Source organism: Chenopodium quinoa, unplaced genomic scaffold, assembly GCF_001683475.1.
Source record: "Chenopodium quinoa cultivar QQ74 unplaced genomic scaffold, ASM168347v1, whole genome shotgun sequence".
NCBI classification, from domain to species: domain Eukaryota; kingdom Viridiplantae; phylum Streptophyta; class Magnoliopsida; order Caryophyllales; family Amaranthaceae; genus Chenopodium; species Chenopodium quinoa.
In genome coordinates, this window is record NW_018742538.1 from 545,586 (window position 1) to 673,046 (window position 127,461).

Below are 127,461 nucleotides of genomic sequence, written 5' to 3' on the forward strand. Positions count from 1 at the left end.
TCAAAGCAATAAAACAAGACATGATCAAAGAAATAAAATAAATAACTGAGATTAAGAGAAAAGAAATTGTTACCAAAGTAATTTAGAATTAAGAGTAGAGTTAAGAACAAAGTATTAGAGAGAGAGAAACTAATCTAAAAGCTAAATAGAGAAAGAGAATCTAAGAGAAGAATTAAGAAAGAGTGAAAGATGATCCTCAACTCGCTTTACAGAAAAGTATTTATATTAAGCAAGAATCCTAAACTAAAACAAACTTAAACAACGATTAAGCCTCCTAATAAAGACAAGCGCCCGATCGGGCGAGGCACCGCCCGATCAGGCCGAGCGTGAGTTCAGGCGCTAGCTTTACTTCCCCCACCAGGTCGGGCGCGCCTTCGGGCGGCACTCTTGGGCTACTCTTTGGACTTTGATTGGGCTCCAATTCTTCGGGCCAATCCGGATTCCCTCTTCGGATCTTGAATATTCGGTCCAAATGCCCCGGTATCACATATACCGAGCCCTTAATCACCGGTTCGATGGCTATAAGCGGCCTTGGGCTATAGAAACTGGTCGTGCTTCTCCAATGCTCGCAAATACTCCATAATATCTCGGGAAAATGCTCCAAAAGTGCAAATCCCTACAAAAGTCAACCAAATCTACGAAAACACTAGAAAACACCAATTAGTAATAAAAGTTGCTCTAAAGAGCCAAAAACACTACTAATTATGACCAAGGGACGGGGGTAAAATACTATATAAAATGGACATATCAAACTCCCCCAAGCCAAACCTTTTCTTATCCCTAAGCAAAGATCTCATCAATGAATAAATAAATATGCTTCACCCCAAAAAGTAAAAATCAAGCATAAACAATTCAAGGTAAATCTAATAAACATGCTTCAGTATCAACCAATCTCATCTGTCCAATTACTCTTCCTCCCTAACAATTGTCAAATAGAGCAAACCACAAGAGCATATAGAATTCAAGACTAGTGCTCACACACTCAACTCTCATTTATGTGGCGAGTAAAAGATGTACTTGATCGCTCTCCAACCAACCCCTTTAATGTGAACAATGGCCTCCCAACTCACACTCTCGTGTTATAAAACAGATGTACACTCAACCTACTAATCGACTCGAAATATGTCAAATCATAACTTGCATTGATAAACAACACTTTCACATTCATACACTCTATGCACAAAGGTCGGAAGGTCTTTAAAGCTTGTGATGTAAGGCTAGGGTAAAGGGTAGGAAACATTTGGGAATACGTGAGAGAAAAGCTATGCTTAAGGGAGAAAATCCTAATAAAACCCATGATCGAAATAAATAATGATCAACATCTCCTACATAACCAACTCCAACAAAATTCACCAATCAATCCCATAACATAAACAACAATTCCAACACTTACAAATTTCACTCATAAGATATAATAATGAAGAACTGGAGTAAATAAACAAACTTTATTTTCCAAACTCTGATTTTCATTGAAACTCACTTTTTTTTTCTTTTGATCAACCTCCAACTAGAACATTTGAACATTGAACAATTTTTTCCTTTTTGCTTTTTTTTTTTATTGAAGTTCACTTATTTTTTCACTTTTTCTATTCTTTGAACTTCTCTTTTTTTTCATAACATCATACTTATTTTTTTCAAGAATATTAAACTTTCAAACTCATCAAAAATAAACTACGATCAAGAACAAAATAACTTCGCAAAACCCACCCAAATTGTGCAAATAATAAGCACACTACAAACTCCCTTATCTCACTACTATTAACTCCCCCAAGCCAATCTTGGGACTAGTAACCAATGGGGAAAAATAGACTTGTAATGTGGCTAATAAACAATAAAAATTCAAGGCAACAACATGGGTAGCAAGAAGGGAACAAATGTATCTAAAATCATCTGACGGCTACCTAAAAGAACAAATGCCTTCGTCCTCCACAATGTGCATAATAGATAATCATATAAACATTACTTATAGTTGCAAACCAATACTCAAATTCATTGACATACCAGGAAATATCACACAATTCCTAACCAAATCAACTAGTCAAGCACTATATTCACAAGTAGTTGGGCAAAATTGACGCATGTTAGGACATCTAAGCAATCAAACTTCAAATCATGATCAACAAATCCATAATTCTTATCATCATGTACCAAGAATCAATACAATATTTTCCAAGTATGGGGCACAGGGAAGCATGGTTTATAATTCATTGGAATGTATTTTTGGATTTTTTTATTTTTCAATTTTTTTTGTATTTTTCATAGAAGAAAGCAATAAAACTAACCTAGAAAGCAATAAAAGTAATCTAAGAAAATACACCAAAAACAAAAGAAAAGATAAAAACAATGATACCAAATCCAAAATCTCGCCTAAACCAGAATCAGACAATGTCCTCGTTTGCTCGGGAACTAGCCCAGCATGGCTAATCCTCATCATCCTGATCCATGGAGCTGAATCCTCCACCTCCACTGCCACCTGCACAAAAAGAGATACCATCAAAATAATCAGCGTGAAAACTCCCCCCCTGTCGGTCCCCCAAAAGGAATGTCCTAGCCGTACCCATGGAAGGCAGAATAATCATTATAAATACCATGGCCACTGGGATCCCTATCGTATCCCTGGAGTGGAGGCTGAAACCAGTCAGGGTAAATGGACGTCGGGAATGTTGCCCCGACGAGCATAATCATCATACATATGGTAGAGAGCTCTACCCTGGTTCCTCTCAAGGTACCCTAACCTATGGTTAATGGAGCCTACCATCCTCCTAAGGTCAGTATGGGACTGCTCAATACGTCCTAAAGCCTGGCCTATACTCTGGAGGTCCTAAACTGGGTCAAAGTCAACATGAGGGACAGAATGAGACATGCGAGGTGGTGAGCGCACTACCTCGGGCTCAGGCTAGGGTGGTGGGACTGGTGGTGGCCAGGGGCGGATCTAGGGGGGTTCATTGAACCCACAGATTTTTCGGAAAAAAATTATAAGTTTTAATTTTTTTTTTTTTAAAAAGAAAAAACGGGTTTAAACTAATTTATGTGAGATAAATAATCAAATGTCAAAGCCTGGCACATTGGTAAGGGAGTGATTGTTAGAGCATTAAACCTCCTCCTTAGGTCCTGGGTTCGGTTCCTACTGCCCTCATTTTATGTTTTTATTTTTCTTTTTTAGATTTTTTTACGAGTTCTTCCGTTCTTCGTGAGTTTGTGAGACCTCTTATTCCTCTACTCCTCTTAATTCTTAAATCTTTATTTAATGGTTAATCTCATTTTATGTTTTTATGTTTTTTTTGTAATTTTTTTTTGAGTTCTTCCGTTCTTCGTGAGTTTGTGTGACCTCTTATTCCTCTACTCCTCTTAATTCTTAAATCTTTATTTAATGGTTAATTTTTATTAAAATTAGTGATAATTAGTTTAATTACATACTGATTTGTTTAAATGGTTTTGATATATTGTTGAATACTTGAATTGTTGACAAATTGAATTGTAGAAACTTAGAATTTTAAATTTTTACTTGGTCTTTTAATTAATAATTAGAAGAAGTTTACATTGTTAAATTTGAGTTTATTGGGGACTTGAGATTTTTTATTTTTATTTTTATGTGTAATATTGATTTTTTGCAAAAGAAATATAGATTTATAGAAGTAGTAATGTATTAGCACGCTTTCAAACTATGAAAACTCGAATAATGCTTTTGTAGTTTTTTTTTTTTTTTTTTTTGTAAAATCCATCCATTTGTAATTAAAAAAAATTAACTTATGTATTGAATATTTAGTTAATATATGATAATCATTTTTTTAATTCCGAACCCACAGTTCGGAATTCCTGGATACGCCACTAGTGGTGGCACTGGCTAGGCTTACCCCCTAGCATGGGCAACTAATAGGTCGTACTTGTAGGACGCTTGCCCGGGGGTAAAGGCGGTCAAGTCATGACTAGGTAGGGAAAAGATAGGCAATGGTTGCTCAGTCCCAGTCCTAATACACCAGTGGGGGGGTCTGCTCACTATTCGGTCGTACCCAACCCAACTCCTCAAAATACCTAGTAGTCACATAGGTATCCGGTCCACGGTTAGTCATCTGGTGTGGTCCACTCTCAACAAAACCGGTCTTTTTAATTTCTATCCTAGTGATTAGGCCTCCTATACGAATAGGGGTACGAGACTAGGTACTGGCAGTGGCATGTCTACTCAGGTGGTGGATGATGTATCTACATATGTTTAGTTTACCAAACCCATACACATAGTGTCCAATAATAGCTAGTTTGTTGGTTTGGGCGTTGTGAGGCTCGTTCCTCCCAAGAAAACACAATCCTACAAATCTTTGCCAGATTTTTGGGATAGGGTGATGGATAGATTTTGTACTAGCATGTTGGGGGTCGGTAAACCAGTTAAAGTATGATAAATATCACCCATTTTATAATCAGCATGCCATTGAAAAGGTAATTCAGAATTCAATTCAAATAATTTATAAAATTCAACATATGTCAAACTAATATTCCTATTGTTCAACCTAAAAAATAAGTTCGGTCCATTTCTACTATTTACAACTTTCAAAGAGGACAAAAATTCACATGTTAATTCACGGTATGTAGGATAATGAACGTCAACGAATTTTCTCATTCCTATATCATTCAAAAAACGTTTGTTCTTAATAATGCTTAGTTTTGTGCTTCTTGAATTCATGTTTAGTATTGTTATTAAGCTTAATCTCCCTTCCCTAGGCTAATTTCTTAGCTATGGGAAAGGGGTGGAAAATATGTGTTGATATTGGATGAATGATGATGGTTGGATTGAACTCAATCCATAAATTGATGAAAGACATGATTTTTGATAGCTTGAGACTATTGTGGCACTTTATTTTATGTTCTCTAGTTTGAATGCATGAAAGTGATTTGAACTAGATTAAGATCATCTCTATTTTAATGATTGCATGACAATGAGTTGTTATAGTGGAGTTTTATGGATTGTGCTTCTTTATTCTCTTGATTTGATTGTAACTAATAGGATGCATGAGAATGATCCTAAGTAGTATAGACCTTTTTCATTGATTTGCCTAGACTATTGCATGAGAATGAATTGTTTAGGTAGAATCTTTATGAGAGTATTAACTCCAAAAGGGGAATTATATACGACCTAATCCAAATAAAATAAATAAAACTAACTAAAATAAATAAGTAATAAAACTAAAATAAAAAGGAAAATAAAACCCCCAAAATCCCATCAGACCCACGAATCCAACATACCCCTTCATTTCGTGGCTGCTCTGATTCATCATCCTCAACAGCAAACAAGTATCATCACCGCTCATCATCATCGTCTTCATCAAACTTCAAATCTTGACGGTTTGATATTATTAATTATCACGTGAGAAGCTCGTGATATGGGATTTTTTCACACCCAGAAGACCGCGCCCGCGGAGAGACTACGGCAAACCTGCGGCTCCTTCCTGCCACAAATTGGCAGATTTAGTGCATCGAGCCCTGCGTCCGCTCCTCTCACACCCGCGCCCGCGGGGAAATCCAATTGAATTGGGGCTTGATTGAGTTCAATTGGGGTTGCTCGGTTTGGGAGCGAATTGCTGCGATTTGCTGGCTGCTACTGTTAGAGGTTGTTGCCGGCGGTGGTAAGAAATGGGGACGGCGCTATGTGGTGGTGTTTGAAGTGGTTAATTGGAGGTGAATAGGTGCGAGGTGATGCAGGGGAAGTGAACTGTTTGCTTGCTTGTTGCGATTGAGTTCCGTGGCTGCGTGGAGGTGTTGTTTGGTGGTTGCGAGTGGTTTGGTGGTGGGAGTGTGTGACTAGTGCGAATTTAGGAGTGTGAATTTTGCGGGTTGGTGTTAATTTTGTTAAGGTGGCTGCTAAGGTTGCGCGGAGAGGCTTGTTGCGGTGGCAGCTTTTAATTTCGGTTATGGGGGAGCAATTGATTTGCGGGTTGGTAAGTGGTTGATTGGTGTTGCTAGGTGCGGTTGTAGGGTGGTTGTTGATGGTGGTTCAGGGCGGTGGATTCTGCTGTTGTTATTGTTGTTGTTTGTTGGGGAATTGGGAGCAATTTGGCTACTTATAGCAAGTGAGGGAGCAGGGGAGATGTGCTGTAGGGAGAATTGAGGAAGCACGGGAGTGTGGGGTAGGATAGGGAGATGGAGTGGTGAAGGATAAAGGGCAAGAACAACAACATCTTGGAGCATTGACTTTGAACTTGATTTAAACATGAAATTCGATAAAGGACCCGAAAACACCTGCAACCAAAAATAAACACGAGGGTAAAACGAAAATAAAATAAAGTAAAGTAAAATACTAAAACCAAAAGAAATAATAAAATCAAAAGATATTAAATAAAATAAAGAAAACAAACTACTAACTAAAATAAAATAATAAAAGGAGAAAAGCGAGAAGAATAATATTAACAAGAAAAAAGACTAAAACATAAGAGAATAAGAAACATAAATAAATTACGAAATTAAACTAAAAACTACAAAATACTCAAATAAAAAGATAAAAGACGAGAATAAGCAAATAATAGAAAAAGAGGATAAAATGAGCTTAATTATTGAAAAATAAGCCGAAAAAGTACTCAATAAACACCCTTAAAAGTGACATAAAAGTCACGTAACAAACTCCCCCAAGCAAACCTTTTTCATGTCCTCGAGCAAGTTAACATAAAACACGGTAGAAGGAGAGTGAATTATTCAAGCAAAGATAAGACACTAAAGGACATGAGAATGTACACTAACTCACTTTCGTAGGAATCACGGTCAATTAAATAAACTAAAGACAAGCCCTTTAAACCCCTAGATCTCCCTAGAGGACGAGTGTGCTCTCGTGAAGGTATCCTAAGAGCTTAACCCACAACTCTTGACAAAACCAAAGAAAAAAAAAAGCAAACACAGAAAGCAAACACAACCATGATCAACATAACATGACAAGGTTTAAGAAAACCAATCAAGCACTAAGGCGGAAAATGCTCCATTTGGACTCAAAGAAGAGTCATGCGCCAAAGAATACTCACCTTTCTCAATTAAATGAGGGAATACATGTTCCAAGATGCTCATGGTTGAAAGAGACAAACCTAAGCTAAGCATAGAGAACTAATGATTTTGTTCTCCACCTTATCCCCAACCAAGACGGTCCACGTTCTCTCCACTAGCTTCAAATCATCCCTTAGTTAGCTCATCATGATTCCTCGAGTGAACTGGAAAAAAAAATTTATGTGGAATCATAAGGTCATCCCGACATCTCAACTATGCATACTCTCTCCATAGGGTTCAAATCTATCTCCCTCCACCGGTCTTTGACCTCACCCCTCTAAAGTCAAAGGGTCTTTACCAGGGTTGTAACATAAGGCTAAGGGTCAAAGCGGGGCAAAAATTTGAAAATTTTGGTGATAATTCCTAAGTGAAGCAAAAGGGTGATCAAACCTCAAAAACAAACTCAAGAATTCACCAAACATCAAACAAAAATACCAATAATGCCATCTCCCACAAGCTTACTCAACACTAACACTCCATAAATACAAAAACGAAGTAACGCTAACTTCCCCAAGCTTGAACGAAGCATTGTCCTCAATGTTTAACTTAGGGAAGAAAACGAAACCTACCTCTCTTTTTTTGTTTTTTTTTTTTTGAAACTCTTATTTGATGTCTTTGCCTTTTTTAACTATGGACGGCTTTTTCTGGGATGCAATTGCTTTATTACACACAATATATACAATTTAATTTCTTTCTTGGTCCAAAGAGCATAATACTTTCTCATCTTCATTACAACAGAAAACAACCTCTCAAACCAAAATGCTTCACAAAACTAAGGGTTAGGGAAACGAAAGGTCATAAGGCTTGTAATGTGGCTCATAATCAAGAAAGGGAATAGGATCAAAGGGTTAGTAAGAGGAGCAAATGCAAAATAAAAACGAAATATGTAACAAAACAAAAATAAGATAAAGAAAAATGAGAAAAGGGTGCCCTTTTCTTCCCCTAGAGTTGCTTCGTCACGATCTTGGGAGCTAGAGGACAACACAAGGATTAAGATACGCATAGTCATGGATCCTAAATGCCGCTCAACGTGATTGATGAAGGCTTGAACAATATTAGACCTCACAAGGGATGGGAAGTAAGCAAATACCAAGTAAAGGGAATCCTATCCATTATAGAGAGCAACATCATCTTACCACTTTCCCGTGAACTAAGGGTTCAAACGTCCTCAATAGTTCTTAACCTTGCTACCTTAGCTTAAAATTTTTATATCTCAACCACAAGCACTCTCAAACCGTGTAGGCCATCATCAATTAGGAAGAAAATCATTCTTTGGCACATCATTAAAGTAATCAATTCCAAATGCATGAGCTAATTCCAAACCAAATTCATTTCACTTGCCATAGACAAGTTTTTCACACAAAAGGAAAACAAAATAAAAGAAAGAGGAAGAAATCAAAAAGGTTCACAAACGAGGCATATAATCCAAGTAAATCCCAATTGTCATACAAGTGATCGTTGATAACAACATCAACGATCCCAGGTTCCTTAGAACCAAATTCAAGCAACCTTGAACCATTCAACGTCTTCCTAAGCTAAACCTAAACTAACCAGTCAAAGAGTAAAAGAGTGAAAATAAGAAAGATCTCACCGGGAGGTTGGCTTAAAAGAATAAAGGAGCATAAAAAAAAGAGTTCACCAAATGTCACTTCGCTCCAAACTTCAAAAAAGCAACCTACAAGGAAAGACAAGACATAAAAGAAAACATTAAAAAAAAGAACAAAGAAAGAAAACAAAAAGAAATCCTCCGGGTTGCCTCCCGGGAAGCGCTTGTTTATGGTCTCTAGCTTGACCCTTCACCTCATTCAAGGTGGAATAAAGAACATCACCCTCATCAACTAAAGTATTGAATCATAGATGCCCCCAAGCTTGAGAACTAGAACTCCTTAAGGTCTCACATCACCACAAGGGAAAGGAGGGAATGAATCAAAAGCCGATGGTGGCTCATCTTTTCTCTTTCTCTTCTTCTTGTTGTTTCTTCTTCTTTTTTCTCTCTTCTTTCTTTTCCTTCTAAAGGGGAAATTAATCTTGGAATCCTCAATATTAGGAAGGGAAACCTCACCTTCCTCAAGATAGCCTTCAAACCAAGCGGGAACTTCAAGGAAGTCATCATACCTCATTGTCTCCTTATCATCACGTGGAGGTAAGCTCTCATTATCCATCACACCATCGACCACATCAACTCTACATACGTTCACCGCCATTGGGCTCTTCAAAACAACATTCTCAACTAGCCTACAAGGAAAAGGAACCAGGCCTTCAAACTTGTTTGGTTCACTAAAATCAAATGGCTCCTCATTTTGTTCTTGAACCTTCTTCTCAACCACATCCTCTACAACCTTTTCCTCCTTGCTCTCATCCTCCTTGCAAGTTTTGGGTTGATAAGTATGTGAAGGGATAGTAGATGATTTTAAGGGGAGTTTTGTGGTTAAATGAAGAGAAGAAATTTTGGCTAGTTAGGAATCAACAACTTCATTGTGAGATTTGATCTCTTGGAATTGTTGAGTGATAATTTGACGTTGTTGAAGAATTTGGGTTTGTGTGTGGTCGGGTGGGGATTTTTCTTCATACGCTTGAGGACATAGGTCATGATGTTGATCTTGAGAGTTCTCTACTTGGATGGAAAGTTAGGAAAAATTTTGGGTTGGTGGATTGAAGAGAGGTCCATCTTGGGGGTAGGAGTTTTCTTGCCTTGGAGGTTGTTGAAGTTGTTGGGATTGAGCTTGGGTTACAAACTCTACAATAGGATGCATCATGATCCGTCGCACCACAACGATCACATGAGAAATCAATGATTTGTGACGGTTTTGAACCCAAACAAACACTCGAGTTTAACTTGGAAAGACCTTCATTTAAGAGCTCAACTATGTGCTTCAGTTGGCCGACTTTGTCCAACTCATAAAGATCTCTTTGCTTCCCTTGGGACCTTCTTTGGCCTCTCCAAGAATAGCTAGTAGCCACTTCTTCAATTGTAGCTTCAACTTGGCTTTGAGGGATCTTAATCAATTGGCCACCGGCACCCGCATCTAGATTGGTCCTTGACATTAAGCTCCAAGCCATCATAAAAGAATCTCATGAGCAAATTATGGTTGAATTCCTGATAAGGACATGCTCTAATCAAATCCTTAAACCTTTCCTATGCTTCCCCAAGAGTTTCATCTGGTTCTTGCTCAAAGGAAGCTATCTTCCTCCTCATTTTTGCGGTTTGCTCACCGGAAATGAACCTCTTGAGAAAGGCCTTCGCAACTTCCTTCCATGTGGTGAGAGAGTTGGGCTTCAAAAGCTTGAGCCATTTCTTTGCTCTCATGGTGAGAGATTGCCGAAAGAGATCCATACGAATGTAATCTTGGCTCACTTCATTTTGTTTGCATCATTGCACACAACTCAAGGAATTGGTCCAAATGCTCAACAGGATCTTCACTGGCACCTCCCAGAAAATTGCTCAATTTGTACCATCCTAGCATATTGTGGATGGATTGTGAAATTAGTCTCGGTGGTCGGGAGAAGTATACCACTCGTGAGCTCATAGACTTCCGGATTTCCAAACTCCCTAAAAAGAAGGTCATCCTCTTGTCTTGCCATATCTCTTTAAACACAACAAAGCTAAGCACATGATTAGCAATGACAAGTAAGATTAAACAAGCAAAACAAAAAGAAAAGCAAGTAAAAAGACACTAACAATATGATCTTGGGCGAGACTAGGTTGTTAAAAACTAATCTACCCTTGGTCAAAACAAAATTTATAATTTCTCAACACATCCCTACACAAAGCATAGAGTAAGTCAAGGGTCGAACCACTAGAAATGGGAAATAAATACTAAAGTCAAAGCTAAGCTATTTCGAAGCAATAAAGTGAGGTGTGTGTATCCAAAACAATCAAACAATGAAATGAAATCAAATTAAACAAGCAGTAGGGTTAGAATCCGCAGGTATTCGGAATGGACATAGCTAATTGGGATTGGAGATGACTAAGTCAAGTGTTGCGAGGGAAAATCAACTAAGCAATCAAGAGAGTAAGGTAGGCTAATCTCCTAAAGGTCAAGCTAGCACCAACTACGAGAGACTCTAACTAGGAGCCTTGCAAACCTACTCAATCAACAAAAGCAAGCCACATATCAATTTTCCGTATCAATGCAAGCCTACAATGAATTCTAGTGTAACAAATCAAAGTTAGATACTCTTTAATTAATCAAACACATACACTTAATCAATCAACCAATTTAATCACAACATTAACTCCATTAGTTTCCCCCAATTAGCATCAATCCATCACTCATACATGCTTCACCATTCCCCTAGCAAGAGAACTACTCACAATCCATTGAAATTAAGATCAAAACTAAACTTATCAACAATTTCATCATCATCATATCAATAGATTAATTCAATCACAAATTCAATTCAAACTTGAACAATCAACAAAACAATTGAAATGATAAGCTGAAAATTGAATTAAAGTAAAAAAAATCCTTACAAACTTGCTTCAATTCAATGGAGGAAATGCTAGAATTTAACAATCTTCAATCATCAATCAACAATCAAGAACTTCTCTCTCTACAAACTAGAGTTTCTCTCTCTAAAATTCTAGCCTAATTTCTGAATTAATTCTCTAATGATTCTCTAATTATCGTCCCTCTAAAAATAAAATGAAAATCTATATATAGTAAAACTAATTAAGAGAAGTTAGTTAGATCATCCCCAAATAAACCCATACAAACGCGGCCAACCATAAGGGGAAGTGCGGTCACGCAAACTGGGTACGGAACAGGGACCCAGACAGGAGTGCCCGTAACCGAGGGAGGCGCGCCCGCGCCACAAGGCCGCACGGCCGCGCAATGGTCGCGTGCGCCCGCGCCACTTGGCCGCGTAGCTGCGTCATGGTCGCGCGCGCCCGCGCTTGGGAGCAGGGGAGCCCTCTTCCCTATCATTCCGATGCTCCTCGTGCGCTCCATTTAATGCTCTTAATAAACACAAAACCTTGCAGTTTCTAAATTCCATGATTGCGGGTTCAAGACTAGGAATCATGCCCCCACAGCGTGAATGCACAGCTCAAGGTCTTTAGGACTTGCACTTCTCAATGCTTGAGCTTCAAATGGAGACCACTAGGCATCCTAATCAATGCCGAACTTAGGAAGAGGCCTCGGGAAACTTGGATAACGACCTTAACCTGAAAATAAAGGAAAATAAGCAAATAAACCAAGAAATGCATAAAGAAAGAAATTAAACTAAGACAATGCAAACTAAAAGAAATAAAGAGTAAAATTAAGGAAAAGCTAAGTAAAAGAGCTATATAATAGCATGAAATTCATCCTAAAGAGAATCAAATGAGTGCCATAAATGACACTCATCAAATTCCCCCAAGCTAAACTTTTGCTCGTCCTCGAGCAAAACAAAGCAAGAAAGAATAAGGATGAAAGACTTATTCAAAAAGAAAGAAAAAGAAAGACATAAGACGGGAATATACACTAAGACTCACTATTGTAGGAATCACGGTTGTTTTTAGCTACAACAAGCCCTTTAAATCCCAAAGTTGCGTATGAGGACGAGTAAGATCTCGTAAAGGTTTCCTAAGAGCTTAACCTATAACTCTCCACCAACATACATGAGGCAAACCACAAAAAGGAAAATAAAAGAAAGAAAAACAAAAATTGAAACCTTTACGAATTAGACTTTACAAAATGATCACATTTCAAATGAATAAACATCTTTCTTAAGCAATAGAGGTATGCACGTTTCAAGATATCCGAGGTTGATTGAAACATAGAGTATGCTAAGCATAGAGAACTAGTTATCACAATTCACCTTCATCCCGTTCAATCTTACCACGTTCTCCCTATAGTCTCAAATCTCCCTTTAATGAACATCTCAATAGCTCCTCGAAGGAGCCGGAAAAGAAATACTTTTAGGCTACACGACGTCTTGACTATACATTCCCTCTCTTTAGGCTTTAACTCATAATGCCCTCCTTCGAAATTTGACTAAACCTCTAGGTCGAAAGGTCTTAACTCATTATGCCCTAAAAGTGAAGTAAAGAATGGGCCCTTTCTTGGAATCACAATCAAGTAGTCACAAAAACAAACTAACTCCCCCAAGCTTATTCAAAGCCATAATCACAATCATATTTACAAAAAGCGTAAACGCTTCTCCCCCAAGCTTAAAGGAAGCATTGTCCTCAATGCTTGAAAAGGGGAAAAGAATCACATCCAAATATTTTTTTAATTTGTCTCATTTTCATCTTTTTTTTATGCATAACTTCAAAGCAATTGTCCTCGCCTCTTTTAACTTTGGACGGGTTTTACAACTTTGCATTTATTACGTCCTTGCCTTTTCTAACTTTAGACGGCTTTTTCTATCATACATTTGCCATTATTCACAAAATATTTACAAAACACAAGCTTTCTTACAAAAGGAACCAATGTCCAACCTAATAAACTACAAACTCCACAAACATGACCATTTGCTTAACAAAAACAAAAGATGGAACAAAAAGAAACAAAAGGCTCAAAGTGCTAAAGTTGTGGCTTGAAAAGAAAGGAAAAGGCTCAAATGGTTAGAAAGAGGGCAAATGCAAACCCAAAGAACTAAAATAAAGAAGATTAAACCTATAAATATAAAAGTTACCACCCCGAAAAGATGCCTTTGTCCTCCCTAGATGGTTCAGTCTCGTGTTTGAGAATTATGAGTCAAGATTCAAGATTAGGTCCGCAATAGTCAAGGATCCATGCCACTCATGCAAGATATGTAGAAGGCTTGAAAAATGAAGAACCTCACATGGATGTAGCAAAAACTCATTATAGGTGTCAAATCGACCATACGAAGCAACTACCAACATGCCACAAAGAATTCGGTTTCATGATCCTCCTAGTTCTAGATCATGTTACCTTGGCATACACCTATCCTAGAGTCAACCAAGCATACTCTCAAACCGTGCATACCCAAACCATTTACGAAGATATTCATTTAAAAGAAAAGATCGGTTGTATATAGTCCAATTAAAAGAGAAAAATAAAAAGTTGACAAATAAAGCCTCAAAATCATACCAAAAACCAAAAACAAAAAGAAAGAAAATTAAAAGAAAAGAAAAGAAAAGAAAAACATAAATAAAGGAAAAGAAGGAAAGTAAAGAATGGAACGAATATGCAAGTAGAACATGTAATTCCCAATCGACAAACAAGTGATCAAATGACAACATCGTCAATGATCCCAAACACACTAGGTGTTAAAAGCATCCATTCTCGAACCATTCAACTCTTCCTAAAACTAATCCTAAACTATGCATCCAAGAAAATAAAAGAGAATAAAGAAAAATAAGAAAGATCTCACCAGCTTCAAAGCAATGCTAAAAAAGGTAAGGTGAAGAACTAACCACCTCATGAAGCTCCAAATATCAAAGCATCATCATCAAAGCCATGTGAGAACAAAAATGGAAAAGAAAACTATAGACAAAGAAAATGGTTAGTAACTTCAAAACAAAAGAAAAGAAAACGAAAAGGAAATAAAAGCAAAAATAAGCAAAACTAAACTAGCAAGAAAGCAAAAATAAGAAAATAAGAATCTAAAGAACTAAATAATCATCTAACTAAACATCAAAATACTAAACTACAAAATTTGGATTCAAGGGGGTTTGGATTCATGGGATTTGGATTTTAGGGGTTAGGATACAAGGGAGAAAACACACATCATCATCACAACAACAAGAAGATCAAAAATGGTCAAACATCATCAAAGTAGGATCAAGAATGAGATCATCATGCAAAGAATCAAGAGAAGCAAGGTTAGTTTTAACAACAAATTGGCCACCGAGACAAAACCACTAAGAAAAGGAAAAGTTCCCCCAAGCTAAACAAAGATACTACTCAACATCCAAACAATACAAAGCAAGCACACATAAGACAAGGGATGGAGCACATAGCACAAAATTATGAGGGAACTAGCAACCACTACCACTTGGCCCGGAGCCATCATTGTCATCCCCAACATAGGAAAACCCGGATGGGGGACCATGAGGATCCTATCCCGCGGTGTAACCGGGTGGCCAACCATAATGCCCCCTAAAGTTATCTTGTTGCCAAGGCGCAAGGGGAGTGAATTGCTCGGGCAAAGCGAGCGGTAGTGGATGATCGGGGTGTACATAAGGGTAATTAGGATCACCCCTATAATCGCTCCCACCGGGAACACGGTAATCGTAGTTACCATGCTTATCGGGGAATGAGCAAGTCTCGGTGTTGGACCCCGGGGGTCCTTGCCAATATGGGTACGTAGGTATCCCATCACCCCCAAAAGATGGTAGAGGACCATATTGGTGTGGAAAGTAAGGGTAGTTAACCGGGGGAGTGATTTCTCCCTGGTTAACACCCGCATCATATAAGTGTTGTTGTTGAAGAAACATACCTTGTTGCATCTCCGAAATCCCTCTCATATGGGTATAGAGGGCCTCAAAATCTTGATCTAAATGCCTTCCAATCGGATTTTCATGCCCTTCATTTGAGCACTAAGGGCATCCAAGTCGGAGTTGGCATATTGATGATGTTGCTCTTGTTGTTGTTGTTGTTGTTGCGGCTCTTCTTCTTCTTCTTCTTCTTCACCCATTTCTTCATCATCGTCATGGTAGGGTGGGCGGTGACTAATGGGGCCATGCCAAATGTTTGCTACATTCTCTCGGTGGAGAGAAGTCAAGGAAGGGTTAGGGAGATATCACCAATGCTCATTGTCCCTTAGCCAATCAAATACCTCGTCATCATCATTTTTTGCCAAGAAATGGATTTGCTTCAATTGCTTGATGTCGAGGTATAGAGAATAAACATCCCCCACCGGAGTGCAAGATGGCAAATAATGCCCGTGCTCAAGGTTGGTCACTAACCTAGTGATTATGCTCCCACAAGGGATCTCGCCGGATTCCTTATCTTGCAACCCTTGGAAATAGCTTGCAAAAGTGTACCCCAAGTTTAGGCGACCTCGGTACTCCGCACGAGTGGCCACCCACAAAATCCGAAGTTCCAATTGGCTTATCTTTCTCAATTCTTGCTTCGGGAACACCGAATATCCCAATAGCCTATGGAGAACCCGGAGACATGGTTGGTATACCTTACTAATCTTGGCATACCGGGTCACAATGTTACCACAACCAGAAATATCGTCCCACCACGAATTCTGATCATACTCATCGTTGAAGAAGAACTCGGGATCCAAAATATCATAATTTGGATCAAAATTAAGAGCCGCGTTAAACTCTTCCAAAGATTGATCGAATTGAATGTTGAAGAGTTGAAATCAAACACGGTAGAAATCACCCTCAATCACCACAAGATCAAACGTGGCCAAGAACTCAAAAGTTGGTTGAACATATGTACGGAAGCTCCGCTCACAAAAGATCCCATACGGAGGTTGTTGAGCAACTCCCTCAAGTCTTCATCAATCCTCAATTTAATCATATCCGGTTGAAAATAGTGATGGGAAGGCTTGAGGGAACGGTTTGATTTGAGCTTTAAGTGTCTAGATTTTTGGATTGGGTCGGTAATTCTAAGTTTGGGGATAAGGGTAGGTTTACGTTGTTGAGAGATAGAGGGAGAAGGAGCGGGTTCATCATTGGTTTTTCGTTTCTTGAAAAGGCTTTTGATGTGTTTAGACATGATGATTTTCAAATATAGCAACTCAAAACACCACAATCACCCCAAGAAACTCCAACCAACAAATTTGAATGCTTTAATCGAACTCCTTAACCAAAACCGAAAATCAACAACTCACTACCAAAGATGAGTAATCCCAAATACACACAATTACCACCAATTCAAGCCACCAAATGCATTCAAATCATATACCAAACACAAAGAAATCAAGAACCAAGGCTCAACATTATCAACGAAGCACCACTACCAAAAATCCGATCACAACAATTCTCGACAATAACGAACATTTTTGCTACAGAAACAACAAACAACACTATGTAAGCAATAAACAATCATTATACAACACAAATAACCAACCAAAATCCAATTTCAAACATCAAATCCATCAAAATACATACGACTACTATTCATGATCATGAATTACTAAAACATGCAATTATATGCTATAATAAAGCAATTAAGAACAAGAGTAGATGATTATACCACACAAGAAGCAAGTTAGAGCAATCCTTAGCCACCAATTCCCACCCACACGAAAAACCCCAAATGAGCTTGAATAATAGAGGAGAGAGAATCGTGGTTTCTATGGGTGAAATGTAGTATGAATTTGTTAAAATTGGAAGAATTACAAAAGAATTTGATGAATTATGATGGAAATTTGGTTGAATTTGAGTGAAAATTTGATGAATGTGTGTAGGGTGAGGTGCGGTTTTGATGAGGGTGAATGGGATTGTTCGTGAGAAAATGAGGGTGAAAGGGAAATGAGGGAAAAGAAGGAAGAAAGAAGAAAAAATAGGCACGGCAGGGGGTGCGCGGCCGCGCGGCCTGGCAGCGCGCCTGCGCCAATGTCGCGCATGGGCTAGGCGCGCCCGCGCCATCTGCTGCTCTTCTTGCCTTTTTCCTTGGTGCGTTCATGCGTGGGTACATCGATAACTATCATTCCGGGATTTTTGACCCCATCATGACGTTCAGTTTCTAAATGTGAAAAATGTAGGTTCAACACCCCAAATTATGGTAGCACCACGATGAACTCACCAAGATCCAATTTCTTTAAACTTAAGCACAAATTTCCTAACTTACCTTCCTAACAATTCTTACCCCTTTTACCTCAAAATTTCAATAAAATTGAACATAAAACACATTAAAAACCGCGAAACACCATTCCATAGCTTGTTCCACTTGATGTAATCCAACTTCTAAGAATTCAACCTATAAATCCAAAGTAAAAAAAGTGAAAGAAAAGAAAAGAAACTAAAAGAAAGAAAATTAAGAAAAATTGAAATCAAAAGAAAAGGTTAGAAATCTCCGGGTTGCCTCCCGGGAAGCGCTTGCTTAAGGTCCTTAGCTCGACCCTTCCTCCAAATCATGGAGGGTCAAAGACCACCACCTTCTTCAAAGTGGCGGAAAGAACAACTTCTCCTTCATTTTCAAGCAACCTCTCATTGTTGCTTGACAAGACTTCACTAGCTTGGACATCAAAAACAATCTTTTCATTTCTCATCTTCAATATCATTATCTTCTTCTTCGAAGCTCTTGCTTTCTTCTTTATTTTGTTTCTTTTTGTAGACAGTTTCACACCATCTACCTCCATGGAATCCTCCTCTTCCTCTCGAGGTTAGAGCTCAAACCAATGAGGAATGTCTATCTCCTCTTCGTTCATAGCCTTTGGAAGCTCCTTCTTATCTTCACTAACTTTCATGCAATCAAAACTCACAAGCACATCATCGAAAATATCATGAATATTGTTAGATGAAGAATCAACCACATACACATTGTCAAAAGAACGAAGGGAATCATCACTCTTGATTCCTTTCACAAGAGATAAGGACTCATGCATTGGTTTTAGCTCAAAATTTTCTTTCTTGTTACCAACTCTCAAGGTAATTTGGCCTCCCTTAACATCAATCAAAGCTCCCGAAGTAGCTAAGAACGGTCTCCCTAAGATAATTGGAATGTGGTCATCTTCTTCTATTTCAAGCACAATGAAATCAACGGGGATTGTAAAACCACTTATCTTTAGGGGAACATCCTCAACTCTTCCATTTGGAAACTTGATAGACCTATCGGCCAATTGCAAAGTCATGTTGGTAGGAATAAGTTCTCCTAGCTTTAGCTTCTTGAAGACTGAGAAGGGCATTATGCTCACACTAGCACCCAAATCACATAAAGCATTCTCAAACAACTTACTCTTGATTTTGCAAGAAATGGAGAAATTACCTGGATCTTTCATCTTCTTGGGGAGGTCATTTTGAATCAAAGCACCACAACACTCACCAAGCTCCACCGAATATATCTCATTACAATCTCTCTTCCCACTTAAGATATCCTTAAGGAACTTGAAATATCTAGGCATTTGTGTCATGGATTCAGTAAGAGGGATAGAAAGATGGAACTCCTTCAACATTTCAAGAAATCTCCCATATTGTTCATCTAGTTTGTTCCTCATAAACTTTTGGGGATATGGAAGGTCGGGTTTTCTTACTTACTCTGCTTTCTCTCATCACTCTTATTTTTCTCATGGCTCTCTTCTTTGATCACATCTCTTGACACATCTTCCTCATTTTTCTCACTTAAAACACTCTTCTTCTTGTCCTCCTCACAATCCCTAGAAACTCTCTCTTCAAGAACTCTTCCACTCCTTGTGGTGATGGAATAAACTGGTTTCTTTGGATCAACTCCTTGAGAAGGCAATGAAGAAGGACTAGCACAATCTTTCAAAGTGTTTGCTAGTTGGGTGATTTGTGTCTCAAGCATTTTGTTATGTGTCATGATCTCATTAAATTTCTTATCGCTCATCGCCATATAGGTGTTCAAGATTTTTGTTTGATTTTCAATTATCTCCTCCAAATTGGACTTGGAAGATTGAGAATAGGATTTTCACCAACACCTTGAGACTTTGGACCAAATCCGGGTGGGGGTCCCCTTTGATTGTTTTGAAAATTCCTCCTATTTTGATTGTTCTAATTGCCTCAATTTTGATTGTTGCCAAAATTTTGGGTTTTGGCCTCTAAAGCCTTGAGATTGGCTTTGATTTCCATAACCTTGTCCTTGGTTTTGATTCCCATAACCTTGGTTATTATAGTTGCCTGGGAAATTTTGGTTTCCTTGGTTCCTATAATTACCATTGTTATAGTTATCAAATCCACCTTGTTGTTGAGAATTTCTATTTCCAAAGTATCTTTGTCCATCAAAACTTTGACTATTGTTATTATTTGAGACAAAATTCACATGTTCACATTCATTACTCTCACCATCATCAAGATTTTCAAACCCATTTGAACAAGTAGAAGCATCATGGTCATAAGACCCACAATTATCACAAAACAAACATCCATTGGGCATATTTTTAGAAGAAGAAAGAGGAGTAGAGTTAGAAGATGTACCTCTCCCTTTAATGTGGGAAGGATGACCTTGTGCATTGGAAGTTGCACTCTCAAGCTTGGCCTTGATTGTTTTCATCTCCTTCCCCAAACTTGAAATTTCAGAGGATAGATTGTTGATGGCATTAAGGTGATCAACCGAGTTAACCGTTGATCCATTCTTGCTTGAAGACTCTCTTTCTCCTTCTTGCCAATCCATGAAATGGCGCACCACATCTTCTATAATGTCCACAACCTCTTCTTCGGTTTTGTTCATGATTGGGCCTCCGGCTCCCGCATCAAGACACGATTTTCCTTGAGGACTCAACCCTCCATAGAAAATTTGAATAATTTGATATGTTGGGATGCCATGATGGGGACATTCTCTTTGATACTCCTTATACCTTTCCCATGCTTCGTACAAGCTCTCACTAGGATTTTGCTTGAAACTTTGAATCAAAGCCCTTGCTTCCGTCGTTTTCTTTTGGGGGTGGAACCTAGAAAAGAATTCCTTGGTAACTTCATCCCATGTTCTGAGAGAATTTGGAGTGTCCTCCTTGTCTAACCATTCCAAAGCTCGACCTATGAGGGAGAAGGGAACAACTTGAGTCGAATGAACTCTTGAGAAACACCATTCACTTTGATAGTGTTGCAATACTTCTCAAACTCTTTGAAATGGTTTAGCGGACTTTCAATCTTAGCCCCACTAAATTGTCTTCTTTCAATCAAAGTGATCATTGCCGGTCTAATCTCAAAATCATTTGTCGGTGTTATTGGTAAAGCAATCCCACATTAAAACCTATATGCACCAGGGGTTCCCAACTCCTTCAAAGCAACTCTTGGATTATCTCCCATGCTTACTTGATCCTCTTCTTTTCCTTCTTGGTGAATTTCTTCTCTTGGAGAGCTTGGACTCAAAGAATGATTAGCAACCCTTATCCTTATTATTATTCTCTTGATTTCTAGATTAAATGGCAATAAAGTCCTTCCTCTTATCCTACGCATACAAAAACTCAAAGAAAATATCAATAGCCCAGCTACAAATGTAGCCTAAAGAGAAAAATCTTTTTGTATTTTTGAGATTAAGGTGAAATAGACTCAACTACAATAGCAATCATCTACGCCATTCCCTGGCAACGGCACCATTTTTTTATCTAGGGCGAGACTAGGTCGTTGAAAACTAATCTACCCTTGGTCAAAACAAAATTTATAATCTCTCAACACACCCCTACACAAAGCATAGAGTAAGTCGAGGGTCGAACCACTAGGAATGGGAAATGAATGCTAAAGGCAAAGCTAAGCTATTTCGAAGCAATAAAGTGAGGTGGGTGTATCTAAGACAATCAAACAATCAAAAGAAATCAAATTTAACAAGCACTAGGGTTAGGATCCGCATGTACTCGGAATGGACATAGCTAATTGGGATTGGAGATGACTAAGTCAAGTGTTACGAGGGAAAATCAACTAAGCAATCAAGAGAGTAAGGTAGGCTAATCTCCTAAAGGTCAAGCTAGCGCTAACTACAAGAGACTCTAACTAAGAGCCTTGCAAACCTACTCAATCGACAAAAGCAAGCCACATATCAATTTTCCGTATCAATGCATGCCCACAATGCATTCTAGTGTAACAAATCAAAGTCAGCTACTCTTCAATTAATCACACACATGCATTTAATCAATCAACCATTTTAATCACAACATCAACTCCATCAATTTCCCCCAATTAGCATCAATCCATCACTCATACATGCTTCACCATTCCCCTAACAAGAGAACTACTCACAATCCATTGAAATTAAGATCAAAACTAAACTAATCAACAATTTCATCATCATCATATCAATAGAACTAATTCAATCACAAATTCAATTCAAACTTGAACAATCAACAAACGATTGAAATGATGAGCTGAAAATTGCATTAAAGTAAAAGAAATCCTTACAAACTTGCTTCAATTCAATGGAGGAAATGCTAGAATTTAACAATCTTCAATCATCAATCAACAATCAAGAACTTCTCTCTCTACAAACTAGAGTTTCTCTCTCTAAAATTCTAGCCTAATTTCTGAATTAATTCTCTAATGATTCTCTAATTATCCTCCCTCTAAAAATAGAATGAAAATCTATATACAGTAAAACTAACAAAGAGAAGTTATTCAGATCGTCCCCAAATAAACCCATACAGGCATGGCCAACCATAAGGGGAAGCGTGGCCATGCAAAACTAGGTACGGAGCAGGGACCCAGACAGGCGTGCCCGCGCCCGAGGGAGGCGCGCCCGCGCCACTAGGTCGCGCGCGCCCGCGCCTGGGAGTAGGGAGCCCTCTTTCCTATCATTCCGATGCTCCTCGTGCGCTCCATTTAATGCTCTTAATAAACATGAAACCTTGCAGTTTCTAAACTCCATGATTGCGGGTTCAAGACTAGGAATCATGCCCCCACGGCTTGAATGCACAGCTCAAGGTCTTTAGGACTTGCACTTCTCAATGCTTGAGCTTCAAATGGAGACCACTAGGCATCCTAATCAATGCTGAACTTGGGAAGAGGCCTCAGGAAACTTGGATAATGACCTTAACCTAAAAAATAAAGGAAAACAAGCAAATAAAAGAGAAAATAACAAAATAAACCAAGAAATGCATAAAGAAAGAAATCAAACTAAGAAAATGCAAATTAAAAGAAATAAAGAATAAAATTAAGGAAAAGCTAAGTAAAAGTGCTATATAATAGCATGAAATTCATCCTAAAGAGAATCAAATCAGTGCCATAAAATGACACTCATCACAATAGAAAAAATAAATGTTAAACAAGCCGCTTCCTCGGAAACGGCGCCAAAATTTGATCGCGGATTAGATAGGTCGTTAAACTATTACCCTAATCAAATCATTTATATTCCTAAACTACCCTAATACAATAATTATAGGGGTATGTGAAGGGTCGGACCACTCAGGAAGCTCACTTGTCCAACATCAATATCACTAATGCAAGAGTAAAAGGGGGAATGTTTTTGTTGGTTTTTTTGATAAAAAGAACTAAAACTACAAACAAGTAAAGATAAAGATGATTAAAATCTAGAGAGAACGACGCTAGGGGTACGGGGGTGTCAAACATGATTCAAAAGAGGGGAACAATAATGGTTATCATGATGAACATGCCAAAGAGCACAAGATTCTACCTAAACAATTCATTCTCATGCAATAGTCTAGGAAAATCAATGAAAAAAGGTCTATACTAATTAGGATCATTCTCATGCATCCTATTAGTTACAATCAAATCAAGAGAATAAAGAAGCACAATCTATAAAACTCCACTTTAACAACTCATTCTCATGCAATCATTAAAATAGAGATGATCTTAATCTAGTTCAAATCACTTTCATGCATTTAAACTAGAGAACATCAAATAAAGTGCCACAATAATCTTAAGCTATCAAAAATCATGTCTTTCATCAATTTATGGATTGAGTTCAATCCAACCATCATCATTCATCCAATATCAACACATATTTTCCACCCCTTTCCCATAGCTAAGAAATTAGTCTAGGGAAGGGAGATTAAGCTTAATAACAATACTAAACATGAATTCGAGAAGCACAAAACTAAGCATGATTAAGAACAATGAAAACAATACCAACTAGTTCAACTAAAAAGATGAATGAAAATAATCAACAATAAAGCAAATAAATAAAGCTAAAAGAAGGGATTAGAGATTACTAAAGATGAACTTGATTAAAGATGAAAACTTGGAAGTATTGCTTGATTGAAATGAACTTGACCAAAAGTTGAATACAATAGAGAAACTTGAGCAATAATATACTTTATCTCTCTAAAATTATCTAAGCTAACCCTAAGAGAGAGAGAAGCTCCCTCCAACTACTCGAAAAAATGGTTGTTAAAAGTTAAGAGAGTATTAACTCCAAAAGGGGATTTATATACAAGCTAATCCAAATAAAATAAATAAAACTAACTAAAATAAATAAATAACAAAACTAAAATAAAAAATAAAATAAAAAGGAAAATAAAACCCCAAAATCCCATCAGACCCACGAATCCAACATCCTCAACAGCAAACAAGTATCATCACCGCTCATCATCATCGTCTTCATCAAACTTCAAATCTTGATCGTTCGATATTATTAATTATCACGTGAGAAGCTCGTGATATGGGTTTTTTTTCACACCCAGAAGACCGCGCCCGCGGAGAGACTGCGGCACACTCGTGGCTCTTTCCTGCCACAAATTGGCAGATTTGGTGCATCGAGCCCCGCGTCCGCGCCTCTCACACCCGCGCCCGCGGGTAAATCCAATCGAATTGGGGCTTGATTGAGTTCAATTGGGGTTGCTCGGTTTGGGAGCGAATTGCTGCGATTTGCTGGCTGCTATTGTTAGAGGTTGTTGCCGGCGGCGGTAAGAAATGGGGATGGCGCTATGTGGTGGTGTTTGAGGTGGTTAATTTGAGGTGAATAGGTGCGAGGTGATGCAGGGGAATTGGGCTGTTTGCGTGCTTTTTGCGGTTGAGTTCGATGGCTGCGTGGAGGTGGTGTTTGGTGATTGCAAGTGGTTTGGTGGTGGGAGTGTGTGACTGGTTCGAATTTAGGTGTGTGAGTTTTAAGGGTTGGTGTTAATTGTGTTCAGGTGGCTTCTGTGGTTGCGCGGAGAGGCGTATTGCGGTGGCAGCTCAATTGCGGTTGTGAGGGAGCAATTAAGTTGCGGGTTGGTAAGTGGTTGATTGGTGTTTCTAGGTGCGGTTGTAGGGTGGTTGTTGATGGTGGTTCAGGGCAGTGGATTCTGCTATTGTTATTGTTGTTGTTTGTTGGAGAATTGGGAGCAATTTGGCTACTAATAGCAAGTGAGGGAGCAGGGGAGATGTGCTGTAGGGAGAATTGAGGAAGAAGGGGAGTGTGGTGTAGGATAGGGAGATGGAGTGGTGAAGGATAAAGGGAAGTAACAGCAACAGCTTGGAGCATTGACTTTGAACTTGATTTAAACATGAAATTCGATTAAGGACTCGAAAACACCTAAAACCAAAAATAAACACGAGGGTAAAACCGGAAATAAAACAAAATAACATAAAGTAAAGTAAAATATAATACTAAAAGAAATAATAAAATCAAAAGATATTAAATAAAATAAAGAAAACAAACTACAAAACTAAAAGAAAATAATAAAAGGAGAAAAACGAGAAGAATAATATTAACAAGAAAAAAGACTAAAACATAAGAGAATAAGAAACATAAATAAATTAAGAAATTAAACTAAAAACTACACAAATAAAAAGATAAAAGACGAGAATAAGCCAATAATAGAAATAAAGGATAAAATGGGCTTATATATTGAAAAATAAGCCGGAAAAGTACTTAATAAACACCCTTAAAAGTGACATAAAAGTCACTTATCAAAAGCTCACTTGATGATTAAAGTTAACCTACAAAACAAAGCAAAACAAGAAAAATAGTAAAGACAAAGATCAATAAAGAAAAATAAAAGGAAGAAAGGAAAAGAGAAAATAGGTGAGAATCCGAATTGCCTCTCGTAAGAGCTTTTGTTTAACGTTGTTAGCTCAACGTTTACCACCCATTCAAAGTAGTTTCTAGAGAATCATCTTGTGAACTAGACCAACGAAGAATCCATCAAGTACTTCTTGAGCCGATGTCCATTAACCTTAAAAGAATATGAGGAATCCAAAGGGGTAATTTCCACGGCACCAGTAGGAAAGACATCGTTCACCAAGAATGGACCACCCATTTAGATATGAGCTTCCCGGGAAACAACTTCATCTTGGAATTGTAGAGGAGGACTTTGTCACCAACTAGAACGACCTTTGTAGGTACTAGCACAATCGTAAGCATCAAGTCTAAGCTCCTCTAGCTCATGAAGATTTAACCACATTTTCTTCCTCGCACTTGTCAAATCAAAATTTATCTTCTTGATTGCCCACAAAGCACGATGTTCAAGCTCTACCGGGAGATGGCATGATTTTCCATAGACTAGGCGATATGGAGTGGTGCCTATAGGTGTCATGAAAGCCGTTCTATAGGCCTAAAGAGCATCATCTAACTTGTCAGACCAATCTTTTCTATTCCTTGCAACCGTCTTCTTAAGAATTAAACTGATTTGACAATTGGAAACCTTGACTTGGCCGCTTGTTTGAGGATGATATGGAAGGCCAAAGCGTTGATGAACTCCATGCTTTCGCATCATATTTTAAAAGGCATTGTAAACAAAATGAGAACCATTGTCGCTTATCACTACCTTAGGCACACCAAATCTTGGAAAGATGATCTTTTTTAACAACTTCATTACCACCTTGTGGTCATTTTTTAGAGAAGCAATGGCCTCTACCCATTTTGACGCATAGTCCACCGCCACAAGAATGCATTGATTCCCAAAAGACAAAGGAAACGGTCCCATGAAATCAATCCCCCAAACATCGAACACTTCCAACTCAAGAATAGGTTGTTGAGGCATCTCATTATGCTTGAAGATATTCCCAACTCGTTGACAACTATTGCATGACTTAACAAAGCTCCATGAATCCTTGAAGAGATGTGGCCACCATAGACCACTTTGAAGAATCTTAGCGGCGGTTTTAGAAACACCCATATGGCCACCACTAGGATCCGAATGGCACATCTTCAAAACACTAGGCACCTCTTCATTTGGAACACAACACCTAAGTAAACCATCAACCCCTCATTTTTACAAGATGGGATCATCCCACAAATAGTGTCTTGCCTCTCGCTTGAGCTTCTTTCGTTAGTTCTTAGAAAAGGAAGGTGGAAACTCCCCGCATGCAAGAAAATTCACTAAGTCGGTAAAACCATGAGAGCTCCTTCACCTTAATGGCATACAAGAAATCATCAAGCATTCTATCCTTAATTGGAGAACCATCATCATGGATTTGAGAACCTTCAAGGCAAGAGAGATGATTCGCCACAACAATTTCCGCTCCTCTTTTATCCCTAATCTCTATATCAAAGGTTTAAAGATCGAGCACCCAACGAATCAACCTACGCTTGGATTCCTTCTTGAAAAAATAGGTACTTAAGAGCCGCATGATCCATGAAGACATTGGTTTTTGAACCAAACAAATAACAACGGAACTTCTCAAAAGCATGAACAATAGCCAAAAATTCCTTTTTCGTTGTAGTGTAGTTCCTTTGAGCACCATTTAGAGTCTTGGACATACAATAGATCACATGGAGCTTCTTTTCCACACTTTGACCCAAGACAACTCCTATTGCCGAATCTCTTGCATCACACATCAACTCAAAAGGTAAATCCCATCTTGGGGCTTGAACAATAGGAGTAGAGATTAGAGCCTTCTTCAACTTATTGATTGCTTCCAAACATTTATCATTGAATATAAACTCGACATCCTTTTAAAGAAGATCATTAAGGGGCTTTGCAATGAGTCCTTGATGAATCTTCTATAAAACCCGGCATGCCCTAAAAAAGATCTCACTCCTTTCATATTCACCGGAGGTGGAAGCTTTTCAATGACCTCAATTTTAGCTTTGTCCACCTCTATCCCCTTTTGAGAGATCTTGTGGCCAAGGACTATGCCTTCCTCCACCATGAAGTGACACTTCTCCCAATTCAACACAAGATTCACCTTCACACAACGAGCTAAACATCTCTCTAGGTTTTCAAGGCATGCCTTAAATGAAACTCCGCCAACGGAGAAGTCGTCCATAAACACCTCCATCTCCTCCTCCAACATATCTCCAAATATACTCATCATGCATCTTTGAAATGTTGCAGGAGCATTACAAAGGCCAAACGACATTCTCTTATAAGCAAATGTTCCATAGGGACCAGTGAAGGTAGTCTTCTCTTGGTCATTCGGGTGGATAGGGATTTGGAAAAATCCCGAATAACCATCGAGAAAACAATAGAACTTGTGCCTCGTTAGTCTCTCAAGCATTTGATCAATGAAATGAAGGGGGAATTTATCTTTCTTGGTTGATGTGTTTAGACGTCTATAGTCAATACACATCCGCCATCCCGTGACCGTCCTAATCGAAATGAGCTCACCTCTCTCATTCTTGACGACGGTCATACCTCCCTTCTTTGGGACAACATGAACGGGGGAGACCCACCTAGAACTCAAGATGGGTAATATAATTCCCGCACCCAAAAGTTTGGTGATCTCCTTCTTTACTACCTCTCCCATTTGGTGATGTGGCTTCTGTTGCCTCTTTATAGAAGGGAGAGAACCCTCCTCAAGGGTTATGTGGTGTGTACATAAAGCGAGGCTTATACCTTTGAGGTCATTAATGGTATAACCCAAAGCACTTTGGTGCTTTCTCAAAACACCACACAACTCTTGAGCTTGGAGCTCACTCAAAGAAGAGCTATAACAATCACGGGAAAGGTGGAGTTGGGTCCCAAGAATTCATACCTAAGGTGTGATGGAAGAGGTTTTAGGATCTCAGGCCAAGTTTGGTGAAAGCCAACTCCCTAACTTTTCATCGCCCAGCTCGAACTAAAGGTGATTGTCCGAAGGGGGATGAAGAAAAAGCGTAGGTAAGTAGCGGTGGCTGCTACAAGAATGGAATATTCCATTGAGCTCAGCCATTGGAACACCTTTACCTTCATTTGTGGTGGCAACTTGCAAAGCTTCTTGACTTGAGATTTTCATGCACATTTGCTCATCCAATTCCTCAATGCTTCTATATAGTAAATCCTCATACAATGTCATTTCCTTGCTATGAGCACATATCTTTTCCTTATTCAACAAAACATTCTCAAGAGCATCGTTAGAGGTGAGCAAGTGCTCATGCATTGAAGACACAACTTGATCAAGAAAGTCAATGAACATGCAATTTCCTAAAGAAGAACTTGGGTACTTCATACTATCATTCAAGTCAAATTCTATAACCTCATCTCCTACTTTGAGTGAAATTTTAGCACTCTTCACATCTATCATAGCACCCGAAGTAGAAATTTTAGCACTCTTCACATCTATCATAGCACCCGAAGTAGCGAGGAATGGTCTCCCTAGGATGATAGAAATGCTAGCATCTTCGTCCATCTCAAGCACCACAAAATCTACTGGAATAACAAATTTCCTAACCCTCAAAGGGACATCCTCCACCTTACCCTTAGGAAACTTAATTGACCTATCGGCCAATTACAAAGTGATGTTTGTAGGTAAGAGTTCCCCTAGTTCAAGTCTTTGGTACACCGAATATGGCATAAGGCTAACACTAGCTCCTGGTCACATAAGGCATTGTCGATTTGCATTTTGTAAATGGCACAAGGGATGGAAAAGTTTTTGGGATCTTTTAGCTTAGGTGGCATCTTGTTCATTATTATTGCACTACAATTCTTGGTCAAGTTCACCGTCTCCACAACATCACAAGTCCTCCTATCGCTCAAAATGTCTTTGAGGAATTTTGCATAGTTAGGCATTTGGGTGACAACTTCGGTAAATGGCAAAGAAAAGTGAAGTTGCTTGAGCATGTCAATAAATCGTTCAAATTGTTCATCCAACTTATGTCTCATGAATTTTTGTGGATAAGGAAGCTTGGTTTTCACAATTTCTTTCTCTACTCTCATCTCACTAGGTGTCTCAATCACAACCTCACTCAAAGATGCACCATCTCTCTCATCCTCTACCAAAACCTCCTTTGTGGCCTCCTTAGTCTCACTCTTCCTAGGAAAACTCTCCTCAAGAACCTTACCATTCCTTGTAACAATAGCCTTGACGGGTCTCTTAGGATCTAGGCCTTGGGAAGGTAAAGAAGAAGGATTATCATGGTCTTTCAAAACATTGGAAAGTTAAGAAATTTGGTTTTCAAGCATCTTATTATGAGTCATCATTTCATTAAATTTCTTGTCACTTAGGGCCATGTAAGTGTTCAACAACTTTGTTTGATTTTCAATGATTTTCTCCAAGTTATTCTTAGAGGAAGAAGGTTGTGTATAGGAATTATCACCTTGGGTCTTTGGAACAAAACCGGGTGGGACCTCTTTGAGCATTGTTTTGGAAATTGCCCCTACCTTGATTGTTCCAATTACCCCTATTTTGATTTTTACCTTAACCTTGTTTATGGTTACCACTACCTTGATTATGATTCCCATAACCTTGGTTTTGATTACCATAATTTTGGTTTTGATTTTGGCTACTATAACCTTGATTGTTATAGTTACCTTGAGAACCTTGGTTCCTATAACCACCACCATGATTATAGTTGTCAAAATTTCCATAGTTTTTGAAATTCCTATTCCATTGACCTCTTTTATTATCAAATATTTGCCCATTATTATTATTAGACACATAGTTCACATGTTCACTCTCATTGCTATCAAAATCATCACTATTATTCGGAAAAGCATGAGGGCAATTACTAGCATCATGATCATATGAACCACACACATCACAAAACAAACAACCACTAGGCATGTTACTAGAAGAGGGAGGGGATTAGAGTTAGAAGATGTACCTCTCCCCTTAAATTGGGAAGGAAGATTTTAAGCTTGGGAAGAAGAACTCTTCAATTTTTCCTTGATCGCGGTCATTTCTTTCCCCAAGTTTGTCACTTGTGAGGATAGATTGTTGATTGCATTTAGATGATCAACCGAGTACATTGAAGAGCTACCCTAACTAGTTGACTCTCTTTTTCCATCTTTCCAATCTCTATAGTACCTCACTACATCTTCAATTATGTCTACCACTTCTTCTTCCGTTTTATTCATGATGGGACCTCCGGCTCCTCCATCTAGACATGACTTTCCTTGAGGACTAAGGCCTCCATAGAAGATTTGAATAATTTGGTAAGTAGGAATTCCCTGGTGAGGACATTCTCTTTATTTGATACTCTTTGTATCTCTCCCATGCTTCATAGAGGCTTTCACTAGGCCTTAGCTTGAAACCTTGGATCAAAGCTCTAGCCTCCGCCGTCTTCTTTTGAGGATAGAAACTTCTTGGTCACCTCGTCCCATGTCCTTAGAGAATTCGGCTTGACCTCCTTGTCTAGCCATTCCAAGGTACGCCCTATGAGGGAAAAGGGAAAAAGCTTAAGGCGGATGTATTCTTGGGAAATTCCATTCACCTTGATATTATTGCAATATTTTTCAAACTCCTTGAGATGATTTAGTGGAATTTCATTCTTGGCACCACTAAATTGTCATCTCTGTATCAAAGTGATCATTGTCGGCCTTATTTCAAAGTCATTCGCCGGTGTTGTAGGTGGAGCAATCCCACTCTCGAATCTATATGCACCAGGAATCCCCAATTCCTTCAAAGCCACTCTCGGATTTTCTTCCATGCGTGGTTGTTCTTGTTCTTGTGATTCTTCTTCACTTGATGAGCTAGGACTCAAAGAATGTCTAGAAACTCTTCTTCTTGAAATTGTCCTCTCAATTTCCGGATCAAAAGGTACAAGAGAATGACCACGTGCTCTATGTATACAATCTCAAAGAAACAATTAGTAGCAGGATTACAAGTGTAGCCTAAAAGAGAAAAATATTTTTGTGCTTTTGAAATAAAATGAAATAGACTCAACAACTATAGAAAACAACTACGCTATTCCCCGGCAATGGTGCCATTTTGACGTAGGGAAATTGTAGGTCGTTATCTAGTCTTCCCTAGAGCCAAACAAATTTATATTCACTCAACAAACCCAATACGAGTATAGAGGTAAGTCAAGGGTCAAACCACGAGGAATGAGGGGAAGGTTTCTATAGTCTATGCTAAGCTATTTCGAAGAGAGAATGGTGGGTTGAAGTATGTCTAAATTCAACTAATCAATATGCTAAACACTAGGGATTAAGGTTCCATATTCAAGCTCAATGATCATGCTAATCGATAGATAACTCAATTGATTCACACGTTACAAAGGACAAACAATAGTAGCAATCAATAGAATTCAACAGCTACCTCCTATAAGTCAAGCTAGGGTTCTATGAATGACTAACAAGGAAGATCACAGTCAAATTCAACCAATTAAAGCAATTCTCAAATCAAGGTTTCATGTCATTAAAATTTTCTATGCAAGCTAGATTAATCATCTAGGTTTATCACTCCTAATCAAATTAATCACATGCACAACTATGTCAACCAATTTAATTGTAACAATTCAATCAATCAAGGATCATCAACTAGCAAAAATCATCAATCAAGCATGCTTCCCCTTCTCCCTAGCAACTAATCTACTCACTAATCATGTTGAAATTGAAAAATAAAACAAATTGAATCGCAAACATCATCATTTCAAAATTAATCAAAGAGAAAATCAAACTCAACAAATTCTCAAACCAATAGTCAACCAACAAAATCAAATATTCAACAATTAAAGGAAATATCAAGCAAAAGTAAATTCAAAGGAAGAAATTCTCACAAATATCATTGTTTGAAGAAGAAATCCAAACTTGATTGAAGCAATGTTGTAATTCAAATACAAATCAAAGAACTTCTATCTATACTTTCTCTCTAACTTCTCTCTCTAATAACTAAGTAAATGAAAATCATCTAAAAGTTTCCCCTTCAAAGTAAGTACAAGAGTCTTTATAGACAAAGAAGAAAAGGCCGCACCCTCTCCTTTAAATTCCACGTGCCCTGAAAAATGGGTACGGAACCCATAACAAACTCAACGGGCATTCTGGGCAAAGGTCGCGCCCGCAAGTACTGTAGCCCGCGCCCGCGGCATCAACCACCGTGCCCGCGGCTTGGGCGCGGCAATTGCCCTGCTCCCCAAGGCTCTTTAGGGGTTTGCGACCTCTCCAAGATGCTGCGACCTCTCTAAATCAGCCGCGGCTAGGGCGCGGGAAGTTCCTACCCAAAAATCTCCAAATTTTACACTTTACCCGCGCCCGCAGCTATATGCAGACGGAGTGCGCCCTCTCCAAGCCTTCTCCAAGGAGCTTGCTTCTTCCTTTTCCTTGTCCTTGTAGCTCTTCTTGAACCCTCTTCAAGGCTAACTTCTTAGATACCTATTGTAGACACCTAAAAATGTCTCCCCAAAACCAAACTCGATGATGAACAACCTTTCAGCGCCATTATTGGTCGGGTTGAGTATTTAATTTTTGGAGTGCTTAAATCCATATTTCCATTTCATAAAACAACCAAATTCCTAGCCCATTTCCCCAAAACATAACTTATTTTCCTCTTTTTGTGCCTTTAAACCCTAAATAATTCATTTGCTTCCTTTAAAATCATTCATTTCGTGTCCTTTTTATAAAACGTTTAATCCAGTTTATTTTGGTCCATAATCTGGGTCTAATGATTGAATAATTGGATGGGGCTTTAATATAGCTTTCCAACGATATATTATAAGCCCAAATCCGAGTTATAACGAATAAGTTATGGCCAAAATATTAAACCGAGCCCAAACCGAACCTAAGCCCACCTTACCTACGACCCAATGATCATGTGGAGGGTCCAAATTATTTAATCCCATTCATACACTAATTAGGATTGATTAGAAATTTCTACAAGTTTCTAAAAGATCTTAATTATCCGTTTTGAAAAGATAAGATTAAAGAGTTTGAAATTGAATAAAACTCCTTTATTGAAAATCCTATTTTTATCCGAATTGAAAGACGTTCAAAGATAGACAGATATTATTTTCTTGCTTCATAGTTTTTTTATAAATTTTATATGGTTGGATAGCCCTTGAAATTATCTTTCCAATAATATATTATAATATCAATTCCGAGCAATAACGGAAAAGATATGAATAAAATGTCAAACTCTATCCAAAACTGACACCGTCTCACTATTTCGGCTATATCTTTTGTTCTATAAAATATTTTTATCCGACTCTAATTGGGTTTGAAAGTAGACTTCAAGACCTTTCCGACGATATCTTATTTATCTTATTCCAATTTCTGGATCAAAAGATATGATAAAAACAAAACCGCAAAAACTACAGTCTATCGAGTTTTATTCCGATTTAATTCGGATCTTATCTTAACTCTTCGACCCTTCTTTTTTTCTCTATAAATAGAGGTCATATCACTCCTTTTCCAAGGATCAACAAGCTTGATCATCAAATTCTTCTCTCTCTCTCATATTCTAAGCCTTAAACTAGTCTCCCTATTTCCATCATTCTTCCCTTAAGCACTCCAAGGAGTCCATACAATACCCGAGGTTCCATCCTTAAACCAAGGCGTGAAAGGTATAAATAACTAAGGGTTTGGACCAAATTAACTCTACTTTTATTTAGTTTAATTTTCATTTGATTTATATTTTAATTGAAGTTACTAACAGTCTATTCATGATGTAGCAATTCAAGGAAACGTGAAAAGTGAGTAATTAATTAATTTAATTACTCTTATTTTATTTTAATATTTCTAGCATCATGATTAGGTTAATTTTATATTTGATTTGATTAACATTATTATTGTCAAATTTCTTCCAATATTAATGAGAATTCTATTATATTTATTGATCACCATATTGCATGTTTAAAGGGAATATGTAATTGAAAATCACGCCTAATAAGATAATTTGGACAACCGGTTTAGGTTCCTTTTTAATCCAGTTGTTTAATCAAGTGATCACAAATATTTTAGAATTATATGTTGCATTAATATTCAACCAATTTAGCTTAATAATAATTTGGAGTAAATTGAATCTCTGTTTGTATGCCTTTGAGATCGCAGGAATCACTTTTCGCTATAAGAATCGAGTAGAGGCCAATACGGGCGAATGTGACTCCATGACTCACTTCGTACCATCATCCCCGATCCTCCTTTCGGGGTTCCGAACCATATGGAGTTAGTAATCTCACGGATTATGAATGGGGTGTAACCTTCACGGGTCAATCGTTGTTGCCTTCGTTGTCCCTTTATTCGTGGTTGCCTTTTATGATCCGTGAACGGTTTACAAGTTCCTTAAAAACTTGTTGGCGGCTCCCTACTTTCCATGTCCCTAATCGTATATGTCAATTCCCACTTCCTATGATTGCTAAGCATATTCAGCACATGCTTTAACATAGGCACACTTCGAGCGACGCCTACACCTATAAATGTAAACAGAGAAAGGAAATAGAAGAGAAAAAGAGCCAAATAAAAAGGAAAACGAGAAGAAATCCACATAAAGGAAAGTAAAACACGAAGAGAAAAGAAAAAGGAGAAACTAAAGGAGAAAAGACCAAAGCGATAAAACAAAGCTATGAAAACAGGGTAAAAACATCCTAAAAGACTACCCTATGAGTGCCAAAAATGACACTCATCAGACACTTGTCGATGAATTATTGCTTTGCCTTTTTCTTTTGTTTTGAAGTAAAAATAAAATAGAAAAATGATTTTTGCCAACTCTCCCACATTGATGGGAGAGAGGAATGTTGGTGGGAATACTCTATAAATACCCATGTATTAGAATTTGAGAAACCCACTTGAGTTAAACTCAATAAGACATTTCCAAAGAGAGAAAACCCTTAAGTTCATTAAAATTAGAGTTAGTTTATTTTGGTCTAGCTCGGCTAAACTCCGAGGAGAGACTGGACGGGTCGAGTTGCAGGTGGATTTCTGTTAGAGGTCTACGCACGTGCGCGACTCGAAGCTTTCCAAGTAAAAGCTCGTTGAGCGAGCAAAGCACGCATCAAGGGTAATATTGTCTTTTCTTTTTATCTTGTTAATTATGCTTTTTAATCATATTAATTGTGATCGGGTCTTGGGGTTCGGTTTTGTTCCGCGAAAAGTCGGACTTTTCGAAACCCAATAATAAATCAACCGAGAAACATGACTTTTACTCTCTTTATTGTAACATAAACTTGAGCATGAAATGATTCAAAATTGAATTAATTTAAATCCGACCTTGACTCTACAAATCTTAACCAAATCGACATAGCTCAAAATTCACCCGATCAATTCAAGGTATGTTAAATAACCTAAACCAAAACATACCCGATTTAAGAGTAAAGGGACGTTCATGGTCTACTTACTCTATTAGATGTGATCATCAACATTAGCTCGACTAGCTAGTCCGACCCGATTAGACCCAAAAACAGGGTTGGTTTGGGCAGGCTTAAGAACGCATTTTTAATTAAAGCCCACAAACGACACGAAAAAAGCTTTTAAAACCTGCTTTTACTTGAAAAGCCCGCAAATTCTTAGCTAGTCTTGATACCAGCTATATCTGGCTAGTCCCTCGTTGTAAAAATGAACATTTAATATAACAAGAATGAACATTTTCATGGCTAATCTCTCATTGAAAAAATGAACATTTAATATAACAAGAATGAAAACATTTTCTTGCTATACGATATTATTTCTTTCAAAACTAAATGTTCATTTTCACACTATCAAACATTCATTCTTATAATATTAATGTTCACAATTTAATATAACAAAAATGAACTTTTTTTGCTATAGGATATTTATTCTTTCAAAGTTCAATGTTCATTCTTATAATATTAATATTCATAATTTGGCAAAATGTTCATTTTTATAATATTAATATTCATAATTTGGCAAAATGTCCATTCTTGTAATATCAGACATTCATTCTTATAATAGCAGAGTTTCATTTGTAATGTTTACAATTTGGCAAAATGTTAATTCTTGTAATATCAGATGTTCATTCTTGTAATAGAAGATGTTCTTTCTTATAACATTAATGTTCACAATTTTCATACTATCAAATGTAATTAATTAATATAAATTGAAAATGTACAGTAAATCAACCAAACATGCTAGGAAATTAAGCAAATTCCTCCATAATAATAAAATAATATTGCTACTAAAAGTCTAGCTTGTAATTAAACAATTATGCTACTAGTACAAAGAAATTTACAAAATTACTCACTAGTGGAAAAAATCTCATTCGTAACAGGCTATTTGTAACGGGCAAAGCTTTGCCCGTTACAATTAAGATATTCGTAACGGGCAAAATAGTGTCCGTTACGAATACTTTTTATTCGTAACGGGCAAAATAGTGTCCGTTACGAATACATATGTATTAGTAACGGACAAATTAGTGCCCATTACAAATACATATGTATTCGTAACGGACACTATTTTGCCCGTTACGAATACTATATTACACGTAACAGGCGTATTGTGCCCGATACAAATACCCAAATGTGGCCCAACTGATGAAAGGAGCCCAATACTTGGTTTTTTAGGGTTTCACCTAAAACCAGCCGTCATTCACCTCTTTCTCTCTCATAAGTCCCTCACTCTCTCTCCTCTCCTCTCTTCTCCTCCCCGTCATTCACCTCACATCCTCAGCATCATGGTAAAGGCACTTACGCTACTCGTCTTTCGAAGCTTCTCGATGTTCCTCATATTTCTACTGGTGATTTGGTTCGTGATGAGCTCGTTTCCTCTGGTTCTCTCAATCCTAAGGTCAATTTCATCTTTTGGCTGATTTTTTGCATTCGAGTTATTGCAAAATTAATTGATTGTTTTCTGAATTTTGTAATTCTAATAATTTGATTCTGGGTGTATGTGTTTTTAAATAATATTTCCAGTTTTAGCTGTTGATTTGTGTTGTAGAGGTGTAAGGGTTTAGGTTGTGTCTTCTTTAAGTTCTAATTAGAGGTATTAGTTAACTGTGCTTCGTTGTGGAATGTGGAGTAACATGATTGTTTGATTTTGTTTTCGAATTTGTTGTATTTTTTTTTAAAAAAAATTGGTCGGTTCTTGTATGTTAATCTAATGGTTATGGTTCGATTATCCTTTGTATGTCTAAACGAATAATAAATAAAAAAAATATGTTCTTCAATTGAAATGAGTAATACATGCAATTAGTAATGAATTTAGTTCATCTTTGCCGATTAATACCTGATTGCAGAATTTTTTTGTAATTTTTTTTGTTTATAGCCCTTATTGAACTTCGTTGATATAAAATGAATTGAATCGGGCTCAAGATGATACTTTTGATAGATGTCCTGCATAACCTGTACGAAAATTATGTAAAAATGCATTCCCTAGGCTTCCAATGTACATGTTTTCTGTTCATTCAAAGTAAATTTATCAAAATGTCTAGTAACCTTTATTCATTAGTGTAACTTGTTTGTCATTTTTTCTGTATTAATCTTCCAGGAAAAAATGCGAGTTGCTTTGTATGTACAGAAAGCTGCTCTACATTTCATGGACGGTACAACAGCTAAATACTTGTGCTATGTGTAAAGATTCATGTGTAAAATTTACGTCGATTTTCTTTTATCTGTTAGCCTCATTATCTGTTCAATTCCTTTGTTATGTGCAGCTGGCAGGAAAGATGAATTCACTGTGTCAGAAGAAGCAAAACAGGCAGGATATGAAATTCATGCAGAAGAGCAAGCATCAATTGTTCGCGGTCATAAAATACAAGACCTTAAAGCTCATGGTGGAGTGGAAGGATAGCAGAGAAGATTTCAGCGTCTTTTAAAAATGGAGTTAGCTCAAATGAAACAGAACAACGCGAAAATATCTTTGGTGCTAATCGATTTATTGAGAAGCCTGCAAGATCTTTCTAGAGCTTTGTTTGGGATGCTTTGCAAGATTTGACCTTAATCATTCTACTAGTATGTGCTGCTGTTTCTGTAGGAGTATGAAAAAGAAATAAATAACAAATCAACATCGCATTAATAAATAGATACAGTAGCAAATCATATTAATTGGTGCTTGTCTAATTAAACTAGTTTATCTTCATAATTAACCCTTAGACTGTCTGTCATGCCACTTTAATATGCTAAAAACTTTATTTGAGTGAATAATAATTGTAGCTTTCCGACTACCTAAGTTTGCCACTAACAAAACATACCCCAACTTTGATACGATCTATCATTATCAATCTATCAATGGATTTTACCAATTTATATTTATTTTAATTGAGTGGCACTACCTAGTTAACTCTAGAGAGTATATACTAGGACTTACTTCTATGCATGCTCCATTACATAAATTCCAGCATTTTTATTGGTTGATCGATTCCTTCTTTTCTTGTGCTTACTTTATTTTTTGTGGTTGCTCCATAACCATAGTTACGTAATTACTCCATATAATCTGTCTCAAATTAAGTGTAACATCTGATATGATATGATGTATATTTATAAATCATTTTAAAACTAGTTTAACGCATGTCATTTGTTAGTGTTACTGAGTAATCAAATAAGGTCAAATTTTTTAAATAAAATTTAATTAATTTTGAGAAGTCAAATGTTACAAGTAATTTAAAACGGATTAATTTGTGAGCATAGAGGCTTTGTGTTACATGTGTCATCTATTGATGATGTATATGCAAGGTTTTGTTATTTGTGGGCTGACCACATGATAAGCAAGATTTTTATTTTTGAAGTAGTGGTACCATGAAAATTAAATTCTAGATAAAGTTGAAGGTTTTCAATTGAAGCATTAGTACTATTGTATATTCTTAGTGAATTGTGATGTATGTAGAATATTGTCTTTCAAATGCATTTGCACTCTACTAACAAGGACATTGATGTGAAGTTTTATTTCATACTCGTATGTACTTAGCAACGAGTAGAATAGTTTCTTATATTGGTGTTTCTCTGAAATACAGGTTTGGGATGTTCTTAGCAATGAGGAAGTTGTGTCAATTGTGAGATCAGTAAAGAACAAGGAGGCAGCTGCAAAAGCAGTTATAGACGAAGCTGCTGAAATTAAGAGGGAGTTAAAAGAACGCCTCTGTGATTAGAAGGGGTTGCTGAAATTATTTGTAATTCTAATCTTTTTTTTTTTTTTTTTTTTTTTTTTTAAGTGGTGTCATAATAAATTTTTTGTAACTTCTTTTGAAACATATAGTTGGCTTTTTGTATGTATAATGTTTTGATATTTTCATCAGGGAAGATAACCAATTTATAGTTAAAAATAAAAGGAAATAAGAAAAGAATTGGGGTATTTGTAACTAGTACCAAAGAGTGCCAGTTACAAATACCCCTAATTTTTAGCATGTTTTGAACATTATTCGTAACGGGCAACTTAAGTGTCCGTTACGAATAACCTATTATTCGTAACGGGCAACATATAAGTCCGTTACGAATAATAGGTTATTCGTAACGGGCAACTTAAATGTCCGTCACGAATAATAGGTTATTCGTAACGGGCAACTTAAATGTCCGTTACGAATAACCTATTATTCGTAACGGACATTTAAGTTGCCCGTTACGAATAACCTATTATTCGTAACGGGCAGTGCCCATTACGAATAACAAAGGCCATCCGTAACGGCTGCATACGTAACGGCCGTTGCCCGTTACGGATAGGCAGTTTTTGCCCGTTACGGATGGCCTTTTTTCCACTAGTGACTGTTTTTTTCGAGGTCTTTTTTCATATTTTTATTAAGATGCTGCTCTACTTTCATCTTGAATATACATGTCATTTTGATCTCTAAGCTTTTGTAGTTTGATAGATTATGGTGGTTTTGAGAGAAAATAAGAGTGAAAATGATGATAAAAGAGAAAGTGATGGGTAAAGAGAGAAAATGGGTAAGACAGATTTTTAAAATGAAAATTGTTTTTTTTCTTTTAAAAGAGATTTATATCTGATTTGAGAATATATAACTTGCTGACGTCACGCCGCATCAGTAAGAGACTATATTTATATAGTTGGTCTCGAGACTGGCTATTGATAACTGCTGACAAACACGCTACTTTTTTACGAGTTTGGACATAAAACATGATGTCAAGATCCAATCCAACCCGATTTTTTTTATCACCTCTACTTACTACGTATTTAAAAGGTGAACATAAATTTTGTGCTCTCTAGACTTCTACTAGGCGTTTGGTTGGAAGGATGGGAATAAGAGGGATAAGAAGGGAGGATAAATATAGGGGATTGATAGGTGGGACAAGGATAAATAATCTTTATCCCATGTTTGGTAAGTAGGGGAAAGAAATTAGGGATAAGTAATAAATTTATAAAAATACCCTTACTAACTTCTACCCCTTCTCCTTACTTTTTCAATTTCATTAAGGGTAATTTAGTCTTTTAAAACCCATTTTAATCCCTTCCCCTTGTACCACCCCCCTTAGTTATAGAAATGGAGGGATAAGTGGGTGATTTAATCCCTATTCCTAACCCCCTTATAATCCCCATCCCTCTAAGCAAACACTACATTCCTTCCATCCCTATTTTTTATCCTTGTCCCACGAGTATGTCTCATCCCTACACCGTGCTGTAAATAGAACAGGGGCATTTTGGGGTTTTCTCAGTTAAGGTAGTGTATTTTAATACTTCATACGTATATAATTACAAAAATAAAAACACAACATACCCGTTTGAATTAGAATTTTCATTTCTTCATCTCCCACTGCACATAGCTTAAGTTTTCCCGCTTGTGTAGAGTTAGTGCAGTGGTCTGTTCTTCACCATTTTTGTCCACGAGTGTTATTGATCGGGGTAGCCTTCGTATTTCCAATGAAGGGACGAGGTAAGTTTCAATTGGTAGTAGTTGTACTTTAGGGTATAAAGTTGCGATTTTGCGACACTGAATGGGTCAAATGTTGATTGAATTATTAGCGGATTGTGTGTAATTAGGGCTTTAGTTGATTTTAATCAGTAATGTATTTGGTAATGCAATTCTGAATTTAGAAGTAATTTTGAAATTAGGGTTTGGGGTTTTGCGAAATTGGTAATTGAATTAATCTAATAATCGCATAGTTATGATATTTAGTGTTTGAATTAAATTATTAGTTTGAAATTAGTGATGATTTGATTTTGTGATGTTGATTTAGAACCCGCATGTAGAGAATTATCTGAGTATTAGCTTTTGTGAAGTTGTGATGTAGAGCTGTATGTGTGGCCATTTTGTGAAGTCGTGTTGTTGATTTTTTTGCAGTTTGGTAATTTATATTCATGCATGCAGTTTGGTATTTGATTTATATTTGGTTGAATTGTAACGTGTGTAGTTGTAAATTGAGTATTTGATTTATATATGATTGAATATTTGATTTATATATGATTTAATATTTGATTGGGTATTTGACTGAATGTTTGATTGAATATTCATGAATTGTGAAGTTGCATAGTGAAGTTTGAATATTTTATATTCATGAATTGAAAGGTTGAAGTTGATTGAATATTGATGAATTATTGTGAATTTTTAAGTTGCATCATTGTTAAGAGGCATTATATGAAGAGGGTTAGTCCTTCTTTGATATTCAGGTAAAGGGAAGGCCATAAAGGGTCGCAGCAGGAAACAAGTGAATGAGTATCAGGTAGAATCATGTGATGAATCATCCTCTGAATCATTGTCAAGTGGGTCTATGTCAGAATCTTATTTTGAGTATGACCATGAACCAGAAGTTGATCCAGTAATGCAATATATGTGTGTGTGTAGTGATGATGTTAGTGAATGTTACAACATTTGTGATGAGGTATAAGTTGAATTTGTAGTAGGAATTGTGATTTCTGTTGAGGTAATACATGATAACATGTATGTGGAATGATGTATATGTATTGATATGAAGGTTAGGAAGGCACAACGCAAAGCGAGAAGGAAAAGGAAGATTGATCTGAAGGTGTTTGTGGTGAGTTGGTTTGTTTATATGAATGCAAGCATCCAATTTCTTATAGTTGTGGGGGTATTTATGCAATTTTCTGGTGTAGTACAATTCCAAAACCTTAGGAGGAAAGGTGAAGGAGGCTGGGATTGTCATTGCTTCTTTTAAGAGCAAGAAAAAGGTATTAAATCAAATCCCTTGCTGTGTTTTGAGAATAGTATCAAAATGCTAGAAATTAGGAACAGTAATCATGTTTTTGTGTCACTTTTTTGGGCAGGCAATGAATGTTAACTGCCTCGTGGAGACATTGGGTAGGATTTTAGGCAGTTTTTATGAAAGCAAGCAGCGTGTCGTCAGAGAAATGGGTTTTGGTGGCTTATTATATCTGAAGGGGCTGCCACAACAGTTGGCCTTCTGGCTTTGTACAAGGGTTGATGTGAGTAGAAAATGCATGTTGACTGTTACAAGTGTTACCATTGGACCCAATTCAGGTCCATTGGGTGTTGGGCCTTCCATATGGTCCTAAAGTAGTACCGAAGAAGGTGGTGAACCAGGAGTTGGAGGATAGACTCTGGAATACATATAGCACAAAAACAACATGCGGGACTAGAGGCATAACTAGGAAGACACTTGTGCAATATCTGGAGGGTCCTTGTGTGGATGAAGATGAGTTTAAGAAGGTGTTTCTAATGTATGTTTTGAATGTACTCTGTTCATCGACATGCCATCGTAAGAAGAAGCAATTTCTTCATGGTGTATCAGTGACAGACAATGCTCCATATAATTGGTGTGAGTTTGTACTTGATGAGCTAATGAAAACTCTATGGAAGTTTAGTAAAAGATTCTATGGTGATGATCTTAATTTTAATGAAAGTAGTGGTGGATGTACCTTGTTCTTGGCGGTAAGTTTATTCAAATTGCAATGATAGATTTGATGCTGATATTAATGAGTGTTTAATAACATGCTATGTAAATTTGTAGGTGTTTTATTTAGACCGGCTTAACCGCTCACCCCTTAAATGGGGTGAGTTTCCAGGATCAAAGCGTGGTTGAGGCAGGAGATGAACAAGGCTTTATCTGCTGATCAGTTTGAAAGTGGTGATTATGGAGCCCTTGCTGTAAGTGTTTACAAACTTTAGACATACACATATGTTGTAATTACAAATATCTTTGACCATTGGTGTTAAATTTTGTCTAGTGTGTTAATGTGAATTATGGGCAGGATCACCCTTTAAAGGCAAGAGACATCTTGCCTTGCAAGAGTAAAAGATCAAACAACTGTGTTGAGGTTTGTCTTTTTTCATAACTGTTTAGTGTTTGTGATTGAGGTTGTGTTTTGATCATAAAGCAACTTTTGATTTATTAATCTGTTTCCTTAGGTCCTAAATGCTTTGAAGAGTGTATTGAATGTTGAAGTGGATGTTGAACCGGTTGAAGAGGAAGTGGATAGTAATCCCAAAACTGTGAAGAGGAGAAGAATGGCAACCACCGATCGGTCGTTTGGTCGTGCTCCAAATTTAGGACAAGGTTATTACAGCTTCCAAATCTATGTAATTTTCCATGTTTTAAATAAGTATAAATTTTACAACTTGCAATCTGATTTTGTGATCATTTTGATCATATACACACCCAATCCAAAAGTTATGGTGAATTTGGCTCCGGTGGAGAATGTGCAGATTAATGATGCAGACAAGGCGGGTGATTTGCAGAAGTCGATTAATTAGGTGGGGAATGTTGTGAAGGAGTTCAATTCTAACTCACTTGAAAAAGATTTTTATCAAGTACAGAGTGAAGAGATTTTGTCAAACTCAAACGTAGATGTCAATTCGTTAGTGTGGACTGTTACTCAATCTGTAGGTGGTCCATTCAATGGTGATGCATCTTCTCTCAATCAGTCGTACATATTGATTGAGAATCCAATACAGCTTGACATGCCGGGTAACCAGTACAGGGGACCTAAGTATACTTTGGGTAATGATTGTTCAAACTTTTGTGAAACCAATGTGTTTGATGGAATGTTCTAAAGCATTAGGTTGGATAGCCCCCCAATTTGTGGTCAAGAGCAGGGAGTGGGTCAACTCAAGGGAATGGATAAGGAACATGTAGTGGATAAGGGAGAGGGAGAGCATAAGGAGAAGGAGATTAATGAAGAGAGATTATCTAAAGAGAAGGAGATTTGGCAGCAGGCATTGGAGAAGGATAAAAACTATACTAGAGTAGTATTGGATAAGGAGAAGGAGAAAGAGACTGAGAATGAGAAAGAGAAAGATCAAGAGAAGGAGAAAAAGGATCAGAAGGAGAAGGAGAAAGAGGATCAGAAGGAGATGGAGAAAGAGGATCAGAAGGAAAAGGAGAAAGAGGATCAGAAGTAGAAGGAGAAAAAGGAGGAGAAGGAGAATGAGAAGTTACATGAGAAGGAGAATGAGGTGAATGAGAAGGAGAAACAGAATGAGAAGGAGAAAAAGAATGAGAAGGAGAAAGAGACTGAGAAGGTGAATGAGAATGTGAAGGTGAATGAGAATGAGAATGTGAAGGAAAAAGAGAACGAGAAGGAGAAAAAGAATGAGGAAGAGAATGATAAGGTGAATGACAAGGAGACTAAGAAGGAGAAAGAGCATGATAAAGAGAAGGATCGGAGTGGTAAGGCACAACTATTGGAAGGACATGAGAAGACATTGGAGAATGGGAATGGTCCTGAAATATCTGATGATGTGGAGGGGCATGAGATTACATTTGAATCTGAAGACGAACCGATAACCCCGTTAAAGCTCCGAACCGCTGCACAGAAGGAGATATTGAGGAGGAAACCTGAGCGTAGTAGGGGACAAAGGAAAATGATTGAGGTTCAAGCACTGCCAATGGACTATGTTACACACTGGAGGCCAAAATATATTCGTAGGTTCCTGGAACCATTACTCCAGTATGTGATGGATAATTCATCCGGTCGACTACGGAGCTTGGAGTGAGTCCCTAGTTAACCTAAATATCTTTATACTTTCATGTCACCAATTTGATTTGATATTTTCCTAATTTACTACTTTTTTGTTGTATTACTGAGCCAACTATGCTTAGCATTGATGGACATATGGTAAAGTTGAATTTATGTGGAATGCTTGCTAGTTGTGTGTGTGAGGTTTGCGATCAAGTAACTATTTTGATTCTTACCTTAAGCACTAAACTTAGTTATGTTTGTCTCATTTTGACATTTGGTATGGTTTTATGTAATCAAGTATGTTAGGGTTGCCAGAAAAATTTATGAAAAGGTCTGGGAAAAGCAATTTGCTGGTAAAAGTAGGCGTTTCATGCTAGATCCATCCTTTAGAGTAAGTTCAATTACCCAACTTCATGTTTTCCAATAAACTAGAATGTGGGGTATGTACTTTTAATTTTGTTGTGTTGTCCTGCAGACTATGGTACTGAACGTTAAAGGAGTGACTCAGAAAATTCAAAGGACTATCAAGGCTTATTGCAAACATATGATGGAAACCCCCACTAACAGAGTCAATGTGGTAAAATTCTTTAGACAATAAGTATGCTTTAGAAGTTATTTTTTATCTGTTTTTTTGTAAGGTTTCGATAGATATTGAACTACATCTCTTGGTATAAAATCACCAGGTTTTTGTTCCTATATGTCGAGATGGCCATTGGTGGTGTGTTGCATTTTCAATGAACAGAGAAGAGGTTATTGTAATCGACTCTTTAGAGACGAAAAATGCATGTGACACTAGGAGTCTGGAGGTTCATCAACTGGTGAAGCAGTTGAACTCTCATGGTCATTTTTATGGAGATAAATTGTTTTGTCATTATAAGAAGTTAAATCCAAAAATCTTAATTTTTGCAGGCTGTTGCAATGGATCTAGTATTTCATAGCATGGACCCTAGTTGGCAAACTGGAACTGCTACGGATTGGCGAAGGTCATCTTTAGAAATGGAGCAACAAGGAGATATGTATGTTGTTCATGTCACCTTCTCAAATTTATAAACTTATGGATATCTATTTTGCAAGTTCATAGCTTGACATAATTTACTTGTCATATAGACATAGCTACGGAGTGCATATGATTATAGCGGTCAAACGTAATGCTCACAAATTCCTTAAAATTATGCCTCGTGTAAGTTCTTTTATTCCATTTTTTTATTTTAATACTTTTACACTCAGTACACTCTTTACTGTTGTCTGATTACGTTATAATTGATTTCGCTATGGATTGAAGGTTGATGACATGTTGTTGGAGAGGTCATGGATCCTTTGTGAAGATTTGCTATCGGAATTCAATGAATCGTGCGATGTTGTCTTCGACATTATTAAGCCCCTGGTTCTGTAAAGCTCATTCCCTCATTTTTTGATGTGAATATTTAGCATCCCTGTTTATAATCAAACTTGGAAATTATATTTTTTTGGTTGAAGTTTGTGTTTTTTGAATGTTTAAATCAGTGTCCTTTTTTTTGTTGGAAATCAGAGTCCTTTTTTTTTGCTTGAAACAGATTTTTTGGATAGTGTTTAGGGATGACTTTGATACATAATAGGTAGAACAAACCAAAATTTCATCTTTCTTATGGTGTACTCACATCCTTATTGTGGTGTTATAATAATTGTTGTTTATGTTATGTTGGTTGTTAATACTTGGACAGTTGATTTGTTGGGAAATATTGAACTATCAATACTATATTGATATGGTATTCAATTTTACTTGTTGTTAGCAAGACTATATTGATATTGCCCTTTACATGTGGTATAAGTTTTTTGGCTTGTCTAGTCCATGGGAGTGTCATCTTGGCTTGGTTTATTTGTAAGGTTCCTGACTTCTAAGGAATAATTTTATTTTTTTTGGTATATTTAAGTACACTTTGATAGGTATTTGGGCTTAGTGTTCAATTTTAAGATAGGTATTTGTGCTTTTCTTTCAATTTTGGTATTTGGGCTTAGTGTTTATAGGTATTTGACAGGTATTTGGGCTTAGTGTTCAATTTTGGGCTTAGTGATCAATTTAGGTATTTGATAGGTATTTGGGCTTACGGTTCCATTTGGGCTTAGTGTCCAAAGTTCCCTTTGTTGTGTTTTTTTATCTAGCCCAAATCAGATTGATTCATTTACCTTTTTTATATATTTTTTTTTGGGGAAAAAATTTATACATTTTCGATTTTTATTTTTTTCCTATCCTATTTTATACTTTTTCAAGATTTAATGATGTGACTTGTTTGCATATTGGTAAAAGTGGGACTAATTTATTTGAAGTCATATCATCTACTTGATTGTATCTATTTTTAATATTAGAATCATCATCTATTTTCTATCATAATCATCTATAATATCAACAACCTTTTTTTATTTCTAATACTATTCAAATCATCTGTTTTATTGTACCATTTTTCATTATACCATATTCATCATCTATTTTTCCATCAACTTTTTATATGTTTGCAAAAAATACATCTAGTTTCATGATAAATATAATAAGTGATTAGATGAGCGGCTAGTCAATATTTTGAGTGTTGAAGGATAAATTAATACAATGGGTAGATAAGTGTCTAGTCATTATTTAAGTTAGTATTAAAGTTAGACGTCTTACGTTGCAATTTATTACCGTGTAGCGTTGTAATTTTATTTTAATATGATAGTTAACCGTCTCACCTTACGATTTTGGGTTTCCTTATTTCAAGTCTGATACTATGCAATATCGTTTAAATTTTGATAATTAACTACTACATTTCAACATAAAACTCGTAAATTAAGCCATAATAATCAAAACATATATTTTTTATTAAGGAAGATGATACTACCATAATTTCTCTTTTGTTAACATTGCCAATTTAGTAACATTAATCTAACATGCCGATTACAACCTACCATTCATCTCCTTTATCTGAGTTCTTATACTCGTCTGATTCACGACCGGAGTCTGAACTACCCCATTTATGCTCTAACAACTTTGTACCAAAATTTTCAAAAGCATCCATAATATTATCTTTATAACCTTGGGGGAAATCAGTGGTTTCAATAGGTAAACTAATCACAATTCCATAAGCAGTCGTAGGGTCTACCCCATTCAAATTGCACATGAGGCGTACGAAATCCTTAAACTCAACCTCATTTTCATTGAAGAGGTTGCAAAAGTCTTCATCTCCAAAACGAAGCCAGCGAACAATTCCCTTTGGTTTCTTTTTGTCTTCTTCTCCATGACTCCCCTGCTCCTCTTCATGACCCCCCTGCTCATCTCCTTCATCGGTTTGTTCATCTTTCTTTATAGCATCTAAATGAAGTGTTGAGAATTATCTCTTAAAAGTCACTAAAGCCCAAGCATGATCACCATACTTTCCTTGCGAGTCATTTAACAATGTTTCCCATTCTTGCAAATTCATGAACATATGTAAAAATGCTGATAAATGCCTAAAACTACGCTTATAATATACACATTTATAAACATAGTATTGTAGAGTAGATAATTGAATTGAAAATCTAATAGTGTACAAATCAAGCATGTAATAAAGCATACAATACGCCTCCTTACGAAATTTAAGTGGGTTTCTTATTTTAAATGGTTTCAAAAATGGATACTCGGGGTGAAACTGAATATCGGCCAGATTATTACCACTTCTAGCTATAGAGGCGAGTTGGTGACTAAACATGAGACTTCTATTTCTAGACTTTAATTTAAGGTACCCCATGTCCGCTTGTAAAACATCTGGCCCCTGCTAGACTTTTTCATTGATTTGGACTACATCGGCGGTAGATTTTGGCCGTGAACAAGGAGGCGAGAAAAACTCATAGCTGAATTTTTGTAGGGGGTTTTCCATTGTGGAGGAAGAAGATAGTATAGTGATGATTTAAGTGGGAGGGATTTTTCTGTCCTATTTATAGAGTAGGTGCTTTCAAATTTCGAATTAGTGTCATCTTGAAAAACCCGCAAATTAAGAGCGAGAATCTAAAATTTTTTTAATAAAAACCTTGATTCATCATTCAATTGCCTTGAACTACAAACAATACAAGTCATCATATATTTTTACTAAATGACAGTATAAAAACATTTTTTTAATAACATATATGATTCGACTGTTTCGTATGGAAATATATTTAGCTTATTCGACATAATAATATGCTCACAATGACAATATAAAATATTGAAAAGATCACAAAATAAACCATAAGTATATGTTACATAATCACCACAGATAATTTAACATACTTTAGACCTAGACAATAAAATTTTTAATACGACTGACATACTTAATATATTGAACGACAAGCTTAACAACAAACATAACAACTACATCGACATAGCTTACAAAGGACACCCATAATCATAACAGGTAGACGATAAACATACATAGACACCTAATTTTATTTTCACGTAGTACATAAAGCCGGTTACAACATTTTAACAACCCTAGATTGATATTAGCCGATCACGAAAAAATTTGAATTCATTATTGGTTTTGTTAAACAAATTGGACTGAAAATGCATAAGGGATTCGGCTATCATACTTGACTAGCACACCATGGCCGGGATGAAGTTTCATTTCCCTAAACATTGCACGAGGACCATTTGTAATTTTTGACATAACAATCTTGAGCTCCCCTTTAACATCACCTTTCACCACATGCAGCTCGGCATCCTAAGTCTTGCTCTTGTAGGTCAGAGTGATTAGGTTCATCTCACCTAATCCGACAAAGTTCTCCCGTGCAAATTTAACAGGCACATTCTAAATAAAACAAAATAAACCGTTAAGAATAATCAAATATGACAACTCAAAATTCTTAATTCATAAAATTTTTTTCATATTTTATCTACCATCACACCCCAATCAATGTAAGCTCTGGTGAGAGTGACACCAAACGCATTCACGTCAGATTTGTTGATCAACCTAGTCAACTTCCGCCGGGTGGTTTGTTCCTTAATTCAAATTGGACCGCCTGGGTCCTCCAAACACTGTTGTTGGCGGGATTTGGGATGGGTTGTTCATCATAGCCAGTGATGTCAACACCGCCTCTGAAAATGCGGCAAAAAAAACTTTCCATTAAATCCATAATACAATGTTACTTGATCATCATTCTGGATGTTATTGTCGGTAACAAAATCCTTCCAACCGCGCTCGAGGATGGGAACCATGTTTGACTGACCATCTTCTACGAACATTAGGAAAACTTCCCAAGATTTGGTTGTGTCTAGACCCCTATGCACACGTCCGATGCAACCCATATCAGTCAACAACCCTCGAAACTGATAAGGAACACGCTGTCGTGCAAAAATAAACAACTAATCACGTATGAATACAAGATCAATACAACATTAATCATGAATGCATGAAGTATTAACACTTTGCATGAAGTATTAACCTTGTGCATGCAATAAAGAAAATGATCTATTATTATGTATTATAAATAATTATGATGCACTTGGATATATTAATAATTATGATGCACTTGGATGTTGTAGTAGTCATCCAACATTTGCATGGAAAGGTAATACAAATTACTAAAATTAGTAGTAATCCAACATTTGCATGAAAAGGAAAAACATATTACTAAAATTAGTAGTCATCCAACATTTGCATGAAAAGGAAAAACAAATTATTAAAATTAATTAATCTAATGAACCAAATCATACCACATGTTCATTAGAGTTGTCCTCGTACTCAACCGGGAAATTAGGCATGGAATTGTAAACCTGCAAAATATTATACAACACAAATAATGATTAGTTTACATTTAAAATTGTGGTTATTACAAAAATAAATTATTGTTATAAGGAAGAAAATATCACCTCAGTCATTTTAAGGGTTATAAGAAGTTGAAATTGGAGGGATAGCAAGTGAGTTAAAACAAACCCTATATATAGAGCTACGGATAGCAAGCTAACAAGAGTTATTACTATAATTATGATTTTAGTACTAACATTCCCACTTCATTAGTTATATTTATTGTATTAAGTAATAAACTCAATTTAGTTTGTTTTTGACAGTATATTATAATAGGTTAATAAAGTATCGTTTTAAAATGACAATATAAATAAATGACTATAAAATTATCGACTTATCAAAGATTCAATAAATTAGTGTGATGACAGTATAATTATTGATGATGAGCTATAATTTTGTTTGATGACATTATTTGACCTAGTAGTTTGATTTATCTAACAAGTACGATAATTACTAAGTAGTTAGGTTAGACATTGTAATTACCTAGAATGACATACATATATGCTAGAATGACATATAAAAATTTACTTTTTATAGTTTATATTTAAAATAATAATATAAGTAAATTAGAAACTTTTTATAGTGTATTGTCACATTGCTGCGTATGGTCAGTGAAAGATTCGTATTTTGATTACTCGCGTGAGACACGCTTGTATTATTTATGACATAAAACATTGCAACAATAACAGTAACACTTATGTATTTAGTCTTTCTGTCATGTTGAATGACAGTTTAAAAATCTGAATTGATAAATAATGAATTAGGACTTAGAAATTAGTTCAATCACGTCTTTTAACAAAATATTCCATTGCTTTGTCACTTCTTAGCCTCAGATGTCATAAATTGATTCTCTAATTGTTATTCATGAGCATGCAGATTTCGATTTATCTAACAATACATAATTTCTGTGTAGGAACTTGATAGAAATCGAATATGACAGTAATTTACAAAATCAGTTCAAACATAGTAATGATGATATATGAGGGATATTTCAATTAATTAAGCTAGTTAGATCACCACAACGTATCAAATACGATGGTTCTATGATATCAAAATTGGTACGGTCCTTAAGATACAAACATTGTAACACAACTAGTGATATACATGGAACGAAATAATGTTGATCACTAGGAATGTTTGTAATTCTCCGATCAACATAACATGTTCATTCGTTATAAAGCTGTGTTACAAAAATTGTTACGATCCTTATGAGACAAACATTGTTACGATCCGTATAGTACAAACATATGTATGATCTTCTTAAGTGAACATTGTTACGATCCTCTTAGTGCAAAAATACAAACCTTGTTTAGATCCTTTCATGTAATTAGAAATGTAATTATAGTAAGACCTTCATTACAAGTACTTATATTGTTTTGATCTCTGTTTGTTTGTCTTTATATCGTTATTTGAATTGATTATACTGTTTTTATGATAGTAATACTGTCATTTTTAAATTTAATACTGTTATTAATATTGTTTTTATATCGTTCTTTAAAATAATAATGTTATTTTTGTTAGTAACACTGTCATTGCACAAAATAATAATGTTATTTATGTAATTAGAAATGTAAGTATAGAACTAATTTATTTCATTTAAGTATATTGTTATTTGAGTTAATTATGTTGTCATGATTGGAATGTTTACTGTATGTAAAATCTGCTTCAATTAAGCGTTTATAAATTTAGTTATTATAAATAATAATATTGTCATTTAATGTTTAGTTTAATTTTAGGGTAACTCAGATTGGTCAACGTATCCCTACATAAGCCAGACATGGACAACTCACCATAAGTGGCGTTTAAGTTTCATTAATGTTGTCAATTGTACTTATAAAGACTGTTAAATATTACTATAAATACTGTCGACTCTTCTTTATTCACACCTCACTTGAAACAATAGCCATTCCCTCCCTCATATTCTTACCACACACAAATGGCAAACCGCTACTCTCTGAAAAAGCCAAAGTATCCAAGAAGGTGTAAACAACTAGATGCACCATCTAAGTTGATTTTAATGGAACCAAACACAACCAAAAAGAGTGAGATGGATTTCAATGGGTTTGTATACGGTATCCTTAAAAAGGAACCGTATGGAGTTCAATTCCCAGACGATGACGACATTAGGGAGTTGATAAGGAACCTAGAGGCACCTTGGCCGGACTATTATGATCCCCTTCAAATGATGACAGAGGATGGTACAATGCGACCAACTCACCTTCCCAACTACTACGATATGTACGGTATTATTGATCCTTCCTTTAGGTTAAATGATAAGCTTGCTTCTTTCGATTACTCTGAAATGAACACTGTGTCAAAGGTTGTTCCAACCTTCTTAGTCAATACAGTTGATCCACTACTTGTGTGGACCTCAATTGTCTAATTTATCGTTTGTCCAAAACAACCCCAACCGAAGCCAAAGTAGGTTGTGGAACTGATGCCCTTGTTGTTTACCGTGTTCATGGCCTTTTCACCACGATTGATTTCGCGATTCTAACTAGCCACCTAATTCCTGAAGCTCTTGCATCTCGCTTTTATGGCCTAAGACTTACTCCCAGCATTGAACCAAATACCCGAAGCTTGCCAATAGGAATACCTATTGTAGTGTGGAATGTTCGTGATGTGTCTAGACCTTCATTTGTTACCAATTTCCAATCCGTAATTGATAAGCACAATCCCAAACTTATAATACTCCTTGAGACTCGTGCTACCCTTAGGAACTGGACCCGATTGTATGCTAAAATTCTGAAAACAAACTTTCAAGAGGTTTATCTGCCCGGTCTTGGTTCCACGGGGGGCATCATTGTGTTATGGGATGCTTGTCAAGTGCACTGTGAAACTATGTTCAATTCAGGAAGCGCATGCGAGTTGCTTGGGGTGGGTTCTCTCAAAGTGAGTCTCAACCCACATATCACATTGTACTCATATTATTATCACAATTATTCTCATAATACAAATTTGTTACATGGCTGTAGGCGTCGTTTAAAGTGCGCCTACGTAAAAGCATGTGGTGAATATTCTTGGCACTCATAGGAAGTGTGAATTGACATAATACGATTAGGGACAAGGAAAGTAGGGAGCCGCCAATAAGTTTTTAAGGAACTTGTAAACCGTTCACGGATCATAAAAGGCAACCACGAATAAGGGACAACGGTAGGCAACAACGATTCACCCGTGAAGGTTACACCCCATTCATAATCCATGATTTTACTAACTCAATATGGTTCGGAACCACGAAAGGAGGATCGGGGATGATGGTGCGAAGTGAGTCATGGAGTCACATTCGCCCGTATTGGCTTCTACTCGATTCTTATAGTGAAAAGCATTCCTGCGATCTCAAAGGCATACAAAAAAAGATTCAATTCGTTCCAAACTATTATGCTAAATTGGTTTAATATTAATGCAACATATTATTCTAAAATATTGTGATCACTTGAATTAATAATAAGATTAAAACGAAACCTAAACCGGTTGTCCAAATTATCTTATTAGGCGTGATTTTAAATTACATATTCCCTTTAAACATGCAATATAGTGATCAATAATAACAATAGAATAAACATTAATATTGGAAGCAATTTTACAATAATAGCGTTAGTCAAATCAAATATAAAATAACCCTAATCATGATACTAGCAATATAAAAATAAAATAAGTAATTAAATTAATTAATTACTCACATTCTGCTCATTCCTTTAAATTGCTACATCATGAATAAATTGTTAGTAACTTTAATAAAAAAATAGAAATTAAATAGAAATTAAATTAAATTAAATTAAATAGAAAGTAGATTTGATTTGGTCCAAACCCTCACTTATGTGTACCTTTCACGCCTTGGTTTAAGAACGGAACCTCGGGTTAAGTATGGACTCCTTGGAGCGCTTAGGGGAATTATTATGGAAGAACAAGAAGGCTAAAAAATAGGTTAAAGAGGGAGAAGAGAATGATTTTTGGTGTAAGGTGAGAGTGAATGATTATTCGTGCCCCGAACTGCAGAAAGGGGGGTCCTATTTATAGGGAAAATGAGCAGAGGGAACACATAGAACCCTAAAAAGATAAAAACCCTACAAAATAACACTGTGTCACGGCAAAGAGCACCGTGACACGGTGACAGGCACCTTCATACGGGGGAAGATCCCGTGACACGGGGGAAAACTGAGTGACGCGGGAAATAATTAGGTTACGGGAAGTGAAAACGCGTTTAGGGATTACGCGGAGAAAACACGGAGCAATCCCGTGTCACGGGATGTGCACCGTGACACGGGAAGAAATTTCATGACATAGCATTGTCTACCGTGGCACAGTGCAGTATGCCGTGTCACGGTGTAAAACATACGCGGAAATTACATGGAATATCCCCGTGTCACGGAATAGGCACCGTGACACGGGAAATTGTACCGTGACACGGTGCAAAATCCCGTGACACGGGAGAAAATTGTGCAGAATTACAAAAATGGCATGTCACGGGAATTAGCCCCCTGACACGTCAGCATTTTCCGCGTCGCGGCATTTTAGCTACTACACGGTAATTTCAGTTTTTTACCCGTTTTTTAAATAATCATAACTTTTGATCCGTAACTTGGAATTAGGCATATAATATATCATTGGAAATATTATCAAGTGTACTCAGGTCAAAATGATTTTTATATTTAAATATATGGCCGTTTTAGTGGAAGGGTGTTGGTTTTAGGCCGAATTTAGTGTTTTGCTCATATCTTTTTCGTTATAGCTCAAAATTGGGCTTATGATATATGGTTGGAAATCTTATTTAAAGGCCTATCTAAAAAACAAAAATTAGATCAAAATTATATAGCCATAAAATCAGTTTCTCTCGGTTTTGCGATGTGGACACGAATAGAGGAAAATAGGTTATGGTTTAGGGAAATGAGCTAGAAATTGGATTGGTTCATGAAATATATTGGATAGAACATGGAATTAAGCACTCCAAAGATTAAATACTCAACCCGACCAATAATGGCGGTGAAAGGTGTTCATCAACGGGTTTGGTTTTGGGGAGACATTTTTAGGTATCTACAGAAGCCCTCACTTTGACTGAGTTTGTAGAAACGTCAGTTTCGAAAACAATAGTCAAAGTAGCCGATAGGGTCGGAGAATGATTTAAGACGTTCTGCGAACCTAAACCATTCTGTATACGCCGATACCTGCAGAAAAATGTTATTTCTACAGATAAAAGAGTAAAGGGATAGAATGCTTATCTAACACCAGTGTATCGGTGGCAAATGAGCTTGGTAGCTTCCTATTCTTGAAGGAATCCACCGAATGACGTTCTGCTGAAATACTTTCCATGCCTGAGGAAAGTCGACTAACGAGTTTGGTAGCTTTCTATGCTTGAAGAAATCTACTAGATGATACTTTCCATGCTTGAGGAAAGCCGACATATGAATTTGGCGGTTTTCTATGCTTGAAGAAATCCACCGGATAATACTTCCCATGCTTGAGGAAAGTCAACAGATGATGAGATTGCAAGTCTCTGTGTATCGAGAACCTTGCGCCGTGAAATGATGATGGTTTGATTGTCCCCGAACGTGGGCTGTAGATGGTTCGCTTGTCCCCGAACGTGGGCTGTAGACGGTCCGCTTGTCCCCAAACGTGGGTTGTAAATGGTCCATTTGTCCCCGGACGTGGCTTGTAGATGGTCCGCTTGTCCCCGGACGTGGGCTGTAGATGGTCCGCTTGTCCCCGGACGTGGGCTGGTTGTAAATGGTCCGCTTGTCCCCAGACGTGGCTTGTAGATGGTCCGCTTGTCCCCGGACGTGGGCTGTTGATGGTCCGCTTATCCCTGGACGTGGGCTGGTTGTAAATGGTCCGCTTGTCCCCGGACGTGGGCTATAGATGGTCCGCTTATCCCCGGACGTGGGTTGTAGATGGTCTGCTTGTCCCCGGACGTGGGCTGTAATTGAGACCTGCAAAATAAAATTTGCCAGGGGACTCGTATAGACTATGATTGACTTGACCAAGTTTGACTTGACACGACATGACATGACATGAGTATGACTTGTGATTATGTGTGTATAGTTTGAGTGTGTGTGTTTAGACATAAGCAACCGAAAATGCAAAAGCAAATATTTTCCATCATTTTTGTCATGAGACGAGTGGAGGGTACCGACTTTCTCCCGAAAGAAAGACGTGAAAATGAAATTTTATTTTCAAACTTCCCTTGATAAAAATTTTGAAAAAGTTTTTGAACTTCCCCAAAATAAAATAATGAAAAGGGAAAGAAGTTTTGAACTTCCTCCTTGAGCAAGACGAAATGAATCGTATGGATTGAATTTCTTGTCCTGAAAATAATGTATACATTATGCATGTTCTTATGCCAGGAGGCTAAGGACAATTACATCATGTGACACGATAGATGAATGAACTTAAGTCATGGAGCTAGCATCATATATGGTGTAAAGAAGCGATCTTGAACGTCACTTAGGTCTGGAAGCTAAGCACGTATATAGAGGAAGTGATTATGAACGTTGCTTAGGTCAAGGATCTAAGAACAATATGCTTTGTATTATTACAAATCATTGATATAGAAATGTTACTCAGCACATTATGCGATGCATGAAACAATGAACGTTGCTCAGGTCAAGAAGCTAAGCAAGTATACAACGTTTCTTCTGATAAATGTTGTCTTGAAAGATGAAGAAGAATGCACGGTAGGGAAACAAGATTTCATGATAAAGGGTTCCTAAGGGAAAGATGATATGGATATGTATGTGTGAAAGAAGTGTGTGAAAGTGATACTAAGGTGAGGCTGCAAAGGTTATGGTGATGGAAATATATGTGTGAAGAGTCAAAGATGATGACTCTCTAGGCTGGGTAAGTTAATGTGATGTGGGTTCAAGCCCCCAAGTCTAGCTCTAAATGGGTAGGGATATAGAGATAAGCATTGGATATTCTTTGACTCGATCATGCATAGATATGAATATGAATGTGGCCGCACCTCAATGTAGCTCTAACCGAACTTTGCACTAGTGTATGTACACCTCAAAGAGGTATTTCAAGGGTTGTAATGTGGTTAAGTTGATGGTTTAAGGAAGAAAGGGGTAAAAGGCTCAAGACCCGAGAGAAGCCCCCAAGATGTGTAATTGTGAATTTGAAATTTTTGAATTTTGCAAGTTTATTTTCAACATTTTTTTTCTTTGATTAATTAATTTATTTATTTTTTCATTCTTTTGAATCAATGTATGCAATCTCAGATCATGTGGTCCATCACTCACTTAGCATTCATGTTTCTCAGGCACGGTACCGAGCACTCGATGAGAGACGCAATTTGAGACGTGTTCATATCAAAGACATTGGAACATTTTCCTTTAGACATTGTTTTATTGTTGCTTTGCTGCTTTCTTTTTTTTTTTGTTTACTTGCCTTTTGAATGTTATACAATTACACATCTTCCAATCCCAGGGTTAAGTAAATGTGGGTTGAAGAAATGAAGCCCAAACGTCAGACGAGGCTCAAAATGGTTGATGAAGAAATGGAATGTGATTGAACGGTTAACAATGAATGACAGGGTTGCAAAGGTGCCTCAAGTCATTGGTGTACCTTGGGTTTAGTTCGGTAATTGAATTTTTTTTTATTCTTTAAGAATGAATGATTAAAGAAAAATTCTATGATCGAGATGTAAAGGAAATTTGCTCATTTTATTAATGTAAAAGGTGAACGAAACACATGAAACATATAAAAATTCAAAATGGAAAACCTATGCTAGACATAAATGGGGGGATGGAGATGAATGATAAAGAAAGAAATCATAAAATCTTTCACGAAGGATCTGCTGTGCGCCTTGTGTTCATTACTTCTTGCCGCCTGGAGGGACAGGAAGTTTGTTTGCATCCACCAAGTCTTGAATGACGTCCTTCAAATTCCAACATTGCTCCGTAGTGTGGCCCCTTCCTTGATGGTACTTGCAATGGGCATTGGGATTCCATTTGGCGCTCCTTTCTTCAGGTTTTGGCTCTGGAAATGGCCCAATAGGTGTGATCAAGCCTTGACCGTAAAGGCGATCAAAGGCCGCATCATAAGTCATTCTTAAAGGAGTGTAAGTTCTTTTTCTTCTTGGGCAATGGAGTATCAAGAGCTAACACTTCATTGAGATCAACTTGGATTATATTGTTGGTAGTATTTTCGTGCTTAGAAGACGAAGAAGAAGGATGGTCATTCTTCTTGTTTTTCCAAGTGTTATTATTGTTACTACCAACAGTCTTTATTAGCTCATCCTCGATATTGATGCCGATGTCGTATACAGCTTCGAAAGTGTTCAATGGAAGAAATTTGAGATGTTCCCTATATTTATGAGTCAGATTTTGAATAAAGAGGCGAACTATCTCTCTTTCTTTGGGAGGATCTACCAAGAGTGAAGTTGTTTCCCTCCACCTGTTCAAGTAAGCGGTGAAGCCTTCATTCTCTTTCTGCTTGATGATGGAGAGTTCACGTTCGAAAGTTTTAGTTTGAATGTTACACTTATAACGATTCATGAAACTGTTGGTGACATCTTGCCAAGTCGCAGTATGCTTGGCATCTAAGGAATAAAACTATTGTTGGCAAGCATGTTCTAAGGAGAGAGGGAACACCGTAGGGAAGAGTGTTACGTCCAATCCCTTAAGAGCCATGGTTGAAGAGAACGCCTTCAAATGGAATATTGGATTGTCAGTAGGCTTGAACTTTGGAATATTAGCAGTGGAGAACATTTCAGGAAGTCTGCCCTTCACATCCAAAGGAGTGGGAGGCCGTTCCACATAAGTGAAATCCTCAGAAATCTTACTCATTTGTTCCTTCAATTTGTCAAGGATGGAAACAGTGACCTTATTTTGTTCCATGGTAGTGACCCTAGTGGTAAGGGTTTGCATCATGGCAGACAGTGCCTCGATGGATTTGTTGATGTTCTCAATATCTTCTTTAGTGGCCATTGAAAGGTGATAAGTAATGTGGTGATGGCAAAGTTCTCTTTGAACGCCTATTAGATCTGAGAGATTGTTGCGGTAATGACTCGAACCGTATTAATCTATCCCTGTTCCTTGACCAAGTACTGTGAAATAAAATAATTCACTTAATTGTTTGACTCATTGCTCAAGATAGGAAAGGAAGGAAAAAAAATAGACATTTGAAAACAGGTGAGAAAACTCCACTCATTTTTTTATTATGACGAAAAAAGGGTGCATGAACCTAGTATACGATCATAAACGACTTGGTGCACGACTCGAGTCGGAACATAAAGAAAGTGTGTGGACTATACTTGACTCGTGAGTGACTAAGTGATGTTATAAGACTCGTGGTATGATTGTATGGCTAGACATGTGAACAATAACCAAAATGACTGACGTGAGGACCAAATTAACACGGAAGACTTAAAAAAAGCTGACTGGACTTATTTCCTGATCACCGTGACACGGCAAACTGTACCGTGTCACGGTACAAGCTGCCGTGACATGGAGATCATTTCAATTTTTTTTTTCTGGAAATCCACCGTGCCACGGTGGAAATTGCCGTGACACGGTGAATTTTCCCGTGCCACGGTAAACTTTCCCGTGCCACGGTGGATGCTGACGTGGCACGTGATATTTTTTTTTGCTAATTACTAAGTGAGTACAGTCCATTGGCAATCGTTAGTCATAAAATAATCCATCATAAACAAAGAAAGATCGTTAAGGTTAGGATCAAAACAACCAAACATAAAACACGTAGGCACAATGATGCAAAGAATAGTTCACAACCTAAGATCAAGTTCTATGTTCGACTATGATCAGGTTTATTTGGTGTCAATAGGGTACCATGGTTAAGAGTTTGGACGCGTTAGCAAGGCAGCCTCCCTTGAGGGTGTATGCCAACGAGCGGCTCCGCGAGTTCGTGATGAAATTGAACTCGACTCCATGGTTTGGGTGGATTTAATAACTCGGATGAACCCTGTAACACCCCAATAATTCTCTCTTAAAAACCTGTGAGAAACCTGTATATAACCTGAACAATTTGAAGAGAATTACTGGCGTGCTACCGCCACGTGTTCAAACGTTAAGGCTATCTCAGAAATTAGCAGCGGAAAACCAAAACAGTTATAAATAAACTTCAAAACAAAAGAATTGATTCAAAATAAGTGTTACAAGTTGGAACCATTAAGGCCCTTATTCAAAACCCAATAAAGTAGTAAGTGATTAAATCCAGTGTTCGAATAAATTCAAACCCAGAAGAATTAGTGTTAAATAAAATCGAATTAAAATAAATTCAAACTTGCAAAAGAAATAAAATGCAAACAACCAACTCTCTACTCAAGATCCCACAACCCTGATGAATGCTGCATGTGTAAGAACCTGTGGTTATTCTGCTCCCCAATATTACAAGTGTAAAAATTGGATCGTCACAGGGTCATTGAAAGGCGAAGGCCAAGAACAAAGAAAGTGTTGGGGTTTGGTGAGTCCGACTCACCGCGGAAACAACCCCAACCCAAGGAACCACTCGTAATTAATAAAACCATAAAGCATAAATAAATAAGCATAAGAAAAGGAAGAAAGAATCATACCCTTGAAGCGAGCTTCGCCCTCTCAAAACGGGCTCTTACTTGAAAGCCTTGAGCATCGCAAATGTCGTGCCTCCAACGGTATCCACCCACAAAGGACGAACACGAATTTTTAGGTCCGCTACCTTGGAGTTAGCAAGGTCCGACCAAAACCCAAGTGTTAATGGAGTTTAAGAGTTTTTCCTAAAATATGGAATGCTCTTTCTAACTCTCACTCAAGCATTTTACTCTAAATCCCAAGGTTGGTATTTATAGAGGAAAGTATGAGTGGGAATTTCTATCCCATCAATGTGGGATCATGAAATTCAACAAATTAATTTAAAGATAAATTAAATTAAAATTGCAAACTAATAATAAATCTACAAGTGGCATTACCATGTGAAATGGGTTGGTGGGAACCACATGGAGAGTAGGGGACCATACTTGCTCCCCACTCAATACACTCCTCGTGCCACATGTCCTTACCCACTTGCTCCCATATTTCCTCAAGCTTCCCCATAGTGACCGGCCCTATGGCCCAGCCACGAGCCCAGCCCCGCACCAAGATGCGGGCTGCTGCTGTGCGCGTAAGCCACGCACTTGGTGCGGGCTTGCTGCTGAGCGTGCCTGCTAGTGCGTGCGCTGCTAGCACGCCTAGCTTGCGGCTGCTAGCTGTTACACGCACCACGTGCACGCGGCTGCTAGCTGCTGTTGTGCGTGGCTGCTAGCACGGTGCGCTAGCACGGACCTAGCCAGCCATGCTAGGCTCCGCTTGGTGCGCTTGCTATCCACCTATGCTTGGATATTTTTGCCCCTAGCATTCGGATGGTCGGGAAATTCCGATGCTAGGGGTATTTTGGGAATATGGTCGATTTATTATTATTTTGCGCGTCTCGTCTTTTTATTATTTTTGACTCGGCTTCCGACGATCGGTTTCGACGCTCCAAGTTAGAATTACCGACGTCTAAATATTTAACACTCGGGCGACGAATTAATTTCTTCCGAATTAATTCATCGAGTCGGTTCGCATATTTTGCTTGGGTGTGACCCGAAGGGTTCAGTCAAGATTAAGCTGTAATATTAATTATATTAATATTACTGATCGGAAGCGGCCTCCACCCAGGGATTCCGATCACTTGACCTTACTGAATATATTAGCTTTCTAATAATTCTGAACCCGCTATCAGAATAATACACTTGTTCGAAGGACACCATTCCTTTCAATCTCCCACTTGTCCTTATGGACAAGTGTGCATTTAGTGTATAGCCCCTTTCCTATGTCTCTTCATGTCTCTTCATGAACTACAGAGTAAGATTACTCGTCATCTCTGTTACGTCCAGAAGTGTTTCTCAAAATACGAGTTTGACTGTCAATAAGTAGATGATTTTCAAAATCCATCTGAGCACGGCCATGCATTTTCACAGTCTCGCTCTTCGAGAGGCCTTGTAAACAACAAGACATGTTCCCTATTGTTAGTAGGGGGACATTTCCAGTCTTGTAATGTAGCTTCTCTTACTAAGAGGACCTAGCCGCCCAATATCTGTCGTTATAATCCCCAGTTACGGCAGACGTTTGGCGGATACCAAAGCGGACTAGTACTCAAACAAGAGACCTCCCACTACTCATGGTCAAGGAAAAGAGTTCCGATAGTAATAATGGGAAAAATACTTATGACGATTTTAAATCTCTTAAAGTATTCTCATAGGTCGATCTAGTATGGTTCTAAACCAATACCTGTGCAAATGATTTATATCCTCATAGAACAAGAAACGGTGCTATAAATCATACTACACACTAATCTCTAATGGTCATTAATCGTCCACAAAAAATAATGACCTTGATTAGGGATAATTTTCGATTAAAATATTCAATATTCACTTAATAGGTGTTTCTTTATCCAAGCCATTGACTTGATACCCTATTTTGAATATTTATTAAAATCGAATGGACTCATTATTTAATTCTAAACCACAATTAAATAGAGACGGAGTGAATTAAATTGCATGAAAAATTTTAATTACTCCAAACTGAATGGTTCATCATAGTGATTTACATTAACATTGTCCAAAATTTAATTAAAAAACTATAATATGGAAATCAAAGCCAGTTCGCGACATGCTTGATTCCCATTGCCTCAATGTGTTTGTTGTGCTTCACTTGAGACAAGGGCTTAGTAAGTGGATCGGCTACATTGTCATCCGTTCCCACTTTGCAAATTCTGATTTCACCCTCTGTCTTCCATTCTCGAATCATGTGAAATCGCATCTTGACATGTTTGACCCTCTGATGTTCTCGTGGCTCTCTAGCCTGAGCAATAGCTCCATTGTTGTCACAATGGAGGTCTATTGGACCCTTGATGGAGGGTACAACACCAAGTTCATTAATGAACTTGCGAATCTAAACTGCCTCCTTGGCTGCCTCAGACGCTGCCAATTACTCGGCTTCAGTAGTAGAATCAGCGGTTGTGCTTTGCTTTGCACTCTTCCAACTAAACGCTCCTCCATTGAGACATAATATATATCCGGATTGTGACTTGGAGTCGTCTCTGTTTATCTGGAAGCTTGTGTCGGTATATCCCTCAACAACCAATTCATCTTTACCGCCATAGACCAGGAATTTATCCTTGTTCCTTTTCAAGTACTTCAGAATATTCTTGCCGCAGTCCAATGCGCCTCTCTTAGGTCTGATTGGTATCGGCTCGTAGCACTCAAGGCATACGATACATCCGGCCTAGTACATATCATGGCATACATGATCGATCCAATAAGCGAAGCATATGGAATACGACTCATCCTTTCTCGCTCATCAGGTGTCTTTGGACACTGCTTCTTGCTTAAGGTTATGCCATGTGACATGGGTAGGTGCCCTCTCTTAGATCCTTCCATTTGGAATCGAGCTAGTACCTTATCGATGTAAGTACTTTGACTCATTCCTATCATCCTCTTTGATCTATCCCTATAGATCTTGATGCCTAGTATGTACTGAGCCTCTCCCAAGTCTTTCATTGAAAAACATTTCCCGAGCCAAGCCTTTACAGACTCTAACAACGGAATGCTATTTCCAATGAGCAAAATGTCATCGACATATAAGACTAGGAAGGCAATGTCACTCCCACTGACCTTCTTGTAAACACATGACTCATCTGGATTCTTGATAAAACCAAACTTACTGATGGCTTCATCAAATCGCAGATTCCAACTTCTGCTTGCTTGCTTTAATCCATAAATGGACTTCTTAAGCTTGCATACCTTCTTAGAATTGTTCTGGTCGACAAAACCTTCAGGCTGTGTCATGAACACAGTTTCTTCCAAAATTCCATTGAGTAAGGCGGTTTTGACGTCCATCTGCCATATTTCATAATTGTAATATGCAGCAATCGCTAGTTTAATTCGAATGGACTTAAGCATAGCTACTGGAGAAAAGGTTTCATCATAATCAACGCCGTGAATTTGCCTGTAACCTTTTGCTACCAGCCTTGCTTTGTAAATGAATATATTTCCATCTTTTTCGATTTTCATCTTGAAAATCCATTTACATCCGATAGGTGTGTAACCTACGGGTAAATCAACCAAGTCCCATACTTGATTTTCAAACATGGAGTCCATTTCGGATTTCATGGCCTCTTGCCATTTTGCAGAGTCGGGGCTCGTCATAGCTTTCTTGTAGGTTGCCGGCTCATCTCCATCCACTACTTGGATGTCCTGATCTTCGGTTAATACAACACCGAGATATCTGTCAGGTTGAGATCTTGGTCGAGTTGACCTACGTAGGGTGATGGACTGAGCATTTGCATTGTCGGTTTGACTTTGCATATTTTGACTTTGACCAATGTCAACAGATGCTTCGTAAGCACTTTGATTGTCAACTTGTCCTTGTTGCTCGTCCTCTCGAACTTCGTCGAGTTCGATTTTCCTCCCACTTGTCATTTTGGAGAGATGCTCCTTCTCCAAAAAGACACCATGACGAGCAACAAACACTTTGTTCTCGGATTTGTTGTAGAAGTAATACCCTTTGGTTTCTTTGGGATAACCCACAAAGTAAACTTTGTCAGATTTTGAATGAAGTTTGTCAGAAATGAGTTTCTTGACATATGATTCGCATCCCCAAATCTTAAGAAAAGACAACCTTGGAGTTTATTTTTCCATAATTCATATGGAGTCTTTTCTACTGCCTTTGACAGAGCATGATTCAGTGTAAATGCCGCAGTTAAAAGTGCATGTCCCCAGAAAGAGATTGGAAGTTCACTAAGACCCATAGTCGATCGGGCCATGTCTAACAGGGTACGATTCCTCCTTTCAGATACTCCATTCCATTGAGGAGTTCCCGGAGGTGTCAGCTCTGAAAGTATTCCATGTTCTTTCAGATGGTCATCGAATTCTTGGCTCAAATATTCGCCACCTCGATCTGATCGAAGCGCTTTGATTTTCTTGCCGAGTTGGTTTTCAACTTCGTTCTGAAATTCCTTGAATTTATCAAACGATTCAGATTTGTGCGACATTAGATAGACATAATCATATCTACTATAGTCGTCCGTGAAGGTTGTGAAATACCGATAACCACTCCTTGCGGGTGTACTCATTGGCCCACATACATCGGTGTGTATTAGTCCTAACAAGTCACCGGCCCTTTCTCCCAACTTGGAGAATGGTTGCTTTATCATCTTGCCTAATAAACATCCTTCGCAATTCTCAAAGGATTCTAAATCAAATGAGTCAAGAATACCTTCTTGAAGAAGCTTCTTGATGCGTTTGATGTTAATGTGGCCAAGACGATAATGCCACAAGTAAGTTTGACTAGATGGTGTAGTCTTAGCTTTCTTTGCAGGATTATTAACGTTATAAATTTCTTTGTCTAGAGATAACACGTAAAGACCATTTTCTGAATGTGCCGTACCATATAAAACATTATCAAGATAAAATGAACATGATTGGTCCTTAACTCGAAATTCAAAACCTTTGGCGTCCAACGCCGAAATTGAAATGATGTTTTTGGTAATGTTGGGAACACAATAAACATTGTCAAGTTCCAAAACTAGCCCCGTGGGCAAAGACAAACTAAGAGATCCTACGGATATAGCACCAATCCTTGCTCCATTTCCTACCCGGAGCTCGATCTCTCCCTTCGCTAGCCTCCTAGTGTTCCTTAGTGCCTGTGAATCGGAACAAAGGTGTGAGCCACATCCGGTATCTAATACCCATGAAGCCGAGCTAGTGAAGTTAAAGTCTATAACGTAAATACCTGATGTAGAAGCAACGGTTCCGTTCTTCTTATCTTCCTTGAATTTGAGGCAGTCTCTCTTCCAATGTCCCTTCTTCTTACAATAGAAGCATTCGGAATCAGACTTAGAAGATGCTACCTTTTTCTCCTTGTTGTCTTTGGTAGCTTTCGGCTTAGGCAGAAAGTTCTTCTTTCCTTTCCCCTTGAAGCCCTTCTTCTTTTTGCCCGCCCTTTTGAATGGCTTTCCCTTCTTAATCATTAGCATATCATGCCTTCCCTCATCCTTGAGCGTCTGCTCAGCTTGCTTCAACATCCCATGAAGCTCGGTGAGGGTTTTCTCCATGCTATGCATGTTGTAGTTCATCTTGAACTGGTCATAGCCTTTGTGAAGGGAATGGAGAATGATGTCAATAGCCATTTCAGTATAATGCCCCGCATCAAGCCTTCCCATGTTCTCAAATAATCCGATCATTTTGAGCACATGTGGGCTGACTGGCTCTCCTTTCTTGAGCTTAGTCTCAAGGATTTGCCTGTGGGTTTCAAACCTTTCAGTTCGAGCCTGTTCTTGAAACATATTCTGTAACTCATAAATAATCTCATAGGCCGATTCCTTCTCGAACAAGGTTTTCTGAAGTTCAGGAGACGTAGTGGCTAGCATTACGCACTTGACATCCCGATCGGCTACTTGCCATCGGTTAAGGGCTACTTGAGTTACCACCTCATTGGGAGCCTCAGGCATTTCCTCATCAAGAACATACTCTTTCTATTCTTGCATAAGAACGATGCGCAAATTCCTTTGCCAATCAAGGAAATTTGTACCACTCAACTTCTCCTTGTCGAGAATTGAGCGTAATGAAAACTGGTTGTTTGAGGTTGAAGACATGATTCTAAAATTGAAAGAATTTTAATGAAAAACCATTCAAAATTACATAAATAAGATTTAATTTTATTCATGCAAATTTTCAATACTTATTTAACGTCTTATTTACACGTAAAATTGTCCCTATTTTGTGAAAATAAGGCGATTCCAAGATCCGAAGAAACAAAGAGTGGTTAAGCATGCTTTGGCTTGTCTTAACACTCAATCTTCTAGGGTAAGCATTGCCTTGCTAATGGCTCTAAGCCACTCTTGGTTAGACAATCGTTGCATCTAATGCATCTTTGACGATGTATCTCTTTTGCCACGGTATGTGAGGACTCCTCACTCATACCGATGAGTTAAACCAAAACCAACGTGCACACCCGGTGTGCCTTATGAGCCTTGGAGAAGTGATGGCACCTCGCTTTGGCGTAGCCTACCATCACCCTCATTCGGTTGGTAAGTGTTGTTTTGGAAAGGCAAGTTTGACTCAATATTATTAGGGACCTAGGATTTCTATGTTGGTTGATTTAAGTGAACTTTACTAATCATCGCAACATAAAGAAAACCTAAACATGCATCTAGCGAATAATTCACATGTATATAAGCATAAAATATAAAGCGAAATTATAGATGCATATTGGCAACTAGCATGACCCCTTGAATTCTTCAAATCTTCAAAAGGTCTTCATTTGCAATTCAAGGCTTTGTCTTCCAAGATACGCCGTCTTCAAGACTTAACCAAACTATGCAAATACTAGTGTCTACGACTAGGAATAATCTAAATATTAAGGTACAAAAATACTTAACGGTGCGTAGACCGTATTTAGATTTACAAAAATACATAACGACACGTAGTCCGTATTTTCTATCCTATTCGGGTCCCACTAGTTGCCATTTCATAAAACCTGTGAGAGAGAATATATATTCCATTCATCCATTCACTATTTGTGAATGGCCCATGCAATTTACAATATCAAACAAGTAAAATGCATTTAAACAACGCGCGCACTAGTAACTAATCTAGCTGTTAATCCGATTAACACGCCTAAATTAAACTAGTCAAAGTTGTTTAACCGATTATGTAATTGACGTCATTAATAATTGAAGCTCCCACTAAATTCCGCATTTCCCTTAATTAATCCAATTAATTAAGTCGGTAGCACCCAAACTTGTCAGAATAAAATTTTGCCAATGCCGCTCAAAACCGAGGCCTAGCCTCCCAAAATTTTAATTAAAATAAACAAAATTAATTAAAATAAATAAAACGGCAAAATAAGCAATATTAAGCCAACCGCATTTCAAGTGGCTTTCGCTTTAAGCGTTTTGCCAAGAAAACTCGAATAATCGCGACTCATGCAAACCAAGCATACTACGGCTATTCACCTCACCGCACCAAGCATATACACACACAAAAAACTCCGCACACACGGCCCGCGGCAAGCAGCCATGGGCTGCTGCCACCGCCGCACGCACGCGCACGCACAGCCATGGCTGCTGGTGCGTGGCTGCTGCGGCCGTGTGCTGCTGCCGCGCGTGTGGCCGCACGCAAGGCGGGGCAGCCACCTTGGCAGCCACATGCGGGCTGCTATGCAGCCCGGCTAGCCAAAGGTGGTTCTTTGCCTCATTTTGCGTGTCATGGCCTCGGGATTTGATCCCATTTCGCGAGACATAATTAATTAATTCTAAATTAATTTTAGAACTAACTTAGTGAGAAAAAATAAAAATTTTAAACAAGTCTAACTTAATAAAATTTCAAAGTGCAAATAACCAAAATAATTCCAAGAACCATTCTTAATTAAATTGGTTTAGCTTGGTGCAATAACAAAGTTGAGGCAATTTCTCACTTTTAATTTAATCAATTTAAATTAAACTTGAGAATTTGACAAAGTAAGGGGAAGTTGGAAAAATATGAACTTTAATGTTCAAATGAAAATTCCAACATCTAAATTTTGTGAATCCTTGAAAATTATATCTTCTAACATGAAGATAACCAAATTTCTATCACAAAAATTGAAACTTTATGTTTCCAATCAACTCAAAATGATTAAAACAACAAAGTTTTATACAAAATAACATGGAATTTAGTGGTTTTTAAAGTTTCAATCACTTATCACAAATGAAGATTGAATCTTTAACACTTAGGAAGCCTCAAAACAAAAAATTTCACACTAAAAAGCAATTAGTTTGCAATTATGTGAAAATAAATCAACCTTTAAGCATCAAATACTACCAAGTAAGTGTGCTTTAAGGGGACTTAAAAAAGAAGAAAATAATGCAAATAATCAACCACATAATCAACAAGTTATGCCATTAATTTCAAGGTTAGAAAAGACTTAAATTTTTTCGTCAAAAACGAAAAATCCCTCGAAAAAGGCATTTCTGGTCAGAATTTCACTAAAATCACAGTCCTAATGGACTAAAAACCTTTCCAGAACACCTTTTCCACCCAAAATTGACTATTTGTGGGCGAAAAGCTGGGTTCTGGGCCAAATTTGACATTAAAAACGGGATTAAAATAAATAAAACCGAGCTACTAATCTAATTAGCAACTTAAACCAGAAAAATAAGCCAAAATAAACCTTGAAAAACATGATTATAAAAATAAACGAGCGGGGCTCCGATACCGCTGTTGGGGTTTGTGAGTCCGACTCACCGCGGAAACAACCCCGACCCAAGGAACCACTCGTAATTAATAAAATCATAAAGCATAAATAAATAAGCAGAAGAAAAGGAAGAAAGAATCATACCATTGAAGCGAGCTTCGCCCTCTCAAAACGGGCTCTTACTTGAAAGCCTTGAGCACCGCAAATGTCGTGCCTCCAAAGGTATCCACCCACAAAGGACGAACACGACTTTTTAGGTCCGCTACCTTGGAGTAAGCAAGGTCCGACCAAAACCCAAGTGTTAATGGAGTTTAAGAGTTTTTCCCAAAATATGGAATGCTCTTTCCAACTCCCACTCAAGCACTTTACTCCAAATCCCAAGGTTGGTATTTATAGAGGAAAGTATGAGTGGGAATTTCTATCCCATCAATGTGGGATCATGAAATTCCACAAATTAATTTAAAGCTAAATTAAATTAAAATTGCAAACTAATAATAAATCTACAAGTGGCATTACCATGTGAAATGGGTTGGTGAGGACCACATGGAGAGTAGGGGACCATACTTGCTCCCCACTCAATACTCTCCTTGTGCCACATGTCCTTACCCACTTGCTCCCATATTCCTCAAGCTTCCCCATAGTGACCGGCCCTATGGCCCAGCCACGAGCCCAGACACGAGCCCATCCCGAGCCCAGCCCCGCACCAAGATGCGGGCTGCTGCTGTGCGCGCAAGCCACGCACTTGGTGCGGGCTTGCTGCTGAGCGTGGCTGCTAATGCGTGCGCTGCTAGCACGCCTAGCTTGCGGCAGCTAGCTGCTGCACGCACCACGTGCACGCGGCTGCTAGCACGGTGCGCTAGCACGCACCTAGCCAGCCATGCTAGGCTCGGCTTGGTGCGCTTGCTAGCCACCTATGCTTGGACATTATTGCCCCTAGCATTCGGATGCTCGGGGCATTCCGATGCTAGGGGTATTTTGGGAATGTGGTCGATTTATTATTATTTTGCTCGTCTCGTCTTTTTATTATTTTTTACTCGACTTCCGACGATCGGTTTCGACCCTCCAAGCTCGAATTACCGACGTCTAAATATTTAACACTCGGGCGATGAATTAATTTCTTCTGAATTAATTCGTCGAGTCGGTTCGTATATTTTTCTTGGGTGTGACTCGAAGGGTTCAGTCAAGATTAAGCTGTAATATTAATTATATTAATATTACTGATCGGAAGCGGCCTCCACCCAGGCATTCCGATCACTTGACCTTACTGAATATATTAGCTTTCTAATAATTCTAAACCCGCTATCAGAATAATACACTTGTTCGAAGGACACCATTCCTTTCAGAAAGACACACACAAAAGCACACAATCAGCAAAGCTGAGTGCATATAAGCTGCGAAATAAATTAAGAAATACCTAACATGCTACTAATAATCAAGCATAAGCATCATTAAATACAGACTCAATTCATGACTCGATTATCAAATTTATTAAGACCTCACTAATTAATATTGACTGACTCATTTATTTAATTCATTGGATTTAGCAATAGACAAGGTTGTCCAACCCATGTCCCATTTGGAACATCAATAAAAGAAAAACCCCATGCCTCCTTTCAAAAACATCAATAAACATCCAACGACCACGGGCGCGCCTCCGTGACCGTAGTTAGTATGAGATCTCACCTAACTCCTAGTTTTAAAAAAAAATATTTGAAATAGGAGACTCGTAGATCAGACGACCTCGATAAAAGTACACGGCTAATACCCCATGTACCCCAACCCCTGATTGTCATTACTCCAGATGTGCACCAATCTAGAGTTTTATTTCTCATCCATCTTAAACTTTACGTGATTTACAGGTTTAGATTTGGTGATGACTCATATACATTACAATACAAACATTCTAAACACAATTCAACCAAACATGGATAATTCCCAATTTAAATTCTTGATTTATTAGTGACAAACAACATTTATTAATTATTCCTTTACTACCTCGGTGTATAAACACCTTGAGTGCATAAGGCACCCCAAAACCTTAACCTCGTCTTATAAGACTTGAATTCCTCCTTTACTCATCCTGTTTGCGTAATCATGAATGAGTAATAATTTAATCTTTACACCAATCACATACCTTTGCCTTTAAGCGCACCTTGCATAATTAGAGCACAAATAATACTTGCATTATAAACTAGTGCACATCATTTGAAATTCACAATGTATAACCAAACAATTTAACCCACTCAATCCTATACATGATACTAAGTTCTCGATCCGTCCTTAAACATGCACCTACAAGCAAGGTTTCGTAACTTGTGCGTACCTCAAATAAACAAATTAGTTGGCCACTTTAACAACCTGAAGTCACCTTCTACGAACTCCTCTCCTAAACCAAATAACAAGAACTAACTCAATACCCAAGCAAATAAATTTACAGCAATACCAAACTACTTTAAACCTCTCAAACCATCAAAATAAAGCATTTAAATTATTCCCATTAGTCAATATTAATAATATAACATCCCAACTGTAAGTTTATATGTTTAAATCGTGAAAATATAGTGTATAACATAAAATTCCAGCAGCTTTGAAGTAATTAAATAAATCTGAAAATTTGGTTTAAGTATATAAAATAACCCCATAAACATTATTACTTGAAATAATCGTTATACAGTAGGTTAGTATGTTTAAAACCCAAAACTACATCAATTCAATGTAATTAGAGGCTTCGAAATAATAACTTTAAAATTTGAAAATTTATTCTTGATATTAGACTTTAAAGTTCAAAGCTTTTTAAATCATTTTTACCCACAAACATTGTTTTATGAGATTATAAACATAAAAATATGAAATTAATACAATTTAAACTCAAAATTAAAACTTTAATAAATCTGAAATTTTCTTTATAATCAAAATAATTAAGATTTAGCATAATTTAAACATAATATAATTAATTGACTTAATCAATACGTTTTAAACCCTAAAACCATGAATTATCAAGGTTTAAACCCTTAATTCTTCATCAAACCAAATCTGAAATTTTATGCCATAAATTAGACATAGTATAATTTATAAATTTGTAGTCTTTTACACTTTATAGGCATAATCAAATCATAATAATAACAATTTAAGAACAAAAACATAATAAAGGTTAAAACTTGAATAACATTAACAAAGGAAGATGAAGAAGAACAAGAAGAAGGAAGGAGAGAGGAGGGGCGAATTGCTGGAGGCGTGAGGTGGTGCTACAGTTGTGGACGCCGGTCAGCAAGGTGGCGCCATGGTTGTGCGTGGCTGGCAGCGGCAGCAAGTAGATATATTTTTTTTTCCTGTTTGATCGTGAAAGCAGAGAAGCAAAGGGGAAAAATGTTGGGGTTTTTCTTTTGTACGTAAGATTGAGATTTTGAAGAAGGGGAAAAAGTTTAAGTGGGTATAAATAATAAGAAGTGGGTTTGTGGGGTTTCCCAATCCAAATTCAATTAGGATAATTTGTTTAGGCCCAAATATATACCAAATTTTAGGAATAAGGTGTAAAGTTGGGCTTTGAGTTAACTTGGACTAGGCTCCTAATTTGTATGGGTAGATTGATTATTGTCAATAGTTAGTAATGGCTAAATAGCTTAAAACTAATTTATTATTTTTGAAATATTTATAAAATTATACAATTATAGTAAAATAATCATATAATTAATAATAAAATATAATTATTATAATTACAAAATCATGGGGGATTACAATCTACCCCTCTTAAAAGAAGTTTCGCCCTCGAAACTTAACCCAAAGTTCATAATTTCTCCAAAACCATTCAAATATTTTGTGTTTTGTATTGCTGTAAATTGCTTGATCCTCATCATGTACGCTCAACAAACTGAACTTTATACTCAATGAACTCATACTTGGCCAAAGTTTACACGCTTTTATTGCATGTCAACACAATAATAATGTATAATAATAAGCAAAATCATGCAAACTCAAGCAATAAATAGCATAAATGAGGTAAAAAGCGTAGAATTACATCGCACTCTACCCCTCTTAAAGAAAAGAGTTACGCCCCCATAACTCACCTCAATAACATCATTAGACACTTTTCTTTCATCTCTTCTTTATGCAATGATTTATTCTCAACTTGCTTCTCTATAATTTTCTCAAATATAAACAGTTCAATTCACATGGCATTCAATAATCCTTTTAGCTCTCCTTGGCTAACAACGTAAGACTCTTATGATTCGTAAAGATCTTACAAGTGACATTGGTTAGATAATGTCTTCGAATGAATCTCCAATGTACATAGTTCATATTTTAGCAATCTTTAGATTCTCATGATCATAGTAGGGTAATTGGTCTCATAAGATTTGCCTAGGCAAGAAGCATTATCATTTTCCCATTTGTTGCAACACACTCCCATTAAGTATAAACTTCAAATTCACCACTCCCATTAGGCAAGACTAAAACAGGTTCAATAGTTATCCTATGTTCTTTAAGAGTTTTAAAGGCTTGAGTACACTTTTCATCCCATTCAAACTAACTCTCCTTTATCAAGGTAGTTTCGCTAGCAATCCTCAAAAGTCCTTCACAAACCTCCCAAAACATCTAATCCCAATAAACTCCTTATATTGGTCACATTGTTAAGTATATGCCACTAACTCACTGCTTGAATCTTAAAATCAAAATACTTATTATTATTTTTATTTTTATTTTACGTAATGTCCCAAAATGTAACTTTCTGTCATTAATAAAACTCACACTTCGAAAACTTAGTGTATTACGAGTCGTCCCTAAAAGTTGTCAACAGAATCCTTAAATTTCCATTATGATAATCCTCACTCCTTAAGTATAGCAAGATCTCATTAATAAAACCACAAATTTATCGCATTACTGTACTCATGGAACACTCGATTCGTTAAATCCATAATGATTTCTAATACATTAATTAACCCAAAAGACCTGATTCATATTTCCACATTTATGAATCCATGGGCTCCTCAAAATTTTCTTTCACAAAATCGATTGATAAGACTTCTCTTCAACTTGGTTTTCCAATTCTCCCAACGAAAGTCAACTGTCTCACGAATCGTATCTCTATTCTCTTTCCACCAAATATTTTCTCCTCAAATTCTTATGGCAATTCAAAGCAACAAAAACTCATCTTTCACTATCTATTTCTAAAGAAAAGCAGGGTCCCCACTCTCTTTAAAGTATGGCGGCTTGACCAAAACAAAATTCATACACATCTCTTGCGTAGTTTATCATCACCAAATGTTTCATCAATTCTCCAAGTATATTCCTAAATAAATCATAAGGTTTATGTTTCATTATTTATAGATATTAAATAATGAAATATAAACCTTACCAATAACCCAAAGCACCAAATAAACTAGATCATTAAATAAGCATAAACAAATAGTCACATAATTACAGGCTTCATATAATGATCATTCATATATACATATTACATTGCACAAATCATCACAAATTAATCTCTATTGTATTCTTTAATCCTTACACATGATACTAGGTGATCACAATACCCAAATTTGCACGACTATATAAAACATATACAATTAAATATAACTTGCATAATCACTACATTCAAAAATAAATAGCACCAAAGAATTAAATTACAATGCACATAGAAAGAAATCATTTAACTTATATGACCTCCTTAAGACTACCCAAACCTCACTCATAAAATAAAATAAATATTCAAGTTCAATGAATTAAAAAAAATACGCAGATTCAATAAATTTCAAAAATAATTAATAACATAGTGATTTATATAAATACATATATTTTATTTAAAACGCCGAAATAATTTAATAAAATAATTTTTTAAATTAAAGTTTTACTTTAAATCAAGTCATAAAATTCAAAATCGGAAGATTTAAAAACATTAGGCGCCTAAAACTTTAAATTGACTTTAGTGGTAATAAAATCGAACCTAAGCTCCCAGATACCACTTTGTAACGCCCCAATAATTCTCTCTTAAAAACCTGTGAGAAACCTGTATATAACCTGAACAATTTTAAGAGAATTACTGGCGTGCTACCGCCACGTGTTCAAACGTTAAGGCTATCTCAGAAATTAGCAGCGGAAAACCAAAACAGTTATAAATAAACTTAAAAACAAAAGAATTGATTCAAAATAAGTGTTACAAGTTGGAACTGTTTTGGGTGTTTTTGTCCCTCGGGAGAGTTACAACACGAAGACTGATCCGGCGTGAGCTGTACCTGCAAAACAAACGGAGACACCGGTTGGGTGGTGCTCCGCCTCCGATGAACAAGTTAGTAACTTGAAGGGAGAGAAAAAGTGCGGAAATTTAGGTGGGTATCTGCTCGGATTCCAAGCTCAGATGTCTCTATCACAGGGACAGTTTGTAATAAATGGTAAAACGTGCACTCCAAAAGAGGGGAATCTCCCTATTTATAGGGTCCTCGGGATTTGTGCCCCTGATTAGGTCACTGAACCCTAATCATTGGTGGGCTGCGCCGCATTGTGGCTTTCTCGAGATTTGGGCCTGAAGGTCGCCATTCCTCCTAGGTTTCTGGAGTGACATATGTCAAGCAGGGATAAGTCCACCCTGGGCCACCCTGGGGCTGACACGTGTCATCCTCTGATTGGACCACGTGGCGGGGTAAAATTACCCTAAACATTTGCCCCTCACAGATGTGACGTGGCATGCCACGTGGCATCTGTGACACGCGTCACGCTCCGGTTGGTGGTAATTTTACCACCAAAGAGTAACCGTTCACCTTCCGAGTAAATTACGGGAATGCCCCTGTATTTACCCTCTATATATAGCCATTTACCCTCTTCATTTTGTACGTTTACAAAAATTTTCAAGAGAGACGACTTTGAGAGAGCAGAAGTCATCCGTTTGAGTCAAGCGCAAGCAAGAAAACTCGTTCTTCGTCAACCCAGCCGGACCCGTCTATCTTCAGATATCAAATCTAAAGGTACCGTCTCTGTCTCTCTGAGCTCTTTTTATTGTTTCACCGCTTGTACATATTTCTTGCAATAAATGGATGCATCACCAACATACACGGCACAGCCTAGGTTAGAGTCCAGCCGGTCACCAGGGACGGCTGAGTCTAGGACTGGGAGTGTCGTCTCAGGGTTTTGGGACCACCCTTTTACTTGGATTCCGACCATTTATGTGTCTGTGCAGGACACAATGGCTCGGACTATGCAGACGGCCCCCGATCCGGACTACAGAAGCGAGGGCTCAGGCGGTCAAACGCCTGAGGGAGAAACGTCTAGTCAGAGAAACCAGACGGATCTGGAGAGATCCCCTCCGCGTGCCCCTTCAACTCCCGCAGATTCCTCTTTGTAAGAGTGCGACCAAGGCGGCGATGAAGCCGTCTCAGCTCCTTTGCCACAAAATGAGGGGGAGACGGAGAGCGACAGCTCCGCCTCCACTTCTGAGAGTAGTGACGACTTGCCACCGCTTGAGGATAGCGAGGAGGAGGAGAGGAAGAAGTGGAGTGAGAAGGACGACCCCTTCAAAATTCACGTCTCTACCAAGGATAGGAGTCAAATGGAGGACAACTTGAAGAGGTTTAAACAAATGCACCCGTTAGGAGACGGGTACAAAATTAGAGTACCGCCTGAGGACGGCACCATCGCCTGGGAAGACGATCAACAGAACGCCAACAGCTACTTCGGCTGCTTTGAGGCGGCGCTCAAGGCTGGTCTTCCCTTTCCCCTTCACCAGGCGGTGAAGGCAATCTTGAGTGGCTACGGCCTCGGAGTCTGACAACTTACCCCCAATTCTTGGGAAAACATCTTGGGGTATGTTGCCGCCTGCGAACTCCAGGGGCTCCATCCCGGGTGAGAAGCTTTTCCTAAGATGCATTATCTTAGCCGAAGCCCAGGCGTTTGGAGGGCGTGGTACACTTTAACCACGTATCCCCAATACATGATGACCTTGGACAAGGTCTCTAAATTCGACGGCTGGAAGCACAGGTTCTACCTGCTGTCGGCTCCCAGCAAGCGGGAGAACTATGAGTTCCGCCAGTACAATAAGAAGCCCGACCTGATGAGCCGGAAGTGCGCTCTTCCTCGGATCCCTGATGAGGACTTTGACAAAATAATTGAGGAAGAGTTTTTCGGCCTCACAGACGCAACCTTGTCAACCGGGGAGACAATAAAATTCCCCAAGAACTGGATCCCTAAGAGCGCCTGGTTCAGGGACGAGTGTTTCTTAGCCGCCTGCGGGCTAGGAAACATGTTTACCAAACGTATGCGCCTAAGTTCACATCCGCCTATAGTACTTTTGTATCAGAATTGATTGATGATATATTGACCGATGTTTTTCTTTTTTTGCAGAAGAAGCTTTAAGAATGTTGCAGACGGAGAAGACACCCAAGCGGTCCTCTACAACCATCCGCAAGGAGCTTGTGGAAAAACATGCGGCCGCAGTAAAGGCCAAGGTAAAAAACGCCTGACTCTTTCTTAGATTGGTATCAGAGTTTACTTTCTCCGGATGCTAACTTTAACTTGGTTATTTTCACAGGGGGGAGAGGTAGGAAAGACGTTTGAGAAAGATCTCAAACGGGCCAGGGAGGAATCCACCTCCACCCCTAACAAGACCAAAAAATCCGCCTCTGCCTTAACTAGAACCCATTTGAATTCCCGTCTGAGCTCGGGTGGCCTTTGCGAGTGAAATCCCACTCCCAACAGACGTCATCCTCAGACGGTCGGCAACAGATAGGTGCTGCCTTAATTTCACACTCATCACCTTTTGATTATGGTGCAGATCAATCTCCCTACTGGCCAGACTTCCAGAGGCATGCTAAAGCCATGCTGGAGGCGGTGAGCAGGAAGGACAAGAATGCTATCCCTGGGATGGAGACGTTCAACCTTGAACGAATCTTGTCCCTTCTGGCTGAGGTAAGATATTTAACAATTTTTTTTTTTAAGTGTTTTACTCCGCCTGCAATATTAACTTGATTTTCTTTTGCAGGCTCTGCTGCAGGTAGATGGGCTCAAGCGTCCTTATTCCCGCAAACGGGAAGAGGTAAAAAGGGCCAAGAAGTCCGCCATAGACGCTGATAATGTTGCTTTACACTCCACTATCATAAATGAACTTGAAACTAAAGCAATCACAATGACACAGGCGTCGAGAATCCAGCAGCTGGAGGCGGACCTGAAGACGGCCAACCAGCGGGCGAGCGACGGTAAGACGACTCAGAAGAAGGCGGAGGAGGCCCAGAAAAAGGCAGATGAGAGTCTCAAGAAGGCTAACGAGGCGCTCAAAAAGGCCGAGGCGGACCATGGCACACTCAAAGGTGTTTCTGAAGAGAACACCAACTTAAAAACCAAGGTGGAGAAACTAGAGAAGGAGGCGGCCCAGGCTCAGATAAACTTTACAGCAACCCTGGAGGCGGAGCAAAACCGCCTGGTTGCTGAAAGCGATGCTGACAACGATGCCAGAATGAAGATCGCCTGGGCTGCCTTGTACCCAAACAAGGATTATGGCATCTGGGCACTGGCTCACTGGTACGCCGAGGACGTGGTGTACTTGAGAGAGAAAGGTGAGCCAAAGCCTGAGTCCTTCGATGCCTGGGCCAACGCCAACACTGAGCTTCCCGCGCCTAAGCTACCCGGTCCTGGTGAAGCACAAGAGATTCCCTTAGAAGATGAGTAAGAGAAGGACCAGGAGGAGCCGCCTGTGGGCCAGCAGTGATTTTCAGCGGCAGTATGCCAACTCTTTTTTTATTTTTATTTTCTTTAATCTGCGGCAATATGCCAAGAACTTGCTTTTCCGGCCTGCGTGCCGAGTATCCTTGTATTTACCGGCTGAAGAGCCGGGTAATCAACAATTTCTATCTTCTCCCGGACGGGGTCCGGTTAACATTTGATCCACTACAACCGTTTGGTTGGGTGGACTTTTTATGAATGCACCGACTGAGTCGGTTTTGATCATTTTGCATTTATGTTTGGGTTTCAATTTTTGAATTTTTGTGTATATGCCTGATTTTTGCCTAACTTATCAAAAGAATGCGGCGATTTGTTGCCTAACTTATCAAAAGCATGCGGCGATTTTTTGTCTAACTTATCAAAAGCCGGCTGTCCTTGCCCCTGGACGGCTGTGTGGTTGGTTTCAAATGGAGTTGGTTGATTGACTTAGGAACGTCTGATGCTGCAAAGAGCATGATACGTTTGTAAGTCAATCAATCACAGTAGTGATTGCCCCAAACCAAGTGCACAGCCGTACACAAACAAGCGTTCCGGTCACTACCCAAACGGTTTTTTCCGTCTTGGTAGAGATTGCATAGCCATTGCACAACTCTTTTGCCCCAATTGGGATAGAAAATGCAACTTTGGAATAAATAACCCAAGTGAGAACTTCAGCCGGTGACCGACTGATGCCTAGGGGCATCCGGTATTCGGTAACTTGATCGTTCTTCGCAGATCATTCTGGTCAGACGGCTATGAGTTGGCCAATTCGGTCGCTCAATTTTTGCCGTCTGCATAGGTACGTAGAACTGACTGTTCTCTGCGACGATTTCACCCGGAGAGGTGTCGTCGGACGCCTTTGTCCATGTTGGGGAAGGCGGTTTTATAAAATAAGCAACCATCCGGTTGTTTTAGCCTTTGGTCTTGTTTAGGACCGGTTGTATAGCCACTAAGCGTTTTTGTGCTTAGCTTTTAATCGGAGCATTGGCCGAGCGTTATTACATCATTAAATTTACACTAAGTGTCAAACTTAGTTGGTTTAAACAAAAAAGCCCGTCTTGGTATTACCTAGACAGACAGGCAATTATTAAATCATACCAAGTATCAAACTTAATTAGGTAAATAAACAAAGGAACTATCTGAGTATTACCCAGGCGGTCAAATAACTGTAACCTTTACTAAGTATCAAACTTAATTAGGTAAATGAAGAATCCTTTTGAGTATTACCCAGGCGGATAATCAAAACAATTTTGCAAACAAAGTCTGAATTCTCATTAATTGACTCACTGTTTACAAAAAACCTACATTCTCAGAAGTAGTACTCTTTCAAATTGTCTACATTCCAAGTTCTGGGAAGGCTCCTGTCGTCTGGAGTTTCTAGGCGGTAGGTGGCGTCTCTTACTTCTTCATAGATCCGGTAGGGGCCTTCCCAATTTGGAGTTAGCTTTCCCAGCTCATTGGCCCTACCGGCTGCCTCCATTTTCTGTAACACTAAGTCGTCAACTTTCAAGGGACGCTTGTGTACTCTCTTATTGTAAGCTCTGGTCATTCTCAGACGGTAAATCTCATGACGCAAGGCGGCATTGCCCCTGCGTTCTGGGAGTGAATCTAATGCCAGGTGCATTGCTTCCCAATTTGCCTCTTCATCATATAGCATGACTTTGAGAGTCGGCTCATAATGTTCAATGGGCAAGTCGGCTTCAGCACCGTAAACCATGAGAAATGGGGTTTCACCGATTTCCCCCTTTGCTGTTGTCCGAACGGCCCATAGGACATGGATTAACTCTTCTGCCCACAAGCCACCGGCTCTTTCAATTTCCGCTGAGATCCCTTGATCTCCTAACCAAGTTTTGAGCTGAGGCGTCTCAAACCGAGGACCATTATCGAACACCATAGACATAGGCACCCCATACCCGGTGATAATGTTCTTCCAGATGAAGGAAATTACGTCTGAGGTCTTGATGTTCTTAACCGCCTCAGCCTCCACCCACGTGGTGAAATAATCCACCGCCACCAAGATGTAATGCTTTCCGCCTGAAGCAATCGTGTAAGGACCTAAGATTTCCATGCCCCATTTCGCAAACGGGATTGGGCTGTGGATGGCTGTCAGATCAGTAGCCGAACGGTGAATAAGTTTGCCAAATTTTTGGCACTTGTCACATTTATTCACCAACTCCTTGGCGTCTGCCTCAAGAGTAGGCCAAAAATAATGCCGTCTATCTCTGACGGCTAGGGACCTGCAAAATCCCGAGTGCAAGTCTTTGAGAACTTCCTTCCCCTTTTCCGGGGTAACACACTTCAACAGAGGCTTCAGAAACCCCGCCTTGAAGAGTTCTCCATTTCTCAACTCGAAGCTTGCAGCTCGCTTCTTCAGGACGGCTGCCTCCTATGGCAAACCAGGAAGTTTACGTCTGAAAGGTAGTCCCGGATGCCATCCATCCAGGTAGAGCTTCGGTCTAGAATTCCAATGGGATCTTCATAGATGCTTCTTTTTTCAAGTACTTCCCAGAAGACTGACCAAGGCGTATCATGGTAGGTGGAAGATGCCAGCTTTGACAATGCATCAGCCTGGTTGTTGTCCGACCTAGGCACTTGATTCAGACGGAATTCCTCAAGTGCCTTAGTCTCTTCTTTGACTGCCTGAAGGTATTTGATCATAGCCGGATGAGTTGCCTCGTATTTTCCCTTATACTAGCTAACAACCAACTGTGAATCAGAGTAGGCGTCAATTTTCATTCCCCCTGCCGCCTTACACATACGGATACCGGCTAGCAGGGCTTCATATTCCGCCTCATTGTTAGAGGCCTGAAACTTGAAACGTAGTGCATACTCATATCTGTCCCCTTCAGGGGACTCGTATATTACACCTGCACCACAGCCGTTTTTTGTAGAGCTCCCGTCTACAAACACTTTCTAAACCTGATCAAGATTATCCGGAGCCACCGGACGGGTCATTTCAATAATGAAGTCGGCAAACGCCTGACCTTTCACTGCCTTTCTTGGTTCATAAGTGATTTCAAGACTTTGCATTTCATTAGCCCATTTCAACATTCTCCCGGATGTCTCCAAGGTGGACATTGGCCACTTGAGTGGCTGGTCGGTGTAAATCACCACCGGATGTGCCAGAAAGTAAGGCTTCAGTTTTTTGAATGCCATATACAAAGCAAGGCCAAATTTTTCAACCATGGGGTACCGGAGTTCAGCATGTTTGAGAACATTGCTAATGAAGTAAACCGGGAGCTGAACGTCATCTCGCTCAGCAAGGAGAACGACACTGAGAGCATGATCTGAGACGGCTAAATACATGTACAACGTCTCCCTAGGCAAGGGACTGACCAGCCTAGGTAGAGAATGCAAATGCTCTTTTAACTTCTGGAATGTCGTCTCAGCATCGTCCCCCCATTCAAACCTGGTCTTCTTCCGGATTCCTTGGAAGAAGTAAAGGCATTTGTCACCTGACCGGCTGAGGAACCTCCCCAAGGCGGCCAGGCAACCGGTGAGTCTCTGAACTTCCTTGACAGAATGGGGTGACTTCATGTCAATCACCGCCTGTATCTTTTCGGGGTTAGCCTCTATCCCCCTTTGATCAATCAGGAATCCGAGAAACTTCCCAGACTCAACACCAAAGATGCATTTCTTGGGGTTTAACATGACCTTATGCCGCCTGAGGGTGGTGAATGTTTCTCGGAGATCATCAAGGTGATCCGCCTATTGCTTGGATTTGACTATCATGTCATCAATGTACGCTTCGACATTCCTCCCAATTTGATTAATGAAGATCGTATTAATCATCCGTTGGAAAGTGGCAGACGCATTTTTTAAGCCAAAAGGCATCACAGTATAACAGAATAACCCCAAATTAGTGATGAAGGCCGTCTTCTCTTGATCTTTCTTCCAGAGGGGTATCTGATGGAAACCGGAATAGGCATCCATAAAGCTCATCAAGGCGTGACCGGCTGTGGAGTCGACCAGACTGTCGATCTTTGGAAGCGGGTAACTGTCCTTTGGACACGCCTTGTTGAGGTCTGTGTAATCAACACACATGCGCCAGGTCCCATGCGGTTTTTTAACAAGGACCACATTGGCCACCTAGTCGGGGAAATTGCAAGGCCGAATGAACCTGGCGTCTAGCAGCTTTTTGACTTCGGCAGCTGCCGCCTGACTTCTTTCCTCGCCGTGGTTTCTTTTCTTTTGCCGGATGGGCTTCTTTTTGGGGTCCACGGCGAGTTTGTGGAGAGCGAGATCCGGGCTGACGCATGGCATCTCTTCCACCTCAAAGGCAAAAATGTCTTTGAGTTCTTTCAGCAGAAGGTGCAAGCTTGCACCCAGAGTAGCATGAGCAACCATCCCAACCTTTACAATACGCTCTGGACGGCTGTCATCCAGAGCGAGATCAATATTTTCACCAGCCGGTTGGGACGGAGCTCATCTGACCGTTCACCGGTCAGTGATTGCTATTTTTTCTCTTTCTTCACCTCCACCGGCAAAGGTGCCTTTCTTTTCTTCCCGACTGCTGGTGGGGCAGGTACTGGCTCGGCATCCTTGACATTGTCAAGGTCTATTGGTTCCTAGCCGCCTGGGGCCACAATATCCTTGACGACTGAGAGGTAACACTCCCGAGCCGTCTTCTGATCCCCATTCAAGGAACCAACAGAGCCGTCATCCCTCTCATACTTGATGAGCATGTGAGACGGGATGATTACCGCCTTGGCTTCGTTGAGAGTAGACCGACCAAGGATAATGTTGTAGGCGGTCAACTCCTCAATGACCAAGAATCTCCCAACCGGATGGGTAAGTCAATTCTCCCGGCTGGGTAGACCATCCCAACCCCAAAACCAACCAAGGGGTGGGTGACCGGATGCATGCTGCTGACATTGTATTTCATCTTTTGCAGGCACCGGAGGCTGATGATGTCTGATGAGCTGCCGGTGTCAATAAGGATTCGTCCAACCAGCTGGTTGGCAACCTTACATTCAATGACGTCCGGGTCATCATGTGGACGGCGGACGCTACCCCTGTCCTTCTCAGTGATCAGGACGTCTAGGAAGGAGGAGCTTGCAGACGCCTGCTCATCATCATCTTTGTCCATCTTTCGAAGATGGCTCTTAGTGCCCCGGATGGTAGGGCCACCACATGAGAACCCGCCTGCTATTGTGTAGACCTGCTCCTTGTCAGTATCCGAGCTACTAGCAGGCTGGGGGGTAGTCTTGGAGGACTGACCCTTGTTCTTCTTCTTTGCCCCGGCTGGGGACTTAGAAATGTAGGACTTTAACATCCCCTTGTCAGCCAGGCGGTCCAACGCCCGTTGAAGGCTGAAGCAGTCGTTGGTGTCATGGCCAACTTCCTCATGGTATTGGCAGAATTTATTTTTATTCCTTGATTGAATGGAACTTTTCATTGGATTTGGCTTCTCTAAGGACAGCTGGTCCTTAATTTCCATGAGGATGGAGTTGCAGTCCTTGTTAAACTCGTACTTAGGGACGTACGGTTTAAATTCTTTCTTTTTCTTCTAGGACGGCTGGTCAGAGTCACTAACCGCCCAGATTTCTTTTCTTTTCTTGCTCTCTTCTTTATTTTGGCCGGTTGAGCAGGACGGCTGTCTTTCTGTTTGTCAGACTTCTTGGAGTCCGACTGATTTCCAGGCGAGCAGAGGTCGGTTGCTTGAATATAGCTTTTCGCCTCCCTCAGGGCCGCCTGTAAAGTGAAAGCCCCTTTTCTGACTAGGTCGAACTTAAAAGTAGACCCGTCTCTCAGACCCTTGAAAAAGTCTGTAAAAGCTACCTCATCAGACAGTCCTTGAATCTGAATTCTAATCAGATTGAACCGCCTGACATAGGAGCGCAACCCTTTTCTCTCCCCTTGCTTAATGGTACTCAAGTCTAGGCTTGTTTTCTTAGCAGGGATGTTCATTGAGAAATTGGAAGCAAACAGGAAGGAAAGCTTCCTGAAACTATCAATGGACCCGGCTGGAAAGTTGCCAAACCATTGTTGGGCAATGCCCTTCAATGTAGCCGGGAAGCATCGACACCAAGCGGCATCATCCAACCCCTGTAAGTACATGAGGTTGGTGTAAGCCATGAGGTGATCTTCCGGGTTGGTGGTATCATCATAGGTACCTACCAATACATTCTTAACCTTGGCCGGTTGTGCCGCCTCGGTTATCTCCCGGGTGAACGCAAAAGGTTGTTCACCCAGGCGAAGCAGACGGAGTTGCCAGTCCAGTGGCTGGACATTGTGATATGCCGCCTGACCTCCGAAGAGGGTCGGCTGCATGAAGTGAGGGAGATACTGACCGTAGACCTGAGATGGTACATACGGTACAGCTCTGATGTGTCTATTTTATATAGTATTTTACCCCCGTCCCTTGATCATAATTAGTAGTGTTTTTGGCTCTTTAGAGCCACTTTTATTACTAATTGGTGCTTTCTAGTGTTTTCGTAGATTTGGTTGACTTTTGCAGGGATTTATACTTTTTGAGTATTTTTCCGAGATATTTTGGAGCAATCACGAACATTGGAGAAGCACGACCAGATTTTATATCCCAGGGCCGGTTAGAGCCATCAAACCGGTGATTAAGGGCTTGGTATGTGTGATACCGGGGCATTTGGACCGAGTATTCAAGACCCAAAGAGAAAACCTAGATTGGCCCGAAGAATTGGAGCCCAATCGTAGTCCAAATAGTGGCCCAAGAGGGCCGCCCGGCCAAAAAGGCTGGCGCCCAGAGGCGCGCCCGGGCGGGGGGGAGAAGCTTAGGCTGGCGCCCGGTGACGCGCCCGGCCGGGCGCGAGATTAGTAGTAATGAGCAAAAAAGGCGCGCCCGATCGGGCGGTGCCTCGCCCGATCGGGAGCGTGTTATTGTTAGTAGACGATTAACGTCGTTTTAATTTGTTTTAGTTTAGGACTTTTGTACGGAGTATAAATAATCCTCCTTAATACGATTTTAGGATCACTTCTTCTTCTCCTCTTTACTTTTTCTTTACTCTCTTAATTATTCTCTTAGAATTCTCTCTCTAATCTTTTGTTCTTAATTCTACTCTTAATTCCAGATTTATTTCGGTAACGATTCCTCTTCTCTTGATCTTAGTTATTTATTCTATTCCTTTAATCATGTCTTATTTTATTGCTTTGATTTGTTTAGTTTTTAATATGTGTGAGTAGTTTAATTTCTAGGGTTTATGGGGATCTAATAAATAATATGAAGGGGTAATTTATTATTGCTAATTATCCATGCTAGATTAATTTCCTATTGATTGATTTAATGCTCTGTGACTAGATTAGGCCTATCTTTTATGCATGAGTTTGACAATATTGATTCAAGATTTGAGAGATGAGAATTAATGTTTAGGTCTAGTTTCAATAGGCAGATTAATTTATAAATGGTTAAGTCGAGATTCGAGAGATGAGATTTAATACCGGTAGATTAATTATGTGATTGTAATACGTAGCGAAAGCCCTTTACAATCTGGTTAATTGATGCATTGATGATTGACTATTATTGATTTTTGATATTGCATGATAATTTCTTATTGGATTGTTTTAAATTTTTACAATTGCGGCTTGTAAAAGTATAGCAATATTGAATTGATGAAAATTGAGCAGATGTTAATTTGATATTAAAGGCTATTTTCAATAAGAACTTAGATCTAGTAAATTGCGAGATCCTGTTAGATCTATGTTGATTAATAAATTGCGAGAGCCTGTTAATCATGTTATTTATGCAATGTCAATGATTGATTACTATGTTTTACCCTGGAGTATTATTTATTAGTGAACCTATGCCCTAGATCCTTTTATATATTGCTTTTTCCCCTATTCCTTTTCCTTGTAGTTTAGTTTCATACTCAAATATAAATATTGGTTACTTAGATAATTTAGATTATAATAATTAATTAGAAGTAAAAAGACTTGTTTCCCTGTGGAGATCGACCCTACTTCCCTATCTACTTTAGTTAGAGGATTTAGGTATTTACTTTTGATTAGGGGATACGACTTTACCCTGTCAAGCTCCTATCATCTGAGGGCCAGAATGGACGGTATTACCACCTGTCTGGCTTTCATGCAGGGAAAGTGCATTCCCTGCAGAGCTGTCTGGAAAATTTGACGTGGAAGCCGACTCAGACAACTGTTGATTTCTCTTCCGGTTGATGATTTCCCGGGCATCAAGAGTTGATTTTTTACTTCCCATCGGCTGTTGAGTCCGGCGGGTATTGTTGGTATTCCTCTTAGGAAGAAGAATTTTGGACCAATCAATGGTCCCGGCTGCCTTCTCCTTTGGATGAGGAGTGGGCTACCAATCTCTGACTGACTTTCCCTTTTCCAAAGGAGTCTTCTTGGCCGACTGGCCTCTACTTGGGCCATCCCTGCTCTTAGTGATCAGCTCTTTAATTTCACCCTTGAAACTCGTCATGAATCTCATGAGTTCGTCTCGGGTGACGGGTGCTGATCCAGCTGCCGTATGGGTTTCGGGTTCGGGATATAGATGGAATCGAGAGGGAAGAAAGAGTCCGGTTTCAGAGGCTTGATCAACTGTGTAATCATGGAAAATCATCTTTTTGGCTTGCCTTGTTTAGGCTTGGACTTACGGAACCTGCTTTCAAATTGAGGCGTCATCCCCTTCCAGCTATCCAGGGGGTCAATTTGTACCCGCCTGGGAGGCACCCCGCTCCAGAGGCTCTCTAGGCCGGATATGCTTGGTTATTAGAGAGCCATCATCGGCTATATAGGTTTCGACCTGAGGATCTTCATCCTCCTGGTCTGTAAAGACTTCTGGGTCATCGCCTAGAAGGTTAGGAGGTGGTACAGACTCTTGAACCATCTTCGAGGTACTCTCCCCACAGACGGCGCCAAATGTTTTGGGTGTTTTTGTCCCTCGGGAGAGTTACAACACGAATACTGATCCGGCGTGAGTTGTACCTGCAAAACAAACGGAGACACCAGTTGGGTGGTGCTCCGCCTCCGACGAATAAGTTAGTAACTTGAAGGGAGAGAAAAAGTTGCGGAAATTTAGGTGGGTATCTGCTCGGATTCCAAGCTCAGATGTCTCTATCACAGGGACAGTTTGTAATAAATTGTAAAACGTGCCCTCCAAAAGAGGGGAATCTCCCTATTTATAGGGTTCTCGGGATTTGTGCCCCTGATTAGGTCACTGAACCCTAATCATTGGTGGGTTGCGCCGCATTGCGGCTTTCTCGGGATTTGGGCCTGAAGGCCGCCATTCCTCCCAGGTTTATGGAGTGACACGTGTCAAGCAGGGATAGGTCCACCCTGGGCCACCCTGGGGCTAACACGTGTCATCCTCTGATTGGACCACGTGGCGGGGTAAAATTACCCTAAACAGGAACCATTAAGGCCCTTATTCAAAACCCAATAAAAGTAGTAAGTGATTAAATCCAGTGTTCGAATAAATTCAAACCCAAAAGAATTAGTGTCAAATAAAATCAAATTAAAATAAATTCAAACTTGCAAAAGAAATAAAATGCAAACAACCAACTCTCTACTCAAGATCCCACAACCCTGATGAATGCTGCATGTATAAGAACCTGTGGTTATTCTGCTCCCCAATATTACAAGTGTAAAAATTGGATCGTCATAGGGTCATTGAAAGGCGAAGGCCATGACCAGAGAAAGACACACACAAAAGCACGTAATCAGCAAAGCTGGGTACATACAAGCTGCGAAATAAATTAAGAAATACCTAACATGCTACTAATAATCAAGCATAAGCATCATTAAATACAGACTCAATTCATGACTCGATTATCAAATTTATTAAGACCTCACTAATTGATATTGACTGACTCATTTATTTAATTCATTTGATTTAGCAATAGACAAGGTTGTCCAACCCATGTCCCATTTGGAACATCAATAAAAGAAAAACCCCATGCCTCCTTTCGGAAACATCAATAAACATCCAACGACCACGGGCGCAACTTCGTGACCGTAGTTAGTATGAGATCACACCTAACTCCTAGTTTTAAAAAAACTAATATTTGAAATAGGAGACTCGTAGATTAGACGGCCTCGATAAAAGTACACGGCTAATACCCCATGTACCCCAACCCCTGATTGTCATTACTCCAGATGTGCACCAATCCAGAGTTTTATTGCTCATCCATCTTACACTTTACGTGATTTACAGGTTTAGATTTGGTGATGACTCATATACATTACAATACAAACATTCCAAACACAATTCAACCAAACATGGCAAATTCCCAATTTAAATTCTTGATTTATTAGTGAAAAACAACATTTATTAATTATTCCGTTACTACCTCGGTGTATAAACACCTTGAGTGCATAAGGCACCCCAAAACCTTAACCTTGTCTTATAAGACTTGAATTCCTCCTTTACTCATCCTGTTTGCATAATCATGAATGAGTAATAATTTAATCTTTACACCAATCACATACCTTTGCCTTTAAGCGCACCTTGCATAATTAGAGCACAAATAATACTTGCATTATAAACTAGTGCACATCATTTGAAATTCACAATGTATAACCAAACAATTTAACCCAGTCAATCCTATACATGATACTAAGTTCTCGATCCGTCCTTAAACATGCACCTACAAGCAAGGTTTCGTAACTTGTACGTACCTCGATTAAACGAATTAGTTGGCCACTTTAACAACTCAAGTCACCTTCTACGAACTCCTCTCCTAAACCAAATAACAAGAACTAACTCAACACCGAAGCAAATAAATTTACAGCAATACCAAACTACTTTAAAACCTCTCAAACCATCAAAATAAAGCATTTAAATTATTCCCATTAGTCAATATTAATAATATAACATCCCAACTATAAGTTTATATGTTTAAATCGTGAAAATATAGTGTATAACATAAAATTCCAGCAGCTTTGAAGTAAGTAAATAAATCTGAAAATTTGGTTTAAGTATATAAAATAACCCCATAAACATTATTACTTGAAATAATCGTTATACAGTAGGTTAGTGTGTTTAAAACCCAAAAATACATCAATTCAATGTAATTAGAGGCTTCAAAATGATAACTTTAAAATCTGAAAATTTATTCTTGATATTAGACTTTAAAGTTCAAAGCTTTTTAAATCATTTTTACCTAGAAACATTGTTTTATGAGATTATAAACATAAAAATATGAAATTAATACAATTTAAACCCAAAATTAAAACTTTAATAAATCTGAAATTTTCTTTATAATCCAAATAATTAAGCTTTAGCATAATTAAACATAATATAATTAATTGACTTAATCAATACGTTTTAAACCCTAAAACCATGAAAAATCAAGGTTTAAACCCTTAATTCTTAATCAAACCAAATCTGAAATTTTATGCCTTAAATTAGACATAGTATAATTTATAAATTTGTAGTCTTTTACACTTTATAGGCATAATCAAATAATAATAATAACAATTTAAGAACAAAAACATAATAAAGGTTAAAACTTGAATTACATTAACAAAGGAAGAAGAAGAAGAACAAGAAGAAGGAAGGAGAGAGGAGGGGCGAATTACTGGAGGCGTGAGGTGGTGCTACAGTTGTGGACGCCGGTCAGCAAGGTGGCGCCATGGTGGTGCGTGGCTGACAGCGGCAGCAAGAAGATATATTTTTTTTCCTGTTTGATCGTGAAAGCAGAGAAGTAAAGGGGAAAAATGTTGGGGTTTTTCTTTTGTACGTAAGATTGAGATTTTGAAGAAGGGGAAAAAGTTTAAGTGGGTATAAATAATAAAAAGTGGGTTTGTGGGGTTTCCTAATCCAAAGGCAACTAGGATAATTTGTTTAGGCCCAAATATATACCAAAGTTTAGGAATAAGGTGTAAAGTTGGGTTTTGAGTTAACTTGGACTAGGCTTCTAATTTGTATGGGTAGATTGATTATTGTCAATAGTTAGTAATGGCTAAATAGCTTAAAACTAATTTATTATTTTTGAAATATTTATAAAATTATACAATTATAGTAACATAATCATATAATTAATAATAAAATATAATTATTATAATTACAAAATCATGGGGGATTACAAACCCTTATTGCCATGAGCGTTTTTGGGTTGATAGAGCTTAAACCCCCTGGGGCTGAGACGCATGTAGAACACACACGTTTTTTCAGAAAAATCGAAGGAAGTTGACTGTGAGAAGAGAAAATAAGCCACCGAACTGATTTTAGGTCTGTCGTGACACGGCAGAGAGCACCATGCCACGGTGCTGCACACTGTTAAACGGTGTACTGCACCGTGACATGGCAGATTCTGCCGTGGCACGGCAGTCAGAAAATCTGACTGGTGCCCTGTTTTCCTTCGTACGCAATCAAGTTATTCAATTTTTCCTACGGGACTAGGGGTGGGACTTCGGTCTGGCAGTTCGGTTTGACCTCAGTTTGAAACGGTTTTGGTTTGAAACGGTTCGGGTTAAAACGGTTTCATTTAGACGGCGGGTCGGTTCAGTTCGGTTTTGATTAGTCACAGGTCGGTTCGGTTTTGGTTTATTTTTGTACGATTTAAATTCCGTTCGGGTCATAAACGGTTCGGTTTATAAACAGTTCGGGTCATAATCAGATCGGTTAGAAACGGGTCGCTTCAGGGGCGGATTTACTCGGGTCAATGCCGGTTCGGTTTTTAAACGGTTCGGTTAATAATCGGGTCGGTTTGAAACAGGTCGGTTCAGGGGCGGGTTTACCCGGGTCAATGCCCGTTCGGTTTATAAACGGTTCGGGTCATGATCTGACCGGTTTGAAACGGATCGGTTCAGGGGCGGGTTTATCGGGTCAACGTCGGTCCAGGTTCATATCGGTTCGGGTCATGAACGGATTATTTTGAAATGGGTCGGTTCAGGGGCGGATTTACCCGGGTTAATGCTAGTTCGATTCATATCGGTTCGGTTTATACTCGGTTTGGTGCTAAAATCGTTCGGGTTAGTTTGGTAATCGGTTAAATTGGACCGGGTTGAAATCGAGTTCTAAAAAGTGGTTTTGACCAGTTAGCACGTTTTGTTTTATATCAAGTTGGGACTAGTATTTCCATTTCATTAGCGGGTCGGCATAGGTTGGTGAAAAAAATAATGGATCGAGTAGAAATTGGGTTTTAAGAGATTTTTTATCGGTTAGCTATTTTCGTTTTATATAAAGTTGGGACTTCGTCACTTTATTTTCAGACATCGGATTATATACAATTACACAAATCTTCATTTATTCAATTATTCTATATCATGTTAATATGTTATGTTTCAAGTTTGGTTATACTCTTGTTGTTGTTTATTCGATATTATCATATTAGTCTATTACAAATTTATAATGTATTATTGTTTCATTATTAAATATACATTATTAGGTTATCAACTTCTTTTTGGATTGTTTTAGATATCGTGTTATGACCAAGTTTTGATGAGTTGCTACTTTGAATACGATAAATCGATTCAGATATCAGATTATATAGAATTACAGAAATTCTCATTCATTCTATATCATGTTAATGTGTTATGTTTCAAATTTGGTTATAGTCTTGTTGTTTATTAAATATTAGTCTATTACAAATTTATAAGGTATTAATGTATTATTGTTTCATTATCAAATATTATCAGGCTATCAGCTTCTTGTTTTAATTGTTTTAAAGATCGCGTCATAACCATGATTTGATGAATTGGTACTTTGAATACAATAAATCGATAATTGATATTGTAATAAACTAATAATTTAATGTTACGGAACTATATTTGGATATTTAATTAAAATCACGATTATTCAATTTCCCATTAGTCTAATAAAGTAATAATTGACAATTGTTTGTAACTATTCCATAATTTTGGTGTTAAAGTTATATTGCTGAATTACTTTGTTGTCTTACCCTCTCTAATCACCTTTTAAAATTACGTGCCTACAAGGCTGCAACATATATATGTTGCAACTTGCAAGTTAAAGAAAACGGGTGGGGAAGTAGAAGTATTCAATTAGATCGATCATCAACTGTTTTAAGTTTTAATAATCAGATACATTTATCGATTATCTATACATACCAATGATAGTATGATACCAATCGTACCATACATTATTATTTATTACATATACTGATATACATATAACTAATATACATTAAATATGTCATATTGAATCAATTCCAATTTCCAAACATTTGTGTTTCTTACAATTTATAAGTTACATAAAGTTAAGAGTACAATAGTGTTTTTATTAGTACGTAGCTATGAATAAAAAAAAAAACATACTATCCAAATCCATTATCCCATGATCCGTGTCACCGTCTTATATTAAATATCAGCCATTGATTTGCATGTCATCTAACGGCATATCATCGCACACATTCCAATTTACGATCCGTGTGTTTTCTTTTCCACCAATCAGATCACTCTTACCATCGTCTCTTTAGTACTCTTTTTGATTTCTCTCTCGTTTTCTTAATCCTCTTCTGTAATATTATCAATTTTTTGAAGCCATGGCTGCTAATATGCTCACTGCTCTCTCGTTTTCTCTCTCATCTCCTCTTCCTTCTTCCTTTCTTCTTCTTCCTTCTTCTCCCTTCCTCCGTCTATGTTCTCCTTTCTTCCATCTCCTTTCTCCGTCTCCGTCCACCGGCACCACGCACGACGGTTTTTATGGTCAAATTCGACCACGAAACTCTAGATCTAATTGTTTCATGATCGAATTTGGCCTTTTAAAACCAAAATCGAGGCCAAATTCAGGATTAATATATAAGGTGTTTTCGTTCTTCCTTTTTTTATTTTCTGTTTTTCTTTTTAATTTTTTTTCAAGTTGTGGGCAACGGAGGGGGCCGAGTTAGGGTGGGTGCAGCGGCGGTTAGACTGGGTTCGGGTGTGTGGGGAGGGAGGATTTTTTGAGGGAGGGAGGGAGTTTTATGGTGGGTGAGCAATTAGAGTGAATTGGGGGGTTTCGAGGATGTTGGGTTTCGTGGGGGTGGGTGGGGTGGGGTTACGGTGGGTTTGGGTTTTTTTCGATTTTTTTGTATGGGGTGGGGTGGGTGTGTTACGGTGACGGTGGTGGGTGTGGTTGGGGTTGGGTCTGGTTTTTTTTTTTTTTTTTTTTTTTTTTTTTTTTTTTTTTTTTTTTTTTTTACAGTGACGGTGGTGGGTGGGGTGGGGTGGGGGTTTGTTAAGGGGGTGGGGTGGGGTACGTTACGGTGATGGTGGTAGGTGGGGTGGGGTATGGGTCTGGGTTTTTATTATTTACGGTGACGGTGGTGGATGGGGTGGGGTAAGGTTTAAGTCTGGGTTTTTTTATTTACGGTGGGTGGTGGGGTGGGGTGGGGTGGGTTACGGTAATTATGGTGGGTGCGGGGGTGGTGTTAGGGTGGGTCTGGGTTGACGTTGGTGGGGTGGGGGTGGGTTACGGTAACGGTGGTGGGGTGGGGGTGGGTTACGGTAACGGTGGTGGGGTAGGGGTGGGTTACGGTAACGGTGGTGGGTGGGGGGTAGTGTTAGCGTGGGTCTGGGGTGACGGCGGGGGTGGTGTTAGGGTGGGTTACGGTGGTGGGTGGGTGGAGGGTGGTTGGATTGGGTGGGTGGCCAAATTTTTTCATTTTTTCATTTAATTTATAACTCCTAATTTAGTTATACAAGAATATAGTTTTAATTTTATAATAGCAAAAAAATTTACAAATTTAAATCAATAATTATATGTAAAAAAAATTGTACTGTTAAATTACATTAAACATCAAATATATTTCGTGGAATTCTAACAAATTGTTAAAGGCTGTAAATAGTTCAATTTGAATGGAACGGGTTGTAAACGGTTCGGTTTAAATAGTTTGTAATCGGATCGGTTTAAACGGGTTGCGGTTTGAAAATAGTTCGGTTTAAACGGTTTAATGGGTTATAACAGTTCGGTTTAAACGGTTAGCGGGTTGTAAATGATTCGATTTAAACGGTTTTTTCCTACGGTTTAAACGGTTTCGGTTTATAAACGGTTCGGTTTAAACAGTTAGCGGGTTAACATTAATCGGTTCAAACGGTTTCGGTTTATAAACGGTTTGGTTTGTTATTGGTTTACGGTTTGTAACGGGTTAACATTAATTGGTTCGGTTCGGTTTCGGTTTGACATTATACGGTTCAGTTCGGTTTTCGGTTTAAAATTAGCGGGGTATAAACGGTTCGGTCCGTGATGGTTCGGTTCGGTAACGGACGGTTTCACGGTTCGGTTTGAAAAGTCCCACCCCTATACGGGACATACCTAAATGCGACGTTAAAACGCGTATGCTTATGCAACAATGCCAAATTAATCAAAGGGATATTTTTCAAGAATCTTTCAAGTCTCATCCACTCATCTTAATTAAATACCAATCACTAAATCGATAAATAACCAAGAATCCTCCCCAGTGGAGTCGCCAAATTGTAGGCGTCGTTCGAAGTGCGCCTACGTAAAAGCATGTGGTGAATATGCTTGGCACTCATAGGAAGTGGGAATTGACATAATATGATTAGGGACAAGGAAAGTAGGGAGCCGCCAACAAGTTTTTAAGGAACTTATAAACCATTCACATATCATAAAAGGCAACCACGAATAAGGGACAACGATAACGATTGACCCGTGAAGGTTACACCCCATTCATAATCCATGAGATTACTAACTCCATATGGTTTGGAACCACGAAAGGAGGATCGGGGATGATGGTATGAAGTGAGTCATGGAGTCACATTCGCCCGTATTGGCTTCTACTCGATTCTTATAGTGAAAAACACTCTTGCGATATCAAAGGCGTACAAACAAAGATTCAATTCATTCCAAACTATTATGCTAAATTGGTTTAATATTAATGCAACATATTATTCTAAAATATTGTGATCACTTGAATTAATAACAAGATTAAAAAGGAACCTAAACCGGTTGTCCAAATTATCTTATTAGGCGTGATTTTCAATTACATATTCCCTTTAAACATGCAATACAGTGATCAATAATAACAATAGAATAAACATTAATATTGGAAGCAATTTAACAATAATAGTGTTAGTCAAATCAAATATAAAATAATCCTAATCATGATACTAGCAATATAAAAATAAAATAAGTAATTAAATTAATTAATTACTCACGTTCTGCGCGTTCCTTTAAATTTCTACATCATGAATAAATTGTTAGTAACTTTAATAAAAAATAGAAATTAAATAGAAATTAAATTAAATAGAAAGTAGAGTTGATTTGGTCCAAACCCTCAGTTATGTGTACCTTTCACGCCTTGGTTTAAGGACGGAACCTCGGGTTAAGTATGGACTCCTTGGAGTGCTTAGGGGAATTATTATGGAAGAATAAGGAGGTTAGAAATTTGGTTAAAGAGGGAGAAGAGAATGATTTTTGGTGTAAGGTGAGAGAAAATGATTATTTGTGCCCTGAACTGCAGAAAGGGGGGTCCTATTTGTAGGATAACTGAGCAGAGGGAACACACGGAACCCTAAAAAGATAAAAACTCTAAAAAATAACACTGTATCACGGCAAAGAGCACCGTGACACGGTGACAGGCACCGTCGGATGGGGGAATATCCCGTGACACGGGGGAAAACTGAGTGACGCGGGAAATAATTAGGTTACGGTAAGTGAAAACGCGTTTAAGGATTACGCGGAGAAAACACGGAGCAATCCCGTGTAACGGGATGTGCACCGTGACACGGGAAGAAATGTCATGACACGACATTGTCTACCGTGGCATAGTGCAGTATGCCGTGTCACGGTGTACAAAGTACGGTTCCAATTTGGATCCAATTTCCCAACCTCCCTCTTAATTGTTGGGGTATGAATTCACTGAGTAGAATAGGCAGTACGCGGAAATTACACGGAATATCCCCGTGTCACGGAATGGGCACCGTGACACGGGAAATTGCACCGTGACACGGTGCAAAATCCCGTGACACGGTGCAAGATCCCGTGACACGGGAGAAAATTGTGCGGAATTACAAAAATGGGCACCATTTCACGGGAATAAGTCCTGTGACACGTAAGCATTTGCCGCGTCGCGGCATTTTAGCTGCTGCGCGGTAATTTCAGTTTTTTACCCGTTTTTAAAATAATCATAACTTTTGATTCGTAACTCGGAATAAGGCATATAATATATAATTAGAAAGCTTATAAAGTTTACTTTCAAACCCAATTAGAATCAGGTCAAAATAATTTGTATTTTTTAATATATGGCCGTTTTAGTGGAAGGGTGTCGGTTTTAGTCCGAGTTTAGTGTTTTGCACATATCTTTTTCGTTATAGCTCGGAATTGGGCTTATGATATATGGTTGGAAATATTTTTTAAATTCCTATCCATCAAAACAATAATTAAATCAAAATTATCTAGCCATAAAATCAGTTTCTCTCGGTTTTGCGATGTGGACACGAAAAGTGGAAATAGGTTATGGTTTAGGGAAATGAGCTAGAAATTGGATTGGTTCATGAAATATATTGGATAGAACATGGATTTAAGAACTCCAAAGATTAAATACTCAACCCGACCAATAATGACGGTGAAAGGTGTTCATCAACGGGTTTGGTTTTGGGGAGACATTTATAGGTGTCTACAATGGCTATGATAACTTTATTTGGACATCATCATAACTAATACATTTTTTCTACTAAATGATGTATAATGTAGGTTAAGGGGAAAGGTGAAGATGGAGCTGGTAATTCTGCGGGTGCGAATGGCGAATGACGGTCCTGGTGGTGACAAGGAGTAGTAATTTGTGGTATGAAGCTACTGCCATGTTTGATCTTGCTATTATTCTTGTTATGTCGGGTTGTTTAATTTTCAGTTGATGTAATGAACTATGTCTCTATTTTATTTTGTAATATTTCTATATTCCGAATATTCCTTAATTCCGGTTATCGAACAACTAAGTTTGTACTCCTATGTATTCCTAAGTGGAGTAGTATTTTCTACTACACCATCAACTATAATTTCGTACTATGTTTGTAGTAATATTTAGTTGTTCAATTCGTATGTTCGTTTATTATCCTAACTTTTATTTCGACATTATCATGGTAGTTCAATATGTTATATCCAACATTGCCCGGTGATTTGACCGCTCCCTAAATTTTTTTGTTAGTTATTTTCCCATAATTAAACCAAAATTCTAATGTTATTGATAAATACAATATTGCAAACTTAATTACCTTCCTTAAATTCAAATAAGAATAATCAACTAAAAAAACATAGATTAGAAATTAGACCATGTGTAGCAATTAAGGCACAATTTGCAGATTAGTAGTCCATTTAAAGAAGAATAGTCAAGTAGTGTATGATAAATTACAAATTGGACCACATGTATACAAATTTAAGTCCCAATATCAATATTATTAGTTCATATGCTAATAAAATCCAGTGTAATTAATTATTTTTAGTAATTATTTTATGTTATAAATACAATTATAATGTTAGTTATTCTCCCATAATAAACCAAATTATAATGTTATAGATAGTTATCTTACAATGCAAACACAATGGTCAATATTATCATATATTACAATTTCGGCCAATCATTGGACCGTGTTTAACAATTAAGCCCAATGATAAAATCCATTTGCTGATAAAATCCACTAATCACTAAAGTTCATTACAAACTATCAAATAGTTTACAGTTTACAATATCAACCATTCAAATAATCCATAACAAACAATTGATTACAACTAAATTATTCTAATTATCTAACTTTCTAACCCCATTGAACACCATTTCGTTTTATAAAATCATCCTCATGCAACACCCCATCAAAGCACAACGGTTCTGAAACATCAACGCACTCAATGGCTACACCATCCTGTCCAAGAAGAATATGGTTCCCCACTGTATCTTCGCTACACTGGTCAAGTTAAAAAAAAATGCAACATCAAGTTCAAAAAACGCAACATCAAGTGACTTATTCATACAGCCTAATGCATAAAAAAACATCAAGTGAATTTTTAGAGAGAATTCATGAAACATACTTCAGAATCTTTATATTGCATTGGTTTGGAAAAAAATACCTGCAAACTTTGACTTAAGCTGTGATCAAAGTCGATCTGCCTTGCTACACTTTTTATCAGTCATCTCGTGTTCATCACCGGATGCATCTGCTTGATTTTTTTTAGCTCGCTCCTTTCGCCGCTGCTTCTCTACATATTTCTTTCTCCTTTCCTCCTTTTGACGACACACTTCCTCGTACGTCGTCATAAACCTTGTAGCTCTAACACACCTAGGCCCCTGTTTGTTGGTGGATCCTTAATGCCACCATCAACTGGTAGCTCAACATTCACCACTACATGATCATTGAAGAGGGGTGAACTAGGTCGTTGGACCAATCCTCCCTAAGCCAAACAAAATTTATAAACCTTTAACTAACCTAAATACAAGTATAGAGGTAAGTCAAGGGTCGAACCCAAAGAACGGTAATGTCTAAGTGCTTTCAATTTGGGTGCCTAAGCTAGGTCGAAGACGAAGGAAATGAGGTGACACTAACAACTACTTAAACGAAGAAACCGAACAAATAAAGTGCTAGGGATTAGGATTCACATATAATAGCAATGAACATAGCAAATTGGGATAGGAAGTTGACTAAGTCGAGTGATGCGAGGGAAAACCAATTATGCAACCAAAAGAGCATATCAAGCTATTCTTCTAAAGGTCTAACTAGCGTCAACTACGATAAACTCTAGCTAGGAAACATCACAAGACACCTCAATCGTGTAAATGCAAGCCACAAATCAATGGTATGTATCAATGTGAACCTACAATGCAATCTAGTGTGAATAACTAGGGTGATCAAGCCTAAATCAAACCCACACATGCACATAATCAATTAACCAATTTAATCTCATCATCAACTCCATCAATTATCCCCAATTTACATCAATTCATCACATCATATAAGCTTCACCCTATCCCTAGCCAAACAACTACTCAAACAACATCATCAAATCAACAACAACCAAAGAAATCAAGAATTAACAATCTAAGAAGAACAATTACTCTAATAAAAAATCAAAGATCAAAATCCAATCAAAACAAATCAAACAAACATGAATATTAAACAAAACAATAAATGAGATAGAATTTAGAAATGCTCATTGATAATAGAGAAGATCTCCAATACAACTGTCACAATTGAATCTTCAATCTCTCAATCACCATTGAAATTCCTCACTTTCTCTCTCTAAAATATACTCCTAAAACTAACCCTAAAACTAGAGAGAGAAGCTCTCAAATAAGCTAAGAATATGATCAAAATCTAATATGAAACTTGCTTCTAAACTTGCCCAAAAATCGGGTGATGAACCTAGTATACGATCATAAACGACTTGGTGCACGACTCGAGTCGGAACATAAAGAAAGTGTGTGGACTATACTTGACTCGTGAGTGACTAAGTGATGTTGTAAGACTCGTGGTATGATCGTATGGCTAGACATGTGAACAATAACCAAAATGACTGACGTGAGGACCAAATTAACACGGAAGACTTAAAAAAAGCTGACTGGACTTATTTCCTGATCACCGTGACACGGCAAACTGTACCGTGTCACGGTACAAGCTGCCGTGACACGGAGATCATTTCAAGTTTTTTTTTTTCTGGAAATCCACCGTGCCACGGTGGAAATTTCCGTGACACGGTGAATTTTCCCGTGCCACGGTAAACTTTCCCGTGCCACGGTGGATGCTGACGTGGCACGTGATATTTTTTTTTGCTAATTACTAAGTGAGTACAGTCCATTGGCAATCGTTAGTCATAAAATAATCCATCATAAACAAAGAAAGATCGTTAAGGTTAGGATCAAAACAACCAAACATAAAACACGTAGGCACAATGATGCAAAGAATAGTTCACAACCTAAGATCAAGTTCTATGTTCGACTATGATCAGGTTTATTTGGTGTCAATAGGGTACCATGGTTAAGAGTTTGGACGCGTTAGCAAGGCAGCCTCCCTTGAGGGTGTATGCCAACGAGCGGCTCAACGAGTTCGTGATGAAATTGAACTCGACTCCATGGTTTGGGTGGATTTAATAACTCGGATGAACCCTGTAACACCCCAATAATTCTCTCTTAAAAACCTGTGAGAAACCTGTATATAACCTGAACAATTTGAAGAGAATTACTGGCGTGCTACCGCCACGTATTCAAACGTTAAGGCTATCTCAGAAATTAGCAGCGGAAAACCAAAACAGTTATAAATAAACATCAAAACAAAAGAATTGATTCAAAATAAGTGTTACAAGTTGGAACCATTAAGGCCCTTATTCAAAACCCAATAAAGTAGTAAGTGATTAAATCCAGTGTTCGAATAAATTCAAACCCAGAAGAATTAGTGTTAAATAAAATCGAATTAAAATAAATTCAAACTTGCAAAAGAAATAAAATGCAAACAACCAACTCTCTACTCAAGATCCCACAACCCTGATGAATGCTGCATGTGTAAGAACTTGTGGTTATTCTGCTCCCCAATATTACAAGTGTAAAAATTGGATCGTCACAGGGTCATTGAAAGGCGAAGGCCAAGAACAAAGAAAGTGTTGGGGTTTGGTGAGTCCGACTCACCGCGGAAACAACCCCAACCCAAGGAACCACTCGTAATTAATAAAACCATAAAGCATAAATAAATAAGCATAAGAAAAGGAAGAAAGAATCATACCCTTGAAGCGAGCTTCGCCCTCTCAAAACGGGCTCTTACTTGAAAGCCTTGAGCATCTCAAATGTCGTGCCTCCAACGGTATCCACCCACAAAGGACGAACACGAATTTTTAGGTCCGCTACCTTGGAGTTAGCAAGGTCCGACCAAAACCCAAGTGTTAATGGAGTTTAAGAGTTTTTCCTAAAATATGGAATGCTCTTTCTCACTCTCACTCAAGCATTTTACTCTAAATCCCAAGGTTGGTATTTATAGAGGAAAGTATGATTGGGAATTTCTATCCCATCAATGTGGGATCATGAAATTCAACAAATTAATTTAAAGATAAATTAAATTAAAATTGCAAACTAATAATAAATCTACAAGTGGCATTACCATGTGAAATGGGTTGGTGGGAACCACATGGAGAGTAGGGGACCATACTTGCTCCCCACTCAATACACTCCTCGTGCCACATGTCCTTACCCACTTGCTCCCATATTCCTCAAGCTTCCCCATAGTGACCGGCCCTATGGCCCAGCCACGAGCCCAGCCCCGCACCAAGATGCGGGCTGCTGCTGTGCGCGTAAGCCACGCACTTGGTGCGGGCTTGCTGCTGAGCGTGCCTGCTAGTGCGTGCGCTGCTAGCACGCCTAGCTTGCGGCTGCTAGCTGTTACACGCACCACGTGCACGCGGCTGCTAGCTGCTGTTGTGCGTGGCTGCTAGCACGGTGCGCTAGCACGGACCTAGCCAGCCATGCTAGGCTCCGCTTGGTGCGCTTGCTATCCACCTATGCTTGGATATTTTTGCCCCTAGCATTCGGATGATCGGGAAATTCCGATGCTAGGGGTATTTTGGGAATATGGTCGATTTATTATTATTTTGCGCGTCTCGTCTTTTTATTATTTTTGACTCGGCTTCCGACGATCGGTTTCGACGCTCCAAGTTAGAATTACCGACGTCTAAATATTTAACACTCGGGCGACGAATTAATTTCTTCCGAATTAATTCATCGAGTCGGTTCGCATATTTTGCTTGGGTGTGACCCGAAGTGTTCAGTCAAGATTAAGCTGTAATATTAATTATATTAATATTAATGATCGGAAGCGGCCTCCACCCAGGGATTCCGATCACTTGACCTTACTGAATATATTAGCTTTCTAATAATTCTGAACCCGCTATCAGAATAATACACTTGTTCGAAGGACACCATTCCTTTCAATCTCCCACTTGTCCTTATGGACAAGTGTGCATTTAGTGTATAGCCCCTTTCCTATGTCTCTTCATGTCTCTTCATGAACTACAGAGTAAGATTACTCGTCATCTCTGTTACGTCCAGAAGTGTTTCTCAAAATCCGAGTTTGACTGTCAATAAGTAGATGATTTTCAAAATCCATCTGAGCACGGCCATGCATTTTCACAGTCTCGCTCTTCGAGAGGCCTTGTAAACAACAAGACATGTTCCCTATTGTTAGTAGGGGGACATTTCCAGTCTTGTAATGTAGCTTCTCTTACTAAGAGGACCTAGCCGCCCAATATCTGTCGTTATAATCCCCAGTTACGGCAGACGTTTGGCGGATACCAAAGCGGACTAGTACTCAAACAAGAGACCTCCCACTACTCATGGTCAAGGAAAAGAGTTCCGATAGTAATAATGGGAAAAATACTTATGACGATTTTAAATCTCTTAAAGTATTCTCATAGGTTGATCTAGTATGGTTCTAAACCAATACCTGTGCAAATGATTTATATCCTCATAGAACAAGAAACGGTGCTATAAATCATACTACACACTAATCTCTAATGGTCATTAATCGTCCACAAAAAAATATGACCTTGATTAGGGATAATTTTCGATTAAAATATTCAATATTCACTTAATAGGTGTTTCTTTATCCAAGCCATTGACTTGATACCCTATTTTGAATATTTATTAAAATCGAATGGACTCATTATTTAATTCTAAACCACAATTAAATAGAGACGGAGTGAATTAAATTGCATGAAAAATTTTAATTACTCCAAAAACTGAATGGTTCATCATAGTGATTTACATTAACATTGTCCAAAATTTAATTAAAAAACTATAATATGGAAATCAAAGCCAGTTTGCGACATGCTTGATTCCCATTGCCTCAATGTGTTTGTTGTGCTTCACTTGAGACAAGGGCTTAGTAAGTGGATCGGCTACATTGTCATCCGTTCCCACTTTGCAAATTCTGATTTCACCCTCTGTCTTCCATTCTCGAATCATGTGAAATCGCCTCTTGACATGTTTGACCCTCTGATGTTCTCGTGGCTCTCTAGCCTGAGCAATAGCTCCATTGTTGTCACAATGGAGGTCTATTGGACCCTTGATGGAGGGTACAACACCAAGTTCATCAATGAACTTGCGAATCTAAACTGCCTCCTTGGCTGCCTCAGACGCTGCCAATTACTCGGCTTCAGTAGTAGAATCAGCGGTTGTGCTTTGCTTTGCACTCTTCCAACTAAACGCTCCTCCATTGAGACATAATATATATCCGGATTGTGACTTGGAGTCGTCTCTGTTTGTCTGGAAGCTTGTGTCGGTATATCCCTCAACAACCAATTCATCTTTACCGCCATAGACCAGGATTTTATCCTTGTTCCTTTTCAAGTACTTCAGAATATTCTTGCCGCAGTCCAATGCGCCTCTCTTAGGTCTGATTGGTATCGGCTCGTAGCACTCAAGGCATACGATACATCCGGCCTAGTACATATCATGGCATACATGATCGATCCAATAAGCGAAGCATATGGAATACGACTCATCCTTTCTCGCTCATCAGGTGTCTTTGGACACTGCTTCTTGCTTAAGGTTATGCCATGTGACATGGGTAGGTGCCCTCACTTAGATCCTTCCATTTGGAATCGAGCTAGTACCTTATCGATGTAAGTACTTTGACTCATTCCTATCATCCTCTTTGATCTATCCCTATAGATCTTGATGCCTAGTATGTACTGAGCCTCTCCCAAGTCTTTCATTGAAAAACATTTCCCGAGCCAAGCCTTTACAGACTCTAACAACGGAATGCTATTTCCAATGAGCAAAATGTCATCGACATATAAGACTAGGAAGGCAATGTCACTCCCACTGACCTTCTTGTAAACACATGACTCATCTGGATTCTTGATAAAACCAAACTTACTGATGGCTTCATCAAATCGCAGATTCCAACTTCTGCTTGCTTGCTTTAATCCATAAATGGACTTCTTAAGCTTGCATACCTTCTTAGAATTGTTCTGGTCGACAAAACCTTCAGGCTGTGTCATGAACACAGTTTCTTCCAAAATTCCATTGAGGAAGGCGGTTTTGACGTCCATCTGCCATATTTCATAATTGTAATATGCAGCAATCGCTAGTTTAATTCGAATGGACTTAAGCATAGCTACTGGAGAAAAGGTTTCATCATAATCAACGCCGTGAATTTGCCTGTAACCTTTTGCTACCAGCCTTGCTTTGTAAATGAATATATTTCCATCTTTGTCGATTTTCGTCTTGAAAATCCATTTACATCCGATAGGTGTGTAACCTACGGGTAAATCAACCAAGTCCCATACTTGATTTTCAAACATGGAGTCCATTTCGGATTTCATGGCCTCTTGCCATTTTGCAGAGTCGGTGCTCGTCATAGCTTTCTTGTAGGTTGCCGGCTCATCTCCATCCACTACTAGGATGTCCTGATCTTCGGTTAATACAACACCGAGATATCTGTCAGGTTGAGATCTTGGTCGAGTTGACCTACGTAGGGTGATGGACTGAGCATTTGCATTGTCGGTTTGACTTTGCATATTTTGACTTTGACCAATGTCAACAGATGCTTCGTAAGCACTTTGATTGTCAACTTGTCCTTGTTGCTCGTCCTCTCGAACTTCGTCGAGTTCGATTTTCCTCCCACTTGTCATTTTGGAGAGATGCTCCTTCTCCAAAAAGACACCATGACGAGCAACAAACACTTTGTTCTCGGATTTGTTGTAGAAGTAATACCCTTTGGTTTCTTTGGGATAACCCACAAAGTAAACTTTGTCAGATTTTGAATGAAGTTTGTCAGAAATGAGTTTCTTGACATATGATTCGCATCCCCAAATCTTAAGAAAAGACAACCTTGGAGTTTATTTTTCCATAATTCATATGGAGTCTTTTCTACTGCCTTTGACAGAGCATGATTCAGTGTAAATGCCGCAGTTAAAAGTGCATGTCCCGAGAAAGAGATTGGAAGTTCACTAAGACCCATAGTCGATCGGGCCATGTCTAACAGGGTACGATTCCTCCTTTCAGATACTCCATTCCATTGAGGAGTTCCCGGAGGTGTCAGCTCTGAAAGTATTCCATGTTCTTTCAGATGGTCATCGAATTCTTGGCTCAAATATTCGCCACCTCGATCTGATCGAAGCGCTTTGATTTTCTTGCCGAGTTGGTTTTCAACTTCGTTCTGAAATTCCTTGAATTTATCAAACGATTCAGATTTGTGCGACATTAGATAGACATAATCATATCTACTATAGTCGTCCGTGAAGGTTATGAAATACCGATAACCACTCCTTGCGGGTGTACTCATTGGCCCACATACATCGGTGTGTATTAGTCCTAACAAGTCACCGGCCCTTTCTCCCAACTTGGAGAATGGTTGCTTTATCATCTTGCCTAATAAACATCCTTCGCAATTCTCAAAGGATTCTAAATCAAATGAGTCAAGAATACCTTCTTGAAGAAGCTTCTTGATGCGTTTGATGTTAATGTGGCCAAGACGACAATGCCACAAGTAAGTTTGACTAGATGGTGTAGTCTTAGCTTTCTTTGCAGGATTATTAACGTTATAAATTTCTTTGTCTAGAGATAACACGTAAAGACCATTTTCTGAATGTGCCGTACCATATAAAACATTATCAAGATAAAATGAACATGATTGGTCCTTAACTCGAAATTCAAAACCTTTGGCGTCCAACGCCGAAATTGAAATGATGTTTTTGGTAATGTTGGGAACACAATAAACATTGTCAAGTTCCAAAACTAGCCCCGTGGGCAAAGACAAACTAAGAGATCCTACGGATATAGCACCAATCCTTGCTCCATTTCCTACCCGGAGCTCGATCTCTCCCTTCGCTAGCCTCCTAGTGTTCCTTAGTGCCTGTGAATCGGAACAAAGGTGTGAGCCACATCCGGTATCTAATACCCATGAAGCCGAGCTAGTGAAGTTAAAGTCTATAACGTAAATACCTGATGTAGAAGCAACGGTTCCGTTCTTCTTATCTTCCTTGAATTTGAGGCAGTCTCTCTTCCAATGTCCCTTCTTCTTACAATAGAAGCATTCGGAATCAGGCTTAGAAGATGCTACCTTTTTCTCCTTGTTGTCTTTGGTAGCTTTCGGCTTAGGCAGAAAGTTCTTCTTTCCTTTCCCCTTGAAGCCCTTCTTCTTTTTGCCCGCCCTTTTGAATGGCTTGCCCTTCTTAATCATTAGCATATCATGCCTTCCCTCATCCTTGAGCGTCTGCTCAGCTTGCTTCAACATCCCATGAAGCTCGGTGAGGGTTTTCTCCATGCTATGCATGTTGTAGTTCATCTTGAACTGGTCATAGCCTTTGTGAAGGGAATGGAGAATGATGTCAATAGCCATTTCAGTATAATGCCCCGCATCAAGCCTTCCCGTGTTCTCAAATAATCCGATCATTTTGAGCACATGTGGGCTGACTGGCTCTCCTTTCTTGAGCTTAGTCTCAAGGATTTGCCTGTGGGTTTCAAACCTTTCAGTTCGAGCCTGTTCTTGAAACATATTCTGTAACTCATAAATAATCTCATAGGCCGATTCCTTCTCGAACAAGGTTTTCTGAAGTTCAGGAGACGTAGTGGCTAGCATTACGCACTTGACATCCCGATCGGCTACTTGCCATCGGTTAAGGGCTACTTGAGTTACCACCTCATTGGGAGCCTCAGGCATTTCCTCATCAAGAACATACTCTTTCTATTCTTGCATAAGAACGATGCGCAAATTCCTTTGCCAATCAAGGAAATTTGTACCACTCAACTTCTCCTTGTCGAGAATTGAGCGTAATGAAAACTGGTTGTTTGAGGTTAAAGACATGATTCTAAAATTGAAAGAATTTTAATGAAAAACCATTCAAAATTCATAAATAAGATTTAATTTTATTCATGCAAATTTTCAATACTTATTTAACGTCTTATTTACACGTAAAATTGTCCCTATTTTGTGAAAATAAGGCGATTCCAAGATCCGAAGAAACAAAGAGTGGTTAAGCATGCTTTGGCTTGTCTTAACACTCAATCTTCTAGGGTAAGCATTGCCTTGCTAATGGCTCTAAGCCACTCTTGGTTAGACAATCGTTGCATCTAATGCATCTTTGACGATGTATCTCTTTTGCCACGGTATGTGAGGACTCCTCACTCATACCGATGAGTTAAACCAAAACCAACGTGCACACCCGATGTGCCTTATGAGCCTTGGAGAAGTGATGGCACCTCGCTTTGGCGTAGCCTACCATCACCCTCATTCGGTTGGTAAGTGTTGTTTTGGAAAGGCAAGTTTGACTCAATATTATGAGGGACCTAGGATTTCTATGTTGGTTGATTTAAGTGAACTTTACTAATCATCGCAACATAAAGAAAACCTAAACATGCATCTAGCGAATAATTCACATGTATATAAGCATAAAATATAAAGCGAAATTATAGATGCATATTGGCAACTAGCATGACCCCTTGAATTCTTCAAATCTTCAAAAGGTCTTCATTTGCAATTCAAGGCTTTGTCTTCCAAGATACGCCGTCTTCAAGACTTAACCAAACTATGCAAATACTAGTGTCTACGACTAGGAATAATCTAAATATTAAGGTACAAAAATACTTAACGGTGCGTAGACCGTATTTAGATTTACAAAAATACATAACGACACGTAGTCCGTATTTTCTATCCTATTCGGGTCCCACTAGTTGCCATTTCATAAAACCTGTGAGAGAGAATATATATTCCATTCATCCATTCACTATTTGTGAATGGCCCATGCAATTTACAATATCAAACAAGTAAAATGCATTTAAACAACGCGCGCACTAGTAACTAATCTAGCTGTTAATCCGATTAACACGCCTAATTTAAACTAGTCAAAGTTGTTTAACCGATTATGTAATTGACGTCATTAATAATTGAAGCTCCCACTAAATTCCGCATTTCCCTTAATTAATCCAATTAATTAAGTCGGTAGCACCCAAACTTGTCAGAATAAAATTTTGCCAATGCCGCTCAAAACCGAGGCCTAGCCTCCCAAAATTTTAATTAAAATAAACAAAATTAATTAAAATAAATAAAACGGCAAAATAAGCAATATTAAGCCAACCGCATTTCAAGTGGATTTCGCTTTAAGAGTTTTGCCAAGAAAACTCGAATAATCGCGGCTCATGCAAACCAAGCATACTACGGCTATTCACCTCACCGCACCAAGCATATACACACACAAAAAACTCCGCACACACGGCCCGCGGCAAGCAGCCATGGGCTGCTGCCACCGCCGCACGCACGCGCACGCACAACCATGGCTGCTGGTGCGTGGCTGCTGCGGCCGTGTGCCGCTGCCGCGCGTGTGGCCGCACGCAAGGCGGGGCAGCCACCTTGGCAGCCACATGCGGGCTGCTATGCAGCCCGGCTAGCCAAAGGTGGTTCTTTGCCTCATTTTGCGTGTCATGGCCTCGGGATTTGATCCCATTTCGCGAGACATAATTAATTAATTCTAAATTAATTTTAGAACTAACTTAGTGAGAAAAAATAAAAATTTTAAACAAGTCTAACTTAATAAAATTTCAAAGTGCAAACAACCAAAATAATTCCAAGAACCATTCTTAATTAAATTGGTTTAGCTTGGTGCAATAACAAAGTTGAGGCAATTTCTCACTTTTAATTTAATCAATTTAAATTAAACTTGAGAATTTGACAAAGTAAGGGGAAGTTGGAAAAATATGAACTTTAATGTTCAAATGAAAATTCCAACATCTAAATTTTGTGAATCCTTGAAAATTATATCTTCTAACATGAAGATAACCAAATTTCTATCACAAAAATTGAAACTTTATGTTTCCAATCAACTCAAAATGATTAAAACAACAAAGTTTAATACAAAATAACATGGAATTTAGTGGTTTTTAAAGTTTCAATCACTTATCACAAATGAAGATTGAATCTTTAACACTTAGGAAGCCTCAAAACAAAAAATTTCACACTAAAAAGCAATTAGTTTGCAATTATGTGAAAATAAATCAACCTTTAAGCATCAAATACTACCAAGTAAGTGTGCTTTAAGGGGACTTAAAAAAGAAGAAAATAATGCAAATAATCAACCACATAATCAACAAGTTATGCCATTAATTTCAAGGTTAGAAAAGACTTAAATTTTTTCGTCAAAAACGAAAAATCCCTCGAAAAAGGCATTTCTGGTCAGAATTTCGCTAAAATCACAGTCCTAAAGGACTAAAAACCTTTCCAGAACACCTTTTCCACCCAAAATTGACTATTTTTGGGCGAAAAGCTGGGTTCTGGGCCAAATTTGACATTAAAAACGGGATTAAAATAAATAAAACCGAGCTACTAATCTAATTAGCAACTTAAAACAGAAAAATAAGCCAAAATAAACCTTGAAAAACATGATTATAAAAATAAACGAGCGGGGCTCCGATACCGCTGTTGGGGTTTGTGAGTCCGACTCACCGCGGAAACAACCCCGACCCAAGGAACCACTCGAAATTATTAAAATCATAAAGCATAAATAAATAAGCAGAAGAAAAGGAAGAAAGAATCATACCATTGAAGCGAGCTTCGCCCTCTCAAAACGGGCTCTTACTTGAAAGCCTTGAGCACCGCAAATGTCGTGCCTCCAAAGGTATCCACCCACAAAGGACGAACACGACTTTTTAGGTCCGCTACCTTGGAGTAAGCAAGGTCCGACCAAAACCCAAGTGTTAATGGAGTTTAAGAGTTTTTCCCAAAATATGGAATGCTCTTTCCAACTCCCACTCAAGCACTTTACTCCAAATCCCAAGGTTGGTATTTATAGAGGAAAGTATGAGTGGGAATTTCTATCCCATCAATGTGGGATCATGAAATTCCACAAATTAATTTAAAGCTAAATTAAATTAAAATTGCAAACTAATAATAAATCTACAAGTGGCATTACCATGTGAAATGGGTTGGTGAGGACCACATGGAGAGTAGGGGACCATACTTGCTCCCCACTCAATACTCTCCTTGTGCCACATGTCCTTACCCACTTGCTCCCATATTCCTCAAGCTTCCCCATAGTGACCGGCCCTATGGCCCAGCCACGAGCCCAGACACGAGCCCATGCCGAGCCCAGCCCCGCACCAAGATGCGGGCTGCTGCTGTGCGCGCAAGCCACGCACTTGGTGCGGGCTTGCTGCTGAGCGTGGCTGCTAATGCGTGCGCTGCTAGCACGCCTAGCTTGCGGCAGCTAGCTGCTGCACGCACCACGTGCACGCGGCTACTAGTTGCTGCTGTGCGTGGCTGCAAGCACGGTGCGCTAGCACGCACCTAGCCAGCCATGCTAGGTTCGGCTTGGTGCGCTTGCTAGCCACCTATGCTTGGACATTATTGCCCCTAGCATTCGGATGCTCGGGGCATTCCGATGCTAGGGGTATTTTGGGAATGTGGTCGATTTATTATTATTTTGCTCGTCTCGTCTTTTTATTATTTTTTACTCGACTTCCGACGATCGGTTTCGACCCTCCAAGCTCGAATTACCGATTTAACACTCGGGCGATGAATTAATTTCTTCTGAATTAATTCGTCGAGTCGGTTCGTATATTTTTCTTGGGTGTGACCCGAAGGGTTCAGTCAAGATTAAGCTGTAATATTAATTATATTAATATTACTGATCGGAAGCGGCCTCCACCCAGGCATTCCGATCACTTGACCTTACTGAATATATTAGCTTTCTAATAATTCTAAACCCGCTATCAGAATAATACACTTGTTCGAAGGACACCATTCCTTTTAGAAAGACACACACAAAAGCACGCAATCAGCAAAGCTGAGTACATATAAGCTGCGAAATAAAATTAAGAAATACCTAACATGCTACTAATAATCAAGCATAAGCATCATTAAATACAGACTCAATTCATGACTCGATTATCAAATTTATTAAGACCTCACTAATTAATATTGACTGACTCATTTATTTAATTCATTGGATTTAGCAATAGACAAGGTTGTCCAACCCATGTCCCATTTGGAACATCAATAAAAGAAAAACCCCATGCCTCCTTTCAAAAACATCAATAAACATCCAACGACCACGGGCGCGCCTCCGTGACCGTAGTTAGTATGAGATCTCACCTAACTCCTAGTTTTAATAAAAAATATTTGAAATAGGAGACTCGTAGATCAGACGACCTCGATAAAAGTACACGGCTAATACCCCATGTACCCCAACCCCTGATTGTCATTACTCCAGATGTGCACCAATCTAGAGTTTTATTTCTCATCCATCTTAAACTTTACGTGATTTACAGGTTTAGATTTGGTGATGACTCATATACATTACAATACAAACATTCTAAACACAATTCAACCAAACATGGATAATTCCCAATTTAAATTCTTGATTTATTAGTGACAAACAACATTTATTAATTATTCCTTTACTACCTCGGTGTATAAACACCTTGAGTGCATAAGGCACCCCAAAACCTTAACCTCGTCTTATAAGACTTGAATTCCTCCTTTACTCATCCTGTTTGCGTAATCATGAATGAGTAATAATTTAATCTTTACACCAATCACATACCTTTGCCTTTAAGTGCACCTTGCATAATTAGAGCACAAATAATACTTGCATTATAAACTAGTGCACATCATTTGAAATTCACAATGTATAACCAAACAATTTAACCCACTCAATCCTATACATGATACTAAGTTCTCGATCCGTCCTTAAACATGCACCTACAAGCAAGGTTTCGTAACTTGTGCGTACCTCAAATAAACAAATTAGTTGGCCACTTTAACAACCTGAAGTCACCTTCTACGAACTCCTCTCCTAAACCAAATAACAAGAACTAACTCAATACCCAAGCAAATAAATTTACAGCAATACCAAACTACTTTAAACCTCTCAAACCATCAAAATAAAGCATTTAAATTATTCCCATTAGTCAATATTAATAATATAACATCCCAACTGTAAGTTTATATGTTTAAATCGTGAAAATATAGTGTATAACATAAAATTCCAGCAGCTTTGAAGTAATTAAATAAATCTGAAAATTTGGTTTAAGTATATAAAATAACCCCATAAACATTATTACTTGAAATAATCGTTATACAGTAGGTTAGTATGTTTAAAACCCAAAACTACATCAATTCAATGTAATTAGAGGCTTCGAAATAATAACTTTAAAATTTGAAAATTTATTCTTGATATTAGACTTTAAAGTTCAAAGCTTTTTAAATCATTTTTACCCACAAACATTGTTTTATGAGATTATAAACATAAAAATATGAAATTAATACAATTTAAACTCAAAATTAAAACTTTAATAAATCTGAAATTTTCTTTATAATCAAAATAATTAAGATTTAGCATAATTTAAACATAATATAATTAATTGACTTAATCAATACGTTTTAAACCCTAAAACCATGAATTATCAAGGTTTAAACCCTTAATTCTTCATCAAACCAAATCTGAAATTTTATGCCATAAATTAGACATAGTATAATTTATAAATTTGTAGTCTTTTACACTTTATAGGCATAATCAAATCATAATAATAACAATTTAAGAACAAAAACATAATAAAGGTTAAAACTTGAATAACATTAACAAAGGAAGATGAAGAAGAACAAGAAGAAGGAAGGAGAGAGGAGGGGCGAATTGCTGGAGGCGTGAGGTGGTGCTACAGTTGTGGACGCCGGTCAGCAAGGTGGCGCCATGGTTGTGCGTGGCTGGCAGCGGCAGCAAGTAGATATATTTTTTTTTCCTGTTTGATCGTGAAAGCAGAGAAGCAAAGGGGAAAAATGTTGGGGTTTTTCTTTTGTACGTAAGATTGAGATTTTGAAGAAGGGGAAAAAGTTTAAGTGGGTATAAATAATAAGAAGTGGGTTTGTGGGGTTTCCCAATCCAAATTCAATTAGGATAATTTGTTTAGGCCCAAATATATACCAAATTTTAGGAATAAGGTGTAAAGTTGGGCTTTGAGTTAACTTGGACTAGGCTCCTAATTTGTATGGGTAGATTGATTATTGTCAATAGTTAGTAATGGCTAAATAGCTTAAAACTAATTTATTATTTTTGAAATATTTATAAAATTATACAATTATAGTAAAATAATCATATAATTAATAATAAAATATAATTATTATAATTACAAAATCATGGGGGATTACAATCTACCCCTCTTAAAAGAAGTTTCGCCCTCGAAACTTAACCCAAAGTTCATAATTTCTCCAAAACCATTCAAATATTTTGTGTTTTGTATTGCTGTAAATTGCTTGATCCTCATCATGTACGCTCAACAAACTGAACTTTATACTCAATGAACTCATACTTGGCCAAAGTTTACACGCTTTTATTGCATGTCAACACAATAATAATGTATAATAATAAGCAAAATCATGCAAACTCAAGCAATAAATAGCATAAATGAGGTAAAAAGCGTAGAATTACATCGCACTCTACCCCTCTTAAAGAAAAGAGTTACGCCCCCATAACTCACCTCAATAACATCATTAGACACTTTTCTTTCATCTCTTCTTTATGCAATGATTTATTCTCAACTTGCTTCTCTATAATTTTCTCAAATATAAACAGTTCAATTCACATGGCATTCAATAATCCTTTTAGCTCTCCTTGGCTAACAACGTAAGACTCTTATGATTCGTAAAGATCTTACAAGTGACATTGGTTAGATAATGTCTTCGAATGAATCTCCAATGTACATAGTTCATATTTTAGCAATCTCTAGATTCTCATGATCATAGTAGGGTAATTGGTCTCATAAGATTTGCCTAGGCAAGAAGCATTATCATTTTCCCATTTGTTGCAACACACTCCCATTAAGTATAAACTTCAAATTCACCACTCCCATTAGGCAAGACTAAAACAGGTTCAATAGTTATCCTATGTTCTTTAAGAGTTTTAAAGGCTTGAGTACACTTTTCATCCCATTCAAACTAACTCTCCTTTATCAAGGTAGTTTCGCTAGCAATCCTCAAAAGTCCTTCACAAACCTCCCAAAACATCTAATCCCAATAAACTCCTTATATCGGTCACATTGTTAAGTATATGCCACTAACTCACTGCTTGAATCTTAAAATCAAAATACTTATTATTATTTTTATTTTTATTTTACGTAATGTCCCAAAATGTAACTTTCTGTCATTAATAAAACTCACACTTCGAAAACTTAGTGTATTACGAGTCGTCCCTAAAAGTTGTCAACAGAATCCTTAAATTTCCATTATGATAATCCTCACTCCTTAAGTATAGCAAGATCTCATTAATAAAACCACAAATTTATCGCATTACTGTACTCATGGAACACTCGATTCGTTAAATCCATAATGATTGCTAATACATTAATTAACCCAAAAGACCTGATTCATATTTCCACATTTATGAATCCATGGGCTCCTCAAAATTTTCTTTCACAAAATCGATTGATAAGACTTCTCTTCAACTTGGTTTTCCAATTCTCCCAACGAAAGTCAACTGTCTCACGAATCGTATATCTATTCTCTTTCCACCAAATATTTTCTCCTCAAATTCTTATGGCAATTCAAAGCAACAAAAACTCATCTTTCACTATCTAGTTCTAAAGAAAAGCAGGGTCCCCACTCTCTTTAAAGTATGGCGGCTTGACCAAAACAAAATTCATACACATCTCTTGCGTAGTTTATCATCACCAAATGTTTCATCAATTCTCCAAGTATATTCCTAAATAAATCATAAGGTTTATGTTTCATTATTTATAGATATTAAATAATGAAATATAAACCTTACCAATAACCCAAAGCACCAAATAAACTAGATCATTAAATAAGCATAAACAAATAGTCACATAATTACAGGCTTCATATAATGATCATTCATATATACATATTACATTGCACAAATCATCACAAATTAATCTCTATTGTATTCTTTAATCCTTACACATGATACTAGGTGATCACAATACCCAAATTTGCACGACTATATAAAACATATACAATTAAATATAACTTGCATAATCACTACATTCAAAAATAAATAGCACCAAAGAATTAAATTACAATGCACATAGAAAGAAATCATTTAACTTATATGACCTCCTTAAGACTACCCAAACCTCACTCATAAAATAAAATAAATATTCAAGTTAAATGAATTAAAAAAAATACGCAGATTCAATAAATTTCAAAAATAATTAATAACATAGTGATTTATATAAATACATATATTTTATTTAAAACGCCGAAATAATTTAATAAAATAATTTTTTAAATTAAAGTTTTACTTTAAATCAAGTCATAAAATTCAAAATCGGAAGATTTAAAAACATTAGGCGCCTAAAACTTTAAATTGACTTTAGTGGTAATAAAATCGAACCTAAGCTCCCAGATACCACTTTGTAACGCCCCAATAATTCTCTCTTAAAAACCTGTGAGAAACCTGTATATAACCTGAACAATTTTAAGAGAATTACTGGCGTGCTACCGCCACGTGTTCAAACGTTAAGGCTATCTCAGAAATTAGCAGCGGAAAACCAAAACAGTTATAAATAAACTTAAAAACAAAAGAATTGATTCAAAATAAGTGTTACAAGTTGGAACTGTTTTGGGTGTTTTTGTCCCTCGGGAGAGTTACAACACGAAGACTGATCCGGCGTGAGCTGTACCTGCAAAACAAACGGAGACACCGGTTGGGTGGTGCTCCGCCTCCGATGAACAAGTTAGTAACTTGAAGGGAGAGAAAAAGTGCGGAAATTTAGGTGGGTATCTGCTCGGATTCCAAGCTCAGATGTCTCTATCACAGGGACAGTTTGTAATAAATGGTAAAACGTGCACTCCAAAAGAGGGGAATCTCCCTATTTATAGGGTCCTCGGGATTTGTGCCCCTGATTAGGTCACTGAACCCTAATCATTGGTGGGCTGCGCCGCATTGTGGCTTTCTCGAGATTTGGGCCTGAAGGTCGCCATTCCTCCCAGGTTTCTGGAGTGACATATGTCAAGCAGGGATAAGTCCACCCTGGGCCACCCTGGGGCTGACACGTGTCATCCTCTGATTGGACCACGTGGCGGGGTAAAATTACCCTAAACATTTGCCCCTCACAGATGTGACGTGGCATGCCACGTGGCATCTGTGACACGCGTCACGCTCCGGTTGGTGGTAATTTTACCACCAAAGAGTAACCGTTCACCTTCCGAGTAAATTACGGGAATGCCCCTGTATTTACCCTCTATATATAGCCATTTACCCTCTTCATTTTGTACGTTTACAAAAATTTTCAAGAGAGACGACTTTGAGAGAGCAGAAGTCATCCGTTTGAGTCAAGCGCAAGCAAGAAAACTCGTTCTTCGTCAACCCAGCCAGACCCGTCTATCTTCAGATATCAAATCTAAAGGTACCGTCTCTGTCTCTCTGAGCTCTTTTTATTGTTTCACCGCTTGTACATATTTCTTGCAATAAATGGATGCATCACCAACATACACGGCACAGCCTAGGTTAGAGTCCAGCCGGTCACCAGGGACGGCTGAGTCTAGGACTGGGAGTGTCGTCTCAGGGTTTTGGGACCACCCTTTTTGCTTGGATTCCGACCATTTATGTGTCTGTGCAGGACACAATGGCTCGGACTATGCAGACGGCCCCCGATCCGGACTACAGAAGCGAGGGCTCAGGCGGTCAAACGCCTGAGGGAGAAACGTCTAGTCAGAGAAACTAGACGGATCTGGAGAGATCCCCTCCGCGTGCCCCTTCAACTCCCGCAGATTCCTCTTTGTAAGAGTGCGAACAAGGCGGCGATGAAGCCGTCTCAGCTCCTTTGCCACAAAATGAGGGGGAGACGGAGAGCGACAGCTCCGCCTCCACTTCTGAGAGCAGTGACGACTTGCCACCGCTTGAGGATAGCGAGGAGGAGGAGAGGAAGAAGTGGAGTGAGAAGGACGACCCCTTCAAAATTCACGTCTCTACCAAGGATAGGAGTCAAATGGAGGACAACTTGAAGAGGTTTAAACAAATGCACCCGTTAGGAGACAGGTACAAAATTAGAGTACCGCCTGAGGACGGCACCATCGCCTGGGAAGACGATCAACAGAACGCCAACAGCTACTTCGGCTGCTATGAGGCGGCGCTCAAGGCTGGTCTTCGCTTTCCCCTTCACCAGGCGGTGAAGGCAATCTTGAGTGGCTACGGCCTCGGAGTCTGACAACTTACCCCCAATTCTTGGGAAAACATCTTGGGGTATGTTGCCTCCTGCGAACTCCAGGGGCTCCATCCCGAGTGAGAAGCTTTTCCTAAGATGCATTATCTTAGCCGAAGCCCAGGCGTTTGGAGGGCGTGGTACACTTTAACCACGTATCCCCAATACATGATGACCTTGGACAAGGTCTCTAAATTCGACGGCTGGAAGCACAGGTTCTACCTGCTGTCGGCTCCCAGCAAGCGGGAGAACTATGAGTTCCGCCAGTACAATAAGAAGCCCGACCTGATGAGCCGGAAGTGCGCTCTTCCTCGGATCCCTGATGAGGACTTTGACAAAATAATTGAGGAAGAGTTTTTCGGCCTCACAGACGCAACCTTGTCAACCGGGGAGACAATAAAATTCCCCAAGAACTGGATCCCTAAGAGCGCCTGGTTCAGGGACGAGTGTTTCTTAGCCGCCTGCGGGCTAGGAAACATGTTTACCAAACGTATGCGCCTAAGTTCACATCCGCCTATAGTACTTTTGTATCAGAATTGATTGATGATATATTGACCGATGTTTTTCTTTTTTTGCAGAAGAAGCTTTAAGAATGTTGCAGACGGAGAAGACACCCAAGCGGTCCTCTACAACCATCCGCAAGGAGCTTGTGGAAAAACATGCGGCCGCAGTAAAGGCCAAGGTAAAAAACGCCTGACTCTTTCTTAGATTGGTATCAGAGTTTACTTTCTCCGGATGCTAACTTTAACTTGGTTATTTTCACAGGGGGGAGAGGTAGGAAAGACGTTTGAGAAAGATCTCAAACGGGCCAGGGAGGAATCCACCTCCACCCCTAACAAGACCAAAAAATCCGCCTCCGCCTTAACTAGAACCCATTTGAATTCCCGTCTGAGCTCGGGTGGCCTTTGCGAGTGAAATCCCACTCCCAACAGACGTCATCCTCAGACGGTCGGCAACAGATAGGTGCTGCCTTAATTTCACACTCATCACCTTTTGATTATGGTGCAGATCAATCTCCCTACTGGCCAGACTTCCAGAGGCATGCTAAAGCCATGCTGGAGGCGGTGAGCAGGAAGGACAAGAATGCTATCCCTGGGATGGAGACGTTCAACCTTGAACGAATCTTGTCCCTTCTGGCTGAGGTAAGATATTTAACAAATTTTTTTTTTTTAAGTGTTTTACTCCGCCTGCAATATTAACTTGATTTTCTTTTGCAGGCTCTGCTGCAGGTAGATGGGCTCAAGCGTCCTTATTCCCGCAAACGGGAAGAGGTAAAAAGGGCCAAGAAGTCCGCCATAGACGCTGATAATGTTGCTTTACACTCCACTATCATAAATGAACTTGAAACTAAAGCAATCACAATGACACAGGCGTCGAGAATCCAGCAGCTGGAGGCGGACCTGAAGACGGCCAACCAGCGGGCGAGCGACGGTAAGACGGCTCAGAAGAAGGCGGAGGAGGCCCAGAAAAAGGCAGATGAGAGTCTCAAGAAGGCTGACGAGGCGCTCAAAAAGGCCGAGGCGGACCATGGCACACTCAAAGGTGTTTCTGAAGAGAACACCAACTTAAAAACCAAGGTGGAGAAACTGGAGAAGGAGGCGGCCCAGGCTCAGATAAACTTTACAGCAACCCTGGAGGCGGAGCAAAACCGCCTAGTTGCTGAAAGCGATGCTGACAACGATGCCAGAATGAAGATCGCCTGGGCTGCCTTGTACCCAAACAAGGATTATGGCATCTGGGCACTGGCTCACTGGTACGCCGAGGACGTGGTGTACTTGAGAGAGAAAGGTGAGCCAGAGCCTGAGTCCTTCGACGTCTGGGCCAACGCCAACACTGAGCTTCCCACGCCTAAGCTACCCGGTCCTGGTGAAGCACAAGAGATTCCCTTAGAAGATGAGTAAGAGAAGGACCAGGAGGAGCCGCCTGTGGGCCAGCAGTGATTTTCAGCGGCAGTATGCCAACTCTTTTTTTATTTTTATTTTCTTTAATCTGCGGCAATATGCCAAGAACTTGCTTTTCCGGCCTGCGTGCCGAGTATCCTTGTATTTACCGGCTGAAGAGCCGGGTAATCAACAATTTCTATCTTCTCCCGGACGGGGTCCGGTTAACATTTGATCCACTACAACCGTTTGGTTGGGTGGACTTTTTATGAATGCACCGACTGAGTCGGTTTTGATCATTTTGCATTTATGTTTGGATTTCAATTTTTGCATTTTTGTGTATATGCCTGATTTTTGCCTAACTTATCAAAAGAATGCGGCGATTTGTTGCCTAACTTATCAAAAGCATGCGGCGATTTTTTGTCTAACTTATCAAAAGTCGGCTGTCCTTGCCCCTGGACGGCTGTGTGGTTGGTTTCAAATGGAGTTGGTTGATTTACTTAGGAACGTCTGATGCTGCAAAGAGCATGATACGTTTGTAAGTCAATCAATCACAGTAGTGATTGCCCCAAACCAAGTGCACAGCCGTACACAAACAAGCGATCCGGTCACTACCCAAACGGTTTTTTCCGTCTTGGTAGAGATTGCATAGCCATTGCACAACTCTTTTGCCCCAATTGGGATAGAAAATGCAACTTTGGAATAAATAACCCAAGTGAGAACTTCAGCCGGTGACCGACTGATGCCTAGGGGCATCCGGTATTCGGTAACTTGATCGTTCTTCGCAGATCATTCTGGTCAGACGGCTATGAGTTGGCCAATTCGGTCGTTCAATTTTTGTCGTCTGCATAGGTACGTAGAACTGACAAATAGTCTGTTCTCTGCGACGATTTCACCCGGAGAGGTGTCGTCGGACGCCTTTGTCCATGTTGGGGAAGGCGGTTTTATAAAATAAGCAACCATCCGGTTGTTTTAGCCTTTGGTCTTGTTTAGGACCGGTTGTATAGCCACTAAGCGTTTTTGTGCTTAGCTTTTAATCGGAGCATTGGCCGAGCGTTATTACATCATTAAATTTACACTAAGTGTCAAACTTAGTTGGTTTAAACAAAAAAGCCCGTCTTGGTATTACCTAGACAGACAGGCAATTATTAAATCATACCAAGTATCAAACTTAGTTAAATAAACAAAGGAACTATCTGAGTATTACCCAGGCGGTCAAATAACTGTAACCTTTACTAAGTATCAAACTTAATTAGGTAAATGAAGAATCCTTTTGAGTATTACCCAGGCGGATAATCAAAACAATTTTGCAAACAAAGTCTGAATTCTCATTAATTGACTCACTGTTTACAAAAAACCTACATTCTCAGAAGTAGTACTCTTTCAAATTGTCTACATTCCAAGTTCTGGGAAGGCTCCTGTCGTCTGGAGTTTCTAGGCGGTAGGTGGCGTCTCTTACTTCTTCATAGATCCGGTAGGGGCCTTCCCAATTTGGAGTTAGCTTTCCCAGCTCATTGGCCCTACCGGTTGCCTCCATTTTCTGTAACACTAAGTCGTCAACTTTCAAGGGACGCTTGTGTACTCTCTTATTGTAAGCTCTGGTCATTCTCAGACGGTAAATCTCATGACGCAAGGCGGCATTGCCCCTGCGTTCTGGGAGTGAATCTAATGCCAGGTGCATTGCTTCCCAATTTGCCTCTTCATCATATAGCATGACTTTGAGAGTCGGCTCATAATGTTCAATGGGCAAGTCGGCTTCAGCACCGTAAACCATGAGAAATGGGGTTTCACCGATTGCCCCCTTTGCTGTTGTCCGAACGGCCCATAGGACATGGATTAACTCTTCTGCCCACAAGCCACCGGCTCTTTCAATTTCCGCTGAGATCCCTTGATCTCCTAACCAAGTTTTGAGCTTAGGCGTCTCAAACTGAGGACCATTATCGAACACCATAGACATAGGCACCCCATACCCGGTGATAATGTTCTTCCAGATGAAGGAAATTACGTCTGAGGTCTTGATGTTCTTAACCGCCTCAGCCTCCACCCACGTGGTGAAATAATCCACCGCCACCAAGATGTAATGCTTTCCGCCTGAAGCAATCGTGTAAGGACCTAAGATGTCCATGCCCCATTTCGCAAACGGGATTGGGCTGTGGATGGCTGTCAGATCAGTAGCCGGACGGTGAATAAGTTTGCCAAATTTTTGGCACTTGTCACATTTCTTCACCAACTCCTTGGCGTCTGCCTCAAGAGTAGGCCAAAAATAATGTCGTCTATCTCTGACGGCTAGGGACCTGCCGCCTATGTGGGGGCGCAAAATCCCGAGTGCAAGTCTTTGAGAACTTCCTTCCCCTTTTCCGGGGTAACACACTTCAACAGAGGCTTCAGAAACCCCGCCTTGAAGAGTTCTCCATTTCTCAACTCGAAGCTTGCAGCTCGCTTCTTCAGGACGGCTGCCTCCTATGGCAAACCAGGAAGTTTACGTCTGAAAGGTAGTCCCGGATGCCATCCATCCAGGTAGAGCTTCGGTCTAGAATTCCAATGGGATCTTCATAGATGCATCTTTTTTCAAGTACTTCCCAGAAGACTGACCAAGGCGTATCATGGTAGGTGGAAGATGCCAGCTTTGACAATGCATCAGCCTGGTTGTTGTCCGACCTAGGCACTTGATTCAGACGGAATTCCTCAAGTGCCTTAGTCTCTTCTTTGACTGCCTGAAGGTATTTGATCATAGCCGGATGAGTTGCCTCGTATTTTCCCTTATACTAGCTAACAACCAACTGTGAATCAGAGTAGGCGTCAATTTTCATTCCCCCTACCGCCTTACACATACGGATACCGGCTAGCAGGGCTTCATATTCCGCCTCATTGTTAGAGGCCTGAAACTTGAAACGTAGTGCATACTCATATCTGTCCCCTTCGGGGGACTCGTATATTACACCTGCACCACAGCCGTTTTTTGTAGAGCTCCCGTCTACAAACACTTTCTAAACCTGATCAAGATTATCCGGAGCCACCGGACGGGTCATTTCAATAATGAAGTCAGAAAACGCCTGACCTTTCACTGCCTTTCTTGGTTCATAAGTGATTTCAAGACTTTGCATTTCATTAGCCCATTTCAACATTCTCCCGGATGTCTCCAAGGTGGACATTGGCCACTTGAGTGGCTGGTCGGTGTAAATCACCACCGGATGTGCCAGAAAGTAAGGCTTCAGTTTTTTGAATGCCATATACAAAGCAAGGCCAAATTTTTCAACCATGGGGTACCGGAGTTCAGCATGTTTGAGAACATTGCTAATGAAGTAAACCGGGAGCTGAACGTCATCTCGCTCAGCAAGGAGAACGACACTGAGAGCATGATCTGAGACGGCTAAATACATGTACAACGTCTCCCTAGGCAAGGGACTGACCAGCCTAGGTAGAGAATGCAAATGCTCTTTTAACTTCTTGAATGTCGTCTCAGCATCGTCCCCCCATTCAAACCTGGTCTTCTTCCGGATTCCTTGGAAGAAGTAAAGGCATTTGTCACCTGACCGGCTGAGGAACCTCCCCAAGGCGGCCAGGCAACCGGTGAGTCTCTGAACTTCCTTGACAGAATGGGGTGACTTCATGTCAATCACCGCCTGTATCTTTTCGGGGTTAGCCTCTATCCCCCTTTGATCAATCAGGAATCCGAGAAACTTCCCAGACTCAACACCAAAGATGCATTTCTTGGGGTTTAACATGACCTTATGCCGCCTGAGGGTGGTGAATGTTTCTCGGAGATCATCAAGGTGATCCGCCTATTGCTTGGATTTGACTATCATGTCATCAATGTACGCTTCGACATTCCTCCCAATTTGATTAATGAAGATCGTATTAATCATCCGCTGGAAAGTGGCAGACGCATTTTTTAAGCCAAAAGGCATCACAGTATAACAGAATAACCCCAAATTAGTGATGAAGGCCGTCTTCTCTTGATCTTTCTTCCAGAGGCGTATCTGATGGAAACCGGAATAGGCATCCATAAAGCTCATCAAGGCGTGACCGGCTGTGGAGTCGACCAGACTGTCGATCTTTGGAAGCGGGTAACTGTCCTTTGGACACGCCTTGTTGAGGTCTGTGTAATCAACACACATGCGCCAGGTCCCATGCGGTTTTTTAACAAGGACCACATTGGCCACCTAGTCGGGGAAATTGCAAGGCCGAATGAACCTGGCGTCTAGCAGCTTTTTGACTTCGGCAGCTGCCGCCTGACTTCTTTCCTCGCCGTGGTTTCTTTTTTTTGCCGGATGGGCTTCTTTTTGGGGTCCACGGCGAGTTTGTGGACAGCGAGATCCGGGCTGACGCATGGCATCTCTTCCACCTCAAAGGCAAAAATGTCTTTGAGTTCTTTCAGCAGAAGGTGCAAGCTTGCACCCAGAGTAGCATGAGCAACCGTCCCAACCTTTACAATACGCTCTGGACGGCTGTCATCCAGAGCGAGATCAATATTTTCACCAGCCGGTTGGGACGGAGCTCATCTGACCGTTCACCGGTCAGTGATTGCTATTTTTTCTCTTTCTTCACCTCCACCGGCAGAGGTGCCTTTCTTTCTTCCCGACTGCTGGTGGGGCAGGTACTGGCTCGGCATCCTTGACATTGTCAAGGTCTATTGGTTCCTAGCCGCCTGGGGCCACAGTATCCTTGACGGCTGAGAGGTAACACTCCCGAGCCGTCTTCTGATCCCCATTCAAGGAACCAACAGAGCCGTCATCCCTCTCATACTTGATGAGCATGAGAGACGGGATGATTACCGCCTTGGCTTCGTTGAGAGTAGACCGACCAAGGATAATGTTGTAGGCGGTCAACTCCTCAATGACCAAGAATCTCCCAACCGGATGGGTAAGTTCAATTTCTCCCGGCTGGGTAGACCATCCCAACCCAAAACCAACCAAGGGGTGGGTGACCGGATGCATGCTGCTGACATTGTATTTCATCTTTTGCAGGCACCGGAGGCTTGATGATGTCTGATGAGCTGCCGGTGTCAATAAGGATCGTCCAACCAGCTGGTTGGCAACCTTACATTCAATGACGACCGGGTCATCATGTGGACGGCGGACGCTACCCCTTGTCCTTCTCAGTGATCAGGACGTCTAGGAAGGAGGAGCTTGCAGACGCCTGCTCATCATCATCTTTGTCCATCTTTCGAAGATGGCTCTTAGTGCCCCGGATGGTAGGGCCACCACATGAGAATCCGCCTGCTATTGTGTAGACCTGCTCCTTGTCAGTATCCGAGCTACTAGCAGGCTGGGGGGTAGTCTTGGAGGACTGACCCTTGTTCTTCTTCTTTGCCCCGGCTGGGGACTTAGAAATGTAGGACTTTAACATCCCCTTGTCAGCCAGACGGTCCAACGCCCGTTGAAGGCTGAAGCAGTCGTTGGTGTCATGGCCAACTTCCTCATGGTATTGGCAGAATTTATTTTTATTCCTTGATTGAATGGAACTTTTCATTGGATTCGGCTTCTCTAAGGACAGCCGGTCCTTAATTTCCATGAGGATGGAGTTGCAGTCCTTGTTAAACTCGTACTTAGGGACGTACGGTTTAAATTCTTTCTTTTTCTTCTAGGACGGCTGGTCAGAGTCACAACCGCCCAGATTTCTTTTCTTTTCTTGCTCTCTTCTTTATTTTGGCCGGTTGAGCAGGACGGTTGTCTTTCTGTTTGTCAGACTTCTTGGAGTCCGACTGATTTCCAGGCGAGCAGAGGTCGGTTGCTTGAATATAGCTTTTCGCCTCCCTCAGGGCCGCCTGTAAAGTGAAAGCCCCTTTTCTGACTAGGTCGAACTTAAAAGTAGACCGTCTCTCAGACCCTTGAAAAAGTCTGTAAAAGCTACCTCATCAGACAGTCCTTGAATCTGAATTCTAATCAGATTGAACCGCCTGACATAGGAGCGCAACCCTTCTCTCTCCCTTGCTTAATGGTACTCAAGTCTAGGCTTGTTTTCTTAGCAGGGATGTTCATTGAGAAATTGGAAGCAAACAGGAAGGAAGCTTCCTGAAACTATCAATGGACCCGGCTGGAAAGTTGCCAAACCATTGTTGGGCAATGCCCTTCAATGTAGCCGGGAAGCATCGACACCAAGCGGCATCATCCAACCCCTGTAAGTACATGAGGTTGGTGTAAGCCATGAGGTGATCTTCCGGGTTGGTGGTATCATCATAGGTACCTACCAATACATTCTTAACCTTGGCCGGTTGTGCCGCCTCGGTTATCTCCCGGGTGAACGCAAAAGGTTTGTTCACCCAGGCGAAGCAGACGGAGTTGCCAGTCCAGTGGCTGGACATTGTGATATGCCGCCTGACCCGAAGAGGGTCGGCTGCATGAAGTGAGGGAGATACTGACCGTAGACCTGAGATGGTACATACGGTACAGCTCTGATGTGTCTATTTTATATAGTATTTTACCCCCGTCCCTTGATCATAATTAGTAGTGTTTTTGGCTCTTTAGAGCCACTTTTATTACTAATTGGTGCTTTCTAGTGTTTTCGTAGATTTGGTTGACTTTTGCAGGGATTTATACTTTTTGAGTATTTTTCCGAGATATTTGGAGCAATCACGAACATTGGAGAAGCACGACCAGATTTTATATCC

At 39.1% G+C, this 127,461-nt stretch overlaps 4 protein-coding genes across 5 annotated transcripts; 2 read left to right on the forward strand and 2 right to left on the reverse strand.

Moving 5' to 3' along the window:
• Positions 1-18,258: 18,258 nt before the first annotated feature.
• On the reverse strand, positions 18,259-19,089 carry LOC110720070. The gene has a single exon (XM_021899075.1). The coding sequence runs from the start codon at positions 19,087-19,089 to the stop codon at positions 18,259-18,261; it is 831 nt and encodes a 276-aa protein (XP_021754767.1).
• Positions 19,090-26,199: 7,110 nt separating this feature from the next.
• LOC110720071 lies at positions 26,200-30,406 on the reverse strand. The gene is made up of 7 exons (XM_021899076.1): positions 30,154-30,406; positions 29,207-29,762; positions 28,848-29,120; positions 27,476-28,352; positions 27,080-27,374; positions 26,817-26,964; positions 26,200-26,668 (listed from the first exon to the last, which is right to left on the reverse strand). The coding sequence occupies exons 1-7, from the start codon at positions 30,404-30,406 to the stop codon at positions 26,200-26,202; spliced, it is 2,871 nt and encodes a 956-aa protein (XP_021754768.1).
• A 6,660-nt stretch (positions 30,407-37,066) lies between these two features.
• LOC110720075 lies at positions 37,067-39,738 on the forward strand. 2 transcript variants are annotated; one of them, XR_002511259.1, is made up of 4 exons: positions 37,067-37,296; positions 37,996-38,050; positions 38,162-38,459; positions 39,458-39,738. XR_002511259.1 is itself a non-coding variant. In XM_021899079.1 (3 exons), the coding sequence occupies exons 1-3, from the start codon at positions 37,184-37,186 to the stop codon at positions 38,321-38,323; spliced, it is 330 nt and encodes a 109-aa protein (XP_021754771.1). In that variant the 5' UTR covers positions 37,069-37,183; the 3' UTR covers positions 38,324-38,671. The 2 variants fall into 2 exon arrangements, 1 of the variants encoding a protein (XP_021754771.1); XM_021899079.1 differs by lacking the exon at positions 39,458-39,738 and having other exon boundaries at positions 37,069-37,296; positions 38,162-38,671.
• Positions 39,739-78,197: 38,459 nt separating this feature from the next.
• On the forward strand, positions 78,198-120,872 carry LOC110720072. The gene is made up of 7 exons (XM_021899077.1): positions 78,198-78,379; positions 78,605-78,708; positions 79,035-79,168; positions 79,395-79,921; positions 119,550-119,653; positions 119,980-120,113; positions 120,342-120,872. Exons 1-7 carry the CDS (start codon positions 78,198-78,200, stop codon positions 120,870-120,872), a joined length of 1,716 nt encoding a protein of 571 aa, XP_021754769.1.
• The last annotated feature ends 6,589 nt before the right edge of the window (positions 120,873-127,461 follow it).

Coding starts and splice junctions, on each gene's coding strand:
- LOC110720070 (XM_021899075.1), bottom strand. CDS start 19,089: ATGAGGAACAAACTAGATGAACAATATGGGAGATTTCTTGAAATGTTG.
- LOC110720071 (XM_021899076.1), bottom strand. CDS start 30,406: ATGCCTAGTGGTTGTTTGTTTTGTGATGTGTGTGGTTCATATGATCAT. Junction 29,763..30,153: donor TAGGAACCAAGGTTCTCAAG/GTAACTATAACA, acceptor ATGTTTTGAAAG/ACCATGATAATCCTTCTTCT. Junction 29,121..29,206: donor TTATGTGACCAGGAGCTAGT/GTTAGCCTTATG, acceptor ATTGGCCGATAG/GTCAATTAAGTTTCCTAAGG.
- LOC110720075 (XM_021899079.1), top strand. CDS start 37,184: ATGGTAAAGGCACTTACGCTACTCGTCTTTCGAAGCTTCTCGATGTTC. Junction 37,297..37,995: donor CTGGTTCTCTCAATCCTAAG/GTCAATTTCATC, acceptor TTAATCTTCCAG/GAAAAAATGCGAGTTGCTTT. Junction 38,051..38,161: donor TGCTCTACATTTCATGGACG/GTACAACAGCTA, acceptor TGTTATGTGCAG/CTGGCAGGAAAGATGAATTC.
- LOC110720072 (XM_021899077.1), top strand. CDS start 78,198: ATGACCTTGGACAAGGTCTCTAAATTCGACGGCTGGAAGCACAGGTTC. Junction 78,380..78,604: donor GACAAAATAATTGAGGAAGA/GTTTTTCGGCCT, acceptor CTTTTTTTGCAG/AAGAAGCTTTAAGAATGTTG. Junction 78,709..79,034: donor CGGCCGCAGTAAAGGCCAAG/GTAAAAAACGCC, acceptor ATTATGGTGCAG/ATCAATCTCCCTACTGGCCA.